At 38.6% G+C, this 143,393-nt stretch overlaps 8 protein-coding genes and 1 pseudogene across 11 annotated transcripts; 7 read left to right on the top strand and 2 right to left on the bottom strand.

The window, feature by feature from the left end:
• The first annotated feature begins 7,082 nt into the window (after nt 1-7,082).
• LOC148879891 (puromycin-sensitive aminopeptidase-like) lies at nt 7,083-48,718 on the top strand. The gene is made up of 31 exons (XM_088961621.1): nt 7,083-7,162; nt 7,530-7,670; nt 8,012-8,087; nt 9,644-9,720; nt 31,662-31,778; nt 31,861-31,935; nt 32,038-32,145; nt 32,228-32,440; nt 32,563-32,624; nt 32,741-32,768; nt 32,863-32,949; nt 33,047-33,072; nt 33,827-33,890; nt 34,018-34,098; nt 37,173-37,220; nt 37,356-37,374; nt 37,563-37,567; nt 37,700-37,711; nt 37,795-37,851; nt 38,890-38,999; nt 39,082-39,162; nt 39,253-39,436; nt 45,810-45,958; nt 46,069-46,207; nt 46,305-46,451; nt 46,565-46,646; nt 46,754-46,929; nt 47,633-47,743; nt 47,852-47,968; nt 48,052-48,123; nt 48,334-48,718. Exons 2-31 carry the CDS (start codon nt 7,608-7,610, stop codon nt 48,412-48,414), a joined length of 2,667 nt encoding a protein of 888 aa, XP_088817747.1. The 5' UTR covers nt 7,083-7,162; nt 7,530-7,607; the 3' UTR covers nt 48,415-48,718.
• A 2,011-nt stretch (nt 48,719-50,729) lies between these two features.
• On the top strand, nt 50,730-52,293 carry LOC148879892 (Calcium-dependent lipid-binding (CaLB domain) family protein). Its single transcript, XM_088961622.1, has one exon. It carries the CDS (start codon nt 51,206-51,208, stop codon nt 52,046-52,048), a length of 843 nt encoding a protein of 280 aa, XP_088817748.1. The 5' UTR covers nt 50,730-51,205; the 3' UTR covers nt 52,049-52,293.
• A 9,408-nt stretch (nt 52,294-61,701) lies between these two features.
• LOC148879893 (LDL receptor wingless signaling/trafficking chaperone) lies at nt 61,702-63,431 on the top strand. Its single transcript, XM_088961624.1, has 3 exons — nt 61,702-62,444; nt 62,810-62,938; nt 63,022-63,431. The coding sequence occupies exons 1-3, from the start codon at nt 62,091-62,093 to the stop codon at nt 63,199-63,201; spliced, it is 663 nt and encodes a 220-aa protein (XP_088817750.1). The 5' UTR covers nt 61,702-62,090; the 3' UTR covers nt 63,202-63,431.
• A 792-nt stretch (nt 63,432-64,223) lies between these two features.
• On the bottom strand, nt 64,224-69,523 carry LOC148879894 (ribosomal RNA small subunit methyltransferase G). Of its 2 annotated transcripts, none has more exons than XM_088961623.1 (9): nt 69,302-69,523; nt 69,101-69,181; nt 67,836-67,925; nt 67,447-67,613; nt 65,773-65,842; nt 65,514-65,593; nt 65,332-65,394; nt 64,587-64,663; nt 64,224-64,499 (listed from the first exon to the last, which is right to left on the bottom strand). In XM_088961623.1, exons 1-9 carry the CDS (start codon nt 69,377-69,379, stop codon nt 64,399-64,401), a joined length of 807 nt encoding a protein of 268 aa, XP_088817749.1. In that variant the 5' UTR covers nt 69,380-69,523; the 3' UTR covers nt 64,224-64,398. The 2 variants fall into 2 exon arrangements, 1 of the variants encoding a protein (XP_088817749.1); XR_016104384.1 differs by having other exon boundaries at nt 64,443-64,499; nt 65,296-65,394; nt 69,302-69,512.
• A 761-nt stretch (nt 69,524-70,284) lies between these two features.
• LOC148879895 (BAHD acyltransferase DCR-like) lies at nt 70,285-85,248 on the top strand (annotated as a pseudogene).
• Nucleotides 85,249-88,377: 3,129 nt separating this feature from the next.
• Nucleotides 88,378-95,544, top strand: ATI1 (mesoderm induction early response protein). 2 transcript variants are annotated; one of them, XM_088961625.1, is made up of 3 exons: nt 88,378-88,635; nt 90,969-91,843; nt 95,208-95,544. In XM_088961625.1, the coding sequence occupies exons 2-3, from the start codon at nt 90,986-90,988 to the stop codon at nt 95,310-95,312; spliced, it is 963 nt and encodes a 320-aa protein (XP_088817751.1). In that variant the 5' UTR covers nt 88,378-88,635; nt 90,969-90,985; the 3' UTR covers nt 95,313-95,544. The 2 variants fall into 2 exon arrangements, with proteins under 2 accessions (XP_088817751.1, XP_088817752.1); XM_088961626.1 differs by having other exon boundaries at nt 88,479-88,635; nt 95,211-95,544.
• A 183-nt stretch (nt 95,545-95,727) lies between these two features.
• Nucleotides 95,728-99,638, top strand: LOC148879897 (uncharacterized). The gene is made up of 3 exons (XM_088975461.1): nt 95,728-98,462; nt 98,544-98,974; nt 99,048-99,638. Exons 1-3 carry the CDS (start codon nt 97,658-97,660, stop codon nt 99,636-99,638), a joined length of 1,827 nt encoding a protein of 608 aa, XP_088831587.1. The 5' UTR covers nt 95,728-97,657.
• A 19,502-nt stretch (nt 99,639-119,140) lies between these two features.
• Nucleotides 119,141-126,254, top strand: EMB1691 (Methyltransferase MT-A70 family protein). Its single transcript, XM_088961627.1, has 7 exons — nt 119,141-119,362; nt 120,002-122,950; nt 123,745-123,828; nt 124,421-124,525; nt 124,606-124,714; nt 125,383-125,534; nt 125,725-126,254. Exons 2-7 carry the CDS (start codon nt 120,149-120,151, stop codon nt 126,166-126,168), a joined length of 3,696 nt encoding a protein of 1,231 aa, XP_088817753.1. The 5' UTR covers nt 119,141-119,362; nt 120,002-120,148; the 3' UTR covers nt 126,169-126,254.
• A 717-nt stretch (nt 126,255-126,971) lies between these two features.
• On the bottom strand, nt 126,972-140,591 carry HCF106 (Bacterial sec-independent translocation protein mttA/Hcf106). Of its 2 annotated transcripts, XR_016104385.1 has the most exons (7): nt 139,982-140,591; nt 139,628-139,749; nt 139,436-139,499; nt 139,188-139,340; nt 129,297-129,373; nt 127,309-127,452; nt 126,972-127,229 (listed from the first exon to the last, which is right to left on the bottom strand). XR_016104385.1 is itself a non-coding variant. In XM_088961628.1 (6 exons), exons 1-6 carry the CDS (start codon nt 140,193-140,195, stop codon nt 127,168-127,170), a joined length of 759 nt encoding a protein of 252 aa, XP_088817754.1. In that variant the 5' UTR covers nt 140,196-140,591; the 3' UTR covers nt 126,972-127,167. The 2 variants fall into 2 exon arrangements, 1 of the variants encoding a protein (XP_088817754.1); XM_088961628.1 differs by lacking the exon at nt 129,297-129,373.
• Between the last annotated feature and the right edge of the window lie 2,802 nt (nt 140,592-143,393).

The following is a 143,393-nucleotide window of genomic DNA, read 5'->3' on the forward strand; positions in this document are numbered from 1 at the left end:
TATTTATCTCCAAAATGAAATGCTCTTTATAATTTTTGTACACGACTTTTAATAATTCCAGAACTTGGTTTACCATTTTAGTGCTGTAAATTGATAAGATCAAATGTGGATTTTATTATTGTCATAGGGTTACACTATTGCCTCATAGCTTGGTCATTCAATTATAGACCCAGTGCCTAGCTTATTCACCTTCAAGATTGAGGACACACAACTAACGGAGTTGTCTAGGGTAACATTCTTCAAAATTCAACAACATACTTTTTATTCTTCACAACATATTTATGGAAACAAGATATATGTTAGGTGGCTCTTTACTAGTTTACCTCCTTTTAAAATTTTTTTCTTACAGGAAAGCTCCTCGGATGGACCTCCCTAATCAATTTTGACTACAGAAGACATGAATGCATTAGCTTCAACAACGTCTCCAAACAGTGGAAAACCAGTTTTTGAGGTTATTTTAATAGGGGCATAATTGGAAACTTTGGCTAATTCCGATTCCAGCTTCTAGTTGAACCAAACAGTAGGAATCGGAATCCGATTCTGATTCTTGACCTAATCAAACAGATTCCAAGAGTGGACCATTCCAATTCCGATTCCGGTTGCAAACCAAACGGACCCTTATAAATGTATTTTTATTTTGTTATTTAATAGAAAATTATCGATAATTATTGGAGATTAAACAACTATTATTTAACTTTTGAAATTTAATTTATCGTAATTATTGTATTTTTGTTATAAATTTATTTTTAGTAATTATGTATTTTTTATAATTTATAGATTAATACTTATTAGAGATTAAAGTATAAGATCACACTATTTAGTGACTAATTTAGTATATTTTCAGTATTTATTATATTTTTGTCATTATTGTATTTTTATTATATATATATTATACTTTCATTATAAACTTATTTACAATGATTGTGTACGTTTGCTATAAATTTTCAATAATTATTAGAGATTAAACTATTGTTATTTATTAGAGATTAGATTATAAATTTAGTTAAAATTAGAAGTGTTCAATGATTGGTTCAGTTCATTTGTAGGTTGTTTTGCCAACCAAATCGATATGGTCAAGTCCGTAGTTTGTCACTCAAAACCGATTGACCATTATCGAAAACCCACCAACTCGAGTTGTATCGGTTTGAGTCTATTTTTGGTTTAGTTTGTTTGTTCAAAATATTTAAACTTAAAAAATTAACTTTAAATTTCATAAATTACAAAATTAAATCTATGATATAAAATATTTTAGACTAACAAATATGAGAATTTTCCTACTTTCTTGTAATAAAAAAATAAATTTAAAATATAAAATATTAATATATATTTATTAAACCAAAACCGATCTAAAATACTAGAAAACTTACCAACTTGGGTTGAGTTTGATCGGATCGTTTATTAAAAAGTTCAAATATAAAACAATTATATACTCTTGTGTATTTCTATCGTTCAACTTTCGCTTAACAAAGCACAGGTCCCCATCACCATGCCTCTCCTTGCTCCATTATCCCCACTCTACATTCTCTTTGACTTTCTCTTCCCTTCCCTTCCCACCACTCCCATTAAGCCCTGTCACCCAACTACCTAAAAATATTCCTATAATCTCTCTCTTAAGAGATCTCATTTAAACCAATAGGAAAGTATCATGTTGCTCCACTCCCTAATGAATTCCTAAAATGCATCCCCCCCATCTATATCCACTATCCCTCATTTAAAATATTTATATTAATTAATAAACAGTTAAATACGGTTAATATTTAATCCCACCCATATTTAATGAGTATTAAATAGTGTTATTACCAAAAGTTAATAAATACGGTTAGTAAATTACAAAAAAATAATAAATATTGTTATTCATTAACAATTATAAAAAAGTATAAAAATTTAGTTATATAGAAATTGAAAACTCTTTAAGTAATTTGTATAAATTTGAGAATTATATTTAACAATTATCAAAAAGTATAAAATTTTAGTTATTGTTATTATTATAATTAATAACCAAATACAAATGAGGGAATAAAATATTATAATGTTAGAAAATGACATTATTAATTAATTTATATTGAAAAATAAAAGATAAATTAGTGTAATTTTGTTAGTAAACTACCAAATAAGAAAATATATTTAATAATAATTAAAAAAATTCAATAAATCCTCATAGTTACAAAAATGTAATAAAATTTTCATAAAACATTTTCGTAAAATAACATTTTTGAAATTAAAAGATATAAAATATTTGAAAGTTTATTTAAAATGCATTAAATAATTATTGAAAATTATTATAATATTTTGGAAATTTTAGAAAAGTTTATTACATTTGATAGATTTTGGAGAATCATTGAAACATTATGTAATTTTCATTGCAAATATTGAAAATTATTAAAGATAAATGACTATGGTGAATGAAAAACTATAATTTGAACAAATAATTACACAAATTATTTAGGTAAATTAGTATAATATTGGAAAAAGGAAATTATTGGTTAGCTTATATTATAAATTATAAAATAAATTAGTATAATTCTGTAAGTAAACCATTTAAAAAGAAAATAAATTATTTAATAAAAAATTAAATAATTTTGAATAAATTTTCAAAATTACACAATTATAATAAATTTTCCAAAATTTTCATAAAATTACATTTTTTTATATTAAAGACAATTTAGTGTATTTTTAGAAATTTACCATATGGTTGATACTCAACATATCCTTTTCATCATTACTACAATCAAATTGAATATTTGATTGATGGGGATAGTGTTTTCAACATTGGATCAAACTAGATGGTTAGGCTGAAAAAATTGGGAACCAGACACCATTTCACCTCAAAAACGCTTTTTGTCCAAAAAACCGTTTATTTGGTTAGTGAACTACTGACCTCGGTGGTCGAACTGTCAACCTGGACAACAAATTTTGGCCATTTTTTGTTCTTCTAGTTTTTTATTTTTGTTTGTCATAGCGGGTCATCCGTTCAACCCCATAACGGTTCCTTATCTAGTCCAAATTTAAAAACCTTGGGTGGGGAGTGTGTGCCTTACCTTGAGCTTGGCTTGGTGTGCAGTATGGTCTGGCCCAAGGCCCGACCCATGGCATGACATGGGCCTATGCGGGCTCGAGTTGTGGGTCGTGCCGAACCGATCCCCCAAATTATCCTAGAGGAGGGAGGCATGGCCCGAGATGCATCGTGGGCCAACACGATACGACTCGCACTTTGTGCAGGCCACATGCGGTTCGTGTCATGCCGATCCAGCACGACATAATTTATACTTCTACTTGAACCCACCCAATACTAGGGACGGGGCAGGGAAATTAAAGGATTATCCATCATTGATGAAGAGTAGGGTGACTTGCCCCTGAACTTGCTTGACATTAAGAAGTGGTTACCTTGCCCTATACCCACGTGACACTGGGGATGGAGCGAGGATGGGGTGCCTTGCCCTGAACCCACTCCGTTGTCATTTCTATATAATTGTTAATTATAAATGGACTTAATAAAAATGTTAGTTTTTATAATTATTTTTATTTATTTTAAAAATAGAGAAAACTCCCGATAGGTACCCTGTACTTTAGGCCAAGTGCCAATTCAGTACCCGAACTTTAAAATGTGACAATCTAGTACCCAAACTTTCATTTTGCGGCAATGTAGTACCTACCGTTAATGGACCATCAATTATATATATCATGTGACCTCATGTGCAATTAAAGACTTTTAAAAATATCAAAATTACCCTTGGACACTTTTCACCGTCTTCTTTCTCGAGAAAATGAAACAAAGCCCAAACACATTGTTCATCATCTACTTTCTCAAGAAAATAAAGATCAGGTTCCGGAAAACCAAATCTCTTGATGGAGGTGAAGCACCACCAGCCAGATGTTCTTCGTCATATCGAAGAATGCTTGCAACAATGGCTCTGGTCTTGCTCATCTAATATCCAAATCCGAATCCTCCCTGGACAAAAAACAAATAAAAAAACATTACACTTCCGAAGGAAAGCCTCCACACCTCTCATCTTGTTTAATCATTGAAGAAAGAAAGCATCACCATCACAGATTAGAAATGATGATGATTCAATCATCCATGACGATGGGGTTTTGCGTCACCACAATCGGCGGTTGTTGCTCCGCTGGCGGCATTGCAAGTGATTATTTTTGTAATTTTTATTCAAATCCTCAATGAATAAATGAAAGAAAATAATTAATTAGTGCTATACTCTGTAACACCTGCCACTTCAAGTGTTATAAGGAAATAAATAAGAATACAGTCTGCAACCTTAGCGATCTCCAGATACTGCCTCCTCATGTGGCCCTCCTCCCCTTGGATCATTCCAACGCCAACTCCAAGGCCCCCTTTCTTCCTCCAATTCGAAGCCATTCGCCTCTCTGCTTACCTCCTCTCTCTCCCTTCCTCTCTTCCTGTTCTGATCCGCCTCTCTCTACTCTTATCACAAACGTAAGCTTAGCCTCTTCATTCATCTCCATCACGGACGAGCTTCGTCTCCCTAACTACATTCTCTCACATCAGGATGCTATCACTCTGCCTCTACTTCCCCACCATTGTCATCAACAGCGCGGCCTTTGAGGAACAAATTTGGTTTCTAAGTTATGGTGGATGTACGAGCCTTGTCCATGAAATCCATGCGAACGGAAAATCTCAAAACCGTAGGAATAAATTTTCCAATAAAAGTATAAATATAGAGGGGATGTTCAACTACTCTTTACAGTGTTTGTACTTGAATCCACTGCAATTGTGTTAGCATTGAAGAGGAGTACGGTTTGGAGTTTAGACTTGAAGGACATTTTTATCTTTTTGCCAGTTACTTAATGGCTGTTTAACGCTTAGATTGTCGCGTTTTAAAATTCGGATATTAAATTGGCATTCGGGGTACTTAGGAGTTTTTCCTTAAAAATAATTAAAATTTCACTTTAAAATATAAAAGATTATTAAAATTACTATAAATTATTAATAGAATTAAATTTATTAAAAAAAATTTATTCATTTTTAATTAATAATTATTACTTTTTTATAAATCAAAATAACATTAAATTAAAAATAAAATTATTAAATCTTTCACCTCCTAGTAAAAATAATAATTAATAAAGTTAGTTTTAACAATTTAAAATTTAAATAGTGAAATTTGGATTGTGGTTAGGCCCGTTCATGATCCAAAAATAATGACTGGTTGAACTTGGACTGACTCGGTTCCATTGCTTAAGCTTGGTAAATTACTATTTTGCACAGGAAGATTTGTTTGTAATGGTTTACATTTCAGATATATTTTTCTCCTCAAAATGCTGTATAAATATCTGATGCGGGCCATTGTCTGATCGACTGATTTGTCTTCTGTATTCATCTAAGGTTTCCGGTAGAGTCTGAGAGTTTCTTCTGACATTCATCTGACCAGAAAAACAAGGTAAGAACAACAATTGATTTTTTCCCTCCCCAGTCTGATTTATATTCAATTTCGTTTGTACCCAAGAACTATCTTTTTCGATGAATTTTCTCGTCCATAATTTGAATTATCCATTTGCAGATAAACACAGTCCGACGTGTCTTACCTTGTTTTGGGTTTCTATTCCTTTTTATCTGATTCGAGGGTTTTGGGTTAACCAACTTACACTTTCATTAGGTTTTTACGATCTGTCCTATATAACTGTTGTTTTCGTTTGCGTCGACATTATTATTCGTCCTCGTTTCTCGGGTTGGTTTGTGCGAAGTCGTTTGATTTTGCACTGATAATATTAATAGTATATTAGCCAGGAATATTTCAATTAAACGGCTCGGTTGATTATGCCCCATAAAAGTTCGAGCTTTGTAAGGACAGGTCTAATTGGCTATATTGTCTCATCTACTGTGATCCTCCAATACTCATTTACTTATTCTCTTGTTATTATACATGGCTTCACTCTTCACTCTTCACTGTCATTGTTATCGTTTCTTTGCCATTATGGGATTTTAAACGCTTTAAAGTGATGCTTTAGGGGGGTGTTCTCCAACACGAATTGTTTATCTTTTCGCAAGTTTCAAAAGCAAAATAAATCCAGCTGGTTTGAAAACAAATACAAAAACACAGAAAACATTTTATGGTTATATACGTTTTATTTATTTATTTATTTTTTCAAAACTGGAACGAAAAGCATGTTTTTGAATTTATAGTTTAAAGAACATGATTTCATGTTGTTATTTATCCTGTGTTTGGTTTGAAAGAAAAGATATGAAAAGGTAGGGAAACTCATACAAGCCAAACATAAACCTTAATATATGGTCCATATTCCATAAACTATATAATTTCTATACTACAAAATTTGTTATTGTTTTAAAACCCATCATTTTGATGGTTTAAAAAACATGTATTCTTTTTTTTTTAAACAAAACCAACGTGTTTTTTTTTTTCTTTTTGTTTTGTTTTTTGCTGATGTGGAAAATTCGAAATCTAAAACATTCATGTTGTAGAAGATCCTCTTATGGGTGCTAAATTTGTCGTGTTTTCCTTTCTGCTGATTATTGAAAACACGCACAGATCCACGTCATGTGAAATGTAATAATTTGTAGATTAGTTCATGATGCTTGAAATCACAAATCCATCATCTAGAATGGTGGCCTTTCTGGATTTTTAGAGAATGGAGACGTTTTCATTTGTTGGAATCACCTCATTTCTATATTTTATTGGCAATCAGAAGTTGCTATACTTTAGATAGTGAACTTGTGCTCTTAGATGCAATTGGAGACCACAATAGGATTATTTCATTCTACATAGAATCCAAATGTGCAATTAATGTTTATTGAATATTTTATTTTTTTCGAATACATTGATTACATTTAAAGCAGAATTGTGTCTGAGCAACATTCATAATCGAGGTTACTTTTTCTGAAGACTTACAAAAGCCGTCTCTTTTCTAGTTTGAAATGATTCAAAGTATCAATACCACTTTTCTCAACACACCCAATCTCTGGCTTACTTATATTACATGTGTCTGAAGGAGTGTCCTCCTTACGTTATTTCTTTCCCAACTAAATGCATTTAGGAAGGTTTCCAATATTTTCTTCCCTATATTATAATGATTTGAGGTTTCCTTCTTGCAGATCAAGGCCACTCATTGTGCTAGTCTTTTTCAGCATCCAGTGAATAATTTCTCTAGAAACAGACAGTATTTGAAGTTGGAGGTTAGCTTCTCTGCATTTTCTACATTGCGTTGCTGGGATGTAGTCATGATTTACACATTTTTTCAATTAGCATGCTTCACCATTATAGAGTTTGTCATGTGATTTTTTAAGGTTTTGGTTCTTTTTTTTTTTTAATTGTTGCCTATAGGCTGCTTATTGGAGAAGTAAATTTCCATATCGTTCATTAGCTTTGAGTTTTGGATTTTAGATTTTCCTATGGAAGCAAAAGAACATCTGAAAATCTTCTTAGTTGAATGAGATCCAGTATCATTTAACTATTGTGATTGCACTTTTATTTCTTTAGTTGATTCCTCAATGTTTTAAGTTTAACTTTATTGATTGCGTGAATGCCTCAAATTTATTGCAGAGGACTAAACAACCCAGCAGAAGCTTGATTTGTTCAGTTGCAACAGAAAGACCACTAAACCAGGTTGAAAAATCCAAAATGGAAACTCCAAGAGAGATATTTCTGAAGGATTACAAGTTGCCAGATTACTACTTTCATACAGTATGTTGGATGCTTTGGGTTTTTTAAAAACCTCTTATTTAGTTATTTTTGTTTGTCTCTGCATATTGGTTGTAGCATTGGCTAGAACTTGAACATCATAGGGCTATTTTTGTGTGCTTTCTTATTTAGTTAGTTTTGTTTGTCTCCGCATATTGGTTGTAGCATTGGCTCAAACTTGAACTTCATGGGGTCATTTTTGTGTGCGTTTACATTTCTTTTCATGTCAGTCTCCATTATACAAGAACTTCTTAACCTGCATTATGTTATATTTAATTCATTGTGCCCATTCTGTAACTAGGTTCAGCTTTCACATTAGCTAAGCATTTTACTTTGTGGATCAGGTCAATTTGAAGTTTTCTCTAGGCGAGGATAAAACAATTGTTTGCTCAGAAATAACCGTTTTCCCCAGAGAGGAAGGTAAGTTTTCAATATCCTATAAAAAAAGGTAAGTTTTCTGTAGTTTCTTGCAACTATGATGCTCCTTTGCATAAAAAATGCCAAAGGTTAGGACCATATCCGGTGTACCCCATCCAAGACCCCGGATAGCTGGGACCAACATTGGGCAATGGCCTTTTACTGATGCTTTTTTGCATCATTTGTTACCTAGGGTGTTCTTTCCAAAAGATAAAAAATTTATTTGGCTTTCTCCAGCCTTCTCCAGATTCACTGCTTAGATTGTTGTATGCATCAAAACCTTTCAATGAAGGTTTTCTCATGCTTGGAATTAATTTTCAATCATTCACAAGTGAGAAGTGTAACACAGTGATCAAAATGAACTTAAACCAAATATTATAGTCAAGGATCTGTATTCTATTCATAGGGGTAGCTTACTCAAATCATGTCTGAATCATGTGACTTTGGCTCATTGGCGACTCTAGGTAATAGTCAAGTGCTTGCTTCCTAGGTGCCTGTGTTGGTGGCACATTTTGGAAAAAAAGGGTTGAAGGTTTCCAGTATATTATTTTCCACGTTGACATGGACCATACTTATCTTTTTTATTATTTTAGATTGAAAGAATATCAAGAAATAGGAAAAACATGCACATATTTAATCTCTAGTTCCACAATTGGGGGGGGGGGATAAACAAATAAACAAGGAAATTAAAAAGCAGGAAGGAGGGAGATGTAAGATAATAAACAAATAAACAAGAAAATTAAAAGGCAGGGCTTCTTATGGTTAAGTGGGTCAAACATAGAGAGAAAGAAGGTAATTACAAAGAAAACAAAAAAGGTGGAGGGGTGAAGCCTTGAATGAGAGGGAGGGAGAATGAGAGAGAGATGAATGAGGGCAAAAGGTAAAGGGCAGAAACCCTTTTTTCCACAAAGAGGGGAAGACACAAAGATCAAAAGACAACATAACATGAAAAGAACAAAATTAATAACATACCTGGACTGCAGGAATCAATGGATCATTGTCTATTTTGTCTTTCCTCTTCTCTTCTCTTCTTCTCTCAAAATCATTGCATATCTAGGATTTTTGTCTCAACTCTCAAAATATATAATCCACTCAAGTTGGTGTATCCATGCTGTTAAATATCATTTAATGACTTAAGGTTATCTTGTCATTTGACATACTTAGGCCAGTGCATTATGAACTAAGGCTGGCACCATATTTATATAATTTGAGGTGTCCACACAAGGTGAACCCTCTACCAAACAAAATTGTCTTGTGAATTGTGATCTATGAAGGCACCTACACAATGCAATTCCTTGACAACAATGCCAGGTAGATAATAAATAAACCAACCTTGCAACTGTACCAAAACGAATGATTTTCAAGATGTTTTGACTATATAAGTGAGGCTAAAGTGAAGTTGTGGGGTCATGTCTCGTAGAACATTGTTCTTGATCTGAGAATTTATAAACCATGCTTGATGCTTTTTTTTGCTATTTTATGTTTTGTCTTGATGCTCTTCATCTAACTATTTTCAGAGGTTTCTCCACTTATCCCCTCCTTATTCATTTTTGCAATAGGTACTGCTTCACCCTTGGTCTTGGATGGGCAAGATTTAAAGCTACTATCTATTAAAGTTAATGGAGAAGAATTGAAGGTATGCAGAGGCTGTTGCTATTAGAAGTTTACTTGTCTTCAAAACTTTTTTATTGGAATTTGTAGTTAAAAATATTCTTCCACATTTTGATTTCGTTATCAAATGTGCCATTATTATCATCTGCATTATCTTGTCAAGTGGGGTATTATGAGATTTCTGGGGGTCATCTAGTGTGGGTTCCCAGGCTGTGTAGAAATTTGAATAATTGGGGGTCTGAATCTTAGCTACTCTGTTAGAGGTCCTTTGTGGGATCCCAATGCATGTGGAGTGAAGATTCAAGAGGGTTGAAAGCCTGCACAGGGGTCTTTTGGGTAGGCATATTATGAAGGTCCTGGAGGTTGTCTATTGGATCGTTTTTTTTTTTTTTGAAAGTTTGGGAGGCACATGTTCCATCCATAATCTCCTTTTTGTGGGCAGCCATCTTGTACAAGATTCTGACCACTAACCTAACCATCTTATTTCCAAAGGCATGGAGATGGATGATTGGTTCTTCTATGTGGATTGGAGGTGGAATCTTGAAGCACCTGTTGATTCATTATGATCTCTCCATAAAGTTGTAATCACTTTGTACAGCTCTTTAGAAGACAGTTGGTCATTCTCTGGGACCTGCCTTGTTTTCCTGTTGGTTGGTGTTGGGATACAGCAAGTGCGAAGCTATTTTGAAGTCTTCTTCTCTTTATCATATGCTGATTTTTGTGGAAGGAAAGGAACCTCAGAATTTTTGAAGGGAAGGAAGCTCCTGTGGAGGTGGTTATTGGGAAGATTGAAAACATTTATATTATGGGTCTGTATTCAGGAGTTTAGGACTTTTAGGGGGTTTTAGGTTGTGTTTGATCAGTTGTTTCTTGTTTGTTAGGGCCTGTGCATGGGGTCTCTCTGTAATTTCTACAAGGAGATGAAACCCCTTTTTTTGTTCTCATTTCTCTCTGTGGAATTATTATTTATTAAAAAAAGTGGCAGGTAGCATGTATCTTTTTCCACCAAATGCACTCTTAAGGCCATATCTTTTGTTGCAGAATGAGTTGTGAAAATTTGAGAGAAAAAATGAATTGATTGTATTGTCTTAGAAGGAGCATATACACAACTTTATATAGAATTACAGAGCTAATTTACAGGGTGATAAAATAGGAAACTAACTTTTCCTAAAAAACTAATTTCTATATCAGTGGGATTCTCCAATTAATATCCCATGATTCTAGGATATCCCATGATTCTAGGAAATAAAGTTTCCTAAACTGATGGACCTAAAATTATGGAGAATCAATTAGGGAGTCAATCTTCTACTTTCCAACACTTCCCCTCAAGCTGGTGAATATGCATCTTTCATTCCCAGCTTGGAGATAAGTCCTTGGAATGCCACACTGCAAAGCCCTTTTGTCAGCACATCTACCAGTTGACCATTCGTTGAGACGTATGGAGTGCAAATTAATCCGCTATCCAGCTTTTCCTTTTTGAAATGCCTATCTATCTCAATGTGCTTTGTCCTGTCATGTTGGACGGGATTGTGAGCAATGTTAATAGCTGACTTGTTGTCACAGAATAATCTCATTGGACCTTCCCATCTGATCTTTAGGTCTTCCAAAATTATCTTGAGCCATATTAATTCACATACTCCCTGAGCCATTGCCCTGAATTCTGCCTCCGCACTTGATCTAGCTACCACATTCTGCTTCTTACTCCTCCATGTCACAAGATTTCCTCCAAGGAACGTACAGTAACCTGTAGTGGACCGCCTATCCATGGGAGAGCCTGCATAATCTGCATCGGTGTATGCCTCTAGGGTTAATCCAGTGTTTCTTTTAAACAAGATTCCTTTGCCCGGATTAGCCTTTAGGTAATGTAGTATCCTATAGATCACCTACAGACCGCCTGTAGGTGAACCTCTTTTGGGTTGTGCATAAACTGGCTAGCCACGCTCACGGCATATGCTATGTCTGGCCTTGTGTGGGCAAGATATATAAGTTTTCCTACTAATCTTTGGTACATTTCCCTATTCACTGCTGAATCTTCATTTGCTTCTCCCAATTTGTGATTTGGCTCAATCGGTGTGGAGGATGGTTTGCATGCTAACTTTCCTGTCTCTCTTAAAAGATCTGTTACATATTTCTGTTGTGAGATAAAGATGCCTTCTCTGGAATGAGCTACTTCAATCCCTAGAAAATACTTCAATCTCCCAAGTTCTTTTATTTCGAATTCTCTGACTAGGCATCTTCTCAAGGCTTCCTTCTTCTTTTCATCATTTCTTGTCACAATTATGTCATCGACATATACCAGAAGAGCCGTGACTCTCCCTACATCCGAATGCTTTATAAAGAGTGTATGATCTCCCTGACTTTGTTTGTATCCGATGGCAAGCATAACTTTAGTAAATCTTCCAAACCACGCCCTAGGTGATTGCTTGAGACCATATAGTGCTTTCTTCAACCTGCAAACTTTATTTCCTTTTAGATTTCCTTTGAAGCCCGGAGGAATATCCATGTATATCTCCTCCTCTAAATTACATTGAAGAAAAGCATTCTTTACATCAAATTGCTCCAAGTACTAGTCGAAGTTAGCTGCTAGTGACAACAAAACTCTTACCGTATTCATCTTAGCCACTGGAGTGAATGTCTTCTGATAGTCAACACCATAGGTTTGTGTATATCCTTTTGCCACGAGTCTTGCCTTGTATCTTTCTAGAGAGCCGTCTGACTTGTACTTTACTGTGAAAACCCACTTGCATCCCACGGGTTTCTTTCCTAGTCGTAGGTCAACAATTTCCCATGTTTGATTCTTATCTAGAGCCAGCATCTCTTCTCTCATAACATCTTTCCATTTCTCATTAGATAATGCCTCAGATAAAGTATTAGGAATATGAATGGTGTTTAGACTAACTAGGAAACTCCTATATGATGGTGAGAATTTTTTGAAGGACACAAAATTTGCTAAGGGATATAAGGGATGTTTAGTGCATTCTCTTGTGCCTTTCCTAAGGGCAATAGGAAGATCTTGGTCAAATGCTAATTCAGAAGAAATTTCTGGAACTGTATTTACCTCATTCTCAGGATTAAGAGTTGAATCTTGAACCTGCACAAGATTAGGATCCTGGTTTCTTCTTCTTGAATATACCTGCAATCTCATAGAGTCACAAAGTTCATCATTCTCTGTCATGGGTCTGGTATGAATGGGTAAAGAAGTTGGTTTGGTTTGAGGTGGTTCGATAGGTGCAGATACGGATTGAATTGGTATAGATGCTGAGTTTGGGTGTTGAGAAACTGTAGGTAGACCAAGCGGGAACAAATCTCTGTCCTTATCTTCAATGAATGACAAGGACTCCCCCTGAAGATAAGGTTGAGTGAAATATGGTGTTTTTTCTTCAAAAGTGACATCAATAGAGACAAAGAATTTTTTAGTAGGTGGGTGGTAACACTTATAACCCTTTTGGGTGGACGGATAACCCACAAAAATACACTCGACGGCTCTTGGAGCTAACTTCCCTCTATTATGGGTATGAACATGGACAAAAGTAGTGCATCCAAAGATTCTTGGGGTGAGATTATTTGTTGTACGTAGATCGGGATAAAATTTAGAAAGTGTTTCCATTGGTGTTTTAAATCCCAACACCTTCGAAGGTAATCGATTTATAATGTATGCGGTTGTAAGCACAGCTTCCCCCCAATAGGTTTTTGGAACATGGTGGTGGAAAAGTAAGGCTCGGGTTGCAGCTAGTAGATGACCATTCTTCCTTTCTGCTACTCCGTTTTGTTGTGGAGTATTAATGCAGGAGGATTCATGGATAATCCCTTCTTTTTGAAAATATGGGGATAAAGTTTGGTTGAAATAATCCCGTGCATTATCCGATCTAAATCTTTTGATTCTGACCCCAAACTGATTTTGGATCATGTTATGGAAATTTGGGAGTACACTACTTACATCTGATTTAGATTTAAGAAGAAAGATCCAAGAGACCCTAGTGCAATCATCAATAAAAGAGACGAACCATCGTGAGCCAAACACATTTGGAACTGTGGAGGGTCCCCATACATCACTATGGATCAAAAAGAATGGGACTGAACTTCTCTTGTTACTTATTGGAAAGGGCACACGCTTGTGTTTTGCAAATTCACACACATCACAATGAAAATATTCAACACTCAATCCTTTAAACAATGAGGGAAACATAGTTTTCAGAATTCCAAAAGATGGATGTCCTAGTCTAAAGTGATGAAGCCAAATGGTGTCTTTGTTGGATGATGAAAGGAATGACAGAGATAACTTATCCTGGACAATATTTGATTTGCATGATTCTTCAAGATAGTAGAGTCCATTCTTCTCCTTAGCAAGTCCAATCCTCTTCCCCGAATCCTGGTCCTGAAATATACAGTAAGAAGGATAGAAAAGCACATTACAGTTCATGTCATGGGTGAGTTTTTGGATGGATATCAGGTTAGTGGACAATTTTGGAACATGAAGGACACTTTTTAGTGTAAGTGATGGATTAGTATGAATATCCCCAAGGCCAGCTATGGTAGTAAGGGAACCGTCTGCAATGGCTATTTTTTGATTGCTTAGGCAGGGCGTATAAGTGCAAAAACGTAGTGAGGAGTGAGTCATGTGATCTGTGGCTCCTGAGTCAATAACCCATAAATCCCTAATAGGTTCATCTGAGACATTTAGTCCGTGAGGAATAGAAAACTTACCTGAGATTGCAAGAGAGCCTGTACCACTAGGTTTCTCCAACGATCCCGGAAGCCCCCTTAACTTTTCGATCTCCTCCTTATTGAACTCGGTCTTGTCTGGAGGCTTTTCTTGGCTCGGCTGATTTGTGGTGAAGTTAGCTTGACTTCGACTCTTCTGTTGTCCTCCTTGGTAGCCCCATTCCCTATTCGATGGTTTACCATTCAGCTTCCAACACTTCTCTTTGGTTTGCTTTGGTTTCTTGCAATAGGTACACCAAAGAGACTCCTTGTTGTCCCGTGCAGAGGACAAATCTGTCTTCATTCCTTCCAGTATTTTCGGTTGTTCCATCCTTGTAGTCATGGCTGAACCTTCTAGTACTTGGGGTTCAAGCATAACCCCCTACGACTTTCTTCAGCACGAATCAGAGAAATAGTCTCATTTAGAGATGGTACCTCGTCTTTGCCGAGAATCTGGACCCTAACTTGATCAAATTCTGCGTTGAGTCCTGCAAGAAAGTCATAAACGCGATCTTTTTCAATAAAACTCTTTAGGATTGCTGCGTCCGCTGCGCATTTAGTCTCAATGCACCGATAATGATCGAGTTCTTGCCACAGGTTCTGCAGTAAATTTGCGTACTTGGTAACTGTCTTGCTGCCTTGTTTAGTTGCTCCAGTCTTGACATTGATTTCGTACACTTGTGCTGCATCACGTGCTTTTGAATATGTTTGTCGGACGGCATCCCAGATCTCTTTAGCCGTCGATAAAAACATACACGTGTCGCTGATTTCAGGGTTCATTGAATTCCATAACCATGACATGATCATGGAGTCAGCTTCGTCCCATGCATCAAATCTTGGATCTCCTTCCTTCGGTCCCGTCCCTAAGAGATGGCTAAGCTTTCCTTTTTTTCCCTTTAAATATGTTCGAACAAACTGAGACCACTTCAAATAATTTTTCCCGTTCAACCTATATGATGTCTGAATGTTTTGCAGGTCGCCAGATGCTTGATGTGAGGAAACTTCTTCCGATTGTGCAGTGGTATTTGATACAGTGGCTTCTGACATATTGGGCGGGCTTCAAGAAAGAGAGAAAAGCAGACAATGACGGTCTGAAAAACTTAGTAAGGGTTGGCGATGAAGGCCTAAAGAATCTTTCAGCCAATGTAAAAAAAAGGTAACTGTAATGCTCCACCAAACTGAAGAGTGGATCGAAACCACTCAAAATCAAAACTGATCCAAACCAAACCAAAGGGATTCAGTAAATCTGCTCTGGGCAACACCAGATCTAAGATTTCAGACTGATCTGATGTCTCTACAAAGAGATCCAAGAAAAAAGGATGAATCCGATGGCGCAGCAGTCCAGAGGAAGCAAAAATGTAGAGTTCAGATCTGTAGCCGATCTCGAAGAAGAATCAAAGACATTCAAGAACCTCCCAAATACTGTTAGAGAGTTCTTGAACCAGCAGCAGAGATGACCAAAGAGATACTATGTGCGGATTAAGTCGTGAATAGCTCTGATACCATGTGGAAATTTGAGAGAAAAAATGAATTGATTGTATTGTCTTGGAAGGAGCATATACACAACTTTATATAGAACTACAGAGCTAATTTACAGGGTGATAAAATAGGAAACTAACTTTTCCTAAAAAACTAATTTCTATATCAGTGGGATTCTCCAATTAATATCCCATGATTCTAGGAAATTGAGTTTCCTAAACCGATGGACCTAAAATTATGGAGAATCAATCAGAGAGTCAATCTTCTACTTTCCAACAGTTGTCATATTATTATATGCATTCTTTTCCCAATACTTGACTGTTCTGCAATGTGGAGGGTCTTAGAAGGTGAAAGGCAGTAATGTTTTCTTAGATAAGTGTGAAAGGCAGTAATGTTGAAAAGGTATTCTGTTGGTTTTAGACAAGCTAGGGCCAACTTATGATGCTTGATGCCCTGCGCTGGCTGAAAGTTCCAAATTCAATTAGCAGTTGAATGTTGGGCCAAGCTTGAGCTTACAATATATAATTGTAGTATAGGCATTTAGAGATGTGATACTTAGAAACATGTTTTACTTATGAACTAATAAACATTTCACATTGTGAAACAAACCTGGCTTGAAATTAAGAATAATATTTATTTCTTTGTGTTTTTGCTTTCTTTATTTTCCCCTATAGAGGGCATTCTCAGAGCTTGCATGGAATTTCTTTTACCTATGCTTTATGGTGAGCTCAACCTATTGTGATGCCGCAGCAAGCTTCTAAGCATTAGGCTATTGCTATTCATGACTGCAATTAACAGGAGTAGTCGCTCAAGATTGAACAGACACTTACAAGGAGAAGAAAAAAATAAGAAAAGAAGAGGGGGAGAGAGAGAGAGAGAGAGATTTTGATAAAAGAGAGTTGGGTTGTTGTTTGAAACAGCCGCCCCCCTCTTAAATTTATATGCATAGTATCATACTTGTTAAAGGACTGAATTGCTTACATGGCAAGATAAAGATAAGATAAAGCTGAAAAAAAGACTAATCCTAACCTTATCCTAATCTTATAAAAGGCTAGTCCTAATCTTATCATAAAGAACTAATCCTAATCATAACTTATTGCTAACATACAAATAGTAGGGACCACCTTAGTGGGGTCCACATTAGTGTTCTCTACACTCCCCCTCAAGTCAGGAATAAATGTTTGTTATTCCCAACTTGCATAGATCTGCCTCTAACTTCTTCCTTGAAACCGCCTTGGTGAGAAGGTCTGCCAATTGCATGTCGGAGGTGATGTATGGAAGACATACTTCTTGAGATGTAACCCTTTCTCTGATAAAATGTCGATCCACTTCAATATGCTAAGTTCTGTCGTGTTGTACCGGATTATGGGCTATATTGATGGCGGCCTGATTATCACAGTACAACATCAAGGGTTTCTCATAAACAATACCTAACTCCTCAAATAATGATCTCAACCATAGAATCTCAGCTACACCATTTGCCATGGACCTATATTCAGCTTCAGCACTGAAACGAGAAACAACATTTTGTTTCTTACTCCTCTAAGAGACAATGTGAGCTCCTACAAAAGCACAATATCCAGAGGTAGATCTTCGATCATCAACACACCCAACCCAACCAACATCTGTATAAACTTCTATCTTCATGTGATCATTATTCTTGAATAAAATGCCTATGCCTGGGCACCTCTTCAAATATGCTAGTATCCTCCTCTCAACTGCAAGGAGGTGAGTAGTCCTAGGAGAGTGCATATACTGACTAACCACACTGACTGCATAACTGATGTCGGGTCGAGTGAGACAAAAATAGAGAAGTTTTCCAACTAACCGTTGGAACATAGTTTTATCTTCAAGGGGTTCTCCACCCTTTGCACTGATCTTGTGCTTTTTCTTCAATAGGTGTGTTAGCAGGCTTAACACCCAACTTTCCTGTTTCTTCCAGTAGGTCAAGAACATGCTTTCTTTGAGAAACAAAAATCCCATGCTTGGATCTGGCTACCTCAATGCCCAAGAAGTATTGTAGTTCTCCAAGATCTTTTACCTCAAACTCTTGATGAAGGAGTTGCTTAAGGGATTCAATCTCAGTATTATCATTTCCTGTTACTACAATGTCATCCACATATACAACAAGCAAGGTTAAGGAAGAATCCATTCTCTTAATAAACAAGGTGTGGTCTGACTGGGCCTGTACATATCCTAATCTTTCAAGGGCTTGTCTAAATCTATCAAACCAAACTCTGGGGGACTGTTTTAGTCCATATAAGGCTTTGTTCAACCGACAAACCTTCTTTCCCGTCTCTGTACCATAAAATCCAGGGGGCAACTACATGTAAACTTCTTGCAAGTCTCCGTTGAGGAAGGCATTTTTAACATTCATTTGATACAACGACCAAGAGTAACTAGCTGCAAGAGATAATAAGACTCTGATAGTGGTAATCAAAAGTTTCCAAGTGGTCAATACCATATGTCTGAGTAAATCCTTTTGCAATTAACCAGGCCTTATACCTTTCAATAGAATCATCAACATTATGTTTCACAGTGAATACCCATCTACATCCAACTGGTTTCTTACCTTTAGGCTGATAAACTATCTCCCAAGTATTGTTTCTGATGAGGGCATCCATTTCTACTTTTATCAATCCTTCCTATTTTGTTTTGGGAATGGGAACATCGGCAATGGATGCGAGAAAAGACTTATAGGAGTGAGACAAATGATCGTAGGACAAGAACTGAGAAATGCTGTGAGCTGTGGATGTGATGCAACGACGCTTGCCCTTATGAACTGCTATGAGAAGATCAAAATCATCTAATGAAGGTGAAGGCTCCATGGTGGGATGCCTCTCATCTGTAGTATCTGTGGTACCTGGGTCTGGCTCTACAGAAGGAACTAGGGCTACTGTGGTACTGGGATCTGGATTTGTAGAGGAGACTGGGACTGGCCTGCACTGTTGATGTCCGGAATCAACCTGTCTCCATCGTCTGTGATAGACTCTCACATCCCTGCATCTCTGACAACCCTCCCCATTACACCCCTCTTCACTTAATGGGATAGGTAAAGGAACTTTTGACGAGTTAATCCCAACCTTACTACTTTCCCCCTAAGGAGAAACCCTTGGATAATAGGGTACATATTCAAAGAAAGTGACATCCATTGAGATAAATCTTTTCCCAGAAGTAGGTTCATAGCAGCAGTATCCCTTTTGAGTTTGTGCATAACCAAGGAAAATACATTTTGAGGCCTTAGGATCAAAGTTGGAAAGATGAGGGCCAAGAATTTGAACAAAGCATGTACAACCAAAGGTTTTAAGGGGAATGGTAAACAACTCTTTATCAGGATATAAGAGGGTAAATGGAGGTTTCATGTCAAGAACCCGTGAAGGAATCCTATTGATGAGATACACTGCTGTAAGAATAGCATCCCTCCAGAAACTTTTAGGCACATTGGAGGTAAACATAATGCTTGTGGCTACCTCCAATATGTGTCTATTCTTTCTTTTAGCCAACCCTATCTTGCTGTGGTGTATGAGGACAGGTACTCTGATGGATAATCCCGTGTTCAAACAAATAGGAGGCTAATGAGTTTGCAAAATATTCTTTCGCATTATCAGGTCTAAAAATTTTGATCTTGACTCCAAATTGGGATAAAATCATCTGATGAAAGATCTGAGTTAATGCTGGAACCTCATCTCGAGAATGCATGAGATAAATCCACGAAAAATGAGTATAATCATCAACAAACAATAGGAAATATCTGTACCCCCCATGGCGGTGGTATTGGTAAGGTTCCCAAACATCATTATGCACAATTTCAAAGGGAATATTACTTCTATTATTACTTAATGAATAGGTTGTCCTGCAGCGTTTTGCAAGTTCACAACTCTTACATTTCAAACTAGACATCTGGATAGATTCAAATAAACTAGGAAACAAACTCTTCAAAGCCTGAAAAGATAAATGACCCATCCTATTATGCTAAAGCATAGCCTGATCAACAGACTGAGAAACATAAGACCTCTTAGTCTCATTATCTTCTCAGTGAGGATTCCCTCCAAGTAGATAGACTCCATTTACCTCACGGCCACTCCCAATCACCTTCCTTGTCTCCAGATCCTGAAAAACACATCGATCCAAAAAAAAGGTTACTGAACAATTCTGGTTTTTTGTAATGCTACTAACTGAAAGCAAGTTAGTACTAAGCTTAGGAACATGCAAAACCGAAGATAGGGAAATAGCATTGGACAACTTGATGTCTCCCTTGCCAGAAATAGGAACGAGGGAGCCATCAACAATGGACACTTTGTCTCTGCCTGAAGATAAGTGATAGGTAGTAAATAGTGACGACAAGCCAGTCATATGGTCAAATGCTCCATAATCTATTATCCATGAATGTTTTGTATTACTTGCAACTGAGGCATGGTGAGCTGAGGCCCGATTACTTGAATGAGCAAAAGTTGAGGTAGGGGGTGCTGATGGTGTTTGAGGAGGTGGAGCTGAATTACCAACTTCATTTTCCAGCTGAACTAGCGCAACTCAGACAACAATTAGAGTGTCTAGAGGATTGCCTCTTGTGCTAGATGAGGTTGTACTATCAGTGTTAACAACCATATTTGCATTTCCCTTTTTGTTACTGAGTTTTGTTGGAACTAGATGTGGATGCAACTTCCAACAGGTCTCTTTTGTATGTTTAGGTTTCTTGCATTGCTCACATATTAGGTACTTCTTAGCTTCCTTCTTCATGTCTCTTTCCTTATCACACCCCCGGATTTGGGCTTAATTGCTGCCAGAGCTGATTCAAAAGGCTGTTACACTGTCTCTTGTCAACAATTGCTGCCTCACAATATCATATTCCGAATTTAGACCAGTCAGGAGCTCAAACACTCTATTAGTTTCAATCTGCTTTCTGTAAATCTGTGCATCTTTCTGACTTTCCCATTCAATTGATTCAAGGTGGTCAATTTCATGCCATAGGGATTTCAAGATTGAAAAATAAATGGAAACTGGTTTCTCACTTTGCTTGAGATTTTTAACCTCACATTTCAGCTCATAAGCCCTAGCAACATTAAGGGGCTGAGAGTAGGTTTCTTCAACAACATCCCATATTTCTTTAGCTGTTTTTGCCCATAAGTAATTTTGGCTGATGTGTGGCTGCATGGAATTGCACAGCCATGTCATCACCAAATAATTTTCCTGAATCCACTTAGCATAAGTGGGATCCTCCTTATTTGGTTCCTTCACATATCCCAACAAATAGTTCAGCTTTCTTCTTCCCCCAATGGCCATCATGGCTGATTGGGCCCACTCTAAGTAGTTTGAACCATCAAACTTTACAGTTGTAATCTGGAAGGTGCTTTCAGTCATGCCACCTGAACCAGTCCCAAAAACACCCTCCCTTTGGTGCTTGAACTCCATTCTTAGTTAGGGGTTAAGCAAAAAACACCTTCTATTTACTGTAACAATCAGCCTTCTGGGTCTGAAAACTAACGACAATAGGTCTAGAAGCAGAAATCAGATTCAGAGAAAGAAAGCATTTCCAATTCACTGTATCACTGTATCAATCAGCCTACTAAATCTGAGAACTAATAGCAGTTGGCCTAGGTATAGAACTCCAAAAACAGAGATCAGAGAACAGAAATCTGATAGCAGCCAAACTTAAAAACAAGTCTAATCTCTTATCCGGACACAGTAACAGTCCTGGATTTCAGGGTTTTCTCTTAAAACCCTAGAAGAGAAAAAGAAAAAAAAATTCTATATAGCCGTACCTCACAAATTAAGCTATCCTTGCTGCTGCCCTCAAGGAGTAAGACTTTACCCAGGAATTTCTGAAAAATACCTGATCTTGATGAAAAAATCTTCCTGAAATTCTGATCACCAACTTCAGTTTGCTCAAAACTGATATTGATTCTGATCAACCCGAGAAACTTCTGAAACAGAACTGATATCGGAGAGAAATCTTCTTGATCGCCAACTTCAGTCTTGATGAGAGAACCAAAAAATCTGATTGGCACCTCCAATCTTGATCAAAGACCTAACCTTGATCACTTAATTCTTCTCTGATTCTTCCTGATTACAAGGAGCACTTTCCAATCCTTGGACAGTTGCTGAAGACTTCTTGTAATTTCCAAGAATCAGTCGAATGAAAAAAAAACTCAGCCCTAAATAATTCTCATGTGGTCGGCTGAATTAATTCCACATGAGAAATCCAAGATTGAATGCTCTGATACCAAGTAGTCGCTCAAGATTGAATACACTTAAAAGGAGAAGAAAAAAAAAAGAAAAGAAGAGGTAGAGAGAGAGAGAGAGAGAGAGAGAGAGAGAGAGAGAGAGAGAGAGAGAGAGAGAGAGAGAGATTTTGGTAAAAGAGAGTTGGGTTGTTGTTTGAAACAGCCGCCCCCCTCTTAAATTTATATACATAGTATCATACTTGTAAAAGGACCGAGTTGCTTACATGGCAAGATAAGATAAGATAAGATAAAGCTGAAAAAAGACTAATCCTAATCTTATAAAAGACTAGTCCTAATCTTATCATAAAGAACTAATCCTAATCATCACTTATTGCTGACATACGAACAGTGGGGACCACCTTAGTGGGGTCCACATTAGTGTTCTCTACAACAGGGATGCCTTGGTCAAAGATTGTTACGAAGTCGTGAATAGAACAGTTGTATGGAACCCTTGGTTTAGCAGAAACTTGAACAATTGGGAGGTTGAAATTGAAAGTGTTACCCACAAGTGAGCCTGAGAAATAGAAGGATATGGATGATAGGTCAAGTTCCTTCTCTGGATTCTCAACCCTCAAATGACTTCCCAAGCTCCAAAAATGGCACCCAGCTGTACCATCTAAGGTGGAATTCTTAGTTTGAATTGCAACTTTAGAGAAACCTTAACAGTGAACAAACTCGAGTAGGGACATGGTGCTGGGTGGTGTCAATGATACCCTCTATTTGGCTGAGATCAAGACTGAAAATCACTTACTTTTGCATTGTCCTTTTACCATGAACATATGGACAGCACTCCTGGATACTTTTGGATGGAGAGGTCACTTCTCAGACTCAATTCTTAAGTTCTTTCATGGATGGCATCTTGAAATATTATGTAATAAAGGAAATGTTGTAGGGGCAGTTGGGCATTAATACCATTTGTTGTATTTCTGGTGTGAGAAAAGCTTGTGTGTTTGAGAACAAATCTAGCCTGGAGGCTGTACTGCAAGGAAAATTCAAAGGCATCTTTTTTCATGGTTATTTGTACATGAATCCAAGGATTAAAATATCGATACGATACACCTGTATCGGGGTGTATCGTATCTGTATCAGTGTACACATATATGCTTGGATACACCAATACAAAGGTTTTTTTAAAACATTTGAAACACTTCAAGGATAGATCCCAACCCTTTAACTGAAAAAAAGTAAAAAAAAAAGTGTTAGTCATATCAATACACACTAATACCCAACATTGGGTATTTGGTGTATCGATATTTTAATCCTTGCATGAATAATTCGGGGGAGTTTCTCATAGCAGATATTTTGATTAGGATATTTTGTTTATTTTTTTAAACATATATGGAATTACACTTTTTGTACATTACCATTGTACAATGCTTTGGTGTACATGGATATGTAATCATTTAATTTTTGGCCAATTTCTTAAACTACCCTTATGGTTTAGCTAATTGACTAACTCTACCATGTTTACATATTTTCTTAAAGTACCCCTACTGTTTCTGACAGTTGTCTAAAACCTCCCTTGCCGTTAACTTTCCGTCACACTCCGTTCACATGTGACATCACGTGACAGGTATTTTTTAAATTCCTAAAATGCCCTTCCTGTGACCTGTTCATCGTCCTCAAACTAGAGATCTACCTTCTTCCCTCCCTCTTCTCCCTCCCTGTTCCCATGGCCAATGGACGGAAATTCTAGAAGAACTCTTACTTCATATCCGGAAACGGTTGAAGCTCATCGACTATTTCCGCTTTTCCACTGTTTGCCAGTCCTGGAGATGGCGCACTATTTCCGTTTCCACTGTTTCTGGAAATGGTTGAAATTCCAGAAGAACTCTCCTCCTTCCCGCTGTTCCACTGTGCAGCACTAGGGATGATACACCCTCTTTACCCTCCACCATCCCAGCACCGCCTTTGCTTCTGTTCCCTGGAAAAGCCAAAGTAATTAACATCTTCTTTAATTTGATGGCCTAATCTCTACATCCAGTAAGGTCCGGGAGGGGCAAGAAGTTCCTGCTAATAGGATCTGGTGCAAAAATGTAACTTTTAAAGTGGCTTTCTTTATCCGGACAGCCTAATATGAACAGAATTCTAACAAAAGATATCTGTCCAGAAGAGGCATGACCTTAGCAGACAGAAGTTATGTTCTCTGAAGGTTCTATTGAGTCAGCAGATTACCTACTTCTTCATTGTACTTTTCTGTATTGATCAGAAACAGAGTTTTGGCCATGTTTGGGGCAAGAGGTTGTTGTGCCGTCTAGAAACAGTGAAGTAATTTATAGATGGATGGTAGCAGGAAGGTTTGATTTGAAAAGGGAAAGTTGTTTGGGGTGTTATCCCAGCAGCCATTTTCTGGGTCATATGGCAAGAAAGAAATGGAAGAATCTTCTGCAATTGACAGTGCTCAGCTGATAATGTTCCAAAAGTTGTTGGAAAATTACTATTTGGGTCATGTGGCAAGAAAGAAATGGAAGAATCTTCTACAATCAATAGTGCTCAGCTGAAGCAAATTCTTTATCGGTTGGGTTTTATTTTGAAAATTTGAGGAATTGTGTTGGGCAAATTTGACATTTCATTTCTTTCCATTAGCACTTACTGGCGATGTCAATTGTCAGAAACAGTAGGGGTACTTTAAGACAATATGTAAACAGTAAGGGTAGAGAGTTTGTCAATTAACTAAACCATAAGGGTAGTTTAAGAAATTTGCCCTTTAATTTTTATAGCAATATAGTAGTATGGTACATTACCATTTCAAGGAAAAAAAGGCAATTGCTATTCCAAATGAAATAGTAAACATGCAAAAAGAACTCAAACATAGAAATAAGAGGTTGAAAGAGATGAGGAAGCATTAACTCAATCTGGAATGGATTAAGAGTATCTAAGGCTTGAATAGTACTAAGTGAACAACTCCTTTCCTTTTGTTAGATGTTGAAAATCAAGGGGTCAAGGGATGAGGTGTCTGCTTGTGTTTTTGAGTTACTACTCTTGTTCGAGTTTGTCTGCTTGGATCCTACTAAACCTGAGAGAAGAATTTGGCCCCCTACCCTACGTGTGCCTCTTTCCTCATATCCCTTTGCTTCTACTCAGCTCTTGGGGAGTTTTCTGTTAAAGAAATTTGGGCTAGACCTATCCCCCCTAAAATTGCTGTGTTCTGCTGGGAAGTTTACTATGGTGGAACCTGCCATCTGATGTAAGTATATTGTTTAATCCATTTACTTCTGGATGGCACACTTGACAAGGGAGAATTTGTGGAAATGTATCAGAGCAGCTATTTTGTGGACTATTAGGGAAGAAAGGAATGCCAGAATCTTCTTAGAAAAGGAAAGAAATCTATCTGAGGTGAAGGATTGCACCTTGACAAGGGCAATCCATTGGTTGAAAACCTTAGAATTATTTGCTAACTTTTCCTTTGATGATCTTTGGAGAAATTGGCTAGTAGTGGCTAATACCTCTACTAGGAAGATTAGAAGAGTGGTAGAATGGACACCTCCTCCAGAGGGTGCCATTAAGTTGAACTTTGATGGGAGTATCCAGGGTAACCCAGGACCTTTGGGTATCGGAGGAGTCCTAAGAAATAAGGATATCAACATTATCTCCTTATTTTCAGGACCAGTGGGAGTGGGTGACTCTACAAGAGTAGAGATAGCTTCTGTGAAAGGGATTCAGATAGGCAACCAGCTTGGAGTGGAACATTTATTAATTGAAGGTGATTCACAGGTGGTGGTGGGATGGTTCCTGAACCCGGATTCTGCCATTTGGAGTTATAGAGATCTCCTTAAAAAAAGTGAATTGACTGACTAGCAATATGACAGTTAGTGTTCAGAGGGTGGGCAGATCAGCCAATGCTATAGCTGATTCATCAGCCAAACAAGGGGCTTCTAGGGACTGTCTGTATTGGACCACCTTATAACTTATTCAAATTTTATTTGAGAATCTTTCTTTAGTTTTCCAAAGAGGTTGCATCTTGTGCCTCTTCTTGGGATGCTTGTGACTCTTACTCTGTGTTTAATAAATTTCTTCATTCATAAAAAAAAAACAGACTTACATATACTCACCCCTACTAAAAGGATATTCTAACCATTTATTCCTTTTAATCTAAACCATGAAAAATAATATCAAATAGTTGATGGAGAGAAAATATCCCTAGGTTCATTTGACTTCACTTAAGCTTACTGAAAATAGAGGTTCTTCTTATCCAAATGGATACTCCTATTTTCATTGCCTCCCATACCAATATAATCTAAAAATGACATTGATAAAAAAAAAGTAATCTAAAAATGATTGGTGTAAGCCTAAAACTTTCACCAAATGTTTATTAGAGATTTTCGTTACACATTGTGATTCATTAAATATGGTTATGAACACAGTTCTTTAATGCAAAGTGTATCTATAAAAATGTGAAAAAAGACAGCATTGTATCAAGTTAACTTGTAACACCTCAAAAGCATTTGTTATGAACTTATATTAAGTAATTTGAATAAAAAGTCAAGACGCTCTTGAACCTTTGAGAGTAAGTTGTAGGGATTGTGACAAGTGCTAATATTGAATATTCATATAAAAGTGCTAATATTGAATCATAATTTCCCATAAATGGTGTTTATGGGTGTTGTAATCTAGATATATTAAGCACAAAAGTAGGCATAGTTTTCTAATCTTGGTGGAATGTGGGTTTGTTCTTCAAGGTAAGAACTGGTTGAGTATAGTTTAGGGTGGATTTGTGCTGATTGACTTAGATGTGTTTTTTTTTGAAGGATAAAAGGAAATTTCGTTAAACTGAAAAACGCAGTACATCTCAAAGTGCTGGTTGTCTAGTTGAGAAACCAACTTCAAAACAGAGTTTACAAAACAAATTAGATGAGTTTTGAAGATCAAAAAGGCAATTTGGTGAAATATGTTTTTGAGGCAGGTCTATTAAAAGTTATTCTTGGGGGGAGGGGGGTAATGTGAGTTGATGGTATTTTGAGAGTAGCTTTTACTTTGGTTGTTGTTGGTTGCTCTAATGAGGATTCTTTTGATGCAGAATTATTAAGTGTTTATTTTTTTTGAGTTATGGCTGTTGCATGGGAGTGGTGGATGCTATTTTTGCTTCATTATTCCTTTGTGTTTTTTTTGTCATAGTTTCTTTTGTTGTAAAAGAATTCCTATTCATTCTCTTTCAATTTTAAAATGGTTTTGATTATTGGCAGATGACTCTCTTTTCTTTTGAACCGCTTTCTTTGGTGTATCATTTCTCACCTCCTTATGTTAAAAGTGGAGAGATTTTATGTAAAGAAATGAAGTAGGAGACAGACCCTGTTTTTCAATCATGCTTTTATTGGGAGAAAAAAATGTTATGCTTGTCTTTTGTTCCTCCTAGTGTTGGAATGGAAAGACAATACACAGTACAATGTCTTTCAAAGAAAAATAATTGGTCAACCATGTGGCATTTCTCCATGTTTTAACCAATGTTTTCGAACCGCCATTGACCCAGATGGTTGGACAGTTCAGACCGGAAACCCTCCAAGCAACCGTTTCTGTTTTACTCTAAACCTAGTCTCGGCCAAAAACCGTTGAATTGGTCAACAACCCATTGACCCGGGCGGTTGAATCATCGACCTATTCAATGGTTTTTGGCCATTTTTTATTTTAATTATTATTTTTTTTAATTTTTATTTTTTTTGCTAGAACGGGTCATTCTTTGAACCGGGTGGTCGAATTGTCGACCCGGAAACCGGTGGCCAGAACGGTTCCGTTTCTGGGTCAGTTTTTAAAACATTGGTTTTAACCATATGGTCCGTATCTTCAGGGATGGGGACTTGGTTACTTATCTCCTTCATTTCCAAGTGTTAGGATTTTTGTCATTTCTTTTCTTGGGAATGTTTGGTCTCACTTGGGTGGTCCTAGAGGTATACTGGAAATGTTGACTGTGGAAACCAATTGGTCTTGGTTTGAGAGGATAGTTGTACCATAAAGTCATCATTATGATTGTCATCTAAGCCATCATCTTCATTGCAAGTGCGTTTTTATATTGGCGTGTATGGATAAATAAATAATTGTGTATTTGATGGCAAGTTGGTGATTTTATTGGGGTATATCCTCTTTCTCATACAATCATAGGTTTTGGCATCCAAGGAATTCAAAGGCTGTAACCTTATTGAGATCCTCCAATTATCTACAGGTGTTCGTCCATTCTAGGTTTTGATATTGATGGTTTGGTTGGGGATGTCTTCTACAGTTTGATGGGAATTCTCTTTATTTGGTTACAAATGGAACCTGCCAGTTGATGTGGAAAGCCTTTTCAAGCTCCCTCTTCACATTGTCAAGGAACAGGTGGAAATTGTAGAGAAGATGGGCCGAATGGCCCATAGGCTGTTTTATTCTTCCTTGTTATTTATGTTTTTCTGTAATGGGCCTTATTCTGGGCCCATCCTGTCTATATTAAGTTCTTTGTAAATTCTTGCCCAACTAAGGGCCTCCTTGTAATTATTCAAACCTATCTTAATAAAATAGTGTTAGGGTGCTGAGAGAGAGCAGGTTCGAAGCTCTCATTCTCAAACCCTCATTGCCGAACTCTCAAGCTCTCCTCTCTTCAGTTTTCTTCATGGTATCAGAGTAGGCCTGAACTTCAATATTCTAGGGCTGGAAACTTAGGCTCGTGTTGCCTGATTCTTGGAGGTCATTGGAAGTGCCCAAGACTAGAATCTCTTCGAGAAGTGGTTCGGTGACTAGGAAGAATCAGAGAAAAAAAGGAAGGGGAACAGCTCGGTTCTGGTTTGAAGCTCAAAACTGTAAGTTGTGCTCAGATTTCTGGGTTATTTTCTGATGTGTTTGGACTGTTGAAGTGTCCGAAAATTTCTGATTGTTCTTTACTACCTTCGGCTGCCATTTAATCTGGTTTAACCCAGAAATTTCTGGGCTGTTTTCACTCCTTGGACTGTCAAAACTGCCGAAACATCCTTGTAACAAGGCTGTGGATTGTTACTTATATTTGGCTATTTTTGGGGGGTTGTACGAACTGTTCTTGAGGCCTTTTTTCTTTTTTGACAGTGGGGTTGTCTCTATTGCCCACACTGTGTTTGTAAAAAGGCCTTTTCAGCAATACCAATTGGTATTTACTCATCTTGGTTATTTCTTTGGTGGTTACCTTGAAGTCCAGATTTGAAAAGGTACTTCGGCTGAGTGCTCAGTGCCTAGAAGTTTCTAATTACTTCTTGAAGGCTGAACTCAGTGTATTGCCTTCTTGTGGTCGGCTGAACTCAGTTCTTGCTCGTCCTCATTCAGTATACTTGTAGAAGTCATCTGAAATCATATTTGAAGTGTTTACTTGATGTACTCCTCAGAGTTTGAAAACAAAAGTGGTGTTGAATATGGGCTGGTTCAGGGGACTCCAAGTGATTCCTTATTGACTGTGACTACAGTTAAACTAGATGGAACTAATTATCTGGCATGGTCACAATCAGTAAAGATTTATGTATGTAGTAGAGGAAAGTGGGGGTTCATTTCCGGGAGTAAGAAGGCTCCCCCAGCAGATGACCAAACTGTCCACAGAAACTATTTCAGTAAAAGTGGGGCACTGGTTTAAATCTCTAGATCTATTTGGCACTTTCTATACAGAAGATATCATTGGAGGTTGGCAGCACATGGCATCCTCCTCCACAACAAAATCTGTTTATCTTATTTGTTCGAGCCCTTTTCTACATACCCAAATCAAATTAGACTTTGATGGATGTAGCATTAGGAATTTTGCAGCATTGGGTGTGGGCAGTGTTCTTAGAAACAGAAACAGGTCAATGCTAGCCATTTACTCAGTGTTGATAATCAATAGAGGTTCTACATAAGCTGAAATGATCGTAATGCTTTGGGTTTGAGATTGAGTGGAGCATTCAACATCTGGGAGTTAGTGGTGGAAGTGGACTCGAAAGTGATTGTGGTGTGGTTGTGAAACATCAGTGAAAGCTCTTTTTTTCTTTTGAGAAAAGGTAAAGTATTTCAGTAAAGAAGAAAAGGATTACATAAGACCTGCACAGTAAGGCACTGAGCAGGAAAACAAAGCAAAACTTTATACATCCCAAGGTCTTCTATTCAGCTAGACACAAATATATTTGCAATTGCCAAAAAAAGTATTGTATGGAGTGTTCTTGAAAAACTTGCGAAAAGGCACCCATGAATAAAGTCTTCTCCAAAGAACTTTTAGAACTGTGTCTTCCGGATTGTACTTGTCTTCAAAAAGCCTCCTGTTCCTCTCTGTCCAAACCGTCCACAGAACTGCTGATGGAATTACTCCACAGATGATTTTTTCCTTTTTTAGATAAACCAGCTCGGTTCCAGCTCCAAAGTAATTCCTATAGACCTTTTGGGAAGCACAAAGACACCTCAAAGCATCTCAAAGCCTTCAGCCAAAACTCCCTTGCAAACTTACAGTGTAGAAATAAATGTTCCATGTCTTCAGAGCTTTCGCCACACATTAAACATTTTCTAGGTTCCATCAGTCTTCCTCTTTTTGACAGGTTTTCAGCAGTCAAAAAGGCAACTTAGGGAGGTGTTGCAGTTTTCCAAGCCTTGTTTCAAGGAAAGCTAACCCCCTCTTCAGAGCAAAGTTTGTTGTAGAAAGATTTTACTGAGAATGAGCCTGAGTTCTCCCATGCCCAAACTCTTTTGTCAGATCTTGATCTGTCCAGCCTGATAGTACTCAGAAGATGCATCAAGTCCAGCCATTGCTCCATTTCCCAGTCATTTAGGTCCCTTCTGAAGAAGGGGCCCCCACCTCCAGACCCTTGACACTGTGAGGAAGTCTCTGAAACTAGAGATTATAGGAATGTTACGAGAGAAATAAGTCAGCTGGAAAGTGAACTAATAATCATCTATTCATGGGTTCAAAAACATCAGCAAATTTAGTGGCTAATGTCATGGTTAAGCAAGGGTTAATAGAGCTTACATATTTTTAGGAACCTTGTAACTTGAACATCTGTATCAAGATAGAGGAATGGGATAGGTTGCAATGCTAGTTATGCTTGGGGTGCTTGGCACTTATTGAACGTATTCATTTTTCTATCAGGATCAGTGCCACTTAATTGTTATCAATAAAAAGAAAGAAAAGAATCCTGTGCCAGTTGGTACTGGAGGGATCTTCCTTAATATGGATGGGGGCACATTATGCGATGGCGTCCAATCCAGGTTTGCACATTGTAAGTCTGTAGTGATCCCACTGGGGGTGCTAATTCCACCAAATGAGAAATTTTAGCTATCCCTACTGGCTCTAGGATTGCTAAGAGGTGCACCTATTGTCCACTGAATATAATTTTGCTCCCATAGGTGGGTATAAGAATGACAGCAGGTTGGGGCAACTTATACCTCTGATCCTACTGAACTAGCACCAACTCAAACCCATCTACTCCAAGGAGGAGGTGAGACATAAGCCAGGGCAAATGGTGGGGAGGTGGGAGGAAAGGTGCCTGTCCATATATCATAATTTGTATGTGTATAATGCGTTCCCAACTCGTGATATGTTTTTTATCATCATTGTTATTATTATAATGTTCTTGTTGTAGTTATTATAAATATTATTGTTATTATTGTTACTGTCTTGTAGAGAGAAGATTTCCACTTGGACTCACGCCATCTAACAGTTCTGTCACCACCAAGGAGTAACAAATTCACACTGGAAATTGTTACTGAGATATATCCCCAGAACAACACATCATTAGAGGTGAATGTCTTCTTAAAATCTGTGTGTTCCTGCACTGATGAATCCTTATTCTTTGTCCTCACGTAACAGTTCTTGTCTGTAGGGACTTTACAAGTCCTCTGGGAACTTCTGCACACAATGTGAAGCAGAGGGCTTCCGAAAAATTACATTTTATCAGGTTAATTCCTGCCACGAACAATGGGTTTTATGAATTTATTATTTATGCTGTTTATCTTTTTTTTTTTTGTTTTTTTTTAAACTTTGATGTTTGTGCTATCAGGATCGCCCCGATATCATGGCGATATACACTTGTCGTATTGAAGCTGATAAGACCCTGTATCCTGTGTTGTTATCTAATGGGAATCTTATAGAGAAAGGAGACCTTGAGGTGACTATACATTTTATGCAGCAATGAGGTAGTGGAATGGGTTCTAGTGCTACCTTACATTTACCATTTCATTCTATTGCAGGGTGGAAGACATTATGCTATTTGGGAGGATCCCTTCAAGAAGCCATGCTACTTGTTTGCCTTGGTTGCTGGTCAATTGGAGAGCAGAGATGACACATTTATTACTCGTTCAGGCCGAAAGGTGTCTTTGAGGATTTGGACTCCAGTGCAAGACCTGCCAAAGACTGTCCATGCTATGTATTCCCTTAAGGCTGCTATGAAATGGGATGAGGATGTCAGTTTTCATCTTCTAGACAGTTATTTTGTTCAATTTCCAAGGGAATTAGTTGGATAAGATTCTAAAACAATGCTTTGATGTTTCTCTCTCTTGTTCTCTCTATGCCTCACTTGTAACAGGTTTTTGGTCTTGAGTATGACCTTGATCTCTTCAACATTGTTGCTGTTCCTGATTTCAACATGTAAGTGTTAGGATGGAACCGTTCATTTATTTTCTGGGACAAAATAACACTTTTTTGGTCATTGTCAGTTTCATGTTAGTAGCTGATAATATTCCTTTTTCTTGCTTCATTTGCAGGGGAGCCATGGAAAATAAGAGTCTAAATGTATGGTTAATTCTTTGAAGACCCTAGAACAACTAACACATTACCTGTTCTGTTCCCACTCAAACTGAAAATGATTTGAAATGCTTCTGAACAGATATTCAACTCAAAGCTTGTCTTGGCTTCTCCTGAAACTGCTACAGATGCAGATTATGCTGCAATTTTGGAAGTTATTGGTCATGAGGTTTTTTATCACTTCAATGTTTATTGTTTTGGAATTTGGTCCTTTATGTATTAAATTCACACTGATTCAAGTTTCTTAACCTTTTATACTGTTGCAGTACTTTCATAATTGGACTGGTAACAGGTCAGTTCATGTTTCTTAATATTTTCTTAGAAGTTATTCATGTTTGCTATTTTCTTAGATATTATTTTACTACATTGATTGGTTCCTTATTTACCTTAATTGCTTGGTCCTGATGATGCCATTCTACAGTGGTAAATTGCAGTTTTTTAAGTCAGAAATTGCCAGATTTTTGGGCTGTTCTTTTTTTTGATGAGTAATAGTATAATTTTATTAATCTAGAAACTGATTTAGAGTTGTGACTTCATACAACATCCCACGGAGAGGTGTGAGCTGCAGCCCCTCCTAGAAGCTTATAAGTAATCTAGGAATAAATTACAGAAATAACAGCTGAGCCCATAACAGTTCTTCCCTATTTACCATTTGCTGATCTCCCCATCCACTGTGTAAATACCAACATGTTCCTTGTCAACCAATTAAATTTCTTCATTTCATTCTTGTAGCACCATATAACATCCTTAGGGTTTTTCAACCAGCCCACCACCACCTTGGAGCCCCCTTCAATTATCAAATTCTCTACCCCCAACTGGTTTGGGCTGTTCTTATTTAATAGGTTTTTTGAATTGAGAAATTCCTTGAACGCATTCTTGCCAGACTGGTTATGTACATTTTGGTTACTAGGCTTGGGATTGAAAACTATTTAACAATATCTTTTCAACTCAAAATACCTCTTGATGTACTGATAGTCTGATATCTGGCCATATGTGCAAGCTTGAGTTCAATTTTGTTTGCCTAAAATTCATAACACTTTTTGCAGAGTTACATGTCGTGACTGGTTCCAGCTCAGCCTAAAGGAAGGTCTGACAGTCTTTCGAGATCAGGTATGACAGTATGATGCATTTTCTCTATGTTCTTGTTGATGATACCCTTTAGCCTTTCCGTGAAACATTATCATATGCACATGATTTCCTTTCAAGAGATGCTTCTGAAATCTGTTGTATTTGCCAGGAATTTTCATCTGACATGGGTAGTCGTACAGTTAAGCGTATAGCAGATGTTTCAAAGCTTCGCACTTACCAGTTCCCTCAGGTACCGATTCCCATTATCTTTGTTGTTGTTAGAATATGTACATATTCTGGAGAATACAACAGAAGTGCATTGGAGTATGTTTGGGCATTCTATAATTGTACAAGGGCATTATTGGAATTATGGGTTTTATATATGTTATTTGTAAGTGGCTTCCCTGAGAAGCCATCTGATATGGGCCTTATTTAAACCAATACAATTCTAGTGGAGAGTGAATAAGTGTGCACTGAGAGATGTAGACCATGAGGTGGAATGGGTGTAAGGACAAGGGTGTCATCTTCATATCTTGTTGTATTTCCCTCTCATATGGTAAAGCATTGATCTATCTCCCCATGGATGCAGGCACTGATGCTGAACCATGCTAAATCCTGTTTTTTTTCCTTATGGTTTTTGTTCTCTTCTAAGTTTCTCAACAATATCAATGTTTTTTTTTTTATGAATAACTGATTACTTCATTGAATTTAAAGGAAAGTGTACAAGAGAAAGTGAGAGAGAGACAAGCTCTCTTATCTCTCCCCTTTAACTTTAGGTATAATTACAATTACATTTGTGCCCAAAATGTTTGAATTCTCCAAACCCCTTGCTTGGCTAGCGCACCAGCCATTGAATTATCTGTTCTTTTCACGCACTGTATTCTCAGTTCCATGTCCTTTGTGATCCATCTAAACTTTTTCTTCTCATTATTGTATTTCCACATCCTACTTTCCTCATCCAGTAGCCAAGTCACCACTAGTTTGGAATCCCCTTCAATGATTAGCTTTCTAGCATTCATGGTTCTAGCCGCACCCCTTCCATAACGGCCATTACTTCCACTTTTAGTGAGTCTCCTTCACCTGCTGGGCCTGAGAATAATGCACACACTTTACCCTCCTCATCCCTGAATACACCTCCAATTCCTGACCTTCCTGGGTTTCCCATGCTACTGCCGTCAAAGTTAAGCTTTATAAATCCTCTTTCTGGAGGGGTCCAGATAGGAATAATAGGCTGCTTATTGACATTTGAGTCTGCCACTATCTTCCAGTTTCTAATGATATCATCAATGGATATATGTGAGAAGTTTCTTAAGGATTTCAGCCATTGAGCCACTCTAATCAGTATTGATTTAATCAAGGCCTCTTTTGTTCTCTACTTTTCTCTAAAAATTCTTGCATTTCTTTCTTCCCACACTACCCAGATTATTGCCGCCCTAGCACTCTTTCACATGATGTTACCTATCTTCTTTGGTCATGGACAGGAAGTTGGATCAAAGAGACTTTTAATGTCAGCAGGAGGTGTCCCACCTGCATTCAAATAAAGAAAAAAGCCATTCCCAAATACCAGCAACAAACGGACAAGTAATAAACAAATGAAAGCAAGTCTCACTATTAGCCTTACATAGAACACACCAGTTTGGGAAAAGGCACCACTTTTTCCTCTTCCTTTGTAGCCAATCAAAAGTATTTATTTTTTTGTGTACAACTTCCCAACAAAAAGCCACAATCCTAGGTGGGATAGGCTTGCACCATACCTCCTTAACAGGAAAAGATTGAGGGGGACTAAGGGGAGGTTGGGTTAACACTTTGAAGGAGTTACAGGAAAACAGACCCGAAGAGGAAGGTTTCCAAATTCTTTCATCAGGCTTATCAGGATCAAGGAAAATTCCTTCAAGGTTTTGGATTAAAGAGAGTACACTATCAATTTCTGAATCCCTTAATCCCCTTCTAAAGCCAAATTTCCAATCAAAACCATTGATTGAGTTTGAAGGGACTATGAAAGTTGAAATGGGCTCACACTTGAAACATGATAAAGAATACAAAGAGGGGTACAAGTCTTTCAAAGGGGAGTTCCCATACCAGATTTGATCCCAAAATTTGATTAAGTTGCCAGAATTGAGTTCATACCTTACAAGAGGCAGGAAACAAGGTAGAATTGCTTGTATGGCCTTCCAAGGTGAAGCTCTGGTAGCCCGTTGCAGTGATCCAGCGTCCCATCCATTGTCCAATAGCCCGTGTATGCTCACCACCACCCTTGCCCATAGTTTCTCTCTTTCTTTTGGCATTCTCCATAGCCACTTCCCTAGTAGAGATAATTTCTTTTTTGGGTATTTTCTATTCCAAGATCCCCATACTTTTTATCTCTACTGACTATCTCCCGGCACACCTTGTGATCTCTTCTCTTCTCTTGGCTCCCATAAGAAGTCCCTTATTAATTTCTCAATGCTCTTGCTCACTCCCACTGGCATTTTGAAGACTGACATATAGTACACAGGGAGGTTTGCTAGGGTCGACTTTATTAGGGTTATCCTACCTCCTAGGGAAATGTAGCCCTTTTTCCAACACGCCAGTTTCTTTGTTACCTTTTCTACAACTGGATTCCAAAAGCTTGAGTCCTTCGGGTTGGCTCCTAAGGGTAAACCTATGTAGCTTAAAGGCCATTGAGAGACATTGCAACCCAAGATTTCAGCACAAACTTCTAACTCTCTATCCTCCATGTTTACACCTGCAATGCAACTCTTCTTGAAATTGACTTTTAATTTGGATAAACTTGCAAAGAGCTGCACTGTCTGCTTTAGGTTCCTAATCCACATCACATTGTCCCCTTCACAAAACAATAGGGTATCATCAGCAAATTGTAAAGGGGTAACTGATACCCTATCCTCCCCACTCCCAACCTCTTAGCAATTGTCTTGTATCAGCTTTTGTTACTAATCTACTCAAGACAATATCAATGGGTAACAATATCAATGCTTTTCACTTATTGTCATTCATTTTGGTGTTTTTCCAGTCATAATAACGTTATTTATTTATTTATTTATTTGCAAATAAACATGGAATTCAGACCAATCAAAATCAACTGTGAAATTTGTTGAGATGGAAACATTTCATTGTGCATTGGTTTTGCCTGTTCATATTTTCCATCCTTCCTTAAACCACTTTAAAGGCTTGTATAGGAAATGTGACCCCTATATTTTTATGTGGTCCAATTTCCAAATCAGTGCAATAATTTGTGCTAGCTGAATGTGTCTTTTGTAGGGATTTGTTACCTTAATAATGGTATAAAATGCTGCATTAATGCTTGCTATTGTGGTGATTTCTCAGGATGCTGGTCCTATGTCTCATCCTGTAAGGCCACATTCATATATCAAGGTTGGTTGTTATTGTAACATCCATTCCATAGGACAGAAGTGTTCCTTAGTTTTTATTTTATTAGTTTTTTACCCATCATCTGTTGCATGTAATGGCTGTCCCTATACTTTTTTTTTTTTTTTTTAATTTTGACAGATGGACAATTTCTACACCGGTGAGCCTGAGAAAACTCTATCTTAATTTGGGCTGTTGGTTGTAGTCAGAAATTCTCATAATTGGACTGTTTTTTCTTTTTCTTTTTTTTTTTTGACTTGACAATGCTAAAACATTGGCTGATACTCTTGCAATTTTGATTGGTTATGGTTCTAATCTGCTTCGGCCTTGGCCAACTCTAAATTGCAGTGACGGTATGTCTCACCAGCATGTTTTTATTCTCTTCTAGTTTTGGATTTTTCATCTTTGTTTCTTCACTCTTTTCATTCATTTTGTTTAAATATCTAACATTATTTTTCTTTGTGCTGGTCATTTGTTGTTTACAGGTGTACGAGAAGGTTTGAATTGTCTCCTTTCTCTTTATTTTATAAAGTAATTTTCCGTTCCTTAGGTGATGAGTTTTTGTTCCTCTATTTCACAGGGTGCTGAAGTTGTCAGGATGTACAAAACCTTGTTGGGGAGTCATGGATTTCGAAAAGTAAGACAGCAATTCACATGGTCCTTGTTCTATATATTTGGGACTAGTCATATGTTTGCATTTGTCTATGTATTAGAGTTAGCAACCAACTGGGACAGTACAAGCAGAGGGTACAAGGAACAGTTAGCTGGCCTGACCACTTGACCTGAAATAGAAGTCCTCTCCAGGCCAGGCAACAGGGCCTTGTGATTAAGCTAATAATTTCCTCTTCTTATTATATATAGAAATAAATGGTTTAAGTAACTAGATGTAATGTGGAGAAAAGATATATAGACAGATAAATCCTGTGTAAGCTGTGTATGCCAGTAGCAATGTGATTAGGCAGAATACTATTTTTACTGTTATAATGGGCAGTAGTGTAGGGGCCATTACTTGGTGTAATGGTAACATCTTGGGCCATCAAGCATAAGGGTGTGGGTTTGAGTCTGAGAGCAGCCACTTTGTACAAAAAAATGTCAGAGGTTAGGAACGTATCCAATCAACCCTTCTGAAGACCCCAGATAGCCGGGACCAGCACTGGGTAATGGCCTTTTTTAAATGGACAGTAGTTTATGAAGTTTAGATAGAACGATATGACATGGAGTACATTCTTTATCAAGTGCTATAATCTGCCTGGCCCATTTCAGCTAGCTTTTGTTTGGGTCGACAAGGCCATTATCTGCATATCATAACCCAATCTGACCCTAGAGCTGGGTCAGGATCTCTTTGACACTTTTAATTCTTCTTTTGAGCAATGTTCCTAAGTGCACTTGTGCAAAAGCTCTCAAGTTCCTAATCTGCTTGACATTAGGGGCTGGTTTCAGAGTGGTTCTGGGTGTTATTAGAGTTGATAATAATAGAGCATTGCAGCCTATTATTGTGGGTACTTCATATAGTTTGACACTGTATCATTGACTATATGAGATCTCCTTTTATCCATTATGAATTTTCCTGTATCATTTTTTTTGGAGAAAAGGTAATGCAAATTTTATCCTGTATCATTGCCTCAAGCACGTCACAGCTTGTTCTGTCTTCTACTGATTACTTCTCACATTTCAGGGCATGGACCTTTATTTTAAGAGGCATGATGGCCAAGCTGTGACTTGTGAAGACTTTTTTGCTGCCATGTGTGATGCGAATGGTGCAAACCTCTCTAATTTCTTATTATGGTATGTCCATCCCTGTCCCCTGTCTCTGTCATGAATGGTTTGAGTGCATATGCTTTTGGAATGAACCAATAAAATATCTCAGGTACTCTCAAGCGGGGACACCTCTTTTTAAAGTTACTTCATCTTATGATGCTGAATCAAAGACTTACTCCTTGAAGTTCAGGTAGAAATTTCTGTTTTTTTGGTGCAAATATCTGTTAACTCATGTCTTTGGCTCATAATAACTTGTTTATGTGAATGGACTACTTCACAGTCAAGAGGTGCCACCAACCCCTGGGCAACCGGTGAAGGAGCCAATGTTCATTCCTGTGGCACTAGGTCTGCTCAACTCAAAAGGGAAGGATATACCTCTCAGCTCTGTATATCATGAAGGGATGCTACAGTCAATAGAAAAGAATGGTGAACCTGTGTACACTACAGTTCTTCAAGTAAAAAAGGTTCTCTCTGATTCTCCATGTGACCTGTTCCCACTTGATATGTTTGAGTTTGGGTTCATTATGGTTCTTGATTTCTGTTTGGTTGACCTTTCATTACCAGGGCATAATGATGTATTCTTAATATTTCTTAATCCAATATTTTCAATATTTTTTTTATGTTTTTTAATATTCATATTATGTTAATCCTATAAAGTAATTTCTAACATAAAATGTTGAGCTTTTGTTAAGTCCTGTTCAACATGGATTTAGTACTGCTAATTGTTCGGTTAGCACTGGTTCAATTCTAGGTCAGAAACAAGAGAAAAAGAAAAAAGGAGAGGAAGAGAATAGAGAGAATGGCTTGAGAAAAAAATCACCTTCTCCGAGCCGACCACCATCTTATTTATTTGTTTTGTGCCTTGGTGTACAAAGACTATAATGTCCCTGATTAAGTATGGGATACATTACTTAAACTAAGATCTGTAGAGAGACTGGGCCAAATGGGCCCTGATCCTTTAGTGTCATTCTTATTAGTTCATTCTTGTTATGTTTTCTTATTGGGCCTTCTTTCTTTATGGGCCTTTAGCTTCTGTTTTGTTTTTTAAGTGTATTGCTGATGTGGACGCCTACTTAAGGGCCTCCTTGTAAATTATGTAACTTAAGTAAGTTCAATAAAAAGATTAGAGTAGGGGAAAGTGGAGATTATCGAACTCCTCCTTTCTTTCTCCTTTCTTCTCCATTTTTCCTTCTTGTTGTCTTCCTATTCTTCCTTCCTTCTTTTTGCTCTAATCTAAATATTTCTGCTAATTTTATTGGTTTGAATCACATCTTGGTATCAAAGCAGGTCCTCCTTTGCTTTTTCCTTTTTTTCCCTTTTTTCCCATACACTTTTTTTCTAATCGAAAGGTGTATGGAGAGATAAATTGCTGATCAATCTGAGATCTTGTTTGCCTAGTTGGTAGAGGGTTTGGAGAGTCAGAAGGTGGTCGAAGATTGCCAAGAAAGTGGGACTGCAGATTTTTTCCCAAAACCCTAGCCGACTACAGAGTTTCCAGTTACGGGTTGAAGAGGCTGTTTGGGTGTGGCACTCAAGCCTTGGAGGGTTCCTTTTTATCTCCAAAAGTGGGCGGTTGCAGTTGGAAGTGGCTTGGATTGCTCTAGCTTGAGCGGCAACCTCTTATTTCTTTATCCTTGGAGGCCAGATACGGTGAAACCCTAGTTTTGGGACTTTTGAGTGTTTGATTGACCTTAGTTAGGTCTATAAAGGTTGAAAACATTGTTTTTTGATTTTCGTTTGATTGATGGAGCAATCTGGAAGTGAGATGAAGCAGATCCCGGTGTCGAGGGTTGGTCCTGTAGATTCCATTTTGATAGGAGTGACTACAATTAAACTTGACGAACAAATTACCTTGCTTGGGCACAATCTATTAAGATCCATGTTTGTAGTAGAGGTAAACTATGGTTTCTCATGGGTAGTATGGTGATGTCGGAAGAGACTGATCCTACATATGAGAAATGGATGCAAGATAACTATACAGTTATTGGATGGTTGGTAAATTTTGTGCAGCCCCACATAAGTCAACACTATCTGGATGACTTCAGCCAAGGAGATTTGGGATAGTGTTACAGAAACATACTCTTAGAAATTAAATGTTGCAAGGGCCTACAAACTAAAGAATGATGTGAAAAATTTAAAACAGGGGGAGAAGAGTGTGGCTGTCTACTATTCGATGTTGAAGTCACTATGGCAGGAAATAGATGTTATAGAAGCATTCATATGGGAAAGCACCAAAGATGTAGAAAATTTCAAAAAATTTGTTGAAAGAAACAGAGTGTTTGAATTCCTTATAGGACTCAATCCTGAAATTGATATTACAAGGCAAAATATTCTGGCCAAGGATGAAGTGTCACTTGCTCAGGCATACTCTATGGTGAGCAGTGAAGAGAGCCGGAGACAGGTACAACTACAGACCCCACCTCCCCTAGAACATTTTGCACATGCTAGATTAAAACCAAAGGGGGTAAATGAAAAAAAGGTGATATGTGAATATTGCAAGAAGCCAAAACATACGAAGGATTCTTGTTGGAAACTTCATCTAGATTTTCTTCCAAAAAGGTTTCGGAACAACAACAAATTTAAGAAGGGTGGTCAATCTGGAAAGCCCAAGAATGCAAATGTTGCTACAATATCTGAAAGTGAAGAAATATCTGTTGTGGAACATCCACCTTTGCCCATTTAGGCATTTGTGCTTCTGCAAATCTTGCTACAATCTCAGGTAATTATAGAATTCCTTGGATTATATTTTCTGGTGCATCAGACCATATGACTAGCTTACCCAACCTTTTTTGTTCATACCAGCTCCTCTTGGGTAGAGAGAAGATTTCTCTTGCCGATGGGTCTTTTTCTCCCATCTCTGGCAAGGGGGATGTTAGAGCCTTTGACTCACTTGTATTATCCTCTGTCCTTCATGTTCCCAAACTCAGCACTAACCTTTTAACTGTTAATAGTTTAACAAAATCAATGAACTGCAACATAACCTTCTTTCCTACTTATTGTGTTTTTTAGGACCTGAAGTCGAAGCGGACGATTGGGAGTGGCCATGAGGTGAATGGGATATATTTGCTGGATGTCTTTGATCAAAGTTATGGATTACCTAGTGCAGTAGCTTTGGAGTTTGTTTTATTAGAGTCAATTGATAGAGTCATGATATGTCATTTCAGATTTGGTCATTTGTCTTTTTCTGCTTTGAGTCATTTGTTTCCAGAAATGTTTAAGGAAATATCCTTATCGAGTCTTCATTGTGAGTCATGTGAACTTGTAAAACATTGTAGATAATCTTTTTCAGTGAGTAATAAAAGATCTGTTTCTCCTTTCCATATTGTGCACTCTGATGTGTGGGGGCCATATCATTTACCTGCTTATGGGGGGTTACAAATATTTCATTCTTTTCATTGATGATTTCTCTCATTACACCTGTATTTACCTCATGAAATCTCGAGATGAAGTACCAAATATTGTACAAAAATTTCATAAACTTATACTTACCCAGTTTAACACTCGGATCCAAATATTCCGATCTAATAATGCAAAGGAATATTTTGAGAAGAGTCTTTCCTCCTACTTTGATACATTTGGAGTTATTCATTAGAGTTCCTGTTCCTACACTCCTCAACAAAATGGAGTGGCGGAAAGGAAGATCAGACATGTGGTTGAGGTTGCAAGGAGCCTCTTTTTTGCTTCCCATGTTCTTGTTATGTTTTGGGGGGATGCTGTCCTTACAGCTACATACTTGATAAACAAATGCCTTCCCGGGTTCTGGGGTTTAAAACTCCCTTTAGCTTGCTTTTCCCAAATGATGATCTCTTTTCTCTTCCTCTCAGAGTGTTTGGGTGCACTTGCTATGTTCATGTTCACAATCATCAGACATAAGTTTGAGCCTAAAGCACACAAGTGTCTTTTTGGGATATGACTTCACACAGAAGGGATATTGTTGTTTTGATCCAGTTCGTGGCACTCGCTTGGTTTCCAGAGATGTCACATTTGCAGAGTCTGTTCCTTTCTTTGGTACTTCTCCTGAGGGAGAGCATTCAAAGGAGTTGTTTGCATTGTCACCATCTGTTCCTCTTCCAATTTCCATTGAATCTTCTATGGAATCTCCTCCAATCGAGTCCTCTATTGATTCTTCTTCTCATGTTCCTGCTCCCCCTCTCCTCATGCTCATCCTCCCACATTTCCTTCCCATCCTATTATCCAAAGATGGTACCAGAGACAAAGACTCAGAGACATGCAAGTTGTTTCCATGCCTTCAGATATACCTCTTGCTCCTCCCATCACTACTGAGGTAATAGGTTAGCCCTCTTCTACCACTTTGGATACCTTCCCTGACCTCGATCTCCCTATTGCCCTTCGCAAAGGCAAATGGAAATGTATAGCTCATTGCATTTCCAAACACCTGTCCTACAACCTTCTTTCCCCTTCCTACTATTCCTTCCTTGCCCCTATTTCCACACATGTGACTCCCAGATTTGTCCTAGAAGCCTTGTCCAAACCAGAATGGAGGGATGCTATGATGATTGAACTAGATGCTTTGCATAAGAACAATACCTGGGAAATTGTGGATTTGCTTGAGGGAAAGGAACTGGTTGGCTGTAAGTGGGTGTTCGCTATTAAGTATCATTCTGATGGCACTGTTGAGAGATATAAGGCTTGTTTGGTTGCTAAAGGGTATACTCAGATGTATGGTATTTACTACCTGGAAACTTTTGCCCCAGTAGCTAAGCTGACTTCAGTTCAAGTTTTGCTCTCTTTAGCTACTGCTTTTGATTGGCCTCTTCATCAGTTTGATGTAAAGAATGCTTTCTTGAACGGAAACCTACATGAAGAGGTCTATATGTCTTTACCTCCAGGGGTGTATGGGAAGGAGATGCAAGGAAAGGTTTGTAAATTGAAGAAGTCTCTTTATGGCCTTAAGCATTCTCCTCGATCCTGGTTTGATAGATTTTGGGCTGCTCTTGTTGCTTTTGGGTACACACAGGCTTAGTCGGGTCATACCTTGTTTGTCCCTTCTGATTGTCTATGTTGATGATATTGTGGTTACTAGCAATGACACCCAGGAAGTTGTTCATCTCAAAAGTTTTTTTAACACTGAGTTTGAAATTAAAGACTTGGGGAAACTCAGATATTTCTTGGGAATTGAAGTTGCTAGATCTAAGGATGGTCTCTTCATTTCTCAACGGAGGTATGTTCTTGATCTTCTTGCAGATACTCGTAAACTGGGTGCTCGACCTGCATCTACTCCTAAATCATAAGCTGCCAGCTACTGAGGGTGAATTGTTGCCTGGTAAGGGAGTGTTCCAAAGACTGGTTGGGAAGTTATTATACCTTTGTATGACTCGGCCAGATATTTCCTATGCAGTTAGTGTAATTAGTCAGTTTATGCATTATCCCAGAGATACACATTTAGCAACTGTTGAGAGGGTTCTGTGCTACCTAAAAGGGACTCTAGGGAAAGGTGTCTTGTTTGCTAAGCATGGACACATGAAGCTGGAAGCATACACTAATGCTGACTGGGCTGGATGTATTGATGATAGGAGGTCCACTTCAGGTTGTTGTGCTATGGTAGCAGGGAACATTGTATCATGGAGGAGTAAGAAGCAGCCTGTAGTGGCAAGATCCTCAACTGAAACGGAGTACAGGGCAATGGCACATGGAGTTTCTTAACTTTTGTGATTGAGATCACTTTTAGAAGAACTAGGTGTAGACTGAGAAACCAATGATGTTTTGTGACAACCAGGCTGCTATCAACATTGCACATAATCCTGTTCAACATGACAGAACTAAGCACATTGAAGTTGACATGCATTTTATATGAGAGAGAGTTGCCTTAGGAGAAGTCTGCCTACCATTTGTTGCTTCTGAAGAACAATTGGCTGATGTTTTGACAAAAGGTGTTCCTAAAGGAAAGTTGGTTTACTATATAAGCAAGCTGGGCATGATTGATATCTATGCTCAGCTTGAGGGGGAGTGTAGATAGACTAGGCCGAATGGGCCCTAGTCCTTTAGTGTCATTCTTATTAGTTCCTTCTTGTTATGTTTTCTTATTGGGCTTTCTTTCTTTATGGGCCTTTAGCTTCTGTTTTGTTTTTTAAGTGTATTGCTGATGTGGTTGCCTACTTAAGGGCCTCCTTGTAAATTATGTAACTTAAGTAAGTTTAATAAAAAGATTAGAGTAGGAGAAAGAGGAGATTATCAAACTCCTTTCTTTCTATCTTCCTCTTCTTCTTCTTCTTCTTGATGTCTTCCTTTCTTTCTTTCTGTCTTCCATTTTTCCTTCTTCCTCTTGCTGTCTTCCTCTTCTTCCCTCCTTTATGCTCTAATCTAAATATTTCTGCTAATTTTATTGGTCTGAATCACATCTAGATCAAAGAGACAATTTAACTCTAATAACATCGCAAAAAGACTAAACTACCCTCTTGACTGCCAACTCTAACAAGTACCTTCTATCAATGTCTTACATGTTTGAAATGTGCATGCGTTTGAAGTACTTACTAGATGTGAAATGGCAGTGCTGTAAACATGTGAAATGCTGCTATATTCATAGATGAACAATATGACTAAATAAGCTGTACGTATACCAAACATGGTCGTATAATTGCAATAGATGCAAGCCATTTCCTTGTCTCTCTATCTTTTGACTGAAGGGTTGTACCTACCTTCTCTCTTCATTTTTTCACCAATGCAATTTACTATTATTAATAGAAATATTTTTGGACATGGCCAACATTGCTTCCAATTTCCTTATTGATAAGCATGGTTAAATATATGAGTAGTTTCTTCTATTTTAATTGAACCTGTGCATGCCATTAATTGAACTTATTTATTGGTAATAAGCAGAAGGAAGAAGAATTTGTGTTCTCTGATATATCCGAGCAACCAATACCATCTCTCTTGCGTGGTTATAGTGCTCCTGTCCGTCTGGAATCAGATCTCACTGACAGCGATCTATTCTTCCTACTTGCCCATGATTCGGATGAGTTTAATCGGTTGGTTTTTCCTAGATATAATCTTTTCCCCTAGTTTTTGATTCAGGGATCAAACTGTTTCTCATTTCTATTGACAAGGTCATCTAATGAGTGCTAATCTCATCATTCAGTTGGGAAGCAGGGCAGGTATTGGCAAGGAAGCTGATGCTCAGCTTAGTTGCTGATTACCAGCAAAACAAATCATTGGTTCTGAATCCAAAGTTTGTGCACGGTATCAAAAGCATACTTTGTGATTTGAGCTTGGATAAGGTAAGAAATAAAAATGTTACAGCTTTCCTGTCAGGATTTGGAAATTTTCAATGGAATATTTTATGGGTTTACTAATTAGTAGTTTTCCTTTTTCTAGGAATTCATCGCCAAGGCAATAACTTTGCCTGGTGAAGGGGAAATCATGGATATGATGGAGGTTGCAGATCCCGATGCTGTACATGCAGTTCGATCTTTCATCAGGAAGCAGCTTGCTTCAGAACTGAAAGCAGAATTGCTCAGCACAGTAAGTCATTAGCTAAATTGGGTTATGGCAAAATGAAAAATCCTCTTTTTCTTTTGTGCCCCCACAGTTTTATCACCTTTACAGAACCTTAACTGGTAATATGTGTTCAACAGGTCCAAAACAACAGAAGCTCGGAATCTTATGTGTTTAACCATCCTAATATGGCCAGGCGTGCTTTGAAAAACGTTGCCCTTGGTACGGCTCTCTGGACAACATAATTGTCCAAGATGAATCTATAACATTGCACTGAAGTTAATTGATTTTTACTGATTTTTTTTCCTCGTTTTTGGCTTTGTGTATAGCCTATCTTGCTTCTCTTGAAGATACAGAATTCACTGAGCTTGCATTGCACGAGTATAAATCTGCTACGAACCTGACTGAACAGTTTGCAGCTCTGGCAGCCATAGCACAGAATCCTGGTAAAACCCGAGAGGAGGTTCTGGGTGACTTCTATTCTAAGTGGCAGGATGACTTTTTGGTGAGCCTCACAAGAACAAAGTGGCGTTTTTTTTCCCCTTCTGTGGAGCATTTGTTCATCCTATTTTTAGATTTTCTAACGCCTTGATTCCTGAAAAATGCATATGAACGATTTTGTCATTAAAAGAAAGACTTGAAATAACTAATACACAAACATAAAACTGATTTGGTATGTTTGTAAATTTTGTTCTAAAATCCACATGTTGGGCCTTTATTTTTTGGACGCTTCATAGCCACAAATGCTTCAAAATGTCAATCTTGGGGTCTTAGCAGAGGCAAAGAACACATCAATCATGTATGTAATGTGTTATATTGCATTCTTGTAAATTTTCTTCTAAAACCCACATGTGGACATTTATTTTTTGGATGCCTCATGGTCACAAATGCCAAATGCTTCAAAATGTCAATCTTGGGGTCTTAGCAAATGGCAAAGAACACATCAATCGTGTATGAAATGTGTTACGTTGTTTGATTGTGTCATATGATTTCACAATTCCCTTAACAAATGGTACTTCAACCACTGCTAAATCTTGGGTACTGATCTTCAAGTATATGCTCCTAAAACATATAACCATTGTAATGTTTTTATTGTTTGCCATCAGGTTGAAGAACGAATTCTATTTTCTGATAGTGTTGTCCTTTTCTCATAGTGGTGTTTCAGACTTTGTATAATGTTCATTACATTCTCTGTTATCTATCATCAGGTTGTGAACAAATGGTTTGCTCTTCAAGCCATGTCAGACATTCCTGGAAATGTTGAGAATGTTGGGAAACTCTTGAAACATCCTGCCTTTGACATGCGCAATCCAAACAAGGTGACCTCTCTCTCTCTCTCTCTCTCTCTCTCTCTCTCTTTACCTACCTACCTACTTTCAGTTGGATTTGTACGAGTTACAATTTAGCTGGTATTCTTTGTGTATCAGGTGTACTCTCTCATTGGAGGATTCTGTGGATCGCCTGTGAATTTCCATGCAAAGGATGGCTCTGGCTACAAATTCATGGGAGAAATTGTAGTGCAGCTAGACAAAATAAACCCGCAGGTATGTTCAGTTAAAATGCCTCTTGATGTTTTAATCCAATGCAACTTTAATTAACTGTCTCCCCTGGGTTGCATGGATTGCAGGTGGCATCCCGCATGGTGTCGGCCTTCTCAAGATGGAGGCGTTATGATCAGACTAGGCAAAGTCTTGCCAAGGTAACTGAACATTTCCTTGTCCGTCTTCTTCTCTTTTGCCATGTTTTGCTTGATTGTATCACATATAATGCAAAGCATTCTTACATTCTTAGATTCCAGAGGCCTGATATTACTTGTCCATTAATACTAAGAAGGAAAATCATTATTTTGAATAGGTTTTTAATATATTTACACTGATAAAAAGGAAAAAAAATTATTTTGTATATACAGGCACAGCTGGAGATGATAATGTCAACCAATGGACTGTCAGAGAACGTGTTTGAGATTGCATCTAAAAGCTTAGCTGCATAAATGTGTTGCCAAATATTGTCATGTAGAGATACACATATTCGGGAAGACGTATCTTGAGACTGGGTTGATCAACATAGATGCATAAATGCGTTGTAACAGAAACTGTCATATATATGTTTTTTTTTTTTTTTGAAAGACAAACTGTCAGATTTGAACTACGTATGTTCTGGCTTGTGCGTTATGGTACACTGCAAAAACGGATTGTAGATGGGTTTGCTTTTGCAGATTTTATCCAGATTTTGGTTTGTAATGGGTTTGAGTCGTTTGGAGCCTAATGCTTTTATAAAATATTGTACATTGTATATATAATATCTACATAGTTGTCCACATATTTTTTAAGGATTTAGTTACATCTGAGGACGAATGATTACTCTCTATATTTTCTCCATCCGCGATGGGGACCCGACTTTCCTGACCTTTGAGGTTCACGCCCCGCCTTGACCCCGATTTATATATATATATGTGATATATTTAAAATATTATTTATAATTTATAATTTTTATTTATTTTAAGTAAATTTATTTATTTTTAAAATATTATTATCTAAAAAATTTTTGTGGATTTGGGTTCCCACGGGGAATCCATCCCTGTCGGGGATCGGCGATAGAGAACAAATTATCTCCGGTGGAGATCGAGGACGGGGACTGGGGGTTAATTTCAGAATCGGTGATGGGGATGTGGAATATGATCCCTGCCCCGAATTCGCCATGTTGCCATTCCTATAAAGAAACGTTAGACAAGGCCCATGGGCTCCATCTGGTGGGGGGTTGGTGAAACCTCTCCGTTATCCAATGATGCTTGGGACCAAGGTTTTAAAAATTGGATTGGACACGAAACCGTTCTGGCCACCAGTTCCCGGGCCAAATGGTTTGACCGACCAGGTTGATGGATTGATGGCCTGACTGCTCGGGTCAGCCGGTTGCTGACCAAATCAATAATTTTTTGCCCAAAAGCGGTTTTAAGGTGAAATGGAACTGTTACTTAACCAGTTCATGGGTCAATCGGTCCAGCCATCTGGTCTGATCTGGTTTTTAAAACCATGCTTAGGGCATTTCTCTCCATCTCCAATTACAGCAACCACATCTTCAACGAGATGCATATCTTCAACTCTTTATCTACCTCACCCAAGCACTTTTCAAACCGTTCTTGTTTCATCATCATCTAACTCCTATTCTAACTATATGGGTCCATCATCATCATCACAAAGCACTTTCTGGACCTTAATATCGTCTGGTGGCACATGTAACTCTGCTTCAACTTGACTAAAGCTCATCTAGATCATCCTTACGCTCAATTAGGGAAGAGTACAAATACAAATATGTACACTACTGCAAATGTTTTGTACTATGACTTCACAAACTGAGCCTTAAATTTAGTCCAAAGCACAACCATCCGCCATAGGCGTGGACCTGAATTTCTCGGAGTTGGACAATTGAAGACGGATTCATCAATTTAATGGGAGTTACTTCTGTTATTTTTCTCAATTGCTTTTCTTTCATTCGGTTCAGCCGTTGCAGATGCCACTTTTGGTCCCAAAAAGGGGCTATTTCATTAATCATCCTCTCTACACATGGGCCAAATTTGAGCCCAAATCATATTCAACCTGTTCAGCATAAAGCCATAAACATGATTTCCAATCAGTTACTATTCTCGATAACTGGACTCTGGACCAACCATGATGAATCGTGACCCAGTAAACTCTATTTTATAACAAAGATTAATAAATAAAATATTAAAATCGTGACCTAGTACAGTCTACTTATCCCAATTTTTTTTTTCAATCAGTGGTTATCATCTTACCACGTGGTGAAAAACGGGACAATTTGTTGAGGGAAGGAAGCTCTCTAAGTTTCTAGTCTCTGATTCCACGGGAGACAATGGAATGGTGATGAAGAATAGATGATAGGAATAGGAGTCTAGGAGATACCGATGATCATATATAAAATGTATGGTATCTGATCATATTGGCAGGGCGTTGGAACATATTTTGTTAGCAGGTGATTAACATAGTCACAGCAGGTAGGCGTAGGCCCATTTCTATCCTCTAGCTCTAGTCATACTGTAAAATTCCATGTCTCACTTCGTGTATAGTAGTCAGTGGTGGAGTGGAGTGTCAACCAGATTTTATTACTCTTATTAATATTCTCGGTATAATTCCCATTTTATCGGATACATCTACGAATTTATCCTAAACCAAAGAGTAGTGGGCCAGTGGCGGAGATGGGCTTTTGGGCTTTGGGTCAAACAAAAGGAAAGAAGCCGTGTTACGTCTCCCGTGTGTGATCCGTGTGCAACTTACAAGACACGAAGGAAAAGGAAGGAAGCCGTGTATGTAATTGTACGCGACGATAGAATATTCGCAAGACACAGAGTTACATTAATACATTCTCCCCCACTTAACTGAACCCGGTCCACGTTGTCACCCGGCCCAGATAATCAGCCCCCAAAAGACAACGTTGAAACCGGCCCAGATAACTACGTCCCTTCCTTACTTACGGTTACGGTCTTACGGATATGCCCCTTCCCCAAATCCAAACGAGAAAAACCCTTCACGCGTGATGCCCGTAATTATATTCAGAATGCAAGGGTAATTTCGTGACATTAGTCTTTGGTCAGTTCAACGGTACAGACACCTCTCTTCTCTTCCTTCAGTTCCTATTAACAGCTTGTAGTCGTATTTGTATAAATAAATAAACCCTGCAAGGCTGCAACCGCAAGCAAACAAAGCAAGCAGCTTCTTTTCCCTTCGTTCCTTCAAATTCCGTCGTCGTTTCGTTTGTATCTATCGGAGATGTCGTCGTCTCATTATTACAGCAGCTCCGCTCCGTCGGCTCCTCCACGAGAAGTGGAGGTGACCATCTCCTCCGCCAGAGACCTCAAGAACGTCAACTGGCGACACGGCTCCCTCAAGCCCTACGTCGTCGCCTGGGTCGATCCACCCAAGTCCAAGTACTCCACCAAGGTCGACGACTACGGCGACACCTCCCCCGTGTGGGACGAGACCCTCGTCATCCCCTTAGTCGCCCCCATTGATGACTCCACCCTCTTCCTCGACGTCGTCCATGCCAATGCCGCCGATGACACCAAACCCTTAATCGGGTCGGCCCGCATCCCGCTCAAGGAGATCGTTGATGATGTTGGCTTCGGCGAACGAGCCCACCGTACGTTGCAGCTGAAACGGCCATCAGGTCGTCCACAGGGAAAGATCGAGGCCAAGATAACGGTCCGCGAGCCCCGCTATCGTGCACCGGATCCGTACTACGCTCCACCCTATGGTGTCCCACCGCCACCACCACCTGCTACTTCTAAGGACTACCCTTACTCTGCCCCGCCACCTTACGGGTACCCCTATGCTGCTCCTCCTCCGCCGTACTCAGCGGCCCCACCGGCGGACGCTGGGTACTCATATGGTGCCGCTCCACCTGCTCCATACGGGCAGCCGCCGTATGGTGAAGAGAAGAAGAAGAGTAAGTACGGGATGGGAACGGGGTTGGCCGTGGGTGCGGTAGCAGGGGTGCTGGGTGGGTTGGCCTTGGCGGAAGGCGTTGATTATGTGGAGGATAAGATCGCCGAGGACGTAACAGAGAAAGTTGAGGATGACTTGGCGTATGACTATGGAGGTGATGATTTCTAGACTAGTAGTTGCAGTTTGCAGAGGAAAGTAAAAGATAAGAGAGAGGGACTGGGAGAATTGAGCGGAAAACGGTGGACTGGTGGTTGACTGATTGATATTTCATATTTGGCCGTCTCGTACTCGTTGTTTGTAAGTTTGTTACGATCCATGATCCATCCATCATCATACATAAACCCCATGATAAATCCTCTCGTCTCGTCTAGAAAAATAAATCAATGATATTTACCCTCTTTTTTTTGCTTGAATGATCTTTTCCGGTTCTCATTCATTGTTATGTTATGTATGGCATTTCAAATTTGATTTCTCTTCTTTACATCTGTCGTGGGCGCACGATAGCAAGCAACTATGTATGCGTTGACGACGACGACGACAATGACAATTGACAAGAAATTTGTTGTCCTTAATAAGCGTGAAACTGCTTACGTTAGCTTTCAGGACCGACCCCAGCTAAAACACGCCCAGGTTGCTCTGGTCTACGTAAGACGTAAGAGTTGGGGGTTGGGATGTAAACAGTATATTGAACCAGCTCCGATGTAATTAATGTAACAGAGTAAACAGACAAAGCCACAAAGGGGTGGTAGTCAGTACTCAGTAGTCTCCCCCAATCCACCCTCCGGAGTGTCAGCACCTAGGTGATTGGTTGGTTGGGTGTCTGCAACTGGACTGTGGTCCTAACAATGTATTTTCATTAATACCTCCTTAGAGTTTGTCGTGGTCTAGCTCAATCAGTCTGATTTGAATGATAAAAAATAAAAATTAATTTAAATGGTGTTAACCATTGAATATAGGGTTTGGTTAATTGGGAGAGTGGAGTTTAGAATTAAAAATGGGGATAGAGTTATTGAGAATTAATTGAGCACCCGTAGAGTTAATAGGTTGCTCATACTGTTGGCAATGGGCCTATCCGTCAATACATAACCAAATCTATGGGTGTTTTGTTTTTTCGTGTAAGAAAATCTAATGAGTGGTGGGGACATAGTTAGAATGGTATCAAATTTGCCTAGTTTTGATGGTCTTAATGTTCTATTCTTTAAGAAATTTTGGAATGTGGTAAAAGATGATTTTTGTGGAACTGTAATAACTTTCTTTCACACAGAAAAATAATGTCCAATTCTAAACAAGACTTTCATTACCTTAATCCCTAAAATTGAGAATCCAGAAACAGTGAATAATTACAGGCCCATCAGCTGTGTAATGTTATCTACAAGGTGATCTCAAAAATTCTTGTAAATAGGATTAAACATTTCCTTAATGAAATTATTTCTTCATTCCAAAGTGCTTTTGTTCAAAATAAACAAATTAATGACAATATTTTGGTTAGTCATGAGATGTTTCACTTTATGAGAAAAAAAGAAGAGTAAAAAGGGTTTTATGGCTTGCAAAATTGATATAGAGAAAGCTTATGATAGGCTGAAATGGAATTTTATTGAGGAGGTGCTGAGGAAATTTGATTTCCATGACAAGTGGATTGGATGGGTAATGGAATGCATTATGATTGTTTTCTTTCAAATTCTTATTAATAGGTCTCTGTTCAATGAATTCAAACCATCCAGAGAGATAAGACAAAGAGACCCTCTTTCTCCTTACATTTTTATTTTGTGTGCTGAAGCTTTAAAGTGGTGAAGGGTAAATGAAGCAAACCTGATAGAATTAGGATGGAAGATTCTCAAGGAGGATAATTTGTGCGTTAAAGTGGTGAAGGGTAAACACCTCAACAAGGAGAACTTGTGGGAGACAAGAAAGAGGAAAAGAGAGTCGTAGGCTTAGAGAGGCATCTCCAGTGCTAGGGGCCTCTTAAGGAAAGTCCTTAGATGGGAAGTTGGTAATGACAAATCTATTAAATTTTGAATGATAATTGGTTTTGAGAGAATTCTCTGGCTAAGGCTTTAACCCTTACACAACGCTTCAATGAAAATGAGATGGTATGTGATTTCATCGATAAAGATAGAGGTGTTTGGAAGGAATCCCAAATTAAAAATTGTGTGCCTCCTAATATTTAGAATAAAATTAAAGCAATCTTTAATCCCTTAATCCCTAGAAAAGATACACTGGTTTTGGGGTTGAATCCAAAGGGCTTGTTCACCATGAAATCAGCATACAAACTTAAATATGAAGAGGAGTCTTCGAGTTCAAATTTAGGAAGTTTGGTTTCAACTGTTTAGAGCCTTAAAACCTTGTCGAAAATAAAAGCATTCATGTCTTTGTTGCTTAATATTAGACTGCTTGTGAAAGATACTCCAAGAAAAAGAGGAATCAAGATTGATGTGGATTGTTGTCAATGTGGTAGGGAAGGAAATGCCAATCATGTTTTTCTTGAATGTAGTGCTTCAAAGCAAATATGGGATCTCTTTCAATTAAATTTTGGAAGCTCAAGTGGTAATCTATACTACTTTAAAAAGCATGAATGGCCTTAAGAATATTTCTGGAATTTTCTAAGGACAAAATTTACCCCTGTGTATTTAAATTTATTCATAAAAAATAAGGGAAAATAGGGTAATCAGTTCTTGGTATTAAATGAGTTTAAAAAATGTAATTTTAAGATATTCAATGCATTCAATTCTCTCTCATTAAATCTAACATTTGGGCTATGTTTGATTTGAAGGACAAAGTAGGGAAAGGAAGGGAAAGACAAGGGAACCTATACAAGGTGTGTAAAGGTTTCCCTACCTTTCCCTACATTTTCCTTCAAACCAAACATAGCCTTAAGTTATTAGCTTGCATTCATGCTCATTGAATCATACATTTAAGTCATTTTTGTTTCTTCTCATCATTAAGTTCTATTAATTAAATCCATACTTAATAATTAACAATTCTAATAACATAAAAGCTTATATTTTTAAAGTCTACCTAGCAAAAATAGTGTTTTCATCTAGGTGATGGTAAAAAATTAAATCATTTTGGGTCAAATGGGTTAATTCATGCTGACATGATTAAATAATAAAATGAATAAAGAAGAAATTAAAAAGTTAAAAATATTTTTAACATACATATTAAACAATAATAAGTATGATAAATAAGAAATGTTTTTATTGATGATGAAAATGGAATGTAAAATTTAAAATCAATTGTAAATAAAAATGTTTTCCTATTCTCCTCATTAAATCATATATTTAAGATATATTTTTCTCATCATTAAATTCTTGTAATTAAATCCACAATATTAATTTTAATAGTATAAAATAAATATTTTGAAAACAAAACCATTTTCTTTCCTCTCGGTGGTGGGCAAACAATTCAACCATTTGGGGTCAAATGGATTAATAAATAAGCCAAAATTAAATAATAAAAAATTAAAATAAATAACTAGGAAATGTAAAAAGTATTTTTGTTAATGATGAAAGTGGGATGCCAGATTTAAAATTCTGCTTATAAATGAAATGATGTCATAATCAAATAATAAAATTTTGAATAATAAAAAATACAAAGAATCACAAAAAGAAAGATAAAGAAAATTTTGGGCACACATCTAAGGTTATATATTTATAAAAAATAAAATATTGGGTACATCTCTAATATTATGCATTCATTATATTGAATAAAAATAAGTTTATACATAAGAACTCATTTTATCAATAATAGAAATGTAATACAAAAATTTAATGTCAACCTAGAAATCAAACTATTTTTCTTTTTAGATGGTGGGTTAGTGTATTGAGTCAAATGATACTATAGACAAACAAAAATTAAGTGTGATAAGTAAAAGGCATTTTATATAATGTAAATGAAATATATAATTTAAAAGAAAAATTATAGTTAAAGTCGATTGTACATTTAAAATTAGGTTGCAGGTTGGTCCAGAAACCAACAAAACTCTAATAATTGGCTCTACATTTCAAATTATAAAAACCCCTGCCATGTCATCGGAGGTTTATTTGGTTGTTGCCAACATGGGACTCGTAGTCCATGTTGGACACAACAAAAAAGCCTATACCGAAAATATGTTTTCAGTTTCTCTCCCACTCCCTCTGTCTCTCAATCTCCCTCCCTTCTCTCTCACTCATATAGTCATCTCCCGTTCTCTTGCTTCCTTTGTCTCCTCCATTCTTCTAGCTTTGGTCTGTAGTCAAATCAAAACCTCTCTCTCTATTATTCTCCCTCAATCTCTCTCATTCTTCTTCCTCATTTTCTCTCTCAGTCAATATCTCATTCTCACTCAATCTCTATCATTCTCTACTTGGTGTAAATTCCATAGCCAAGAGTTTCTTGTGAATTTTTATCAAATAGGTATACTAATTTTTGAACCATACCAAGTTGGTCTCATGTTACTTTTATACAATCTAATTAATACCATATAAGTGTGTAAGAAAATAAAAAAAAAGAACAAGAGAGGAAGTGGGAGATTGAGAGAGAGAGAGAGAGAGAGAGAGAGAGAGAGAGCGTGTGTGTGTGTGTGTAAGTGAGTGAGAGTGAGAGTGACATGGCCAGGGTTTTTATAATTTTGGTATAAGCTTTTTGTTGTGTCCAATATGGATTAAGAATCCTATGTTGGTAACAACCACATAAGCCTTCGATGACAACCATGTTGTCACACATGTGTGAAAATGGATTATAAGAAAATAAAATAAAAATTATATTTGAGATGGTAAAATTGTATTTTGTTTTTACAAATGAGATATTGAGAATGCTTATGTCAATAAAGGTGCTTTGATAAAGGGGTCATTTTTAAAACATCTATTATAGTTTCACGTATTTACTTAAACCTACCCTATAATTTACGTTTTACTAAAACTCCTCCTATAGTTTGCAATTGATTTATTTAATCGACCTTATGTCAAGAATCTTTTATATTGTTGCCTAAAAATGGTGACTTGATTGTTTATATGAGTGGGAAATGGTCAAGGGCATGGGCTTATGGTATTTTATTTTGAAAGTACCCATAGCACTTCATATCAAACTTTTAAAATGAACCAATGGATCATTTTAAAAGAATGAAGAAGAAGAGAGCAGGCATCTCTGATTATTAATTTGAAGCAACATATCTTCCTTCTTCAATAGAGAATTGTTGTCCATGTAAACTAGGGGCAAGAATGACATTTTCAACTATATTTTTCTGTAGATCAAATTGGTCCCAACAGATGCTAAGGTCAAAACTGTTATTTTCAAGGTTTTTAAAACCAAATCGGACAACGAACCAGTCATGGTTCCGGTTCAAATGGTTTTTTTTGAAAAAAAATTAAAAAAATAAAAACCAACCAAATCGTTAAACGGTTCAAATGGTTCAACCACCTGGGTCAATGGCTTGCTAACCAAATCAACGGTTTTTTGGGGAAATAATGGTTCGGGGGCAAAACGGAACCAATCATTTGACCGGTTCCTGATTTTCCGGTTCGACAGTCTGGTTTGATCCAGTTTTGAAAACCATTGTTATATTCCTCACTTCAATCTAATAGAAGGTTGATCTAAGCAAATTGGTTGCGAACTATAGGGGGTGTTTTACTAAAACACAAACTATGTTATAGGTTTTAGTAAATCCATTAAACTATCGGGGATGTCTGGCCCTTTATAAAATGCATATTTTTGTCTTAATTCTGCCTCTTCTATTATATATATATATATATATATATATGTGTGTGTGCACTCATATATATTTAAAATTTATATTCATTTTCTACTTTTCCACTAAATTGTCATAGATTCAAGTTTTACACAAGTAATTTTCAATCTTTTTTGTTTATAAAATATAGTATTAATCATTTTTAATCTATTTTATTAATAATATATAATATTTTGATAATTTTTGTCTAATTTATTTATATTATTTAATAGCCGATTATAATCCAAACTCATTCAAAATCAATTGGACATCCAAAAGAAATGATCCGATCTGAATTCGAATTTAAACAATTTGTCTATATCCGGTTCAATCTGTTTGCAGCCCTATGTTTTTTTTTTTTTTTTTAAAGAAAACAGTCAGCACTCCATTAAATTAAACCGAACTGTACAGATGAATCATGAACTGGCATCTCTGCTAAAGACTTCTGAGTTATGACACATGATCTCTTTGCTCCTTTTTTGTCATGAAAGTGACCAAAGTGGCCGCCCAGCGTTAAATACATAAAAAAGACCACTAGTACTAATAAAAAGAAAGAACCAACAGAAAGGAAAATCCGGTTGGACATATTCGTGTGTAGAGAATTCTTTTCCTTACAAAAATGATCCTATTTCCACGCCATTCTCGTCAATTCTAGTTTGATGAAGAATTCCTTTGGGTTGGATATGAAGGAAAAGTTGGGGCAATCTTTTGAACGAAAACCTAATTTCTAGTTACTAAACCTGTAAAAACCATCAAAGATTTTAATTGCCTTTCCCTACGTTTATCATCCTGTGGCTTTCTGGTTGAGTTGTTTTCTCAACGATCACCCTCATCCCCAACTGAATACTCAACTGACGCATCGATCGCTTTAAGATCATCAGAGAGTTACTGATTTAATGGAAATAGATCAAGAAGGTACCCTTGATAATTTTTTTGATGTCATTCGGTTAATTCTTGCTGTTCATGCTGATGCTGAGAAGGATTATGTGATGTGAAAATGAAAAGAGAAAGGTGAATTCTTTGTTTAAGGCTTCTCTGTTGCTTTTTTTTTTTTTTCCTTTTATGTGGATTTCTTAAAGCTGCCAGAACAATCATGCTGTGGATGGCTGATGATGGAAATAATTTCCCCATTCATCTTCATGGATTCTAGAGGGCCTCCTGGCTTCTTTAATCTCATTAGTCATCTCTTCTTCTCCAAGGAAACGAGAGAGAGAGAGAGGCCGATGGGTACCCGACTTCCCCGGCCCCATTGGGTTAGAGATGGGGATTGGTGCTCCATAAAGCACGTCTTACATGCATATCTCAACATGCATTGCGAGATGTTCCTAATATACGTTCGAAATGTGTTGTAGGGTGCCGATGAGAGAGAGAGAGAAGGGTAGGATAATCCTTTTGCATTCAAACAGTTGGTAAGAGGAGTAAGCATCATTTCTCCTTTTCTTTTTTTTTTTTGTTTTTCTTTATTCAATGGGAGAATATGACATATCACACTAATCACAGCTCACCACAGATGTCCTTTATTCCATACTCCATAGTCTTTATTCCACGATATTATTAGAAAAAGCGTGAGATAGCATGGTATGAGAATCAAGGTTTTAAATATCGATACATCGATAGCATGGTATGGGAATCAAGGTTTAAATTTGGTTCAGAGGGGTTGATTTAATATTCATCCACCCCTGAACCGGTCAAAACCGATACAAACGTATCAATACTTTGAACGTTGATGGAAATAACCTGGCTTATGAGCCTCTTAACTAATAAGGAAAATAAGTCTTTGGGGTTATTTTTTTATATACATTTTTTTTGTGAATAGAGGGTGGGGAGAGGAATATGGAAACTCCTTTTAACCTCCCAAATGCTTTTACCATGTGAAAGATTCCCAGCTTGTTTGGTAACGTTCACCAAATGATGACCAGAGCACCAAATCCACAGATGGGACAACATCGGATAAGGCCAATCTATATCAAGGGATTGCAAGTTGGGCAGGTTACGTCGGGTTCAGGTCAACCCTAACCTAATCCGAGTTATTGAACCCCCAACCCCAATCCTAACTTTGGGTTGGATTCGGGTTGGTCCAACCTTTTTTTAACACCTTCTACTAAATGTACAATTCCTAGAGTCAAAGGGTTTGTTGATTTAATTTTAGCATTATTATGCGTAAAAAGAACATAGTTAATATGTTAAAAAATTTATCTTTATACTTAAAATTGTTGACATACAATATACATGAATAAATATATATATTTAGATAATATCTATACATGCAAATATGAAATTAAATGAGATTTGGGTTGGTCTAAATTGGTCAAGGCCTCAATAATAACCCAACCCAAAATTAAGTTGGATCCATTTCAATCCTAATCCTAACCCAAAGTTCAACCCAACCCAACCCTATTTTTCAAGCTTGGTTTGGGCTAACCGGACCCAAGTTGCAGAGCTATCCACATGAGACTCCACCTTCTACTCTTCATTTCTACGATTCAATAATCCTTACTTCCATACTTCAGCTCTCTCTCTCCTCAGTTCTTGAGGGTCACTTCTTAGTTATTTGTTTTATTTTTCTTAATTTATTCAACTGGAGGCTTGGAGCCAACTTGGCATCCAAGCTGACCTTGATTCAATTTTCTTTATTTTTTTTTCCGAGTTGGAAATTGAATCCTGTAGACTAGGATCCTAACTTAGATGGGCTCAACCCATGCCTGCCGGGTCCAAATCCTACTTGAGCTTTTAAATTAGGCCCGAGACTAACAACATGGGCTAACTTAACCCAAACCAAGCGATGTAGGCCCAACTTTGGTTCAACCCAAATATGGTCTGACTTCATTCACATGTTATGATGCAAATTGTAGATATAGCGTTAAATACTCATATGAGAAGGGTTTAAACATGATCTAATATATTTACAGTCCAAACCATACATGCCTGTTGAACAGGTATGGAAGTGTTTGGATTTAGGTTGGACTGGGCTTTGACCTGTAAGGTCAGATTTTCACTTTTAAAGTTGGGCCTTCCACTCCCAACCCAAGTGATGTAACCAACAATATCCATGTATTGTCACGGGAACACCCATTCTTTACATGCGTTTGGAGTTTCATTAAAAAGCAATTATTTTAATAGGAAAAAAAGAAAGCAACTGTTTTTTACTAAAACCAAAAAGTTACTCAAATCACTTGTTAACCACTTATCTGAAAGCAATTCCATAAAGGCTCAGTCTATTCGCAAGAGCAAATTTCATTTATACTGGTATAAATGCATGGGAGTGCAAATACGTAAAATGTAAATTTCAGTTTACTTTTGTTTTATTCTTGAGAAGTAAAATAAGAGTAAATTGAAGTGGTCCCATTTTATATGAAATGGAGATAGGAGGGTCATTTGTTTTGAGTGAGGTAGGATTAGGAAGTAAGATACGTAATCCCCACTTTATATGAGAGGAAATTGATATATGAAAGAAGGCAATACAATTTTTGCATTCTAAAAATTGATGCAAAATTTGTGTTGCCAATAAGTGTAAATTAGGGATAGCAATTTTCTCCATTCCCGATGATGGATGCCCGACTTTTCTGACCCCATTGGGTCAGTGGTGGGGTGGGAATAGAGACGGGGATTAATAGGGATCCCCGATTGGGGTTGGGGTCGGGATGGGGAATGAGGTCTCCACCCCACCTCAATCTTGATTATTTATATTAAATATTTCTCATATTAAATATATTATATATAGAAAAAATATTTTTAAATTATTATTTATATTTTAATTTTTTATTTATTTTAAGTAAATCTATTTTTCAAAAAGATTGTTAACTAAAAAATTTCAGGGATTCAAGTCCCACAGGGAACCTATCCCTGCTAGAGGTCGAGGGTGGAGGACAACTTTTATTCCTGACGGGGATTGAAGTTAGGGACAAAGATTTATTCTAAAATCAGAGTGGGGGATGGGGAATATGATCCCCACCCCGAACCTGCCCTGTTGCCATTCCTTTGTAAATAAAACAAAAAATACAAATTTTGTATCAAATAAGAATGCAAAACATAATTACAAATAAATGAATGCAAAATTTATATCCGGTCCAAATTTACACCGCAATTCGCACATAAACAAATAGTCTGGCACAATTTGGGAAGAATGTACAGTGCAAATATTCCCAAACTGAACTTGTAACTTAATCCATTACCAAAAAAACAAAAAAAAAAAAAAAAACTTGTAACTTAATCCAATTTTCTTTCTTTTGCTTGAAATCTTCGTTGCAAAAGTACAAAAGTTGATTTTAAATGCAAAGCTTGTAGCTTGAATCTTTTTTTTCTTCTTTTGGTTCTGTCATGTGACTCACAGAAGAATAAGGAAAAATAACACTTATTCCAGACCTTTTGCCTTTGCTTTTCGCGTCGATCTTTCGATTTGAGCCACTGTTCGCTGGTTAACACTGCATATTTCACTTTTTCCCACCTCAGTCGAGTCCTCCCCAAACCTTTATATACCCAAAGGCTCTGTAACTCTGAAGTCCGACTTTGATGATAGTGGACATTATGGGAACGCGGAGCAGCTTTTTCTTCTCAAATTCATTTCTTGTATATGCCTTTCTTATCCTCGTCTTAATTGTTGCAGAGAATGGTGTAATTGTTAGACTTGCAGATGGGGGGAAAAGGGTTCATATCCCGGACGAGCTGGACGACGTGATTGACGACGAAGAAGACGAGGCCTGGAAGGAATGGGGCAAAAAATCGAGCCCTTCCCAAGAGTTCGATCCTCCTCCCATGGATTTATCCGGGATGGAATTATCTCAGATTCAGGAGGAAATGATGAAGCACCATTTCGGACCTTCGTTTGGTTTCGTTAAGCTCCGATTAGGCGTTCGCCGTTCGGCGGTAACTGAATTCCTCCTGCTCCCCAACCCCTCGTTTCCTCTTTCATGTTTTCCTCTTTTTTTTTTAGTTAATTTTTGGGGCTAAGGATACGGTGTTGGGGAGGGACCTCCAATGTCCAATCTCAGCTGGCCCTCTGGTTTCGGTTTTGATCTATAAAGGGTTTTTGCTCTCTAACCATAGCTGATTTGTTTTTGGCGAAAATTTCACCGATCTGATAGACAATTTGGTGATAAAGTTGAGTAACTGTGATCTGGAAAGTGATTAGGTTTACAGGGTTTTCACGTATGATAGAATTAGGATAAGAATTTTTCCACTGAAAAAGACCTTGAGAAGATATATTGACCTGCAACTTGGAAAATTTTCAGGAGATGGTGGCTGAGACTGCTATGAAATGGACGAAGGTTCTTAAAACAGGGTCTATTGAAGCCAAGTTCATGGCTGTTGATGGGAACACGCTCATGTTCACCATGGAAAGGGGAAAAGACACAACAGAGGTACCCATTGAGGTCCTTAGTCTCTCAGGAGTCCTCAATAGCACTGCATTGCATTCTCACAGAAATCCTTCTCTTTTTTACAGTTGAAAGACTTCGTGTTGAGCCAGCCTGACGCCTACGAGATCAAGATAGGAGACCGAGTTTTCCGAAGGCCTGGGGATCCTCCTCTAGAAGAAGTTATTGAAATGCTCCATCGTGACAAGAACAAAGCAGAGGATGCCGGTGTAGTGCAGGAGCGAGAGCATCTCAAAGATGAGCTGTAGCTCGTGCTTAATCTTGTGCTAGCATCTCTAGAAATCTTTTTAGACAATGTAGCACAAACACTTTGAGAAAATGGTTGGTTCCTCCCGAAGGGTGTGGATCATCTTATTGTTTTTCTTTGTTCATTTGTCATGAAGCACATTGATCAAATGTTGCAGTGAATCTTCCTACTTGCATTGGGAAGGTGGAAAACATCGTTAATTGAGAAGAAACCTAATGGGGTATTTCGAAATTTGGAAGTCTCGGGTTCTCTGCTTAGATCAAATGTGGTATTTTGGTAATTGCAACCTCAGCTTTGCAATATCCGAGAATATTGGATTAGTGGGTCTCAAAATTGAGGTTCAGGTTATTCAAGTCTGTTTGTTTGTTTTGAAGTCAGATAGTATTGGTGAACTTTTGTTTCCTGAATGCATGGAATGTTCTGAATTTTGAACTCAAAATTCTAAAAACTATCAAATATCTATTTGATCCCATATATGAGAATTTTTATCTTTTTGGGAGTATTATTGAAAAACAAAAGATTGTACAATTACACTTTAAAAAATAAGATATAAAAAGAAATGAACAATTAATTTTCTCTTAAAGTTAAGATAAGAATTAAGAGAAAACGAACAAGCCCTTACTTTTGGTTTTCTATGGGGGGCCATTTGGACTTTGGAGCAGACCAACCAAATGTGTTGGTACGAGTTAATTTACACTGCTAAGGGTTCCCAAACAAGAATAGAAGGTTTGCTGAACTTAAAACGCATTCTGCACCTCCATGCCCAATTAAAAAAAATATGGGTTAATCTGGAGGTAGTCAAGTGCTATCTTTATAACAGGATGATAATCAAGTGTAATCTTTACGACCTGATTATATGGCTAAGATCCTCCAATGAAATCTGCACAGAGCTCGGATGTTGGATTTCCCTATTAAGTCATTTGCCCTGGTAAGATGGGATGGGGCTTATAGAGCAGAATGTGATGGTATTCATAACAACTTCAGCAGAAACACCAAATGTCGTTCGTAGCATCTTATTGCAAATGCTTTCCAACAGTTCCATACTTCCATTCCGAGGGAAAAGTCTAACTTGTTTGAAAGATGTAATCATCATCTAAGCCTTGTCCCAACTATATGGAGTCGGCTACATGTTAAAAGACATCACAGTTGATTATATGGTGGAAATCAATTACATAACAAGATAAAAGATGTTATAAACTTATTTCAGCTTTCTACTGAAGTCCGCGAGCTCCAGCAGCTGAATCCTAGGAATGGTTGCCGCTTCCTCCCTCTCTTTCTGCGTGTTGTAACCCCAGTCTCCTGCTCCAAATACATCCAGCTTAGCAAGCAAATCCATATACAAATGTAAAAACAAGTGATAGAGAAGAAGGGAAAATAAGAAACTACCCAGATATAAATTCCATCCATCAAGCTCAGGCACTTTGATGACATTCTTCAGAGTAGCAAGTCGATCTTCCACAAAGCTGATCAGGAAATTGGAAGGGTTGATTTTAATTTTGAAAATGAAAGAGTTGATTTTAATATATGTACACAGCAAAGAAGGGAAGCCTAACAAAATACCACCCAATGCATTCACTGGCAGTGCACAAGAATAGTTTGTTATTGGCATGTTTAGATGCCACATACAATGCAATAGCACTTTAACCCAAGATGCCCAAGGGCTGCTCAACAAAAACCAAAAAACTGAACCAAACCAAACTGACCAGTATACATATATTATATTATATATTATTTATAAATGTTATAAATATATATATATATATATATATATATATTGTAAATATAAAAAACTGAGAAACTGAGGAACCAAACTGATTAGGTTTGGTTCACGGTTTTTTCAAAAACCGGTGGTACCAGTTTGGTTTCAAAAAAGAGCCCATGGTTCAGTTAACCGAACTGTGAGCACCCCTACCTAATAATAAATGGAGTGATTTTCAGATAAGATATAACTACCTCCCAGTGCAGCCAGAGATGGCTTGCTTTGGATTGGTGAACCTTTTCTCAAAGGCTAAATGGAGAACAACAATGAAATCATTTCATTCCAGGTGGATCCAAACATGTTAAATTGGAACTAATTTATTTAAGAAAAAATTACCATCCCATTTTTCAGATAAGCAGTAACAGATCTTACTGTAGTGTCAACCCCTTGTTCTCTTCTTTGCTCTGAAGCTGCTTCAACACTTCTACCTTGGGACTGAATAAAATTTCCAAAAATCAAAACACAAGAAAATGCAAAGTGCAACACAGATAAAAAAGTGGTTAGGAAAAAGAGACCAATTTTTATATTTCCCAAGCAGTGCACTATTTACTAACCCAGTTCCAAGACCATATATTCTGTGAGATGGGATTGTTACTCCTGCCAGCTCACGTAACAATGCATCAGCAAATCGGGCCTGAAGTGCAGTAGATGGTCAGAAAGAACAATTCTGTTCAGGAAAAAAAAAATTAGCCCGGCTTATCAAAAGCCTAAAAAAGATAGAAGAAGGATAATTGATATGTTCACACAAGAACACATTTGGCCATATAGTATTCTGTCCAGTTACTTCTTATAGGAAATAAATAAATGGTGGACCTGTTTTGTAGTGACAATATATATTCTTGAACTTGCAAATTTCAAGGCATCTGGTACACCTGGATAGAATCTGCATGGGTAGGCATTCCTAATTAATTTTCAGTTGCCAAACTTCATGTTTCAGTAAGTAATATGCCACACTCACAATTTAATAAATATATAAAATACCAAAAAAATAATAAATAGATAAGAATAAAAAAGATTGCATCCAATAAGTGATATGTCAAATTCACAGAAGCATTAATGCTGTCCAAATTAAATCTTGTATAAAAAGAGCAGTTCTTTCAGTGGTTTTAGTTCAGATATTTTATTTTATTTTGACAGACATGGTTTTTTCTTTTTATGATGGGATTAGAAATTTCTAGTAAACCATTGGTTGAACCATTTAATTTTTATGCTCCATCAACTTATGGCAATGTTCTCAAAATTGAAATATTGCAGTAAATAGCAGCGAAGGTTGAATCAAATTGGATTATGAACCTTATCATAAATAATAAGATTTCTTCCTTTTTAGAAACTTGTCAACAGATTTAGTTCAAATCTACCATGTATATACATAGTACATACAAAACAGTTCTGCTTCTTCTTCTTCTTCTTCTTCTTCTGGTTCCATGGGGCTACACAATGGGGGATAGCCCATCAACCAAACCCCGGTGCAGGTGGGATTTGATCCAAAGTCTCCACAACAACCAGTTGGCACCTTGCTACAATACAGTCATTCATAAACTAGAACATGAAATTATATGTTTGACTTGAAAGTCAATTAACTAGTGTACAATAGCACTTTAACTTATATATGATAGAAAATAAGCTCAATAAGATTTCTAGATAATTCTGGAACAACCTAAGAAAATCTTATTCTAATAAGAGTTTTAAAACAGGTGCTATTTGATAAAAGAATAAAGAAACAAAGGAATGACAAAGTAGAGAAATTGGTTTCAATTGATTTGATTCATATTGCATGGACCATATAATCTGTGGGATTCATGAATTGAATTGTAAGATTCAAACAGAAATTGTAAGATATTTTTCAGGAAAACGATTCAGACATAACATTAGAATCGAAATCCTTGGAATTAATCATTCAACAAGTGAATCATATCGTCAATCTTAAGATTTTGACAACTATGCTTATGAGCAAGAGTAAAGAATATGCATATGGGTATGGTTTTCATTGGTCCTTAGTAGATTCTATTATACATCTACGAATCCAGACACATTAGTACTTTGCATTCTTCTAAATAGTTTTTGATGTGTCAAATTGCTCAATGTAGATTTATCATCATGTCCACTAACTGCCAAAGTCATCATGTCCAAAACCTTGATCCTTGACAGATTAGCATACATTTCCATGTCCCTGTTGAACTGGTCAGAAGTTACAATTCCCAATGTATCAATACATAATTGAGATGACCCATTAACCGCTGCAACTATGTTAACTTATTATTGTTGTTGTAGTACTATGACAATGGAAGTGACATCTTTCTGGTCAGTTAGTATAAAATTGTCTACTAAAAAAGCACAACACTGATCATTAAATTTCACATTAATAAATATGATGTGGTATCATCTGCTTAAGTTCCTCAGATTGTATTAGTCATGCATCAGCATACACATTAGCTTGTAAGACAAAAATTCTGAGAGATTATTACAAGTCCACCCAAAATATATTACCTATTAGCACCAATCCAACTTGGTAGGCCTTTCTCTATCCATTCATCCCTTACCTTTCCGAAAAGCTCAATTAAAGATTCCCTATTTTCATCCCACTCCTCCATAATGACAGGTTTCAGCTTTGACCAGTTGTCCAGTATCCTGTCAATGGTGAGTCCATCTGCAACCTTACACGTTGAAATTTTTTCATCACATGTAGATCTTGACTACAAAAGTGCATCAAGAATTACATGATTTTGTGGTTCTAGTAATCTAGTCATGGATTTGAAGTTGCTAAATAAACTATGTTACTCCAATTCCAACTTACCACCACCCCTAGGAAGGAGATGGTTGCCTTTGATTTCAGAAAACACAGAGAAATGAAATTTTTGCATCAAGATTATACCCACCGAAGACTTGCGAATTGTAGGCATCCGGATCTCCAAAAGCAACCTAACAAGTAATACATTCTCGTATCCAGTTTCCACTACAGGGCGAACCTATTACAGGGTAAGACATCAGTTAGGTCAAAGATAATCTTTTTGCAAAGGATTATTTCAAATTCCTTTTCACTGGACCAGCAGAGAAAAATCAGAAATGTATACTCTTTTAATTTTCCGACTTTTCCATGTCTTAGAAGGAAACAAATGGCTATCATTAGTTAAAAGAGATACTCAACATTACAAGAACCTGTTTTATTATCTGCTTATGGATCTCTCAGAAAGAGTCATAGACCGAAAAGGGATGTCTGATGCCAGAAAACTCAACAACAAAGAAAGAAAATTTGCAATTGACTGGGACAACAAACAAAAGGCGGGGCAATATATGAACAAGTGGATTTTAATCCGTTTGCATGAATAATGTTGATGGAATAATTAAATAGGATAAACAATAGTTCCTTTTTGGTGTTTAAATATATGAACACAATAATGGACGCATATGTTTAAACACCAAAAAGGAACTATTGTTTATCCTATTTAATTATTCCATAAACATTATTCATGCAAACAGATTAAAATCCACTTCTGTTGCTTGAATAATCTGAGGAGGCCATGTCAGATCAACCAATTGCCATTAATTGGGATGATAAGATGAGAAATCTCTCAAACACAAGGATTGAGTCAACAAAATGGGTTCAAAAGCTATCCCCTGTTTGGAAGATATTGGAAAAAAAGTTCTTATTTTAGGCTAGGATCACATCACTAAGCACTTATATCCATTTGAAAAATAAGCCCGAATAAGCGCTTTTTCAATAAATAAAGCCCATTTTGAATAAGTTCAAAATTTTGGTTTTCTTTTTTCAAGCGATTCTTGCCCATCTTTGCCTGCCATGTAATTTTCAGGAAATCTATACTACCCCCGTTTGAAAGAAGTGCTTTTTTCACCAAACACTCATAAGCGCTTATTACGATAAGCATTTAATTTATCCAATAAGCACTTCCAAACAGAAGCCTAGATATGTCGTATTATGAGATAAAGAATTAAAGATCACTACCATTCTTCTTCTTGAAGCTAATTATGGATGAGGTTATAAAAGTGATTTGAATAACTACATACATTGTGCTGTAAGAAAAAAGTCACCCAGCTATTCTTCTTAAAGGGGGAGAATAAGTAATAAGAAACAAGACAGCAATGAAAAATGTTAATAAGTAATAAGAAAAGGGGGAGAGCTCACGACGTGCATTTGATCGACGATCCAATCTTCCATGGCCGAATCCACTCCATCGAAGAGGCCAGGCCATCTTATTTTAGCAGCCTATTATTATAAAATAAGAGAAGTTGAATAAAATTCAGCATTAACTTACTATTTTAAAACCCTAAAACGAACAAGCAGAAGCAGCAACAAAGTGAAATACAGAGAGAAAGAAAGTCTCACCTTGACAGCAGAGAGAGAGCTCTCTCCGCAGCTGTCACACAGAACTCCGTCAAAATCTAAGGCATAAAGGTCTCCCATCTTCCCGAAAACCGCAGCCTTTAGAAAAGGTTGCTGCAGCTGTAAAATAAAAGAAGGAAAGAAGCTTTTGGAGATAAGTCCGAGGGGGGAGCGCAGGTGGGAACAATCGTCAGTCGTTTTGCTTCCTTCCCTTGGTATTTTAGGACGACAAGTTCTATTTCCCTGAAAACCAATAAAAATATGCCACGTTGCATAATTGGTAGAAAAAAAACAGGAGGAGTTCGTGGTTCTAATTTCAACTCTTTGGGATGGCGTTTGGACCCAGTTACACGTATGCATAACGTTGCAAGCACTTTCAATTTTTTTTTTTCTCAAAATACACTCACCCTACCCTTCAAAAAGGCTAACATTGCCGTTTGATACGTGTCTGAAATGTGTCTGAAATAATGATCTGAAATGTTTTTTCATATTTGAAATACTAAGATCGCAGCCCGGCATTAATGTGCTTATTCACGTTTTAGAAACAAAAATACCCTAAATACTTTTGAGAAGACATAAAATACCCCTCTTTTAAATCCATTCATTCGTCTTCTTCCTCTCGAAAGAGAAAGAACAATCGTCGCATTGCCGAATTTGAGTATTCGTGTTCTTCTTCTCGAACCGGGTATATTCAACATTTCAAATCCAACTTTTTCTTTTCGTTGTCGTAAAACCAAGCATTCACTTTCCTTTTTACCGTTTTTTGCATTTTTTAGGGTTTCAAATAGCATTCCGACGTTAATGTTCTGTGATGCACAGTGTAGACAACTTTGACGCTCATGGCCTGTAATCCTTTCTTCTCCCATCGAATCTCACTCTCTTTTTCTTCATTATGCAAAACTCTCTCTCCTCTCCTTCGAACCAGTATCTCATTTTTGATATGTTCGTTTTAGTTCAATCCAATAAGATTTCATTCCCATTCTATGATGGCGTATGGCTTTAGCTGGGATGACGTTTTTCAAATATCACAAGTTGGCAATGACTTGGTTGATTTCTCGGACCTTCAAGGATCTTCGAAAGGGTCAAAGCTTGTAATCAAGGATGTGTAAGTAGCATCTCTCTTTTCTTTGTATCTCTGCCAAGAAATTATTTTCTACCATTGAAGGAGAGTGACTCTAATAGTTGAATGTCCAAATTTTCATTTTGTCCATATCTACTTACAAGGAAAAGCAATCCAAATTCATCTTTTTTTTTTTTTTTTTTTTTTTTTTTTTATCGAGGAACAAATTGTTGAATATATCCATAATCAAAATGCACCTACATCCTTTTGGATTCAATAAACTGAATTTGGGCTTGTAGTTTATCAATTGATGTTCTTCAATAAATTCATTACATTAATTTTTTATAATAATTTTTATATGCTTCATGGATTTTATTACTATTTTCAATATTGTTTTAATTTTTAATTTATAAATTTATATGTATTTTCAAAATTTATTCTTATTTTAATGAATTATTTTTTATTTTTAATAATTTATTCATAAATTTCAATGTTATTTTGAATTTAATATTTTTATTTTATTTGTAACAATTACTATCTATTTTAATTTTTATTAATTATTAATTATAGATTATTTTTTATTAATTATTAATTATTTTAATAGTTTTTAATTATTAATTGTTGTTATTCATTTTTATTTGTATTATTTATTCATATTTTCAATATTATTTTAAATTTAATAAATTATTTTTATGAAATAGTGCAAATTGAACTTAAAATTACCAATTAATCTATTTTAGGGATAAAATAGTAAAATTAGGAAATTTCAGATGTTGAAGGATTGACCAAACACAAACAACCTTAACTATTTATCAAGCGCCTCTTTTCAAATTTCAAACACTTTTAATATCATTTTAACTTTCATATTTATCAAGCGCCACCTAAAACCCACTTTTGACAGTTGTCAAAATACTTATTGATACTGTCAAAAATCATCCAGGTCTTTAGAACAAACTAGTGTCTATCTGCAAAGGAAGAAGGAAGATCAGAGAGTCTAGGGTGATATCTCGGGATTGTAACTCCAACGGTTAAGTTAATTCACTGAGCTATCTAGGAGGGTAGGTGAGAATTCAATGAAAAACATCATGTCCAATTGAATGTTGTTCTTACCTTTATATAGGTTTTGGTTGCACGTTTGAGATTACACATGTTGGTCAAGCACAGGGCATTTGTCACACCGTGAGACACTTGGTGTTTGGCCTTGAACACCTAGGGACTGGTTAGGACACCTGGAGCTCGGTTCCAAGACACATGTGACCTAGTTAGGCCACTTGGGATTTAGCGAGGGCCACCTATTAGGTGATTTGGCCATGTGGTGCTTGATGTACCATGTAGGGCTGAGCGGTATGCCACATTAAGAATGCATGGTGTAGGCTTGGGGTCCATTGATGTCTTACGTGTTGATTACTCTGCCACATGGGTTGCCAAGCAGTCACTCTCTAGACACATGGTGAGGTTCTATGCTCGCCTTTGACAGCAATCCGTCTTGCTAGGAACTACCTCTTCGGGCTTCGGTTCAATAGTCATCTCAGTCATCCATTTGTTGAGAACCTCGTGAGAGCTCGGGGCAGTCTATCCCTCAGGTTGCATATCTCTCAACGAGACGGGCTCATAAACTCGAGGTAACTGATCTTGGCATGAGATCAAGCTAGGCCTCTAATGTTCGACCCATATGTCGGTTGATAGTTCTCCTATGCATGCTATGTGTCTAGTTGACCGGGGGTCGATTTTACTCCCATGACTTGCCCCCCACTTTCGAACTCAGGATGGTTCAGCTTGAGTGAAGGAAGTCTTTCTTTTAGTAGTGGCTCTCTTCAGATGTTTGGTTGTCTATCAGTCTTTAATCCCATTCAATGCGTTTGGAAACATCGCTTGGGAGGATTTCAACAAACGTGTCAATCTTACGCACGGACTTGATGTTCAAAAATGCGTTCAATTGATTTGGTTCCTCGAGAAGTCCAACCATTGCAAATCTTCAATTGTTGGTTGCATTTGATCTCAGACATCCGCCATCTGCTTCCTTTGCCTATAAATAGGGACCCTATGGGGGGTCCATTCTCACATTCGCCTTTGGAGTGGTCCCCATTTGAGGTTGGAGAGCTCGTTCCCAAGGTCGGTTCTACTTCTCATTTCACCCCGTTTTCGTTCTTTGGTTTGTCTCGGGTGAGTCCTTTTCTCCCAAGTTCTTTTTACTTCTCGTTTCTTCTTTTGGTTGTTTCATGTCGAGCTCAACAATAAACAATTTTGCCGAGATGGAGAGGGCAGAGAGACCATAGAGGGAGGTCGTAGAGTCAGCCTCCTAAGCTCGTAGGGAATTTGGGCAGCTCACTTTAGTACCTAACGAGCTCGTGATTAGCCCCGACGAACCCTTTATTTTGATAGTGTACTTTAGCCGACCTATAGAGAATCCACCCTCTCTATGGGGTCCTCGATAAGTTCCGTTTTAGGCTTCCTACCCCAAACGAGGATCCTTGGAATCATAGTGCCAACATGGTCTGTATATATGAGCAGCACTTTGTCATGGGGTTGAGATTTCCCCTTCCTCTTCTAGTCACCGACCTTTTGAACATCTTCTTGATCACCTTAGGATATCTCACCCCTAGTGCCATTAGGCTTATAGTCGGCGCTACTTCGGTGGGCCATGCGCACGGTGTTCCCATTAATATGAGGACCTTTATGGCCTTGTGTGTTATCAGGCACAATTCAGGTGATACGAAGTTCTTTTATTTCACCTTCAAGTTAGGTCAGAGGTTTCTTGAGGGCCTTCCAAGCAAAGTCTTGGATTGGAAGTCTAGGTACTTCTTCATTGTCTACGGTGGTCTCTAGAAGTTTATTAATAGGTGGGACACAACTGTTGGCGATCCTGAGGGACATTTCCTAACCTCAGAGGAAAAAAGTCGGTTGAGGGAGATTGCACATCTCGGGCTAAAGGTAGATGATTATTTGGCCGAGGATGCCCACCTGTGAGCATGCCTGAGCCAAGGACGCTAAGGTAGTCTTTCTCTTAGTCCATCAGGATCTGGTCCCTGGTGCTTGACTCTCGCACTCTATCTTTCGAGCTAATTATGGAATTAATTTAATCTCCTTTTCTTTTTTTTCTAGAGAGAAACATGGATCAGTTAGTGGGCAGGCTTACAACACTCAAAAAGCTGAAGCCAAAGAAGAGGAAGGTAGCTGAAGGCGAATCTTCCCACACTGTGACACCCCGGTTGTTTTTGCTTCTACAGAGGTTATCACTGTGGAGGATGAGGTGCCGCAAGCCCCAGAAACTGAGTAGTTAGTGGGATTGGAGGCACAAGCTCAGGTAAAGACGATTTCAACTTCATTTCCATCAGAATGTTCTCAAGCTTCGGGTTCTTCAGTGTTGCCTCCAGCTCTGACTTTTTTGAGAGAAATGTCGAACATGCCCCGATCTAGATCTCTAACTAGTCTATCCACCAAGGTGATGTCGTGTGGAACCATGTCGTGCCTGCAAGCTGAGCAAGGGTGTAGTACTACCTTCGTCTTGGGCAGGGATGGAGAACCTCCCTTTTGATGTGATGAGGACTCACCTTTTTAAGTATCTTATGAAGGTAAACTAATTGTTCTCCTCTCCTCTGTTCTTATTTCTTCCTCATCGAGCCCTCTAACTTTATCTTTGTACAAGAGCGCGTAGCCAGCAAGACCAAGTTGACAACCTGGCTTAGATCGAGGAAGGGTACTTGGGCAAGATTAACAAGATAGTAGCAAAGAAGTCCTAGGTGGAATCTGACTTGGCTTCTCTTAAGGTTGAATATGAGGTGATTGTTTCTAGTCGCCGAGTGGCTACTGCCGAGCTGACACAAAAACTCCAAGCCGTCGAGTCTAGTTTCCAAACCTCGGAGATGGAACACCAAAAATTGCTCGCCTAGCTCAAGGCCAGTTAGGAGAGGGAAGATGTGTTGAAGGCACAACTTGCAAAGATTAGGGAAGAGTCAGGGACCGAGCTAGAGAAGGCTCGCGAGGAGGCAATTGCTTCTTTCAAAGCCTCCTGGAGTTTGAAGCCAAGAAGATTGATTTTGTGATGTCCTTTGTAAGGAAGGGCTTCAAGTTATGCAAGCTTCTTGCAGCTACCCTCCCGAATCGTCCTATCAGCGAGCTGAAGGTTATGGACACTTCCAAAGATCTTATTCTGGCATCTGATGTGGATAGTGATGCCAAGGGGGAAGGTACTGAAGTTGCGGCCACTTTTGAACCAATAATTACACAAATTATTAAGATAAATTAGTATAATATTGGAAAAGGAAATGATTGATTAGTTTATATTAGAAAATATAAGATAAATTAGTGTAATTATGTAAGTAAGTCATTTAAAAATAAAATAAATTATTTAATAACAATTTAAAAATAAATTTGAATACATGTCCAAAATTACACAAATGTAATAATTTTTCCAAAATTTTCATAAAATTACATTTTTGAAAATTAAAGACAATTGATTGTACTTTTAGAAATTTACCATGCGGCTAATAATTAGTATATCCCTTTGATCATTTATGTCATCAAATTAAATATTTGGTTGATGGGGAGTGGGTGCTTTGCATTGAAACTACCCAACACAAGGGATGGGGTAGGGAAAATTTGAGGATTTCCCAACCTTGATGAGGAGTGGGTGCTTTGCCTTGAACTTGCCCGACATTGAGGACAAGGTAGGGAAATTTGAGGATTCCCCGTCCTTAACGGGGAGATAGACCTAGCAATTGGGTTGGGTCAAGGTATTTCGGGTTGATTTCAGGTTGGGTTGTCAAATGCTAGACCCTAACCCTAAATGTTCGGCTTAGGGTTGACCCATGGGTCAATTCAGGTCATCCCAAAAACTAATTGAAATTTAAAAAAATAAAGAAGAATTACATGAAAAATGTCAAAATTAAAAGAATTAACCTTAAAATTCCAAATATAAAATAAAAAACTTGAACATTTAACAATTTAAAAAGTAAACAATAAAAAATAAAGACTAAATAGAAAAAATTAAAGAGTGGAAACTTCTAACAATGCATAAATAATCCCAATTAGACTTGACAATCAGGTCAGTGGGTTGACCCATGACCCAACCCAACCCAGTTTTTTTCGGGTTCAGGTCGGGTCATTTTCACATTCGGGTAGCTAAATATGAGACCCTAACCCTGTTTTTTCAAGTTGGATTGGGTCGGGTTCACGGGTTGGGTCAACTTTTTGCTAGGTCAACGGGGAGTGGATGCCTTGCCCTTACCCCGCCTGACATTGGGGACGAGTGGGGATGGGGTAGAGTGTTTTAACTATGGATCGGAAACAATGATGGGTGTCCTGCCTTGAAATTAATAAACATGTTAACTTTTGTAGTAATTTTTATTTATTTAAAGTCAACCAAAATTTTATTTAAAAATAATGAAAATAGTAACAATTATTAAAATTACCACAAATGTTTAATAAAATTAAATTTATTAAAAAATATTTGTTCATATTATATTAACAATAATTATTTTTTTTTGCAAATCATCATTAAATAAAAAATACAATTATTAAAATTTTAAATATTAATAATAATTTTTAGTTAATTAATAACAAATTTTGATTATTAATTTATCAATTAATTAGTAGTTTTAATCCTTCAAATTTTCCCATGCATTGCACGGGTCCCTGCTAGTATTGGTATATATCAAAATGAACGAATAAAATTGTAAGCAAAACAGTTGCATTAATCCTCTTCTAAGACAATTGGCTTTCAATCATAAGGAATATTCAGTGCAAAGAGTTTCCTTTTCTTGAGTCTCAACATAAACCATGAAACTGAAAATGGGACCAAGGTGGGGGAGGTGGTGGTGGTGAAGAAACCCAAAGTCAAGGTCCTTAACAAGAGTACTACAACCATCCCCAAGCTTGTGGGGAAACGGGAATGCCCCTTGGTCACATTTGATCTTTCCTACCTAACCATATTCTACAACCAGAAGTTATTGGTGTATAAAGGGATAGATTTTGAGGAGTCGTGATGACGACATTAAAGGAAGGGTTGGGGTTAGTTCTAGAAGAGTTCTATCCACTGGCTAAGAAGCTGGTGAAGGATGAGGAAGGGGTGTTAAGGGTGGAGTGTAACTAGGAAAATGTAGGCAGGGGCGGAACTAGGATTTTTTTTATTGAGAGGGCTAAAACCTAGAAAATATAGATAGGGGCTATTGGAGATAATCCTTGTGGAACTTGTCCTAATCGAACCATCTTTGGAAATATTCCTTTTGGAGGTTATCTTACCAGATCCAAAACTCCTAACCAATCTGGACTTTGAGAAAGATAAGGATAAGGACTATAAATCAAGATCACGATGATCCATCTTAGTCCGGATCTCCCGCCCACAGCTTCCTACCCACATCCCTGCTCATGTCATCAATTTTGGACATGTGCCTCTTCTTCACATGTGCAGAATGTGAAGTAAAGAGGATGTAATGGGATGGACTTATCCTATCAAAACCCATATTTCACCCATTAACCCAACTAATATTTTTACCTAAAAAAATTACTTTCCCCTTCCCAACAACCCTAATAATGTTTTGTTCTCTCCATTCATTCTTTGTAGGTATTGTTCCAAGAAACTCACAAGCAACTGGCAACTGGCAACTGGGAACCAGCAACCAACAACCAGCGACGTGCTCACTGGCATCTTATTCTCTCCGTACTCTACTGGTTAACCTTCTTCTTTTATTATCCACAACGTCCTGTTTCAAGAGATTCCACCTACATCCGGCATCCAGTAATCGAGGACATGCTCACTGACATCCTACTCTATGCATACTCCTCCTCCATCGCTTAGCTTTGTTTTTCTTATCTCCAACAACAGTGTGTCCCCTTCCCAAGAACCCTAATAGTGTCTTGTTCTCTCCACTCATTCTCTACAACGTACTGTCCCAAGAAACTTTATAGGCAGCTGGCAACCGGCATCTTATTCTCTCTATACTCCATTGGTTAACCTTCTTCTATTCCATAATGTCTTGTGCCAAGAGACTCCACCGACATCCAGCATCTGGCAACTGGCAACCGGTTATCGAGGATGTGCTCACCGACACACTGGTGGTTAAGTAACCTCAACCAATACAAGAAAACATTGAGCATTATTTTCTTATAGTTCTTCCAACCAGGTTCTCACCGATAGTTATGCTTTGTTTTATTTGATTCACTTATTTTCTATTTTCTTCTAGCCAGGCATAGTAATCTCCTCAATTTATTCTCATATTATTTTTTCCCATAGTGATGGTTTTCTTGTATTATTACACGATATTCCAAATACAGGACTTAAAGCTATGACAAGGTTGAGATCCTACAACTGATCAATTTTGTGGAGTTTGAGCAAAGAGTTTTATTATATGGGTTGTCACTACCTTTTCCCAAGACTTGCTTCCTAATTACTTCATAAGGAGTTCAAGCTTCATAAGGCAGCTCAACACCATTGTGAGTCTCTCCTCTCTTCAATGTTTTATGTTGGGATGCTAGTTATTTCATTTTTGTTGTTAGTTTAGTTGATTATGGTTGAATGATTTATAACTAGTAGCAGTGAACAATTGGAGAAATTTAATCGTTGAGGGGACTTGTAGTCAAGTTTTCATCTCTTGGTTGTGTAATTGTGTACAAAAGTAGTGCCTTGGAAATTTAGGTTTATGGTTAGTGGAGCTCAGTTATTGGGGAGAAATCTGAACTGCTTGTTCAGATGGATTCCAAGGAGTGTCAATGAGTTTAATGATGGAGTAGCCAAATCAAGGGTATCAAGACAATGTTTAGTCTGGGACCTGAGAACGCAAATTTTCTTTAGATGACAATAAAAGCAAAATGACTTATCATATTTGGTTTGTTGCTTGAGGATACAATCCACATTGGAATTCATTTTCATTTTCCTCAGCTTGCTAAGGGCATCTTGATGATCCTATGGTCCTAGTGGATTACCATTAAGTTAATTTAATCGATACACTTATAGGTAAAAGGAACTTAATTCTTTATAAAACTTGAGGGAGAGTTGCATCTTCTTTAGCTTTACATCCATGGAGAGTTTACATCAAAAACCAACATGCTAACAAGAAATAATCATTAATTACTGAAGCTTATTTGGAGATGCATCTTGGATTGTCCTGTAATAATATCAAGGTCACAACTAGAGGAGCTAGTCTGGTCTTAACAGGGGATGTTCAACTAGATTAATCATGTTTCAGTTTAAAATGAATTTGGCACATGCACATTAAAAAATTCCAAAGGTGTAGAAATAATGAATTTGGCACATGTACGTTCAAGAAATTCTACTTGTTAAAATCTTAATTCTTCCATTCTTTCTTTTATTTTGTCATATCAAACTTGATCAATATTTGCGTACAAGTTACAATGCAGGTGAAGATACTTTAATCTCTGATGACCTTATCTCACAGAGGGTTCATTGTCTCCTTTCCTTTCTTGTTATTAGCTGTCAATTAAAGAGGAATGTGCATCAATGCCCGACAAGCTAACTTGATGGAAGCAAAAGCAATAGAAACCAAAGTTTATGGCATTGGAAACAAAAGTGGATAGGATACAATCAGCACAAGGACACACTCGAAGAATGACGATCTTGACTTTGTTCTTCTTTTTTTTTTTTTTGTAACCTTGATGTGTTTAAAGGTTGTCTTGTGTAATGATACTTAACTTGCGCAGTTAAGTATAGTGGTTGGTTGGTTGCCGGTTGCTGGTTGCTGGTTCCTAGTTGCTTGTAAAGTTTCTTGGAACAGTACCTGTAAAGAATGAATGGAGAGAACGAAACACTATTAGGGTTGTTGGGAAGGGGAAAGTAATTTTTTTTTAGGTAAAGATATTAGTTGGGTTAATGGGTGAAATCTGGGTTTTGACAGGATGGACTTAACGTCCCTCCCATTACATCCTCTTTACTTCACATGCAATTCTCTGCACATGTGAAGAAGAGGCACATGCTATTGGACATGTGTCCAAAATTGGTGACGTTGGTAGTGATGTGGGTAGGAAGCTATGGGTAGGAGATCTGGATTCGATTCATCTTGTACTCTATCTAGTTTTCTATTGTTATCTTGTACATGTCATTATATGATCCAAACTCTTCATTGAAATCTATAAATACCATTGCTCCAACTCACTGAAGTCAATTCTCTCATATCTGTTTCTCTATTTCTTTAGTTCAAACTTGGTATCAAAACTGATGGATTTTTTCAAGGGAGCAATGGCAACCAAACCAATGCCGATGCTGGTTCGAATACTTCATGATCAACATCTTCGATTCCTTCTCTTTAGAATGTGACGCACTACCTCTCCATCGAGCTAGGTAGTGACAACTACCTACTATGGCGTGCGCAGTTTCTTCCTATACTTTGACATCACCATATGATGGATCTTGTTAAAGTGAAAAAGCAACATCCACTAAAGATGATACTTGATCTAGTAGGCGAAGGGAGTATTTTGAATCTAGAATATGTCAAATGGTATGATACTGATCAACTTGTTCTAAGTTGGTTAATTTATTCTCTTACTAAAAGTGTCATGGCCCAAGTTGTGGAATTTTCGACTTCAGCAGAGGTATGGTGCTCACTTGCTACTTCTTACTCAACCCATGCTAGATCTCACATCCTGCAACTTAGGAAGTAGTTGCACAGTTTAAAGAAGGGGTCTTTATCTATTTCTGCTTACATTCAAAAAGCAAAATCAATAGCGGACAGTTTGTCTATTGTTGTTGAACCTATTCATAAATCTGATTTGGTTTTATATATTCTAACTGGAGTGAAACCAAAAAACAATACAGGATTCTAAAATCAATAAAAAAATTCTCAAAATATGTATGGCCACGATAAAGGTCGAGAGTGAGGTTAACAACAAAATTTTCAGAATTATAATTTTTAACAAAAGTACAACCATAATCAATTCTTTAATGGTAGATGAGGTAAGGCACTTCCGATTATTTGCCAAATCTGCAACAAACTAGGACATGGGCGCTCACTTGTAGGAAGGTGGAATACATTTTTGCAAATAATAGTGGTCAAAATTATGAACTTACCGCCTACAATAGTTTCACTGCACCTTCCTACAACAATAATTCTTCATTTGATCCAACATGGTATCTGGACTCTGGTGTAATACATCACATGACATTCAATGTTGATAACATCCAAAATCGGTCCAAATACTAGGGTTCAGATCAGGTCAGAGTGGGTAACGACCAAGGTTTGCAAATAAAATATATTGGCTCTTCATCTCTTCTCTTTAATCAACATGCTTTCACTTTGACTGATATATGTCATATTCTTGCAATCTACAAAAATTTATTGTCTGTTAGCAAGTTTACAAAGGACAACGATGTATTTATTGAGTTTCACCATGATTGTTGCTTTATGAAGGACTATACGGAGAATATCTTGCTTTGAGAGGTCAATAGAGGAGGGTTGTACTGCTTCCCATCAACAATAGCCATTTCACACAGCTCGACGACTGCACCTTCTACTCTTGTTGGTGAACGGACAAACCTTCAGGGTTCGCATCAAAGTCTTGGTCATGCAGCATTTTGTACATCCCAACAAGTCATCTCTCAATATGGTTTACCATATTCTGGTCAAAATTCTAGTTTATTTGCTTGTGAATCCTATCAAATAGGTAAGAGTCGTCGATTGTCTTTACCTTTATCTTCATCTAGGTCTTAGAGTCCGTTGGAACTAATTTTTTCTAATGTGTGGGGTCCTTCCCCAGTTAAGTCTAATAAAGGGTATTCTTATTATGTGTTATTTCTTGATGATTATTCAAAATTTTCTTGGATATATCCCTTAGCACTAAAATTTGGTGGAGGGGAGTATTGCAAGCTCTCTTCTTATCTTGATTCACAGGATATCTCCCATTAGGTGTCCTGTCCACACACATATGAGCAGAACAATACAGTTGAGAGAAAACAATGCCAATTATTGAATCCACACTCGCTCTACTGGCTACCTCCAAGCTACCCTTCTCCTTCTAGGCCGATGCAGCTGAGATAGTTGTATACTTGGTTAATTGGCTCCTGTCTACCACTTTGCGAGGTTCATCTCCTTTTCATATGTTGTTTCAAAGGAACCCTGACTACTCTATGCTATAGTGTTTCGGATGTGCCTATTATCATCTTTTGCGACCATACAATGCCCATAAGTTTTAGTATCACTCTTTGCAATGCATCTTCTTTGGATACAGTCACTCTCATAAAGGGTATAGATGCCTTCACCCATCGATAGGTTGAGAATTTATTGCCCGCCATGTGGTACTCGATGAAGGTCTATTTCCTGGAATTCCTCCAGCTCCATTGCCCACCAGTATAGCTCAACTGAGATTCTATTTACATGTACCTTCACATATTCTGGCATCTCAGGTATCTCCCTCTTCAGTTTAGCCACCACCTGCAGCACCACTTCCTGATAGTGCTACTTCCAGTTCGGCTACGAACTCTTCTCCCGTACAAGCTCCTATCCACAGGCAACAATGTTTCAGTACGATGGAGGACTTGTTGGCTCATACACCAGTTGTACCACCACCCACTCAACAGCATTCCATGACCACTCGTTTTATGGATGGCACTCTCCCTACTCGATTACATCTCACCACTTGGTATCTCATTCTAGCCGATTTACTTAGTTCTCTCACTTTTGAAATGGAGCCCCACTCCTATATAGAAGCAGACAAGTCTTCCCAATAGAGGTTGGCTATGCAGCTGGAGTTCGATGCTCTTTTGAAAAATCAAATATGGGATCTCGTGCCTTATCATTCTTCAATGAATGTAGTTGGTACTAAATGGGTATATAAAATTAAGAGGAAGTTAGACAGTTCTTTGGAGAAGTACAAGGCCAAACTTGTTGCCCAAGGTTTTCATCAGGTAGTCAAACCAATAACTGTTCACACCATTTTAGTTCTTGCTACCAAGTTTCAAAGTATCGTTATGTATCGAACCGTATCGGCCGATACACATCATTATGGGACCCTTTTGATACATCCCTACAATGGGTGTATCGGGGGTCTGATTGGTTCAGGGGATGGAGGGGTCCTAGACCGGCTCCCCTGAACCAATTTTGAAGAAAAAAAAGGTAAAAAAACAAGTATCGAAATGCCTGATACGCCCCTATCAACATATTGATATTTTGAACATTGCTTGCTACTACTCATCGGTGGTCTATGCGGGTACTAGACATCAACAATGCTTTTCTTCATGGGCTTATAGTAGAGGACATCTATGTTCGCCAACTCAGGGTGTTCGAACATCCTGACTATCTGGACTATGTCTGCAAGCTGAAGAAGGCCCTGTATGGGCTCAAACAAGCCCTTCGTGTTTGGTATTCTCATTTGACTTCCACTCTTCTTTAGTTAAGTTTTCGCAACTCTATGGCTGATCCTTCTTTATTTATTTACAAGAGTAAGTCTACTATTGTTTACATCTTGGTGTATGTCGATGATATCATTGTTACCAGCAATTCTCCGTCTATTATTTCATCTCTCCTTCAGTAGATCTCTGCAGTGTTTCCTGTCAAGGATCTTGGCACATTGCATTATTTTCTTGGGATCGAGGCGTAGTGGACCTCTGATGGTCTTGATCTATCGTAGAAATGGTACATTCTGGACTTGTTGCATTGCACCAAACTTGGTGGCACAAAACCCTGCACATCTCCGATGGTAGCATCTACTCGACTAAGCAAGACGTCAGGCACACCTCTCTCAGATCCATCTGAATACCGGAGCATTGTTGGTGCACTGCAATTCACTCTCACTAGATTGGATATCTCCTTCTCAGTCAACAAGGTTTGTCAGTTTCTTCAAACCCCAACTAATGAACATTGGCCTATTGTTAAATGCATCCTGTGTTACCTTAAGGGAACCCTGGATCATAGTTTGCATTTTGTTGCATCCTCTACTTCTCTTCTACTGAATGCCTTCACAAATGCTGTCTGGGCCAGCTCTGCAGATGATCATTGGTCTATGGGTGGCTTTGCTATTTATTTGGGTCGTCACCTCATAAGTTAGAGCTCTAAGAAGCAACATATTGTAGCTCGTTCCAACACAAAGTCTGAATTTCGGTCTCTTGCCAATACTACAACTGAGGTTTTGTGGATTCAGTCTCTTTTGACTGATCTCGGGTTTCCAATCTCCACTCCCACAGTATGGTGTGACAATCTTGGTGCTACTTACCTTGCTGCTCATCCGGTTTTCCATGCTCGAACCAAGCATGTGGAAGTAGATTTTCACTTCCTACGAGATCTTTGCATGGCTAACAAATTATCCCTACGGTATCTTTGCTCTGAAGATCAAGTAGCTGACATCTTCACAAAACCTCTTGCCACACCACGGTTCACTCTTCTCCAGTCCAAGCTTCACATACAGATGTTCAGCTTGAGGGGGCATGGAACTTATCCTAACCGAACCAGATTTGGAGATAATCCTCTTAGAGGTTATTCTACCAGATCCAGATCTCCTAACCAATCCAAAACCAATCTAGACTCCGAGAAAGGCAAGGATAAGATTTGTAAATCAAGATCAAGATGATCCATCTTATACTCTATCTAGTTTTCTATTGTCATCTCGTACATGTCATTGTATGATCCAAACTCTTCATTGAAGTCTATAAATACTATTAGCTTCAGTGCTCCAACTCATTGAAGTCAATTCTCTTATATTTGTTTCTCTATTTCTTTAGTTCAAACTGGGGCCAAAACCTAGGAAAAGTTGGGAAACATGGGTAAAAGAGCCAAAATATAAGTAGAACTTAAATAGATTTTATGGGATTTTTGAAGGCATCGGGGGGCTATGGCTCCCCTCCACCACCCCTGGCTCCGCCCCTGAATGTAGGGGTGGAGATGGTGGAGGCGGTGGGGGAGGACGCCAGCATTGCAGAACTAGAACAAGAGGAGTCACACCAACTTGGGTGTAGGAGATTGTTCCCTACTCGGTCATCCTTAGAGCGCGTCCAACGTCCATTGTTGGATGTTCAGGTATTCTATCATGCACCATCAATCATATCACACTTCCAAAAACTAGCATACTCTTTGTAATCTATAATCTGTAATCGCTATCTCACTAGCTAATTGTGTGTAGTTCACCAAGTTGCGAGATGGACTAGCCATTAGGTGTGCATTCAATCATGCAGTGCTAGAAGTAGACGATCACGACTCGACATGGCACTTCATGAGCTCCTAGGCTGAGATCTACCATGGTTCCAAAACTATTTCTGTCCAACCCTTCCACCATCGTACCAAAGTAAGAGACGTCTGCCTGAAGCTGGACTTACCAACATCCATACTCTTCGTTGCTGATATGAACCCAGGCCTACGCCTTAGACAGAGGATATTCCGGTTCTCTGAGTCAACCATTGACAAAATCAAATCCGATGCCAACAACTCCAATCTATCTAGTGGATCTTAGTCTTTCTCCACCTTCCAATCCTTGGATCTCAGACTTCCTCCACCTTCAAATCCTTGGTATCCCACTTATGATGGACCATCACATGTGCACGCAACCTGAAGCCGAAGGACTACACTGTGCTCACCGTCTTTGTCGGTTGCCAGAAAAGGGTCAACCCACCCATGCTAGAGAATTACTTTGATCAGCAACTTATTAAAATTCGGTTTTAACCGAAAATTTTAGTTTCAGTTATTTTGGTTTTTCTAAATTTTGGTTTTGGCTTTTATTTTTTAATCCAGTTTTTTAATTTTGGTTTATTCGGTTCGGTTTTAACTGAATAAACTGAATGCGCACCCCTACAGGAGTGAATTGCGTGGTAGTGGAGAGCTCACTAAGATTTCAAGTCTACAGGGTGGACTTCGGGTGGGGGAAGCCAGGGACTGTGAGGAGTGGACTGAACAACAAGTTTGATGGGATGGTGTACCATCCTACAATGCATGAGGTTGATGTGAGGTGCCCTGTGTGAGGAGCAGATCCGGTCTCGGAAGAGATATTTCCAATGCATGGTAGGATGTACGTTTGAGGTGCCCTTTGTAATGAGCAGATTTGGAAAAATTCTTTTAGGAAAAATTCTCAATCAGTACCTTGTACTTTGGATCGAATGACAATTTGGTCCCTAATCGAACTTTAAAATGTGACAATCCAACATCCAATTTTTCAAAATGTAACAATCCAGTACCTGTCATTAACCAGTCCGTTAATCAACCGTTAAGTGATATTTGAAAAGTTAGAAATGCCCTTTGAATGCCATCTAATTCTCTTTATCAACCATCCAAACGTGGAAAAAGATGAACAGTCCCAAAATTAGCCTCTTCTATTTAAAAATGTTGGTGACTGTTTAGAAGAATCTAGAATTTGGGATTGTTCATTTTATTGTCAATGTTTGGATGGTTGATAAAGAGAATTAGATGGAATTGTTAGGGCATTTTTGACTTATCAAATGTCACTTAATGGCTGATTAAAGGACTGATTAACGACATGTATTGGATTGCCACATTTTGAAAGTTCGGATACTAAATTGTCACATTTTAAAATTCGGGGACCAAATTGTCACTCAAGCCAAACTATAGGATACTCATTAACGGACAGCTTTTTGGAAACAAAAGCAACTCCCCCATCAAGTAAATCTAGAAGCAAAGTTAGAGTACAATGAATTATACTTCAGCAAAATGTTATTAACCTAGCCCAAATGGGTTTATACTACGGGAAGGAATATCCAAGATAATATGTCTTTAATGCATGGGATTATTCATTTATTTCGTCGTACTAGAGGAAAAACGAGCTATGTTGGGCTAAAAGTAAATTTAGAAAAAGCCTATGATAAGTTTCAATGGGAGTTTATCAACGCCACAATGCAACAATTAGTTATCCCTATACATTGAATTAAGTTGATTTTGTCTTGCATTACCACCACTTCTTTCCATGTTGTTGTAAATGAGGAGGTTTTAAGTTTTTTCAATCTGTATAAGGGTATTAGACAAGGAGATCCCTTGTCTCCTTATATTTTTTGGGGTATTTGTTTTTTTATATTTTGAGATGGGAGAAAGTTAGTTTTATTGACCAAGAAACCCATGCTCTTTTTTCATATTTTTGTGGGGACCAAGGAAAAATTATTTTCTTGGGTATGGTTTACCTGGCTAAATAAATTTTCCACTTGGGGGAAGTTGCCAAAACTTGAATGGGACAAAAATACCCCTTTTAATAATGAATTTTTATGGATAAAATGATCATTGTTTTTATTTTTGTAAAAAATAAAAAACCATGAATAAATACACTTACGTACATAAATAATTTACTGAAAAACGAACAGAGCCTTTGTATTATATTTATAAACTTCGTTTGGAATATTCGAGCAAGCTATTTTTTTTAAAGCTTTGTAAATTGTCTCAATACTCTCCCTCAAATTGTCATGTAATTTTTGCTATTTATTCATTATTATTGCAAAGCGTCTAGAACCCAGCCAAGAATAGTGTTAAATTTGGTTCAATTTTTATATGACCGCAGGTGAAATTGTTAACTTAACGAGAAGTAGAAGTGCTCTAGCAACAGTTGTGATTACCCCTAATCACCAAATTTGAAAAACACTTTGGGCTTCCAATCTTGGATGGCAGAGTTACTACTTGTAACTTTTAATAATATTAATTTTCTTGAGTGAGTCAATACTAAATTATACAGATGGATTCGACCAGCCCATTTATAATGGATTTATATTAGATTGGATTAGATTGAATTATCTGATTAAATTAGATGGTCTAAAGTATTCATTAGATTGAATTAGACCTGATCTATCGATATATAATGAACTTATATTGCACTAGATCGAATTGGACCAAAATCCAGTCCAATTTAACACCACTGCTTGGAGCGATCATGCGATGGTTGCATGGTCTACATTGATCACACATAATGATATGGCAGAGCTACAAATGCAACAAGCTATTCGACAGGTTTCAGAAGAATCATCATCGAAGCATAACCTCACCATATTCACTACACTTCGAGCCAGGAAAATTGTTAGGTGGCAAGCTTACAATATGCATGCTAGTAACCATCGGTCAAGAATGCTATACTTACCAACTGTTTCCTTGTTTAATGAATGACACGGTCTATTTGGCCAAATTCTTTTGGGTGGATCTTACATATGGTTGTCTGTAACCTGCATGTGTGCCACGTGTCAATTTAAGATGCGCGGATTTGCTGACGCCGTCAGCCTTTGTTCTTTCCTTAGAACTCAATTCTCCAAATATGACAAATGTAATGACTAGCTGGGACTGGGACCCACACACGCGTGGTGTCCCACCTGCTATCTTGCTCTTCTATTGTTTCACTCTGTATTAACACGTGGAACATGGGTCCCTTTGGATAAAATTACGGGCGAATCTAGATCCTGCTTCTAGCATCGCAACTGACGGATCCGCTTTAGACGACCGAGATTTTACTCGGAACTCTGGCGTGATCGCTTGTGATTGATTATGTAGCCGGTTGCGCCACGTATGCGTTTTCAGTACATCTCGTCTGTCCGGTCTGATGTGCACGCTTCCTTTCTTCGAGTTCGGATTTCATCCTCAGAAAAAAAATCTGTCCCCACAGCCCCTGCAGCTGCCAACCGTCAAACTCAACCTGATACCAGCTGAACCTGAATGCGGATGCAGATGCATCCAATAATTCTCCCGGAAAATACGAGGTAATCATATGAATTTATTTTCAAAGAAGAAAAGAATAATTTTGAGGTACTGATTTGTTGCATCATGAGTCACACGACCGGCTACTTCTCGGATTTCATGACCGTCAGATCTTGTACAATGATACATGACGTAACCATTTTACTTTCCCGCTCTTGTCTTGTTGTAAGTAATCGCCCACGGCAAGAGGAAAATACAGTGTTCGAGTTACGCACCCGGGCACCACTAAATTAAACTAGTCCGCGAATCAGTGGATTTATTTTTCCTCTCCCGCACGCAAGGATATCTGTGGAGTGTAGGGCTGACCCGGTGTAACCGTGTAAGTGGGTGCAAGCAATTGATATCATTGTCTCGGGCTTCATTTTTTGTCGTTGGGTATTAACTTCGGATTCCAAAACTATAGATGTCATCTACACAAATCCATAATGCAATTTGACTGGCTACAGCCGGTAAAACCCATCGGTCGATCGAGCAATTACTGCTCGAACGGGTTTTTCATTTTATCTCTTTTAATGGGAATTCTGTAAATATAAATAAAAGCTTCTCCTCGTAACAGTTTCTCTAGACAGTTTTCGTTCTCGCCTGAATTTCGTTTGTGAACCTAAAAAGATCTCTCTCCTTTTTTCTTTTCCATTCCTCGCCGGAGGCTACCGACGATAGGACTGTCGTAGGTAATATACAAATAAATCTCGTACTCTTATCGGTTTGTTATAGATCGGATCTGTTAACGATTTGGGTTTTCATTAGTTCCATGTATTGATTGATTCAGTTACTTATTTTTTTTTCTTATATATATTGCTGTTTGTGCAAATCGATTGGATTCCATTTGTTTTTGTGGCGTTTGATGATATTCAAATCTAAACGTTTTTGTTTAGCTAGTCGGGTTCATTAAGATGAGTTAATTCTGTTCACTGGTGGATTAATTAGGGTTTTGATTTGATTCGGTTCGGCCTGGATGATTTAGCGCTGTTTAATGAAGTTTCCTCCAAGTGGTGATTAGAAGTTAATTTTCGTGAAATTATATGGGACAATTATTCATTTGTCCCATATTTATTTCTCAAGAAATATCTCTGTTGATTGCAGACGGTTGTTTGAATTAGAGTATTGATTTATTTGATTGTTTTCCTTTATCTACTTGTTTCAGAAACATTACCCGATAATTCACTATACTTTCCATTGGGAATTGTGTATTTACGAGTTAGCTTCTTATGAATTGGTGGTTATGCTATAATAAAAAGATCGGATTTGATTTCACGTGCCTGAAATTTTCCTTTTTTTTTAACTCACTGCTGTTGTCTTTCAATTTAAGCATAAGAAATTGAATTGTTTTTAGCGGTATTCATTGAACCTTTCGTTACAAGGTCTGTGGTGGTTGCCATAGTGACTACATTTGTTTCAAGTAACCAAATCCATGCCATTCAAAAACATGTTCCCACTATATCTAATTATAATGCCTCAAAGTCTTTAAATTTTCTCTAAAACTAAAATTTGCTTCCACTACTAAAAAACTTTTAAGGGGACTCTGTATATTGATGTCTTTCCTTATTCTCTTGAAACTTGATTAGTTCCTTCAGCAGCACTTTCTTCATTACATCATCTACCTTTTTAATACATAAGGAAAGAGAAGGAAAGAATTAGAAGTAAAATATTTTCAACACCAGAAATCAATAATCACCAAGAATATCCATTCAATTGCTGCTAGTTTGCTAGTTATTCAAACAGTTAAATGAAAAAGTAGAACAGACGTTTTCATGTATCCTCTTCTTGACCTGCATGCAAACAATTGCCATTCAAACGTTCAGTTTCATGCTTATCCATTAATAGAAGATTAGTACACACAATTGTTCTGAAACTTTGATATGCATGATTTCTGGACCCATCTCACTAATAAGGAAGATATTGCTTGCCAACTCAGGGGGATGCTGACTTGCTGAGTCTACAGCCCCAGGAAGCATATAAGTTAATACTTGAATTTTTGTGGCTAGTTATGTAGTTGAGTCAAATTGGATGCCTTGGACCTTTTGAAAACCTGATCACTATTATCTTTTTGCATCAAGACAGTGATGAATTTCCAGTCTCTAGAACATCAAAGATTATGAAACACTCATACTTGCTACTCAAATGGGGCTTATCCAGAGGGTCTCCAATCATATGGAGCTCTTGGGTTGGCGGTACCACAAGGATATTAAGATTAATAACTTAAGTCCATCTGAAATGGTGTATGAAAGTGGGTATGTATGTACATGAAATGCTAACAATTGGAGATTGTTCTCATAAAAGTAAGATTAAGATTTCAAAGTTTAGATTGTTCCCTCCAATTTCCGGAAAAAATGTTTCCATAGTAACATTGACATGTTCTTATTCCCATGTTTTGAAATGCAATTAATTAATACTATATACATCCAAAACACAGATGGGCATTTAGAGAGGGATGTACTTCCTTTTTATCTTAGTTATTTATTTTTCCTAATTTTCCTTGTTAATTTTAATATCATAATGAGATAACAGTTTTGTGACCTGCCGTACTAGACAGCTATCGAAATTAAAATCATTGGCAGCTGTATCTGTATCTGGTTCAGTTTTAAAGATAATGCGGTATTATCTCATAATTAAGGAAGAACACTGTGTTTTCTTGTTTTCTACGGTCAGCCAATTTGACCATGGGTGATTTTGCCAGGTAGTGAGTGGCAAGAGCTGTTGGTTTGGTTCCTTATGAGTTGATGCAGTTGTATATTATTGCTTTCTCAACATCCTTTCATTCTGTATTTGGTCTCTTTAATTGAATTTACTGTTTTACACTCCCCCTCTGAACCCCCATCTCGGGCTTTTTTTTTGGGTCCTTTACCGATTTTTTCCATTTTGACCTGCCAACTTTGAAAGCTGATAGGTACAAAAATTTTGTAGTTATCATATAAGTGAACATAGCGTGTTAGGATTACTTTTTATTCCTTCTGACTCTTGGTATTACGAAGCTTATGTTTGTGAGTGTTTGTTAATTATTTAGGGCATAAATATTGGAATATGGCAGATGATGAGAAGGAGGGAGCAGAGACTTCCACCCGTGGGACTGAATGGGAAGTTGTGTCACTTACAGCATCGGCATATGCTTCTGCCCCTGGTCCAAAAGGGTTTGGATCAAATAATGATGTGGGGGGGAATGATGTTGTTGATGATGATGAAGCCTCTCGTGCATTCTTCATGTCTGATCACTTTGTATTTCCACCTAACCAGCATGAAAATCTGCCATTGGAGCCTGATAACAGTGAGATCCATAATGAACCTGGTGGCAACCATATAGGTTCCAATGAGGTTCCTAGAATGGATATGGAGGAAGGAGATATATCAAGTGTAAAATATGAGGATAATTGGAATGCCAAAGGTTTGACAATACCAGATGAGTTTCCTGGGATTCAATTCTTTGATGAAAAGGGTAATAGGCTCTCTGTTCATGCTACAGAGTTCGAGGAAGGTTCAGCCCTACAAGGGATAAATTTGGTTCATGGAGAACAGAACATATACACAACAACTAAATTCGGTTCTTTCCATGGTGAAGCAGATATTAGTGGGTCTACTTTATATGACGACAATGCAGTTATTTCTGATAATGAACCTTCCAAGCGAAGCTTTGATTATCCTTCAGATTTATCAAAGCCACTAGATCCTACAAACGAAAACAAGTTTAGTGGCTCCGGTCTTCCCTGTGAAGCATGGTGGAAGAGACGGGTGGCTTCAATGTATGCTCATGCAAAGGAGGCAAATGCATTTTGGTCTGTTGTAGTTGCTGCTGCTTTGATGGGCCTTGTAGTTATTGGGCACCGATGGCAACAACAAAGATGGCGGGGTCAACAGCTTAAGTGGCAACTTAGCACCGGTGATGAGGTACGTCAATGGTTCTTTATGTGGGAATTTTTTTAAGACAAAAATCATTATTTCTTATGATTATTGATCATAATGCTTTGGGGCTTGGTTTGGACCTGGGCTTATTGATATTGACTTATTGATGTTTACTTTTGCAATATTATGTTTTATGATAGTTGATTTTTTTTATAACAATGTGCATTTACTTGACATTTTGACTCCATTATAAGTTATCCATTTTTTAACTTTTATGGAAAAGAACTTCCTATATATTGGAGTCTCTGATTACATGCAATTGTGTATGAGGCAATGGATTGTCAAATAATTTTGGAAAAGTAGTTAAGAGATTGTGATGGGTGAGCACTCTAAAATCCATTAGATGGCCATGCAGTTTGAATCTGGAATTCTGGATCTTGAATACTGGATGTTAAGTGGCTGCATCCTGTAGGGTTCCTTGGATTGTACGCATCTCTCCTGATTTATTTATCCGAATCATTGCAAATTAATTTACTGAGTTGCAATTGGATAAAAGATTGCAATTGTGTAGTAAGACTTTAAGTAACATGGGTTCCAATTTAATACATAGTTGCATACATTGTTGCTAGCAAGACATTTTTCTAGGAGCAGGAAGTGGAAATAAATAATCAATAATTATTATTGACAGTACCCAAGTCCTTGCAAAGCTTCTTTTGTTACTAAATTTAGGGGTGCAACTTGGGCGGGTACAACCCAAGCCCAACCCAACCCGAGTTTTTGTGCTGGTTGGGCTTGAGTTTTGGGGCTGTGGGCTGAGCATGGGCCAGAAAACTCAGGCCTGACCTAAACTTCGGTTGAGGCCTTTGGTAGCCTGAGCCCGACCCTATCTGAGCCTGCCTAATAATAAACACGTCTATTATATTTATATAAAAATATATTTTCTTCTAATTATGCATACATGTGTATTTGTACATTTGTATATATTTTCAATCAATTATACTCTTAAGTTGGGCCCATAAAGCCCAATAAAAGATAACTACGTAAAAATATATACATAAATTCTTTTAAACCTGACCAACCTGCCCAAGCCTAACTAACCTAACCCGGCCCAGCCTGAGCCCGAGCCCAACCCAAGTTGTGTTTGGTTAAGCTTGGGTTGATAAACTTGGGCTTAACCTTGGGTTGGGCCAGGTCCGAGCCCAAGGTTTGCATCTTTAGGGTTTGGGCCTGGGTTGACATTCAACCCGACCTAACCAGTGATTTAAACGGCGCACAGGTGAGGTGCATTTTAGGGTATGCACCTTGCCTAGGTCCTAAGTAGCAGCCCTTTCAAAAGGCGCACCTTTTGAAAATTCTATGCTTTTTTGCTTTCTCTCCGAGAACCCCCTATTTGCTAATGTTGTTCATTCATTTATCCTAATAAAATATCTTCTTAAAAATCATTTAAAATTATAAAATCATTATTTTTGTGTGAGAACTAAGAATTTAAGACCCTTACATGGACTTGTTTGGGCTTGCCTCGAGGGGCGTGGCACAAAGGCGGCTCGTAGAATCAGGAATGTAATATGTTTTATATCACATTAGCTACTTTAAGTAATACAATTGAGGAAAAAAAGAAATTGTGGGTTTCGCATGCTTGAAAATGTTTTATATGTTTGATTTTATTTTTAAATTTTCATTTGAATACACTTTACATCTTATGTTTATGTATTTTAATTTGAGATATTAGATTTTTTATTTTAAATTTTAAATTTATATTTTTATTAATATTATGTTTAAGTTTTTGAATTTTCTGACATTTTTTGTTTTTTAACATTTATTTTTGTATATTTGCGCCTTGCTTCAAAAAGGGGTGTGCCTCGCCTTGTGCCTTGGGCACAAATTGGCCCCTGCACCTTTTTTGCACCTTGTGCTTTTAAAACACTGGACCTAAGTTGCACCCCCTACTAAATGGCCCACTTTGGACCAATGTTTTAGAAACTGTACTAGAGGTTGGCCCAGCTTTCTTTCCAGGTGATAGGTCACCAGTTTAGCTATCCAGATTGAATGGCCTAGACAATTAAAACAACAGTGAAAACCAGGCTCTGATCACTGGATATGGTCCTAACCTTTGGCATTCTTTGCACAAAGTGACCACTCTCTTACTCAAACCTGTGTTCTCGTATTTGCCAGCCTGAGAGTTTTAATTTTCAAGTCGTAAGACAATAAAGTATGCTTCGCTGGTTGACCTGACCTAAACCCGGGTCAGGCCAAACCGTTTTGGACCAAATAATCATCTAATTAAAAGTTCGGTTAAGTGCTGGAGATAAAATACAAGAATGTTTTAGTGTATAAGAAGCTTCTGGAATATGGAGGACCCAAACTCTATAAATAGGGGCCCCATACCCAAAAATGGGGACCCACTAACAACACCCATCTGACCCATTAGGGAGTTAACAACCCATATTTTCTCTTTCTTCTTCCCTCTCTCTCTCCCCTCCTTCCAACCATCACCAGTCTGCTTGAACCTTTGGAGGACCAACCACCGCCTCAATGGAGTTCACCCTATTATTAATAATAATAATAATAATAATAATAATAATAATAATAATAATAATAATAATAATAATAATAATAATAATGGGGGAGAGTGTGAAACAAAGAGAGGCTGAGATGGTAAGAAATTTGGAAATACAAATAGCGCAATACCTAAGAGCCAACCAGTATTGGAAGAAACAGTCTTGGTGTCAAAAGCTTTTGCTAGGATGAAAGTGGGGGGGGGGGTCTTCTTGGGGTTGGACCAAACAAGATGTTAAAATTCAAGAGAACATCAAAGAAGTAGGAGGCTTAGTAAGTTTTATTTGTTTTTTAGTTTCTGTTTGGGCATGGTTGTTTGTCTCATGGTGCAGGCTTGTTTGTTTTAGCAAGTTCTTCATTTCCTGGTGTTTTGGGTTTTGGATTTCTTGGGTTTGTTCCTTTTTGTGGGAGCTGCTTCTTGCCTTGTTTTTCTATCTCTAGTGACTTTGGTCACTCTCCTTGTATCTTTTCCTTTTTATTTTAATAAAACCTTTATTATTTTATTAACAAAAAAATACCAAAGAGCCAACTTGGCAAAATCTAATTCACTTGCCTCGGCTTCATGTCCAGACCATAATGTGAAAAATCTAATCCCCCCCCCCCACTCTCCATTTATTTTCCTCTCTGCACTCTACTCAAAAAGTACTGAAGGCGAAGTGACGGTGAAATAGAATAAAATAGAAACTTCTTCTGCCAGGTTTGTTAGTAGTCTGCAAATTATATGTGCTGTATAACATGAGTCTGAAGCTAGCAATTGTGAATGAATGAATGGTTGTATTCTCAGTCCTTTATGGTATTGCATAGTGCATGCTAGCATTGCTTCATTTTCATTCTTGTGATTACCATGGGACAGAAGATGAACCGGATGCTAGGCCCCATTTCTCGATTGAAAGATGTTATTGTGGGTGGCCATCGACAAGGTTCAGCCATCAGGGGCGGCACCTCTGCCGAGCGTTAGGATGACGACGAAAAGAAGCAGCAAAATGCACTTATGCACAGAAACAGGCGGTGTGAATTGTGGGGAGTGGGGATGGGTATGCTATTTATGCTGCCACTGTAAGAAGATGACACCTATTTCATAGGCATGATATATTCTTCCTTTGATTATTATTGTGCTAAGGTATTTTGATACTTCACCGTCCTATTTATAAGTATTGACATTTATTAGAGAGGAAACAACGCATTTTTTTTTTACTTGGTGAAGGAATGTATATATTGAAACCCGTTCCCTTCGTGGTTGATTAACACAATGGCTGGATCAGGGTCCAGGGAGCCGAGTAAAGCATTGTATTTGGTTGGTTACAAAACATAGGAGGCACAGAGGCGCAATTTATGGGAAAGTTCCAATTTTTCAAAAGGCTGATATTTAACCATCCAAAAGATGCACATAGATTTCGAAGTCAACTTTCACAATTCACAATCCAAAAGAGGAAATGAGCCTTTTTCTCAAAATGCTTCTCTCATTGATTCCTGCAATCAAAGAATTCATTCCCTTGGAGGCTGTTTGGTATTGTGGTCATTTATTGAAACATTTTTGTATGAGATTTATCCTGAAAAAAAAAACAATTGATAAACATAAATAAATTTCTGATTATTAGAACGTAAAAAAAAAAACAAATTGATCTAATCACGTTTTAGCAAATACAGATTTTTAAATTAACTAATAGCAGCTAGGTGCAGCATAAGTCGTTGGACCAGCTTCAATGGCCTACATGATGGCCTTATTATGTACAAGTTTTGTTCGAGCTGTGTGCCCTGACCCAATTAAATCATCTAAGCGCTTAGTGGTGGTGGCCTGGCTTGATTTATTGACGGCCCAAATGATCCCTCGGACTTTTTTGGTTTTGGGGGTTGATGGGATTACACAATCAGGGGTAGTCCATTCCCCTCTCTTAACCGAGTTGAGATCTTTAAAACAGGTTCTGATGGAGCACGATCCGGTCGGTCTTAGCTGTCCGTGTCCTTGCTTCCGAACGGGGTAGCAGGGAACCTAAAATGGAGGAGATGGGGAAGCTCCGGGGGGAACTCGGTGTAGAGGTTCCGAATCTCAAGTTATAATCCTTCAAAAGCAAGGTAATACCAGATAGCGCAAAGTTTTTGCATACCTCTGTTGTCGGGGGGCAGGGGGCTCTTATAATCACTTCGTGCACTCGTCCTGGGGCCCTTGTCAGATCAGGTATGATTACCCTTGCGCTTGTCAATTCGGTCGTCGTCCTTTCTGCTGAGACAGAACCGTCACTGCCTAACCGTCATCAAACTGGGGATGGCGGTGTCAGTGACGGTGGCAGGTGACCGCTCAGGGTGCTGCCGCCAAACGTCAGATCCCAAGTCAGTCAGGCGCGGCGCCCTTGGCCACGAACTTCCTTAGTGTCAAGCGTGGCACGACTTGTTTGGTTTTGGTGCCAAGTGATGCGAAGTGCTGAGCGAGGCGGTCTTGAGCTCGGAGGTATCTATAGGGCAGGTCAGTTCGGCGAAGTGTATCTCGAGCTGTTACAAGGTGGGTCAGTTCGGCGAAGTGTATCCCGAGCTGTTACAAGGGGTGAGTTCGGGCCCCCGGTAGGGAGTTCAGTCCGCTCGTTTCCCCTTGTTCTGCCACGTGTCACGTAATAGAGAGGTCGGGCCAAATCTTCCTTCATCAATTGCCCCCCACTCCTTGTGTTGGGGGTCTTGCCATGGTGCGGGGAGTTTCGCGAGGTAGCAGGTGGATTTGTCCCGTCCTTTGAACCTTCACTGCGCGAGATGCTTTTGCTAGGGTTCTTTCGGTTTCCGAGAAGGCTGGAAACGTGCTTACTCAAGAACGCTGGTGGTTGTGACAGCGTGCGTTTTAAATTTCAAACCAATTCGCGTCGCTGGGACGTGATAGTGGGTCATTTCAAAAAGGCACGCCACTGTTGTACGTGCGCGGGCGACTGTTAGGGAGACGTGTGGCGCGTCAGTTTCGGAAAATCCGCGTGTCGAAGCGACGTCGGTTTCAAAAAGACGTGCGCTGACGTTTCGCTTTTTTCGGAAAGACGTGCGCCAATCACGTCTCGACCTTAAGGGTTGTGCAGTCGGTAAGAACGTGGGTCGTCGGATCGTCTTCGGTCTGCACGGTCGATTCTTGGTTGCTGTAGCTATAAATAGTGGGGGACCCCGGTTGGTTTGTCACTTCTGCGGTTTGTCTACTGAGTTCGCGTCCAACCTTTCAGCTCGCGTCCAAGTCTTTTCCAGCTTGCGTCAAGGCTGGTAATACAGTCTTCACGGTTCTTTGGCTTGTTCTTCAAACTTTTCGGTGAGTACTTTCTTGAATCCATCTTTTTCCCAATGTATAGCTTTGATAGCTCAGACGATTCTTCGAGTAGGGCCGACGTAGGTTCCACCAACCGAGTCGTGTCCCTAGACTGCCTCAATGATCATGAGGTGGAGCTTGAGGACTATGAACCAGTAGGCCGAGTCGCTTCGGGCAGTTTGGCGCCTACCTCCCGCCGATGTCGGATGCTAGACAGGTTTGGTCCTTCGACCATGATGCCTGAGGGGCTTCAATCCATACTTCTGTCTTACAATCTTCCTGAGGGGTACACATATTTTATTCCTTCGGGCAGCTTTCCTTGGGAACACGGTCCTGACGAGATCGTGATTTTTCGAGAGCAGCTCGCTGCGGGGTTGCGACTTCCTTTCCATCCCCTTCTCGTCGAAGTCATAAACCACTTCGGTGTCACCATTGGTCAGCTTCATCCGAACTCTATTCGGAACCTGGTGGGGACAGTTTCCCTTTTTTGCAAGCAGAACTTCCCCTTGGACTTAGAGATATTCTCCTCTATCTTGATGCTCAAGAGACAGGCGGGTTCTCTTCCTGGGGGGAGACGGGCGTATTACCTTTCTCATCGCCAAGGTTTTAAGCTTTTGCACGATCTTCCTAATAAGGTCCCGGCTTGGAAGCGGGACTACTTCGGCGTGCGAAGTGCACAAGGATGGCTCTTTCAGACCGGGTGGGGTGAGGCCGCTCCCGATTTAGGCGTAACTCTCGATAAAGAGACGGTGAAGGGCCTCCGGCAATGGGCACGGCAAGGCTTAAAGTGCCACTACTACTTAACGGAGGCCAAGCTTATTGCAGCCGGCCTGAGTTCGGGTAGGTTTCTAGCTATGCGGTTCTTGCTTGCTCTGTTATTTTCGTTTTTTTTTTTTTCTGATGTCGAACTCGTTTCTACAGGTGTCATGGACGCGGAGAGAACTCGTGGGGGGCGTTTGTTTCAAGGTATGAAGAGGAGGAAGCGGGTCGCCAAGCGAACTCGTACCGAGCTGCCCCTGGATGAGGAGCCCCAAGTTCCAGACCATACGCTGGAGGATCTGCCCAGGGAGCCCGAAGTGACTCCACCGGTGCACGAAACTGCCGGGGCGCCTTACGCTGAGACCACTCATACGGGCGCTCCTGCGTACTCAAGTGCTCATGCTCACTCCGGGTCTGCTCATACGCGGGCTGGGCCCTCAGGCTCGGGAGCTCAAGGGGAGTTTAGGAGCGTGTTGACGCCGAACTACGCTCTTCAGAAGAGTAGGGACGCTACTTTCCCTGAGGAGGTTGCGGCGTGGATCGATCTTCCCTTGAATCAGGTCGCTTGTCGCGTCGTAACACATGCCATGGTGGTAAGTTAGGTTCCGTCTTCCTTTTTTATTTTGTTGCTTCTGCTGTCATTTGCTCACTTGTTTCTTTTGGTAGGTGAATTCTTCAATTCATGCCTTGGCAGCCCAAGTGGAGAGGAGCTCGCGACAGGTGCGAGCTGCTGAGGCTGCCGCTCATGCTACTGAAGAAGCCTTCCGTGCTGCAGAGGCAAATACCCGGGCTGCTGAGGCGGCTGCTTATGCTGCTGAAGAGGCTACTCGCGTCACGATGGCCAGGCAGGCGAGGTCTCAGCGTGACGCCGAGGCCATGGGGGTAGTTGTCAAGCATATGGCGGACATGAAGTTGGATTTGCAGCATCAAGTCGAATATCTTCAAGAGGACATCAGGGAGAGAACACAGATTTTTTCCCAAGGCATTGAAGACGCCAAGAAGAAGGCAGTTGAAGACTACATTGCCTCTCCGCGTTTTGACGATATGATGGTGGACTCTTACAGGAGGGGGTTCAAGTTGAGCCGGTGGATGATCCGGAATACGTACCCCGACCTCGATGTAAGTGCAATAACCACTTCGCGTATGACTCAGGAGATGGCCAATGCTGCCGATAGCGAGCCGGACTCTAAAGGAGAGGCAGGGCCTTCGGGTGTTGTTGAAGTGCCTTCCGATGGCAAAGTGGCTCCGGGCATGTAATTTTTTTTTTTTTTGTCAATGTACTGTTTCTTGCAATGGAATGTCTTTTTCCCCTTGCTCATCTTCCCCGAATTGTTTCTTTGTCTGCCATTGTCCGAGTTATTAAATTTCCACGGTCTTTTATGCCGCGAATTGGTTTTTTGCCGAGCTGATAATATGCTCTTCTTTGTTTGTCTACGCCGAAGTTCCTCTTGGCTTGCCTCGTGGCACCTAGGACCTGATTTCATCCACTTCGCTTGGTGGTTTATAGGTAGTATCGCCTTAAGTTCACAACGTTCCACGCTCGAGGTACTCGTTTGCCTTCCAAGGTTTCGAGTTCGTATGCGCCCCCGAGCGCTCTTTTTACTTTATAGGGCCCTTCCCAATTAGGTCCAAGCTTGCCCATGCCGGGTTCGGGCACCATAATCTTACGAAGGACCAAGTCGCTGACTTGGAAGCTTCATTGCTTTACTCTGCTATTGTAGTAGCGAGCTACCTGCTGCTGGTATGCCGCTGTTCGGATGTGCGCGAGGTCCCTTACCTCGTCCAGTAGGTCAAGGTTGGTACGTAACTCGTCTCCGTTCGTCCGATCGTCGTATGTTTCTAATCGCAATGTTGGTATTTCGATTTCCGCTGGGATCACTACTTCAGTGCCGTAGGTGAGGTTGAAGGGGGTTTCTCCCGTGGCTGCTTTTTCGGTAGTTCAGTGAGCCCATAAGACACTTGGTAGCTCTTCGGCCCACAATCCCTTAGCTCGATCCAGACGTGCTTTCAGTCCGCGCAAGATGGCTCTGTTCATTACTTTCGTCTGACCATTTGCCTGCGGGTGCGCGACTGACGTGAAATTTTGCCAAATCCCCATGTTCTGGCACCATTCTTGGAACTTGATATCCTAGAACTATTTGCCGTTGTCGGAGATTAGTACCCGAGGTAACCCGAACCGACATACTATGTTCTTCCAAAAGAAGTTTTGTATGTTTCGAGCCGTAACAGTTGCCAGAGGTTCGGCTTCTATCCACTTCGTAAAGTAATCTACTGCAACAACTAAGAATTTTCTTCTGCCTGTTGCTGGTGGGAATGGCCCTAGGAGGTCGATGCCCCATTGTGCAAAGGGCCACGGGCTGGCGAGGTATTTGAGGTCAGAGGCAGGTTGATGGTGGATATTAGCGTGCTTCTGACACTTGTCGCATTTTCTGACGAGCTCGACAGCTTCTGCCTTCATCGTTGGCCAGTAGTATCCTTGTCGAAGTGCCTTTTGGGCGAGTGCTCTGCCCCCCAAGTGTCCGCCGCACAGGCCTTCATGAGTGTCACGGAGTATGAACTCGGCTTCGGCAGGTCGCAGGCAACGCAAATAGGGGAGCGTGTACGACCGTCGGTACAACCGTTTGTCTATTATGACGTATTTGGCTGCTTGGCGCTGCACCCTCTTGGCCACATTGCGTTCTGCAGGGAGGGTTCCATCTATCAAGAAGCTCACGAGTGGATCGATCCAGCTCGTCTCTGCTTCCAAGACGGGAGCGACCTCCTCTGTCCCCCCGAGAATACTAGGCCGAGGTAAGTCCTCTATGTACACAGTTCTCATATTGTTGTGACTTGTACTGGCTAACCGGGACAGGGCGTCGGCCTCAGTGTTTTCTGACCTCGGGATTTGCCTGATGATGTGTGACTGGAAGTTGAGCAGGGCTTCTTTTACTTTGGCCAAATATGCGATCATGGAGAGATCGCGTGCTTCGTACTCGCCGATAACTTGGTTCACCACGAGTTGAGAATCGCTGCAGATGACCAAGTGTTTTGCCTTTACCTTTTGCGCTAGGTCCAGCCCAGCGATCAGTGCTTCGTACTCTGCCTCGTTGTTGGATGCCGTGAATTCAAAGCGTAGTGCATATTCTAATTTTGTGCCGCTCGGGCCGCATAAGACTATTCTAGCTCCGCTGCCTTGCCGGTTCGAGGAACCATCCACGTGAAGGATCCAGGGCTCCTCATCCCAGTTCACGCTTCGCCTGACCAGGAGAGATGCCACACTGGCTGCTACTTCACGGGGTTCAGACTCTATGGGCTCAGGAGCTTCGGGTTCGCCCGAACTGGGGACCTCGGGCTCGACCTGTGGGGCTTCGTGGCTGAAAGTGCACTCGGCAATAAAATCTGCCAAAGCTTGGGCCTTGATAGCGGTTCTCGGTTTGTACTGGAGGTCGTACTCGCTGAGTTCGATGGCCCATTTCGTCAGTCGACCGGAAACCTCGGGTTTGAGTAAAACTTGTCTAAGAGGTTTGTCAGTCCGGACGATGATGGTGTGAGCCTGGAAGTATGGGCGGAGTTTCCGAGCTGCTATTAATAGGGCGTATGCTAGTTTTTCTATCTCCGGGTACTTTGCCTTTGCTCCCTGCAAAATTTTACTAACATAATAGATGGGTCGCTGGACCTGGTCTGTTTCTTTTATTAGTACCGAACTGACCGCCTCGTCGCTTGCCGAGAGGTACAGTTGTAAGACCTCGCCCACTTCGGGCCGGGCTAAGGTTGGCACACTAGCGAGGTAACCTTTTAGTTCGTCGAACGTGAACTGGCAGTCTTGGGTCCACTCGAACCCTTTGCCTTTGATTGCCTTGAAGAAGGGTAGGCAGCGGTCTGCTGATTTGGACAAGAAGCAGCTTAGAGCGGCTATGCGGCCGTTTAGCCTCTGAACCTCTTTTACTTTCCGAGGTGGTCTCATATCTAGAATGGCTTTTATTTTGTACGGGTTGGCCTCAATACCGCGCCGATTGACAATGTAGCCTAGGAACTTGCCCGAGGTGACGCCGAAGACACATTTGTTGGGGTTCAACTAAATGCTAAACTGACGCAGGATTTTGAAAACAGAATCTAAGTCTTGTATTAATTCTTGTGAAAACTGAGTCTTGACGACCATGTCGTCTACATAGCACTCTATCTTCGTACCAATCAGGGACCGAAATAGCCTATTTACAAGTCTTTGGAAAGTCGCTCTGGCATTTTTTAGTCTGAAGGGCATGACTTTGTAGCAATACAGGCCGAACTCGGTTATGAAGCTGGTTTTTTCCTCATCGGATGGGTCCATCCTAACTTGGTTGTAGCCCGAGTAGGCATCCAGGAAGCTTAGCAACTCGTTTCCCGAGGTCGCGTCCACTAGGCGGTTAAGCTCGGTTCAGGTCGGTATAGTCGACGCACATGCGTCACTTGTCGCTTGCCTTTCTTACCAACACCGGGTTGGCCACCCAGCTCGGGTAATGGACTTCCCTTATGAAGTTTGCTGCGAGGAGTTTCTCGACCTCCTCGTCGACCGCTCTCCAGCGTTCTGGGGCTAAGTTGCGTTTCTTCTGTCTAACGGGTCTGACTACAGGGTCAGTATTAAGTTTGTGAGTTATCAGTCCGGGGCTAATGCCGGGCATGTCGGCCGCGGACCAGGCAAAAATATCTAAATTTTGAAGTAAAAAACTCACCAGTTCGGTTCGTAGGGGATCCTCGATGGAAGCTCCAATGCTTAGTGTGCGAGCTGGGTCCATAGCCGAAGTCGGGATTGCGACAGTTTCCTCCGTGGGTGATGCTTGTTCCTCACCTTGCTCCGCAGGCCGCTCCAGTTCGAGGTCGTCGGCCGCCTTGGTTTTTCCCTTCAGAGCGGCAACATAACACTTGCGGGACTCGAGCTGGTCGCCCCACGCTACCCCTACACCGAAGTCCATAGGGAACTTCATGGCCAAATAGTAGGTGGAGACCGCCACCCGTAGGATATGCGTGATCGGCCGCCCTATTATGGCATTGTATGGGGAGGGGGTCGCGACTACCAGGAAATCATGGTTGAGTCTGACCGCACAAGGCCATGTGCCGACTTCCACAGGGACAGTTACTTTTCCGAGGGGCCTGACTTCCTCTCCGCTGAAACCCACCAGGGGAGTGTTCGCGGGTTTCAGCTCGCTCCTCTATAACTGCAACTGGTCAAATGCTGATTTGAAGAGGATGTCCGCTGAGCTGCCCGAATCTACGAGTACGCGTCTGACCTCGAAGTCGCTGATCCTTAGTTTAATGACAAGCGCGTCATCATGGGGGTAGTGGACTCCTCGCGCGTCATCCTCTGTGAAGAAGATTGGTTCTTCGGTCTTTGGTCTCTTTGGGGGGTTCCGTTCTTCGAGGGCCGTTTCGCGAACTGAAGTCCGGGCTGCTACCGAGGTACACCCCGCTACCACCGAACCTCCCACTATTACATGGATGGTTCCCTGAACTGGCCTCTCTTCCGGAAGCTGCTTTTGCAACGGTTCGGCAGGTCTGTTGCTAGACTCGGGGGCATCCTTTTTGTGCTCCCCTTGCCGACCTGCCTTATTGTTATTATTGTTGTGCTGTACAAAGTTTCTCAAGTATCCGTGATGGATGAGCCCCTCTATCTCGTCGCGGAGGTTATTACACTGTTCGGTGCTATGACCATGGTCTCTATGGAAACTACAATACAAATTCTTATTTCTCTCGTTCGGATTTCCCTTTAGGCGAGGTGGCCACTTAACATACGGGGCGTCTTTGATCATCATTAAGATCTCCGTCCGCCTCGTGTTTAACGGCATGTAGTCCGTCCGAATTGCTAGGGGGCCCGGAATGACTGGTTCGGCTTCGGATCCCGGGCCGGGTTTTTTCTATTCACCGGGTTGGAGAGCTCGCCTTCTCTCTTTCTTTTCTCGTTCCTGCCTTCGGTTCGTTGGTTGATTTCTTCCTTTGTCCTCATGAACTTATCCGCGAGTTTGAGAAATTCGGCCACGGTTGTGGGCTGGTTGGCCACCATGTGCCATTTGAATTCTTTGTGCGTCACCCCTCTTTTGGCCACCGCGAGCTGCACTGTGGGGTCCAACCGCGGTATCTGTAGGCATGCTTCGTTGAATCGCTTGATGTAGCCCCGAATGGATTCTCCTTCTCTTTGGACTACTCCGAAGATGCTTTCCTCTGTTATGGGGCACCGTTGGCTGGTGACGAAGTGTGCGGTGAAGACCTGCACGAACTGGGCCCAGCACTTTATCGACCCGGGTGGCAGGTTCCTGTACCAAGTGCGGGCTACCCCCCTGAGGGTGGTGGTAAAGGCCACGCACATGCACGATTCGCTGGCCCTGGCGAGGTGCATTTGGGACTGAAAGGCGTCAACGTGGTCGTTGGGGTCGAAGGACCCGTCGTACTTGTCCAGAGGTGGGAGTTTGAAGTCTCTGGGTAAGGGGACCGCCAGGAGTTCCGATGCGAGGGGGGAAGGAACCGAGAGAACCGGGGCAGCCCCTACCTCGTCCGAGCTCGTGTCTTTGCCTCTGGATTCCGACAAGGCACAGGTGGCGGTTCGGCGACTTCGCCGACGCCTTCGCCGTTGAGCGGGCCTTGTACTGGCGCTACTAGCCTCCGTGTTACCGAGCTCGATGGGCCCGGAATGCTGGTAGTCCGCCGCCAGGGCGCTGAATCGGTTTTCGGTGAGCGGGAGCTCGGGCTTGGAGCGCCGGGGTGCCGACCTCGCGGGTGAGGTTCCCGACCCACCTGCGGGTTGCGAGGCGGGGATGACACTTTTCTCTCTTCGGCTTGGGGACGAGGCCTGGCTGTTAGGGTGGTTCTGGGGCCGGGAGGCCTTCGCCTGGTGGGTGCGTCCATCCTGCGGGGAGGCCTTGACCGGCCTCGGAGCGGGGTGGCGAGGTGGAAGTAGTGGTTGGTTCAGTGGCAGTTGGGGGAACTGCTGTTGATAGTGATACTAGGAGATGTTGTGCAGCACTTGGTGCTGGTGAAGCTGGTGTTGTTGGAACTGTTGCATTTGGGCTTGCATTGCCCGCATGCACTGCATCATGTCCTCCAACCGGTTTTGGCAGGCTGCCAGGGGGACGGCAGTCGGTTCAGTGAAGGTTGTCTCAATGGGGGGAGGAAAGGGGATGCTTGTGGTAGGAGGATTTACGGGTGCCACTGCTTGTGGCGCGTTCAAGCTGGGGATCCCATCCGCCGAAAGGGGGATGGTGAACTGTCCAATGCACACCACGGGGACTTGAAGTTGTTCCCCGGTGGCGTTTGTCTCCGTGCCACGTCCGGTGTTGCTGGAGGAGGCCATGAGTGTTGGGTTTTTTTTTTGAAGAAAAGGGGTTACCAAAGTTTGGAGGGAGGCTTTTTGAAGCGTGTTCCCACAGACGACGCCAATTGATGGAGCGCGATCCGGCCGGTCTTAGCTGTCCGCGACCTTGCTTCCGAACGGGGTAGCAGGGTACCTGAAACGAAGGAGATGGGGAAGCTCCGGGGGGAACCCAGTGTAGAGGCTTCGAAGCTCAAGTTATAATCCTTCAAAAGCAAGGTAATACCAAATAGCACAAAGTTTTTGCATACCTCTGTTGTTGGGGGGCAGGGGGCTCTTATAATCACTTCGTGCACTCGTCCTGGGGCCCTTGTCAGGTCAGGTATGATTACCCTTGCGCTTGTCAATTCGGCCGTCGTCCTTTCTGCTGAGACAGAACCGTCACTGCCTAACCGTCATCTAACTGGGGATGGCGATGTCAGTGGCGGTGTCAGTGGCGGTGGCAGGTGGCTGTTCAGGGTGCTGCCGCCAAACGTCAGATCCCAAGTCAGTCAGGCGTGGCGCCCTTGGGCACGAACTTCCTTAGTGTCAAGCGTGGCACGACTTGTTTGGTTTTAGTGCCAAGTGATGCGAAGTGCTGAGCGAGGCGGTCTTGAGCTCGGAGGTATTTATAGGGCAGGTCAGTTCGGCGAAGTGTATCCCGAGCTGTTACAAGGTGGGTCAGTTCGGTGAAGTGTATCCCGAGCTGTTACAAGGTGGGTCAGTTCGGCGAAGTGTATCCCGAGCTGTTACAAGGTGGGTCAGTTTGGCGAAGTGTATCCTGAGCTGTAACAAGGGGTGAGTTCGGGCCCCCGGTAGGGAGTTCAGTCCACTCGTGTCCCCTTGTTCCCGCCTAGGCTTGGCCTCTTTTGCCGAGCTGTTGTTTCTGCCACGTGTCACGTAATAGAGAGGTCGGGCCAAATCTTCCTTCATCAGGTTCCAACCCTCTATTAATAGACTTGTTATGTACGACAGTATGAGATGTGCGGTGTGAAAGGAACATGTTTTGGGAACATGAACATAAAGTACGTGATATGAGGTTAGAACTATAAATGGAGTCATGCCGCCCATGGGTCGACATAGCCCAATCCGTCACTGTAGCATGCGCGTCATGTCAGGCTTGAGATTTCAGGCCTGTACACCGGTACAATACATATATAAACAATTGTATACATCAAAATTCATATAAAATAAAAATTTGACATTTTTTTTTATTTTTGAGTATTTTAATTTTATTATTATTATTATTTTTTTAAATTATGCCTTTCATGGCTTGGCCTATGGCCCAGCTGAACCTATGTACAACATGACATGGCTGGCCTAGGCCCACCTGAGCTTGTGCCATGTGTTGTGTCGGGCTTGACTCTAAAGTATCACAAACATGACCCAGCACAGCATGGTCCGCCAAAACACAGGAAACCCGCAAAGTTGTGCCATACCGGCCTCACACAACTCGATTTACACCACTAAGTGAGTTTGTGTGAGATGCAATCTGTGAGGAGCAGATCCAGTCTCATTACTTCTACTCTAAAACCTAATCAAAGAGAGATGCCGCTCATTAATGGCCACCATTAACAGCTGGGCTAGGTGGACAGCAATGATCATCAGCAGTGATCTAAATAGAAGGTAAGTTTATAGATAAAAAATGGGAAATTGTCTAAAATTCACTATGAGATTTTAACAATTCTCTTAAAATCACCACAACTTTTCAAAATGTCTAAAACTCAGACTAGCAGGTGTTAATATATTATCATTTTAACCTTCATAGAAAAATAATATATATATAAAGAAGGAAAAAGTTCAAAAAATATTTTCAAATATAAAACACATAATAACACAAACATTACAAAAAAAATACAAAATTATAAAATTTGCAAACAAAATAAAAAATTATTTCAAACTATAAAAACTATAAAAACTGAAAAACAAAATAAAAAAATAGAAAGTGTAGAAAAAACACCAAAAATTATAGAAAAACACAAAAAAAATGCAAATAAATAACAAAAAATACAAGAAAATTTATAGATCATAGAAAATAGAAAAATGTAAAATAAATAAAATTATAAAGAACATTGGAAATTATAACAAAACACTAAAAATGTAAGAAACAAGAAAATTGAAAATTGAAAACTGAAAACTGAAAAAGACAAAAAAGAAATCGAAAAATATAAAGATTGGATAATGGTGCGTCCTTTCCCTCTAACTCACCATTCAAGGGTAATTTGATCACGGGAATTGTTATTTATGCTGATATAGACACCTCCATTAAGAAGCATTAACGATGCATTAAGCGAAGGTAAGTTTTGAAAAATAAAAACTTACTGACATGGTGAGGTTTAGACATTTTAATCAAAAAAGTACGAACAAACCCAATACAGATTCCTGAATTCCACTGCAGAGCTATAAATTAAAATGTCAAAAACCCCTCCCTATACACCAATGCCCGCCTATGAATTGGCATCAATTCCAAGCTGACACCCACTCCAACTATACTTTGAGCCTAGAAATTATCCCTATTTTTAAAAGTTGTGGTGAGTTTTTGAAAACTGATAATGAATTTTAGACAATTTCCCTAAAAAAATAGTATCTTGCCAAGCACTGAGGGTGATACAATGGAAGGTAAGTTTTAGATGGGAAAAAGAATCTCGGACAGGAAAGTCGTCGTAGGTTTTATTAACTTATAGTTAGTGTAGGTAAGTTAAAGAAAAAAGAGGAAAAGTGAAGTGAAGGAGGGTTTTTATTATCTAAGTGGAACAAATAGAAAAGTCCAATATCAATGGATCTCACCAATTCTAATCTAACAACACGAAGGGGGCCTCTGTCGGGATTCGAGTTTGGGGCCGCCGTGGCGGTTTGAAATCATACAACTTGCCAGGTGTCGTATGATAAGAGGATACCGAGATGCACTCTCATGGTTTGTCACACCTAGGAACTAAATCAAAGAAATATGACAAGATAACAACCGCATGTAGTAATTAAAAAGACTATTGTAGTCATATGGAAAGTGGGACCCAAATAATGAATGGTGAATTGGTTAACTTGATGGCTGTGCTATGATGCATTTAACCAATAATAACTCCTACCAAACAATCCAATAATAACAACCCACGTCATCTATGAACCTATGATTATGAACCATCATGTGTGTATTCAATTGGAGCTAAAGTAGTAGCCTTTGGCTGTGGTTTAAACATTCAGATTGGAGGCTTCTATTTCAGTGGGTTGGAATTAGGTTCTACTTACCTCGGGATCAGACCATTTTCTCTTATTACTGGTATTGAGTCACTCCTACTAAAAAAGTGAGGCCCTTCATATTCGTAGAAACCTAGACGATCCATAGTGATAGTGATCCGTTTATCCAAAAGATGTGGGAAACCCAATTTTGTGGGAAACCCAGTTTTCAGGCTCAAATCAATATAATTTTAAAGAGAAATGTAATTTTTTTCGACAAAATTTTTAAGAGTGGAATAGAGAAGTGTTTGGGAACATCCAAGATAAGATAGCTGAAACGAGGGAAACCCAAACCAGAGAAATGAATGCCAACAGAGATGACTTTAAATTAGAAGTAGTGAATAGATTGCAGGACCAACTTGACTCTTGGATGAGAAGAGAAGAGATGTTGTGGGCCAAAAAATCTAGGATTAATTGGCTTAGTCTAGGTGATAGAAATACCAAATTCTTTCACATTCAGACTATTAAGAGAAGGGCCAAAAATCAAATTTCCAAAATATAGGACTCCAATGGAATTTGGGCGAAGGCGAGGATAGAATCTCTGAAATTCTAGTTTGCCATTTTGGAAGCATCTTTAAATCCTCAAACCCTTATGGGGAAATGTTGAATATGGCGATTAGTTTTGGTAATAGCAGACTAACAGAGGATGTTAGGGATGGCTTGAGAGAGATATTACTGAGGAGGAGATTACTGTGGCTTTGTCCCAAATGGTCCCTAAGAAGGCACCTAGACCGGATGGCTTTCCAAACTTCTTCTGTCAGAAATACTAGGGCAGTGTGAAGGAGGAAGTCATGTTAAGAGTTTTTTTTTCACTCAGGCCACCTTCTGAGGGAACTGAACACAACTTACATAGCTCTGATCCCAAAATACAAGAACCCAGAATGTGCTGCTCATTATAGGCCCATCATTTTGTGCAACACTATATACAAGATTATCTCCAAAGTTCTAGTGAACAGGCTAAAGCCGATGCTAGACACCATTATCAACAAAAACCAGAGTTCTTCCATTCTAGGCAAAATGATAGCTGACAACATTCTCATTGCTCATGAACTCATTCATCATATGAGGACCTCAAAGAGCAAGAGAGGGATGATAGACTTAAAACTTTATATGAATAAGGCTTATGATAGACTGGAATGGCCTTTCTTGAAAGGGTCCTTCAAACCTTAGGTTTTGGTCCAAAATGGATACATTGGGAAATGGAATGTGTTACCACAATAAATAAATTACCAAATTCTTATGAATGGCTCCCCTTCTGAGAAAATCATCCCAAAGAGAGGGATAAGACAGGGAGACCCTCTCTCCCCCTATCTTTTAATTCTGTGCTCTAAGATGTTCTCAGCTAGCCTAACAGACCTAGTGCAAATTGCTAAATTTTCAGGTATCAAGTTAAATGCTCATTGTCTTGTTATATCTCACCTATTCTTTGTAGATGATATCTACATCTTTACTGGAGCCTCCCTCCAAGAAGGAGCCCATGTAGTGGAAGTGATTCGAATTTATGAAAAGGCCTCGAGTCAACAAGTGAATTTTGCTAAACCTGAGGTTTTTTCAGCTTTAAAGCCCACCCTAGATTCATGAGGATAATAGCAAAAAGCCTTAAAATCAAGCTTGTTTGGAGCCCGTCGAAGTACTTGAGCTTGCCAACCCAGATGGGAAAATCCAAAGCAAATCTTTTCTCCTATCTGGTAGAGAGGGTGCAAAAGAAAACAAATGCCCAAAATGAGAAGTACCTCACCTGAGAGGGCAAGGAGGTGCTCCTGAAATCAGTGGTTGCTACTATCCTTGCTTTCTTCTCCCAAAGAAAATCTGTAATGAAATTAACAAACTTTAGAGGTCTTTCTGGTGGGGGACATTCAAATGAGAAAAGCAAGATTCATTGACTTCCTTGGAGTCCTTAACAGAAAACAAAGGCAATGGTGGCCTTGGCTTTAGGGATCCTCATTGTTTCAATGTGGCTCTCTTAGCCAAGTTAGCTTGGAGGCTTGCAAATAAAGAGAATAGTTTGTGGGCACAAGTAATTCAAAATAAATATTTCATAAATAAAAATTTTCTTAGAGACAAGCTGCCTACACGTGGCTCCTAGGGGTGGAGGAGCATTTTGGCAAGAAGAGAACTAGTGTTAAGAGCTTGTTGGTTAGTTAACATAGGTAGTGATGTTTCCATTTGGACTGATAACTGGCTGCCGGGGGTGGAGGGCTTTAAGGTTATGGGGCCAAATCCTGGACCAGGTACTCCTCAGTTTGTCAATGAACTTATTGATTCTAAGAATAGGAGATGGAATACTGAAGTAATCTGGGGTTACTTCAGTAGGATTATTGTTGACCAAATTGAAAAGATCACCTTAGCTAGGGGTGAGTGGGATGATGTCTTAACTTGGATTCCAGACACTACAGATAATTTCAGTGTCAGGTCAGCCTATTTTTTGGCAAAACAAAATCAGATCTCAAAAAACAATGGTAATAACCTTGTGCCAAGAAGTACTCTCTAGTAAGCGATTTGGAAATTACCAGTGGAACCGAAGATAAAATCTTTCCTTTGGAAATGCTGTAGGAATGCTCTTCCAATTAGTTCAAATCTGGTCCATAAGAAAATTATCAACTTTGAGAATGCAGACATTGTGGTAAAGAACCTGAGACTATCTTTCATGCACTGTGTTCCTATGAGGAGATAAGGAAGGTATGGTTTGGGAGTTGTTTCAATGCAAGAATGGAGGTTTATCTTCCAAGTATATTCTTTACTAACTAGTTTGTTGGATGGATCCAATCCTGCAAAGTTTCAAAAGAAAGCTCAGCTTTTCTACTCCAAAACACAGTCTATCTGCTCTGGTTCAATTGCTTTGCAGGCAATTGCTGCTCATGGCAAGAGATTTCAAAGAACTTCTCAGAAGGTATGAGTGTATCTGAGACAAATCGGAGCTGCAATACTTTTTGGGTGCCTCCCTGTGCAGGTGTTTTTAAGATAAATGTGGATAGAGGTTTTAGACAACCTAGTTCAGGAAGTTTTGGTGTTGTTATCAGATCACACTGGATTTTGCGTGGCACCTGCTATGGACCTGTTTTTGTGGTTTTAGCTCTTCAGGCTGAAGCTATTGCGGTTAGGCAAGGCTTAGACTTGGCAAAGGTGGCGGGCGTCTCTTTTTGTGTTATTGAATATGACTGCTAGGAGATTGTAAATGCCTTTTAGAAAGGCTTCTCTGAGGTTCCTGCTACTGTGAAATCCCTACTAAAGGATATCTTGAATGTGGCTATGATTTTTTCTATTTCTTTTTCCTTTGTGAGCAGGAGTTGTAATTCCAATGCTCATGCTTTGGCTTAGAGGGGTTTTCAGAATTGGGGTCTGTTTATTTTTTACTACCCTGCTTGGATTCAGTCCATTGTTAGCTCTGATTTAGGCTAACCTCTCGAGAGTCATTCCTTTGTTCTTTGTTTGTTGGTTTAGTTTTATTGAATGCTTTTGCCTATCAAAAAAAGATTTGTTAATGTATAAACACATACATGTGATAAGGGAAACGGCCAAACAGGGTCAGGTATTTGCAGCCCTTTCTCTATTACAATAATACAAAAGTACCGCACCCGAATCCAGCTACCCATAACCAAAATTTTATGCCCTAAAAATACTCCACTGTTGCGTTAGACCCTAATAAGTAATAATGACAATGCAATTATAATCCCTTCACTTCCACTCACCAAACTTGGGCATATCTTTTCACCTCGCCATTTCTATATGCTCCCCTTACATCTTCACCACCATTCTAACCACTAGATGGTCCATTGGTCAAGTAGCTCTACACTAGATTTTAGTCTAACCTCGCTAATTCCACATCCCTACTATTTTGGAGGCACGGTATCAAATCTTGCTATGTTTTCATCCCTTTTATCGGATTGCCCGGATTCAAACTTGATCTCATTAAAGGTGATCCAAATTCAACCCATTCATAATTGGATCAAATTATATTCCACCCTTATTTAATTTGTTGTGATTTAATTTGATTCCATTTATATATATATATATATATTAATGGGACCCATGCGATTAGGGGCGGAACCGGGAAATTGTTATAAGGGGGGCCAAAACATAAATGAAGTATGGATGGGCCCTAGGGGGGCCAACCATTGAGATGGAGAGTGGGGGGAGGGGAAAATTTACATGAAAAGCTATATTAAAGTGGGGTTTTTTGAACCATAGGGGGGCCATGGCTCCCTTGGCTCCACCCCTGCATGCGATGCATGGGATTTGTTAAGTTAAAGATAAACAATAGAAACATGTAAGAGTATAAATTATTTTATATAATAATTAATAATCATTTATATTTTATACACTGCTTTTAATAATTTTTTATAATACAAAAATAACAATAAATAATTTTATATATGGTTGTTTATTTATTATACTTAAGGATGGCAATTTCCCCATTTCCCCGATCCCTATGGGGATTTGCCCTGAATGGGGTGAGGATGGGGATAATTTCCCCCTGCAAGGAAAGAGATAGGGAAATTTTCATCCCTGTTGGTGGGGATGGTGCGGGGACGGGGAGAGCACTCCCTGCCCTGCACCCCATGGGATCCCCGCTATACACACACACACACATACGTTTATATATGTGTATATGTACACATACATCTATATGTTAATATTTTTAAAAATATGGTTGAATATGTTTCAATCTTTTCTAATATGATTGTAAATTTTAATTATTTTGTTTTTATTTTTTAAATAGAATAAAAAATAAAAACATAATGGTTGACATTATAAAGAATCACGGGGAGTGGGGATCCCTGTTGGGATGGAGATAACTTTGTCCTCGTTAGTGGGGATGGGGACGAGGATGTGGATGTGGATTTTTGTGGGGATGAGGATAGGGAGAGGCTCCTCATCCCTGCCCCGCCCCATTGTCATTTCGAATCAAACTAATGAAACTGACAAACCTGATTTATAGTATTTCCAGTTGGCTTTGGTTCAACAATTTCCCAACTCGACTAGGTTGGATCATTTTTGTTTTGGCCATTTGTAAACTCACTAAAATCGAATGACCTGACCATAGATATATATTAATATTTTATATTTTAAATATAAATTTTTTCAATACAGGAAAGTGGAAACATTCTAATATTTCTTAGGCTATAATAGTTTATATCATAAATTTAAATTTTAAATTTATTTTTTAATAATGCCATTGATTTTTTTTAATTTAAACTTAATTTTTAAATTTAATTTTTTAAGTTTAAATCTTTTGAACTGACCAAATCAATAATTGACCCAAACATATATAACTTGAGTGACCAATCCCCTAACTTGACCAGGTCAATTTGGTTGGCCAAACAACCTACAACTGAACCGAACCAACTCGTGAGCAATAGTTTAATCTCCAACAATTATTAAAAATTTATAGCAAAAATACACAATAAATTAAATTTAAAAGCTAATAACAGTAGTTTAAACTCCAATAATTATTGCAAATTTTCTATTAAATAACAAAACAAAAATATATTTATACATAATTATTAAAATACAATAAATATTAATTTAATATAGATAAATATATAACCAATAATTATTAAGATTTTAAAATTATTATTAATAAAAAATAATGTTTTTGAAAGTTATTTTCTAGAATTATTAATTGGTATAAATTAAATTAGTTGTTTACACTATTATTTATTTATTGAAATAGTATCATTATTTAAATTTTGAAATATTAATTACTTGTTGAAGTTAATAATACATAAAGTTATAGTACCATTAATACATAATTTTTTAATTTTAACTATTCAAAATCTAGTTATGTTAAATATTTCATTATTTAAAATATTTAGTTATTTGACTAAATATTTAAAATCTTAATCTATTTATTATAATTGAAAGTTATTCAATAACTATTTAAAACATATTGTTAATTGATTTAAAATATTAATTTTAATATTTTGGTATTTAAGATATTTAGTTATTGAAATATTTAAATAATATTTCATTTTTAATGTTAAATTTTATTATTTGAATAACATTTGGATTGAATAATCCAAAAAATCATAATTTATATTGTTTGTACATAATTTTGTGATGAATTTTGTAAAATAATTATTAATAATATGAATATTATTAAATCAATTATAATTATTTTTTTCTTTTTAATATGTATTTTAAAGTTAGTATATAATTTTGTTAGAATATTTTAATAAGTCTTAATTTTTTTAATATCATAAAAGTAGGAGAGAAGATAAATAAGAATTAGAGATAATTTAGGAGAGAAACTCTCTACTAAATTAGAGATAACTTATGAGAAAGTTGGGGATAGTGGGGGAGGTTGTTTAAAGTAAATTTTATGTATTAGATTCTTTAGGTTATTGGAACATGTGGGGTGGGGGGGGGGCGAGATTTTAGGAAGATTTTTTTTTGGGAAAATAGAGTTTCTAGATGGTAGCTTCGAAAATGACATGGATTAAAAAATTTAAAAAAATAAAAAAATGATAAATTTTCTAGTTACTATTACACACACACACACACAATGGGATATAGAGAGACTAGCGGGGGCCTGTGCGATGCACGAGTTGGAGCACCCCTCCTAGTGGCAGGGCATGTTCGGGGTGAGGTACCCATTCCCCATCGGGATGGGGAACCCCTAAAATTTCCCCACCTTGAGACATGCGATTACCTAAAAAATCTAATATATGGATATTTTACAAATAGAATTATATGAATTTGGGGGTAATTTATAAATGAAATTATGGGATTCTAGGATTATAAGAATGTGAAGAAAAATTAGACATATTTTAAAAATCAATATTAAATCTATGGATATTTTACTAATTTACCATCTGGTTTGGGGAATTATATGCCAACCCCATTCCTAATTTGGCGCAAAAAAAATTTCCTTATCACTACTCTGTTTCTGCCTTGTCCTCGTTTAAGATTTGAGAAAACTTGCCCTGCTCAGGGCGAGGCAGGGTAGGACCCTAGTTTTACATGGAAAATTACCATCTCTACAATTCTAATATTTTTCTATAACTAATTAACTAACACTAAATTATAATATTTTATGATAATTTCCCAAAAAAATATTGAAATTGCTATTGATTAGTAGTAATGTATAGTAAAATTATTATTTATAATAACAATAAATTAATGTAAATTATTTACTATTAATCAAAGTAAATATAATTAAAGTAAATTAATGTGACTATGGTAAATTACATTTTTTTTATTAAAAGTAAACCATTTGTTGTTAATTAATGTAAAACCAAGTATGATCGAAGTTAACCTAGTGGTCTAGATCAGTGTTGATAGACTTAACAATTTTCCTAAATTATTTAACCATTATTTATTGAAATGATAATAATGGGTTTCTATTTAAATAATTATGAAACAATTTACGATAGATTAATTCCCTAATTTAATTTTCCTAATTTTTAATAATTATTTAGTTGAATAATAATAATGGATTATTATTTAAATAAATTTGAATAATTATTTATAGATTATTTTCTTAAAATTTTAATTACTTATTTAAAAAATAATTATGGATTATTAGTTAAAGAGTTTCCCTAAATTATTTGATAATTGTTGACTATAATTATTGATTTTATAGAAATTAGTAATAAAGTAAATTACGCTAAACGTTGAAATTTTGAACATTTATTAATAACCAAAAATTGTTAAATAATGCGATGTTTATTAATTTTTGGTAGATTATTAAATTAATTAATATTTGTTAAGTAATGGATTATTTCTGAAATCATTATTTCATATTTTGATAGAATATTTTCCAAAAATTTTTAATAGTTTTCATAACTAATGGATTATTTAAGAATAGATTATTTAACAATAATGGAAAATGTCATGAATAAATAGGAAACACAGAATTCCCCTTATTCCCCTTTCTTTGCTTGAAATCATGTCTATAAATATAAATATAAATGTTGTTTGATTTGGAAAACCAAATCTGAAAGCTTTGCTTTTCAGCTGCTAGTGGCATTTGAGTCTAGGTATGATTAGAGGATCTAAAACACATTCAGATATGAGTTGGTAAGACCTAGTTCTTTGTCTTACCAAAATCAGACACATTTCGTACGTGATAAAATGACATTAATGCCCTCATTATTGTCATATGTTTAACAATAACAACAACAACAATAATAAACAATAGTATGCTTATTTATAATATAATAATTATTTAAATATATTATTAACTAATAATATGTTTAATAATAATAAAAATTTATTTAATATTATTTAATAATAAAAAAATATTAATAATAAACATACTACTATTAAATAATTACCAATATAAAATTATAATAATATCATTTTAATTTAAATAAACAATAATATTTAGTATTGATATTTATATAGTAAAAAGAATATTTCATAATATGTTTATTAGTAATAATTAAAATATTTTATTTTTTATTACTTAATAATAAATAAATAAGTATTATTTTTAATTATATATTAAATAATTATTTTATTTCAAAAAATATAATATTTGTTTATTAATGAAATACTATTTTTATTTAATATCCTTTTTATTATTTATAATATTATCAAACAATTTATTTTTAAGGGTAAAATAGTAAGGTTCACAATTTCAGATGTTGGAGAATTGTTCCAACTCTAATGTTCTTATCTTTTCATAACCTCTAAAAAGCAGAAAATCATCTATACTTCTTTTCATATTTTGGACCCGAATAACATCTTTTTAACTTTTCATATTTCAAATTTTAGATTTATCAAATGCCACCTTAGTTGAAAATTGAAATCATGTAGGAATAAGATGATAAAACTTGAGTGGATCCTGGAAAAATAGAAACATTATATTAGTGGCCTTTTTGTCATGTAAAGTTTGGGATAAACTACAAACAACCACGTTATACTTTTGGGGTATGACACAACCCTCAACTTTGCTCGTGACAAAGACCCCTAAACTTTTGAATTCCAACACTTTTGTTTCCACTATTGGTATCCTCTCAATTAACTTCATGGAGTATTTCATTAAACATTTTTAAAACCCCAGTCCCAAACTACTCTTATATTATTTTATGAAACCTTTGCCCTTTTAAGTTGTAACTTGAAATCTTGATAATCACATGTTTCTCTCAACTTTCTTTGAACAAGGTTCATCTTGCCATGCATTGAGAACATTTGTACCTTTTCATCACTTTGATATTTGTTGTTATTCCATAAAATCTCAAAGGGGGCAATTTAATAATTTTACTTTCACCATCAACTTATTAACGGATCAAGGTGAAGTGTTGAAATCTAAAAGTTTAGGAGGGTTTTTGTCACAAATCTAATAGTTCAGGGAGACAAGTAGGGGTGGCCACGAGTTGAGCTCAAACTCAGCTCGGCTTGGTTTAGCCGAGCTTGAACTTATATATATATGTATATATGTATATATATACATATATACATATATATATGTATATATATATATGAGACAAGCTTGAACTTATATATATATGTATATATGTATATATATATAATAATAAGCTTATAAAAAATAATATATATAATAAAAATATTATAATTCTTAATTTTTTAAATATCAAATAAAAATATTTTTATATATAATTTTTATTTTTATAAAATATTTTTTCTCAAATCAAACTTGAGATGAATCGAACTTAAACATACAAATCCCCTTTTGGCAAATCAAGCTCAAATCAAACTTGTAATATTTGGCTCGGCTCGGCTCAAATCCAGTATTACCACCTCCCAAGTATAGGGTGGTCACATGTAATTTACCCTGAAAATTAATATAGAAACGTGACGACAATTTCTGTTACGCTTGGTAACGTAACCTCCCGGCAGAAGGTCAAATATGTTACGTGAATGTGTGGGATAGGGGTCTTTGGAGAGAGATATCTGGATCTGAGGGGAGTTTTTGATAATTTCTGTTAAAAAAATCAGTCAGATAATCCGATTGGATGAATGAACACACTGGGACCCATGACTCACATATGTTAACGATAACGTGTGAGAGCGAGTTTACACTTTACAATGAAAACGTGTGAGATGGCTGAAGGCAAACAAAGATATTCCTGATGGGCGGCTGTAGTATCAAATGAACAGAATACTACCAACGTTAACGTATCGTGGTTAGCAGATCTAAACAAACGCTTGGAGGCTTGGAGCTTCCAACCCCATTGTGATTGGGTGGCAAACATACACGGGCCCCACACGCCACCGTACAGGTTTAAAAGTCGACAGCCGACCCTGTATGAGCGTATTACACACCCCAGCGCATTTCAGTGGGAAGCACCCTGTCTTTCGCGTTCCGGTTCCGCCCCCCTTAAATAAGATCTCCCATTTTTTTTTTTCAAATAAACAAATACAAATACAAATAATTTATTAAATAAACGAAAATAACCATGCCATCTCCCCTCTTCTTCGGCTTTCCTGAGCATTCGAACCTGGAAACCCCGATTTAGGGTTTTCTAGGGTTTCAGCGACAAACTAGGTATGCTTCTCTTCTTCGATCCATTTGCTTCTTCTTACACTTTACTAATTTCTCTTGTCCACTCTCTCGTATTTTATTTTGTGTTTCGCTTTTTCTTTCGTTTTCGACGTTGGTCGGACGTTATTGCATTTCTTCTGTTTTTTACTGAATCATAGTTATGGCTGCTTGTGTGTTGACTGGAACTCTGGATGTGATACCTTTTTTCCCCCAAGGCGCATGTCTGGGCCAGGCTTGTAGATTCTTATGTTGGTTTTATCATGAGTTTGATTACGAAGTGTTTGATTTGATTCAGTTTCTAGGTTTTCCTTGTGAAATAGGACCGATTTAATCATTTGATGTTCAGTTGTATTTTAGTGTTGTGTGAGTCAGCTGATTCAGTATACTTCTGTGTGGGATTTAACTTTTAGGGTTTAATTTGGATTGGGTAGGCATATATTTTCTGTTCGGATCTCGTTCAGTCAGAATTCAAAAGTTGGGATCAGTAGTAGCCTTTGTGAGGGTAGTCCCAGTTTGTCTTCTGAACACTTGGTTGTGCTCTTATTGGTGAATGCACTTGGCTAATTATTGTCTAGAAAGGAGAAAACCGGTGCTTAATTTCCTTACACGTTCTTTTGTTTTCATCTCTCTTTTTTTGTTCAGGATGGCCTGTTGATGGAATTATTCTGCAATTCGTCCAGCAATTGAAAGGACCAAAGCGCTCCTTTCTTTCATTACTTGTTCTTTTAGATTGTATTAGAACTAAGCACAGAAAAAAAGACAACCGCGTAGTTAGGGCCTTCACGTGCAATGGATGCGCCTGAACCTAGTCGGAGTTACATGAAACGAGATATTGAGGATAACTCAGATATGAAGGGTGAAAGGATTGTAGACGAGGAAGACTGGGAAGGCAGTGACAAGAGGAAGCACCGCTCTAGCAAGTCGAGAAAGCATTGCAACGCAGAAGAAACTGAAGAATGGGATAGCAGTGGCAAACGGAAGAGTTTAGGGGACAGAAATGAAAGTCGAAAGAGGTCAGGTGGCTCAAACAGGGCGGGTAGTGAGGATGAAGATGAATATGATATAAGAAAAAAGCAGATGAAGAAAAACCAAGAGGACAGAACTGAAAAGAATTCAAGTAATGGGTATCAAGATAGAGAATCAGAAAGCAGTCGAAAGGGGAGAGATGCTTCAGGGAGCAAAGGGCATGGCCCAATTGAGGAAGGCGAGAGGATCTCGTCAAGGAAAACAAGTTCAAAACCTTCGGCTCATGAAAGTTCTCAGAGCAAAAGCAGAAGCAAGCTGGAAAGTTCTCATGATGGTGAGCTTGAAAAGATGCAGGATAGAGATTCCAGGTATTTTGAAAGAAATGAGAGCAGCAGGGAGAAAGGTCGTGGATCTCGTGAGCAGGAGAGAAACCCAAGGAGAAGATGGGATGATTCTGAGTCAGTTAGGAAAGCAGAAGAAAATAACTATGCAGATAAATCTGAATCAAGGAGTGGGAAGACTTCTGAACTTAAGGGTAGAGAGAGAAATACAGATGCAAGAGATGAACCTATTGACAGCAAAAGCAGGATTGTAGATTCAAACAGTGATAAGGGCAACAAAGCTGGGAACAGGGAAGAGAAAAAGCTTGATGGGGATAGGAGCAAGGGGAGAGGCAGGTCTGAGGTTCAGGAAGACAATAGTAGGCAAAATTCTATTGCTCGTGAAGAGAGATCCAGTGGGCCTAGAGATGATAAGCAGAGGAGGATTGGAGATAAATTAGGTGCATTTGTGGAGGATGAGTCTAGTGTTCATAGGCCAAGTGCAAGGGTTCATGGGGATAAGATTGAGAAGCATAGACAGCAGCGGGACTCTGCACATAGTAGCCGTGACTTGGCTGAAAGCCGTGAGAGGTCTGTCAACACAGATGAAGACGGCCATGCACGGGCAAGGGACAGAGATGGGAGGGATGTGAGGTACTCCAAAAGGTCCCGAAGTCCTGAGAAGAATAGCAGGCGCCACCAGGAATCAAATGATTCTGGTTCAGATAGTGAAAGAAGAATCAACTTGAAGGGAAATGAAAGAGAAAAGGAGGGTTACAGGGATGAAAGATCAAAAGCAAGAGATAGTAGCTGGAGTGACAGAAACAGGGATTGGGAAGGTTCAAGGGATATTTGGAAGAAAAGGCATCATGGCATCACAGATAAAGAGACAAAAGATGGGGATGGTGATTTTGATCATGATAAGGAGTGGGACTTGCAGAGGCATGAGCGTGAGCGTGAGAGGGCCGATAATGAAAAGTTTCACAACCGGGGTGGGTTCAGGAAAGACAGGAGGACTGAAGGTGCAAAAACTCCATCAAGCTTTGGTACTGCAAATGAGAATTCTGATACAATAGAGATCCAAACCAAGCCTCTAGATTATGGAAGGGAAGAGTCTGGATCTACATTTATTGGGAGAAGGACCGATGGGAGTCAGCAACCTGATTTTACTTCAGCCACAAGTGATGAGGATTGGGGTTATCTGCCTGAAGACAGAGCAAGAATGTCTGAAATATATGGCCATGGAGATGATCTGCAGGAAAGATATCTGGATGATGGTTCCCCTATGCTGGATCAGAATGGTAGGAATAACATTGATATGCATGGTGGGAAAGGAAGAGGACAAAAGGGTGCTATGAGTTCCAATCGCACTGGGGGAGGTCAGAGTTTTAGTGGTGGTTCACAACCTCCATTTGGAAATAATCAGGGATTGAGTTCCTTCAATAGAGCTGTTCCACAAGGAGCAAAGGGGAATAGGCTTGGGAGAGGAGGAAGGGGAAGACCTACAGGGAGGGAAGCCCAACGGGTTGCAATCCCACCACTGCCTATGTTAGGGCCACCCTTTGCCCCTCTTGGTTTACCACCGGGACCTATGCAGCCACTTGGACCAAACATGTCTCCTGCTCCAGGTCCACCCATTACACCAAATGTCTTTATTCCACCCTTTCCAGCCCCCATTGTTTGGCCAGGGGCTAGAGGTGTTGATATTAATATGTTAGCTGTCCCTCCTGGCCTTTCTCCTGTTCCTCATGGACCATCGGGACCTAGATTTGCCCCTGGAATGGGGACTGGTCCAAACCCTGCTATGTATTTCAATCAACCAGGCCCTGGAAGAGGAGTGTCCCCAAACATACCCAGCCCAGGTTTTAATGCTATCGGTGGAATTGGACGAGGAGCCCCTCATGATAAAGGTCCTGGGGCCTGGGTTCCTCCTAGAATTAATGGACCAGCTGGTAAAGCTCCTTCCAGAGGAGAGCAAAATGATTACTCCCAAAATTTTGTTGACACTGGTATGCGACCCCAAAATTTTATTAGGGAGCTGGAGCTTACCAGTGTTGTAGAGGACTACCCCAAACTGCGAGAACTTATTCAGAAGAAGGATGAGATTGTGGCTAAATCTGCTTCCCCTCCCATGTATTATAAGTGTGACCTGCGTGAGAATGTCTTATCTCCGGAGTTTTTTGGAACCAAGTTTGATGTCATCCTTGTGGACCCACCTTGGGAGGAATATGTTCATCGTGCACCTGGTGTTGCTGACCATATGGAGTACTGGACATTTGAGGAAATTCTAAACCTTAAAATTGAGGTTTGTATTATATTCTTCTGTATCTGCCTTATCTTTTCTAGCACAAAATTCAAAGGTTGCTGATAACACACGGCAGTAAAGTTACATGCAAGGGTTAAAATATAGATGCACCCAATTCCCAAACATGGGTATCGATGTGTATCGATACGAGTGGTGCTCACCCTATTATATTTATTTTTATTATTATTTTTTTATTTTATAGTGATTGTTTAGGAAGAGAATCTGAGACCTTTTAAGCATTTTAAAAAACCCAGTGTATCAGTGTATTCAAGCGTATCTGGGTACACTGATACCGATACGATACGCCTTGTATAAGGTGTATTGTATCAATATTTTAATCCTTTGTTATATGTTACCTCCTCAATGTAATCCACTTGATATGAACTTTACATGCACATTATTTTTATTAGTAACTGAGACTATGTTGATTTATGTGAAAGAATATGTGACGAATACGATAATAATGCATCTCAATATTGTGGGTTAGTCATGGTATCCACTCCATATTCCTTTCTGTAGACCTTCCTATTATCATTCTCATATTCTACAGACTACAACTAGTGTTGAGAGGTTACAATTTATCTTTCCTTGGGGGCATTGAAAGCATTTTATTGTTGTTAGTGAGTTTTTCCTTTATATGTTAAGATTTGCCAAATATTTGATGTCATCAGTTACCAAAAAGCACATGCCTAATACTCATAAAAAAGTGCTTGCCTACATCAGTCATTTTCCAAATCATTCTCTTTCACAAATCTCAGATTTGAATTCTAAACATTGATCCTTCATTTTGTCAGGCAATCGCAGACACACCTTCATTTATCTTCCTTTGGGTTGGTGATGGTGTGGGTCTTGAGCAGGGACGGCAGTGTCTAAAGAAGGTATGTATGTTAGTAATGCAAAAATATTTATGGAACAGTTATCAGTGAGGATTAAAAAATGTACTTGCAAATAGAACCACTTAAACTTGAATTGTGTTGGTCCCATCTGAATCATTGTTTTAAAACTGGCCAAGGTTGAACTGCCTTTTCCTCTGGGTCAACAGGTCAACCCATGAAGTCATCATTACAAAATTTTTCAAAAATGTTAAAATAATACATAACTGGTAAGGCAGAAACAAATTGAATGGGTCAACAGTTTAACTGCTCAGGTCAACGGATTATTGACTGTGTCAACAGTTTTTTGTAATATAGCAGGTTAGGGGTTGACCTGAACCAGGAATTTTGACCAGGTCACTAGTCCAACCAACCAGGTCAATAACCAATCACATTGATTTGAACTCTAGCAGCCATATTGAAAATTTGAGATTTGGGAAAAAGGGTTTTACAGGGGAACTTCTTTGAGAATTTGATATCATGCTGAATTTGTTCACTTCAATTCTCAGGACCCACAAAATATCATTACATTTTGTGAGATTATGATATGTTCATTGGTCTTTATTTATTTTGGCATCTTTGTTTACTTGTTATTTAGTGGGGATTTCGTAGATGTGAGGATATATGCTGGGTGAAGACGAACAAAACTAATGCAACTCCAGGCTTGCGGCATGATTCTCATACTTTGTTTCAACACTCAAAGGTCGGTAGAATTTGTCTTTTAATTTTCAAGGATAAACCTGTTAGCTTACCTCTTTGTTCCCTTTCTTTTTGTGGACGAAGGAGCATTGCTTGATGGGCATAAAAGGAACTGTTCGGCGAAGCACTGATGGTCATATCATCCATGCAAACATTGACACAGATATAATTATTGCTGAAGAACCTCCTTATGGTTAGTATTCATAATTTTGTGTGGGACAGCTTTCATATGAGCAAAACATGTGCAGATAACAACTGCATGCATGGCCTATATATGCTTCATTTACTTGGTCACAGAGAATGAGTTTGCATCCAGCTATCTTTGTGTTGTTTAGAAATAAGGAGTTGCATGGGGCTGCAAATAATATCCGTTTTCCCAAATTTGAATTCAAATCCAATCTGATTAAAGATGATTTGAACTCAGTCTGTCTATAATTGGATCGAATATGGATCTGCTCCAATTCAAATCTTATATGTCAACTGCATTTATATATGTATATGCCTTTTCTACATAAACCTAGGTATCTATTGGTAAAGTTGGTTACTTGGTTTGGATGTTGTTTATAACTAAAGAATCATATATTCAAACCTCATGGAAGTTATTTTTGTCATTTTATTGGTGATATAAAATATCAAATTTATTATTACTTTATTAATGATGTTCAATATACAGATCTGATCCAAATCCAATCTAAATCTGATAGATAATATTTTATTCAAATTCAAATATTAACAAATTCAAAATTGGATCTAGGTATATCCAATTCAATCAAAATTCGTTTGCATCTCTATAGTTGCAGGATCTTGCATACTTGTTCCTGTTCTGATCTTAAGTGAACCATTTTACCAATGGAATTGCAGGTTCAACAACGAAACCTGAAGATCTGTACCGGATAATTGAGCATTTTGCTCTTGGACGCAGGAGGATTGAACTCTTTGGTGAAGATCATAATATTCGATCAGGTTGGCTGACTGTAGGAAAAGGATTATCTTCCTCAAACTTCAATGCAGAGGTAAAATATTTTTGAGCAAGCTTTGCCGTCCTAACTTTGTAAAAGAATTAATCAAAATTCATTTGCACCACTTAATAATGGGGGTTTCAGGGACTATTGGATGACTTCGTTTTATAAATATTTTTGCTTATCAGACTCTTTATCTTTTCTGCCATTGCCTCTGAGGATTTTGGGGACATTAATCCTGCAGGCTTATGTTAGGAATTTTGCCGACAAAGATGGAAAAGTTTGGCAGGGAGGAGGAGGACGGAATCCACCACCAGACACTCCTCATCTTGTAATGACTACGCCTGAGATAGAGAGCCTTCGACCCAAGTCACCACCACAGAAGAGCCAGCAGCCGCCACAGTCAACATCCCTTTCTCAGACGGTGACGAATTCCACAAACAAAAGGTCATCCATAAGCTCCCCACAAAATCCAAATGTGCTGAGCCTGAATCAAGAAGCTTCAAGCTCCAACCCTTCAACGCCTGCTCCCTGGACTTCACCAATGGGGGGCATTAAAGGACCAGATTCTGGGAATACAACTTCAGATGACAAGTTTTTTGATAGTTACGGTTACAATCCATCTTGCGGACAAGCAAGCGGAGGCCATAATGATTTCGACTCCCATCGAGCTCTCAATTTATTGTAACTAAATTCAAGCACTAAGATGTGTTGTCCTCGTCCTGTAATTCTTTTATCATAATATATAATGGAAGGGAAAATGTTTTGATGTCTTGTTTCCTCATCTCAATGGTGCTTGAAATACATGCATTTTCTTTTTTTGTTTTTTTTGTTTTTAATTTTCGCTTAACAGAAATACCAGGCATTGCAATCAACTCAAGGAAAGAATAACTGTTGTAGCAAAAAATAATAATAATAAAAAGTAAACAGTTATTGATTGACAGTGCCTGCTTACATAATCGTTCTCTCAGTGTAGTCCCAAGTTTCTATTGATCTGTATCTGTTTATAATATCAGAGGCTAGTTCTGTAATAGATTTTTTTCCCATTGAGCTCTATTTTTGTAACTTTAATGCGAAACACAACTTAGGCTGTGTTTGGTCGCAATGTAAGTAAATTTGCACTGGTGCAAAACCGTGGCAGTGCAAATAATTTGTATAAATTCTGACCTATCTTTGTTTCAAAATTTCAACTTATTTTATTTGACTACAATACAAATGAAGTAAATTAAGACATGAAACAGAACAAAGTAAACTCCGAAAAGAATTTACATTTTTTTTACATTTGCACTCTCATGCATTTGTACTAGTGCAAATAAAATTGCACAGCAACCAAACACAGCCTTAAGCACCGACAACGTTGAAGTGCAATCCTGAGTTATAAAAGTTTCGGGACCTTGAGTCTGAATTTACAGGATGAGATTAGTCCACGTACACTTGCAGCGTGTGATCCAAAATTAAAGAAGTCATGATATAGTGGGTGAGATTGGTATGTAACAAAGATCAGGAAAAGAACACTAAATAGTAGGTGGGATTGTTCAATTGACATGGCATAACTTTCACTACTTTTTAAAACTGTCAGTGTACAGAATATATTCATCTACATGGCTTTGTAAAATTGAAACAAGGATTTCAAAAATTTTGGTGGAAGAAGCATTCATTCCCAGTTTGTCCCGGTATCAAGGTCGTTTCATGTCTCTGTTTTAGGACCCTGTGGTGGAGGCGTTGTAGTAGCAACTTCTGGAGCCGTAGCTGTTACAATATGATATGAGTTTATGAGATACGTGCTCAAAATGAAAAGCTTACTGAAAGCCATGGAAGAATCACACACCTTGAGGCTGAGGGGGAGGTTCGGACTTCTCTTCCTGAGATGGCATCTGTTCTTGCTGTTGGGCAGCAGCTGCTTTTAGTTGCTCTTCTGTGATCTTTAAGTAATCTTCACTGGAATATGCTCTTTCTACAGAGGGAACGCCATCTACATATACAGGAAAATTATATGCTTTTGTCACAAAGAACGAGGATTAGCATTTTGCAGGTTATAGTTGTGATGTCATCTTCTGTCCTCACCAAAAATAATTTAAATAAAAAGAAGTTTTTCTTTCCCGGTTTTCAGAATTTTGTAGAGGATGATAATGAAAACCCATATACAAGATTAATAATAGTGTTGGTGAAAATTACATTAAAGCAAGCAAGAAGCAACCAAAGAACTACCATCAATAACTACCACATACAGGCATTTCAGCATCCAAATATAAGAGGACTAAAGCAAATATTAAGAAATTTAATATGACAAACATTGGTCCCACTGCATTTCAAATATTTGCATTGTTGCACATTAAATCAAAATTTCAACCAATCACGTTAAAAACGTCATATGGTCAATTTACTTTTCATTGGTTCATGTTACAGTGTACTATCACATTTCAACGTGTACTTACAATTAAAGACATTAAAGATGTCAATGACTCATGTCGCTTTGTCACTGGTTCGTTCACGTTTGAATTATGTTGCAGCAGTTTCCAAAGAATGCACCATAGGTTTTTGTCAATTCTATATATCCAACTACTGTGACTTTCTAACTTTACTATGGTGGAAATAGTGTGAATCATACTTTAGGTAGGACAGAGAAGCTTGGATGGGAGGTGAACATTCGATGAATGTGCCAATCATTTTGAAGGGATAAAACTATAACAGCCAACTGTACATTCTTAAACATGATTTTCTGGGGTACTCTATTTTCATCATTCAGTTAGACACAAAAGCATCCCATGCTTGGCTTAGTGCAACAGGAATCTCATAATGATGGTGCCATAAAATGGTTATAGCTTTACATGCCTGAAACATATTTCTTTCCTTCTTTTTTGAAGAGTTAAGAAGATATATGTCTCACCATTCCTTGAACCCAGAACAAAATCTAGTTAAGCTCCACCAAGTCGGAGGATTTTTTTAACTATCATTCTCAGTTTCCCAGCTGACTGGTCCATATAGATCCTTAACAGTGTCTTTACTTTTATATGATCCTGTCATTCTCAGTTATATGGTGAATGAAGAATGTCTCATAATTGATCAAAAAAAAAAAAAAAGAATGTCTCATACTGTATGCCATTCCCAAATGGCATTGATTTTTTGACCAATTCCCAAATGGCATTGTTATAACTGAGGAGACTAAGGATGGAGAAATGCCAAGTTAGAAATATGAAAGAATGCTTTAGTTTTAATAAAAATAGGAGTAAAATAAGGAGAAATTCCTAAAAAATGATTATTCTCTATCCTGCATCAACTCTCAACTTTAATGAGAGAGAGAGGAAAAAGACCATCCATAGAATCAGAGCTGATCGGATAAAGCATATATGTGCTTCATGAGTACTATTTGATCTGCACATGCAATCAAAATTTAAAAGGAAGTTTTATACAAAAGTATAAGCCTGGCCATGCTTTATGAAATGCGGCATGCTGGATAATGAATAAACCAACACAATAATAAAGTGAGTATGGCTCAGGTAAGGATATGTCAAATGGATGAGTTGAAAAAGTATGACAAATGAATTGGAAAAGTATATCTAAGAGAATTTATACATGGCACCAATTTGCCACAAGATAGGGGAAACTAGATTGTAATATTTTTGTCACATGAAATAAGACCAGTAAATGCAAGAGTAAAAGGATTAGGATAACAACTCGAAGACTCTTAAAGAACAAGGGGAATGCCCAAAAGAGCCTGCATTTAGGTAGTGACAAATATTTTCTATAACATTTGACAAAAGGTATTATCTTACATAGAATGAAAAGAATAAGCAGGATTCAAGCCACCAACTGCACCTTTTAAGTGTGAATGTGTGATGAGACAAATGATGACATTGACAAGAAGATGAAATGGAAGAAAAGAAGAGCTTTCTCTGCAGAAAATGATAAAACAACTTCAAAAGAATGGAGATGTCTCAAATGAACGTCTAATATGCAATTATGTCAAGTAACAGTGCAAGAGATAAAGAAAGAAAGAAAGAAAGACATGAATTGCAAGATTAATTAATATCTGGTGATTTTAAATGTGTTTGTATTCACATGCATACATATGATTGCACCCATAAAATGACTACCGCTGAGATGGATGAGCATATTTGAGAGAAGGGGTAGTAAAAAGTGCAGAGGTTGGTAAGTCTGCTACTCTGCTGAGATGATCTGCCCATGGCAATGGATAAGATTTTGATGCATGCAAATAAATCAAATTCTTACAGCAGCATCAATGACCTAGAAAATTTCAGTTGGATGAAAACTATGAGTAATTACAGCTTTTGCAATGTAGTCCACTGGTAACACTGTATGGAGAAAACACTTTAACAACATTCTCTGTTTCCAGAAAAAACAAGTTTTTCCATTACTAAGGATCTAAATTTCATAACATGAAAATTTTATTAATTGTGACAAAAGAATTATACAAAGAGTGGGTCCTAGCACCCCAAAGCAGGCTGCTTACATGGCCTGGGCCAAAGAAGACTCTAAACCCCCAACTATTATGATACACTAAAATACCAATTTGTGCCCCAAAACAGTTGTCCGTTCACTCCCTGTTCTGCCAAAGTGTCTGCCATTGTGTTGGCAACTCTAGGCTCCCACTGAATTCCCATGATTATGCCCTTTCCCAAGGCTTTTATATCCATCATAATTGTTCAGAATTGCCAACTGAATTATCATTTCTTATCCAACTAGCACCTCTTTGGAATCGATCTAACTTTCTATGTTAATTTTAGTTTTAGCAGTATTATCCAGAAGAGAAAGTGAAGAGAAGAGAGAAGAGAGAAAGAAGAGAGAAAGAAGGGAAAAGAGAGATCTGTGAGCAAAACTCAGTGCTGGCGGCGCCAGCTTTTTTGGTATTTATATTAGGGTGACCATGACATAATATAAAAGAGGGGGAATTACAATAGTACCCCTGTGATACTAAACAGAAATAAAAACAAAAGACAAACAGCCTTTTAACACTCCCCCTCAAGTTGGGACATGGATGTCACAATCATGCCCAACTTGTCACATAGATCATTATGCCGCAAGTGATGTAACCTTTTTGTGAAGATGTCCACAAGTTGATCTTCAGACCTGACATAGGGGGTTACCTTTTCTCTGATAAAATGCTTGTCTACCTCAATGTGCTTGGTTCTATCATGCAGTACTGGGTTAGCAACAATGTTTATGGCTGCCTTGTTATCACAATACAAAGTCATAGGTCCATCAACTGTAAATCCTAGCTCACTTAACACATTTTTAGTCACATTATTTCCACCACTCCATGAGACATTGCTCTATATTCAGCTTCAGCACTAGACCTAGCCACCACATTCTGCTTTTTGCTTCTCCATGTGATTAGGTTTCCTCCCACAAAGGTACAGTAGCCATTGGTAGACTTTCTATCATCTAGTGATCCTACCCAATCTGCATCAGTATACACTTCAACCTTCAAATGCCCATGCTTTTGGAACAATAAACCTACACTTGGGAATTTCTTAAGATATTTGAGAATTCTTTTAGCTGCTTCAAGGTGGGTGGTCTTAGGGGCGTGCATGAATTGACTAAGAATACCCACTACATAAGCAATGTTTGGCCGAGTCATGGAGAGATATAGCAGTCTTCCTACAAGCCTTTTAAATTGCTTCACATCTTTGATGAATTCACCCTGACAATCACTTAATTTGTGATTAGGATCAATAAGAGAATCAACGGGTTTCACTCCCAATTTTCCTGTATCCTGTAACAGATCTAAGAATACTTTCTCTAAGGAATGAATATACCCTTTTTGTGAGTGGGCAACTTCAATTCCAAGGAAGTATCTCAAAGGACCTAGATCTTTCACCTCAAACTGAGTAGCAAGAAATCCCTTCAAATTTTGAATTTTATCTTTCCAATCACCAGTTATAATTATATCATCAGCATACACTATTAGGGCTGCAATTTTCCCTTCCCCTCTTTTCACAAACAATGTATAATCAGATTGACATTGTTTGTAGCCTTTTTTGTTGTACAACTACATGGAATCTGTTGAATCAATCTCTGGGTGATTGTTTCAGGCCATATAATGATTTCTTCAACCTGCATACCTTTTGTTCATTACCTTGATCTGGAATTTGTTGAATCAATCTCTGGGTGATTGTTTCAGGCCATATAATGATTTCTTCAACCTGCATACCTTTTGTTCATTACCTTGATCTGGAATTTGTTGAATCAATCTCTGGGTGATTGTTTCAGGCCATATAATGATTTCTTCAACCTGCATACCTTTTGTTCATTACCTTGATCCCAAAAACCAAGGGGTTGTACCATGTACACTTCTTCAAGATCACCATTTAGAAATGCATTCTTGATATCCAGTTAGTGAAGGTTCTAGTCGAAGTTAGCAGCTAAAGAGAAAAGAACCCTAATGGAGTTCATCTCAATAACTTGTGCAAAAGTTTCAACATAATCCACCCCATACACTTAAGTGAACCCTTTTGCCACTAAACGAGCTTTATACCACTCCACTGTGCCATTAACCCTATGTTTTACTATAAATACCCATTTACATCCAATTGGTTCCTTCCCCTCAGGAAGATCCACCAATTCCCATGTACCATTTTTATGTAATGCATTAATTTCTTCCTTCATTGCATCTGTCTATTCAGGCACCAAGAGAGCTTCTGCCACATTCTTAGGAGTAGGAATATGAACACTGTCAATGGAAGAGAGGAATGCCCAAAAGGAAGGTGAAATGTTTTCATAGGAAACAAAATGGGAAATGGGGTGCTTAGTGGTGCAAGACCTAACACCCGACGAGCAATAGGAAGTCAAGATCATCAGCACTGGAGGTATCAATAGCAATAGGGTCAGAAATATCAACAGGAACTAAGGTACTTGGTTGGGTAGGATCCATCCCCGGAGAATTTGATGGCATTGGTGGTACAACTTCTAAATGCTCCACGGCTCTTGAACTTGGTTGGCCTTTGTGATGGCGGCAAAAAACACGAAAGGGAGGAGGACTAGGAAAATGAGGGAGATGAATATGAGGCAGAGGAGGAAGTTGAACCTGTTTTTCCTCATTCCTACACTCCCCTTGAGGAGAAACAGGAAAGAAAGGCTTACTCTCAAAAAAGGAGACATCCATAGAAACATGATATTTTTGAGAGACGGGATCAAAGCACCGGTACCCCTTTTGAGTTGTAGGGTACCCCAAGAAGATGCAAGGAATAGCACGAGGATCCAATTTCCCATGGGTGGGTGACAGGTTTTGGACAAAACAATGACAGCCAAACACATGGAGAGGAATAAACAAAAGAGGAGCCTTGGGAAACAAAAGGTGATGTGGGGCATTGTACCCTAACCATTGAGAGGGCATGCGATTAATGAGATAAGCGGCACAAAGGATAGCTTCAAGACAAAAACGTTTGGGGACGTTCATATAAATCAATAATCCCCGGGCTACTTCAAGAAGGTGGTGGTTCTTTCTTTCAACTACACCATTTTGTTGTGGTGTTCGGGCATAGGAGCTATGGTGGAGTGATCCACATGAAGCAAAAAACTCTGTGGGATCATTATGAAAGTATTCTTTGGCATTATCGGATTGGAAGATTTGGATTTCGGTTTGAAATTGGGTGAAGATCATTCTTTGGAAATCTTGGATAATTTTTTGTGCTTCATCCCCAGTTCGCATGGGATACACCTAGGGGTGATCATTTCAGCCCGACCCAGAAATTCCGGGCTTGGGTCTGGGTTTTATGTTCAGGCCTGGCCCGGGCCCGGGCCCAGTCCCGGGCCCACATCAGGCCCGCAAATTTTAGGGCTGGGCTTGGGCTTAATACTTCAAATTTGGCTCAGGTCCAGCCCGGCCCACATATATTAAACTTACACATTTTGTGTATAATGTATACATATGTATACATGCTATTTTACATTATATTATATATTTTATATATAAATATTATAACATGACATGTATAATTTATATTATATGTAATATTTTATATTATATAATGTATAAAATAAGTTTATATGCATGTTATGTCATTTAATATATAGATATGCAATGTTTTATATATGAGTGACATTGGCTCGGAATCAGGCCGGAACCAACCTGATCCTATACAGGCCTGGGCTAGGGCTTATGTTTTAGGCCTGGAACCCTAGGCCGGGCTAGGCCTGGGCCTAAGCAATAGCCCTTATAATAAGTGCAAAGCCCGGCCTGGCCCGACCCATGATCACCCCTAGATACACCCATGTGCACTTGGAGTAGTCATCAATAAAGGTAATAAAATACTTGTAGCCACTTTCAAATGGTAAAGTAACTGGGCCCCAAACATCAAAATGAACAATATGGAAAGTAAATTCAAATTTATTATTCTTTGAAGAAAAATGATTTCTTTAATGTTTACTCAACCAAGTTTGACATATCAACTTTGACACTGACACTGACTTAAACAACTTTAGAAGCACAATCTTTAAGGAATCAAAGGATAAATAGCCAAGACAACTGTGCCATAAATAGGCCTAACTCTTACTAGACTGACTCTTAGGCTCTGTGACTGCAAGACCAGCCTTATTTTCCAGCAAGTAGACACCATCCACCATACGTCCTCTACCAATCATCTCCCTTGAGGCCAAATCCTAAATCACACAATAAGAAGGGAAGAAGGTTACTGAACAGTTTAATGAATTGGTGATACCATGGTTTTCAAAACCCGACCGGACCGGAAAAACCGAGAACCGGTCAGGTCCGTTTTTCCCAAAAACTAGATTTCCCCCCAAAACCGTTGATTTTGGTCAGCGAACCGCTGAAGCGGGCGGTTAACCATTCGAACGGTTTGGACCTTTTTTTTTTGTCAGAATGGGCCAAGCATTCGGTTCGAACGGTTGGACCATTCAACCCGGTAACTGGACCCCTGACCAGTTCGGTTTTAAAAACCATGGGTGATACTACTAACAAAAGATAAATTAATAGGGAATTGTGGAACATGTAAAACATTAGAAAGGGTAGGGCCAAAAAGGAAGATGAATGGTTCCTTGACTGGCTATGGTAGAGAATGAATCATTAGCCAGTCTCACTTTGTCTCTTCTAGAGAGAAGATGATAGGTCTAAAAGTAAGTAGATTTACCAATCATATGTTTTGATACTCCAGAATTAATTATCCAAGGAGAGTTAGAGGAATGAGACGATACATGGAGAGCTATGTCAAAATTACCTGATGTAGACGCATATGAAGTTGATGGAGGAGGAGCATCCATCTGACGAATTTCCCTACCATAAAGTTCTAAATGGTCACAGAAGGAATTAATAATATCCTCCCTAGGGTTAGAACCAGATGTGTATGTCTGAGCTGTAGTAGTAGTTGGGGGACGGTTCTCCTAAGTAGCCATGTTTGTTGTAGTGAGCCTTCTTGAACCTTGATATCCTAACTTCTTATTCAGATCTGAAGCCTATTTCTTACTCAATCCCTTTTCTGAGTAGCCATTTTGGCTTCCCATGAAGGTCATAGCATGCATCACAAGTGTGCTGAGACTTCTAGCAATGGGTGCATCATAATTTTTCTTTGTCATCCGCCATTTTTTGAGAGTCTCCCTTCTTAAAGGGATTTCCCCCACCTGTAACAACACTTCCTTTCACTGCCAACACAATTGCATCTCCCCTAGAATTATTCATCAGATTTCTTCTACTTCCCTCTGACTGTACTAGAGCATATACCTCTTGGATAGATGGGAGATCCTTGCTTCCAAGGATCTATACTCTAATGTATTCATACATAGGGTTCAGGCCAAGGAGGAAGGCAAAGACTCGCTGCTATGAAACAAGAAACTTACACGCTTTGGCATCTTCATCACACTTCCAATCTACACTCTGATAGTAATCTAACTCATTCCAGATGGAAGACAAGTCTGAATAGTACATAGAGAGACTCCTCTCCCCCTGTTTACAAGTAGAGAGTTCTGCCTGTAACTGATAGATTTTTGCATAGTGGCACAATTTAGAATAGGTTGACTTGGCTTGTTCTCAAATCTCATAAGCTGTTCCAGCCCACATAAAATTTCTTCTCACCTGAGATTGCATAGACACTAAGAGCCATGACATCACCATGCTGTTTTCCTTGTTCTATTTGTCATGTTCAGCACTCCCAAAATTAGGTTCTTTAATTCTTCCATTTATATATCCTATACTTCCTCTTGAAATAATGTATAACCTGATCCCCTTTAACCATTCTAAGTAATTGAGACCATAAAGAGGTATGACAGCCATAGGGAAGGATAAATTCATACCCCCACTCAGTCCCTTTTGAGGAAACACCAAATGTGGAAGAATCTTCACTATTCATAATAACTGGTTCAGATCACTCAAAAGAGTTCCAAAAAAAAACTAGAAAAAATGCAGTCCAACCTGTTTCCCTTTACACACTGTATTATTTCTGAAAAAAATTGTACCAAGAAACTAGAGAACCACCTTTTAGTTCGAACACAGTCCTTTTTTTTATAATTGTTTGAACACAGTCCTTCAATCACCAAAAAAATGTTTTACTGCTGTTACGACACCTACAGGCTACAGGTCATCACCGACCTACAAACTAACCACTGGACTGTTGTCACAGCACACACAGGTTATCTCCAACTTACAAACACACCACAAAGCTGCTGTCACAGTACATACAGGTCACCTCTGACCTACAACCACCACAAGGATCACTCGATCCTACAAAAAAGGAAGGTACAGGTGCTGATCACCTCACACCAGTTGATCGATCCCCTTGTTTTGGTTGTCTTGATACACGATCAGGAAAAAAATAAAAAAAAAAGGACGAGAGAAGCTTCTGAGATCAGTCCAAAGATCCACCTTGGTTCTTCAAAGAAAAATTTCAGCAGCAAGTGAAGGGAGAAGACAAAAGAGTGCTTTCTCGATCTCCTTTCAGATCAAATGGGCCTACTCTGATAGACTGATACCATATTATCCAGAAGAGAAAGTGAAGAGGAGAAAAGAGAGAAAGAAGAGGAGAAAAGATACTTATAAAAATAAAAAAAAAAAAAGAGGAGAAAAGTGAGATCTGTGAGCAAAACTCAGTGATGGCGGCGCTAGCTTTTTTGTATTTATATTAGGGTGACCATAACATAATATAAAAGAAGAGGAATTACAATAGTACCCCTGCAATACTAAACAGAAGTAAAAACAAAAGACAAACAGCCTATAAACAACCTTTTAACAAGCAGTCAATCCTCTTGGTACAAATTTTGTTAACAGATATTGAGGAATCTTAGATTGTGTATGTGATCTTAACAAAAAGCTACATTTCTTTGTTCTTACCATTTGTAAGAACAGTGATGGTGTCGATGCTGATAGCTGAATGATGAAAATTTGAAAACCTCAATATCCCATTTCTCTTTATGATGGTGTAAACAAGTTTTAACAATGTCACAATCACATAGTTCAGCTTGATCATCCAAATATAAAGTTTTTATTTTATTTTATTTTATTTATTATTATTATTTTTTTGGCTTTGCGGTAGAGGAGTTTCATCAAGTAGCAGATTTAGCAGGTACATGGCGTTATACTTGTGGTTGTTTGTGGGTAAGACTTGCAAGTCATGTTGGACTCCCTCTACTCTATGTGCTAGCTATAGATCCCATGATATATGGGATGTGATGGAGCATTTTAAGAAAGAATTGCTAGGTGACAAGGTGGTTAGAAGAAACCCTATCCACCCAATGGTGGTACTGGTTAGTTGATTTTGATTAAGAATGCCCTGCATGGTTGTCAAAGAATTGCTAGGTGACAAGTTGTCATATGGGTACTAAGCCCTAACGCCATGAGATAATTCAGGTGTTCAAAGGCACCTCCTAGGCAACAAAAATAACAAGGCAGATGCCTTGTTGCAATTTTATCACTAGGGATGCATCTTATTATTATAAGGGTTGATACATCCTATCTTCTGTTGTATATATTACCAGTATTTTATTTTAGGGTTTAATATTGAAATACAAAAGATCCAAGGACTTTGAAGGGAGGAGAAGGGAATGGAAAAAGAGGAGGGCCTCTTCATTTTTCTATTTCTTCTTTTCTTGAGTAAGGGCAACCATATGTGGCTTTGGAATGCTAACTGGGGTGGGAATCATATCTTAAAGGAGTTCTCAGCACCATGCAATATAATGATTGCAAAAGAAATAACAACAAAAGAATTTTATGGGATCATGATAATCAGGAAGCTGATATCCTTGTGGACCTCCTGGCTTGCATTAAATGTGTTAAGATTAGAAATGAACAAAGGATCTGGGATCATGATCCCAATGGCATTTCCTTGTTAAAATCATGTTTCTTGTCTTTGTTGAAGTCTTGAAGACTTAAAATTCCTCTTCCTTGGCAATGAATCTGGTACCAAATATACCATCCGAGGTGCCATTTTTCATATGGACAGCTTTCTTGGGGAAGATTCTAACCATTGATTATCTTGTTTCCCATCACAAATTTTGTATGTTCTCATTGTAAACCCTTGGGGAAAAAGAAGAAAAATCTCACAAGTAAGAAGGACAACACAATAGAATATGTGGGATTTGGTGACATTCCACTAAACAGTTTGTGCAAATGGGGCACCCGATTTCAAGAATTTGCACTGCACCGGGCCTGGGCTTCCGGGCCAGTCCCATTAAAACTTTAACAAAATCCCAACCCAAGCCAACCCAAGTTCCAGCCCTAGAAGTAGGTCACTCCAGCAAGCCTGCTTTCCCTCATTGTTTCTTGGCCAGCACAGGGATTTCAGAAAGCAAAAGCAGTATTTTATAGAATCCTACACCTTTTGCAATCTGTGTATGCTTTTTTTTAGCAGGGGAGGGGTGGAAGAAATAAGAAAAATCGAAAATCTTATTTACTTTTTGTCATCATTTTTAGAAGATTCTCAATGAATGAATTTTAATCCTTTTTCTTGTGATTGGAATGGTATTATTTTTTGAGCTGGAACCAAATTCATAGTTCTATCTGTTGTAGATTTTTTTTTTTTTTTTTGAAAAGGTAAAGTAAAGTTTTATTGATCAGAGGAAAGCAAACAACTGTTCACTGTACAAGAGAGAAATACAACTGAGGATAGCTTTAAGAAAACTCAGAAAAAATTAACAGCCACACAAGAAGCCTGATTATCCCCCTTGAAAAGCAAGTTGGAGTTCAGCCACCCTCTAAGTTCATCAACAATTAAATTTATCACCCTTTCAACCTGAAGCTATTTTTGATTGAAGATCCTTCTGTTTCTTTCCTTCCAAGTTAACCACAGCACTTCTAGAGGAATTCCTTTCTACAGAGTCCTTCCCTTTCTATTCATTCCCCCCACTATCTGTTGTAGATGTTGTATAGTTCATCAACCATTTAGAACTTGCATGGGAGGTTCTCTGCCCCTATTTCCTTATTTAACAAGGATTTTAATTCACCTACCACAAACAACCTGGTCAACATTACAGACTTTTCTTTGAGGCTTACTAAGTTACTATAAATAAGATGCCCTTGACTTTTTTCCCCAATTTTGCAATTCAAAGCACAAATTACTACAAATCGTAGAACCACACATTGATCGAGCTTTTTAATGAAAAGAGAAGAAACGATATTGCAGAATAAATAAATTTACTAACAAGACTTAGAGACCTTATCCATTGATCCCCACCTGGTAATTGCAGCTGAAGAAATGCAAAATCTATTCATTTCCTACTAGATATTGAACATGCCAAATTACTCACTGGGATCAACTACAGCCTGAGAGCTCTTGCTGTTGGTATTTGATGAAGTGGATGTAGCATTGCTTGGAGTGGAGCTGTATGTGTTCTGCATTGAATTTGGAATATCATCCAGACCAATCTCCCGTTCAAGAGTGCTCTTGAATTCCCTTGAGACTACCTAAAAGTAAGTTCAGCATAAAGGATGTCAATGTTTACTCGGAGGAGCAAGACTGCAAAGGGCTACACATCTTAAATTTAACTTTGTACACCTACCTGAAGCTCTCTAATTGTGGGTTGGAAAGAACGCAAAGTTTTTCCTAGATTCCGAGCTACCTGCTTGAAATCAAGAGAAAATGGATTCATTTACTTCAAAGTAAATTTACTGTTATACACATGTCAATAATGGGAATAAGATAGAGGGAACTGCAGCTAAAAAATGTCAGCAGCCTCAAACAACTGACCTCAGCAAGTCCCTTGGGACCAAAGACCAGCAGAGCCACCACTCCAATAACCAGAGCTTCGGGTGCTCCAACACCAAAAAGGGAAGCATGGACAACCTTACCTCTACCCTTTCTCTTTATTTCTGTAAAATTAAATATAAAAATTATAAAGTTACCAAACAAATGCCCAATATGAAACAAACTAAAAGAATTAATCAAGAAGAAATCCAGAAGTAAACATCAAATCGTATTTAAAGCTACCCTAAAGGAAAAACTAGACCAGAAAAGCGGGGGGGGGGGGGGGGGGGGGAGGGTGTAAAAAGTAAACCAACTAAAGAGTAATATTAAAAGAAGAAACCAAATGGAAAAGAGTACCTATTTTTACAGAGTTCTGTCTAATAGAAACACCCAGATGTCTCAAACCATTCCATGGCGAAAACAAACGAAGATCCAGTTGAGGAACCGAAGTGGAGGGTAAAGATTTTGGGGGTTTTGGGTATAAAGCTACAGAAGAATCGAAAGAAGAGATGGCTGATCTTCTTTGTGTGGGCGAAGACAAAAATGCGGGAGTGCAAGTCATGGAAGCCATGAATGACTGGCTATTCAGGTGCAGATTGCTTCTCTCTCTCCTCACCTGGTTCTTGAATCTTGAGTTGAGGATCCAGGACGTTTCTTTCTTTGTGGCAATCAAGATAGCGGTTTCTAATGGGCCAGATCCAGAAGCGAGTGGGCCATGCTTAAGAGTTGATCCATGATTTGAAGTTCAAACATCTGATCTGTTATCATCCCATAGCAGCTGCAGCAGCAGCCAATCAAACAAAGCCCATCAAGCACTAGAGACGGGACAAAGCTGCTGATAAACCCCCCCTTGTGTCAATAATTCAATATCCTTTTCCGGGTCCAAGCATGAATCTGAACCTCATGACGCCGCTAGGAACTGGTTTTGATTTTTGAACACATTAAACTTTTTTGTTTTTATAGGTTTGGATTTGTATTTTATGTTTTTTTCAATAGAAGAAACAGTTTTATTTATTTATTTATTCATTCACTCGTTTTTATTAAAAACAAGTTTTATAAAGAGAGAAACAAATTGATGTAATAATTTGAGGGTTATGTGTGCATCAATGTTGTCAAATTTACAGGGAAGGGCTATTGCGTCATTGGCTAGATGGTTCGACCACTACGTCAACCCAATAAGCTGATAAAATCTCAAACTGTCAAAATCAAATTGTGTTAGGCTGCATTTTACATTCTTTATTTTAAAGATTTATCTCTTTTTTGTTGTTAAAATACCAAAAAGGAGATAAGTACTTATTTTTAAACACTTACTGAAAAAAATCCTTATATAGGCCGAGATCACACCAATAAGCAACTAATATGCATTGGGGGAAATAAGCCCAAATAAGTGTTTTCTTTTGTCAAGAAATAAGCCCATTTTTTAATAAGTTGAAAATTTTGATTTCTTCTTTCAAGTGCTTTTGGACAAAAGCGCTTATTATATTTCTGTCTGAACTTGATGATGGACCATGTAAATTTCAAAATACCTATATTATCTCATTTAAAAAAGTATTTTTTCACCAAACACTCAAAAGCGCTTATTACGATAAACACTTATTCTATAAGCACTTATTTATTCAATAAGCACATTCACCCTCTTATGCTTAATTTGCTTAGGATAAGAACAACTTAAAAGGATCTTTGAAGTATGAACAGGCAGTCCAATGTGGACTTTTACTCGAGGGCTGAGGCAGTTTTCTGAAGAAAATAAAAAAAAAAAAACAAAAAAGCATGTCCCACGTGACTAGTGAAGTTTCCATATTTCCACAAGTTGAAAAAAATGGTGGGACTCGTTTTTTTTTATTTTCATTTTTGAGAGTGGATTCTAATTACGTCAATAATAATAAGTAGTATCGTATAGAATAAATAAAAAGTGGACTCTATTTTAGAATTTCTTATGACTTTTCTCATTCCTTATCCGATCTTTTCTTAAACCTTTTTCTTTTCTCCTATCCCTTATTCCCTTTTCAGATCTCTCATTCACTTTTCTCTTTTCTCCCCTGCTCCAACCTAGGCCACCCAATAGTCCACATGGCATGATTTTCTCATTCCTCACTTTCTCTAAGGGTGCGGCAATAGAGCCTTAGAGTGTGTACATCTGCAGTTTGCTGCCCAGGTGAGTTTCTTTCTTTCTTATCCTTTGCGTTTTTTTTTTTTTTTTTTGTGTATACTCATCATTCTCTTCTGCATAATGTTTGTGCGGCGGTCACATTGGTCAACCGTCTTCGGGAGCTTCGGTCGTTGTACGAGCGAGAACACTCCGAGTATATATAGTAGAAGGCCCATCTAACTGAGCTTCAAGCTATTGGGGAGCAGTCGGTCGCACTAGAGAGGGAGGTGGCTGAGCTGAAGGCGCAGCTAGCCAAGTAGGCTAGTATTGTTCGGGGGCCGAAGCAAGAGACCACTGAGCTTAAGGCAGAGCGGAAGATGTTGAGGCAGGAGGCTGCGGAGGAGGCAGTTGACCAGTACAAGTCATCAGAAGAGATGAAGCTACAAATGGACGAGTACATCGAGGCCTCCTTCGAGGCTGGATTTAATGTCTTCCGCCGAAGGGTCCTTCGCCAGTACTTGGAGCTGACCAAGGTGTCGCAGGGCTGGGGGAGCTTGTGATCCAAACACTCCCCCAGGTTCCCCCAAGGATGCCATCGAAGAGGTCGTGGACGAGGTTGACGCTACTAAAGGGGATGCTGACTTTGTTTCTGAGGATTGAGCGGCTATTTCTTCCAAGTTGTGTTTTTTTTGTGTTGGTTTCTCTCCTTTTCTTTTATCGGCTCGGCATACCGAGCCTTAAACGATGTACCCGACCATTTAAAATTGAATATAAGTTCCTTTTGCTGACTATGTATGTGCGTCCCATTGCTGTTGCGCATTCTTTTTACTTGTGCATTTTTCTTTTGTCGGCCAAGGCATGGCTGGTCAGGCTATGCCTCGGCGTCCTCAATCTTCTGCCGACCGAGGTGTGGTTGACCGAGATCTTTCAGTTTTTGAGCTCTCAGCCATGGGATGCTCAGTTTTTGGTCTCGGGAGCCTTTGGGGCCCTTCTACGGCTAGTTGTTTCCCAGCTAGTTCAATCGTTACTCAGTGGTTGTGCAGAGTTCCATGACCGCCCTCAGCCTCGATGGGCGGGGGCATTCTTTCTCTACGTTTAGGCTTAGTTGTGGTCAACTGAGTCAGATAGCTTAGTCGGTGATATGCTGCCAAGCTAGGCGTTATGGGCTGGCCGTTTTGGGGTTGGCGGAGTCAACTTGGTCGGTAGTGCGGCTTGGCCTGTGCATGTGTAGTGTGTGCGGTGAGCGTGTATGTGCTGGGGCCGTAGATATAACTTGAAAAAAAAAGAAACTTTTATTGCTTGTAGATCTACTAGTAGTACATCCTGAGATTTCCCGAGTTCCAACTCCTCGGTATTGGTCGGCCTTCAAGATCCTCGAGTCTATAAGTGCTCGGTCCGAGAACCCTGGTGATTCTGTACGACCCTTCCCCGTTTGGTCCGAGCTTGCCTTCTCTGGGTGCAAGGACTATGACTCTGCGTAGGACGAAGTCACTTGTCTTGAATTCCCGTCTTCTGACTTTGGAGTCGTAGTGCTTTGCCATCCTCTGTTGTTGTGCGACCATTCTTACATGTGCTCGGTCCTGGGCTTCTACTAGGTCCAATTTTGTGCGTAGATCTTCGTCATCCTGGCCCTCTTTGAATAGCTCGATATGGATAGTTGGGGAACCTATCTCCATGGGG

This window comes from Nelumbo lutea, chromosome 1 (genome assembly GCF_056320005.1).
Source record: "Nelumbo lutea isolate HS-2025 chromosome 1, American lotus-T2T, whole genome shotgun sequence".
Lineage (NCBI taxonomy): Eukaryota > Viridiplantae > Streptophyta > Magnoliopsida > Proteales > Nelumbonaceae > Nelumbo > Nelumbo lutea.

What these genes read in the sequence shown, in the direction of transcription:
- LOC148879893 (XM_088961624.1), top strand. Translation starts at nt 62,091, where the DNA reads ATGATAGTGGACATTATGGGAACGCGGAGCAGCTTTTTCTTCTCAAAT. An exon ending in TAGGCGTTCGCCGTTCGGCG is followed by an intron (nt 62,445 to 62,809) that starts GTAACTGAATTC and finishes GAAAATTTTCAG; the next exon opens with GAGATGGTGGCTGAGACTGC. An exon ending in GGGGAAAAGACACAACAGAG is followed by an intron (nt 62,939 to 63,021) that starts GTACCCATTGAG and finishes TCTTTTTTACAG; the next exon opens with TTGAAAGACTTCGTGTTGAG.
- HCF106 (XM_088961628.1), bottom strand. Translation starts at nt 140,195, where the DNA reads ATGGCTTCCATGACTTGCACTCCCGCATTTTTGTCTTCGCCCACACAA. An exon ending in AATTAGAGAGCTTCAGGTAG is followed by an intron (nt 139,341 to 139,435) that starts GTGTACAAAGTT and finishes ACTTTTAGGTAG; the next exon opens with TCTCAAGGGAATTCAAGAGC. An exon ending in ACCTCCCCCTCAGCCTCAAG is followed by an intron (nt 127,230 to 127,308) that starts GTGTGTGATTCT and finishes ATATTGTAACAG; the next exon opens with CTACGGCTCCAGAAGTTGCT.
- LOC148879897 (XM_088975461.1), top strand. Translation starts at nt 97,658, where the DNA reads ATGTATAGCTTTGATAGCTCAGACGATTCTTCGAGTAGGGCCGACGTA. An exon ending in TGCAGCCGGCCTGAGTTCGG is followed by an intron (nt 98,463 to 98,543) that starts GTAGGTTTCTAG and finishes TCGTTTCTACAG; the next exon opens with GTGTCATGGACGCGGAGAGA. An exon ending in TCGTAACACATGCCATGGTG is followed by an intron (nt 98,975 to 99,047) that starts GTAAGTTAGGTT and finishes TTCTTTTGGTAG; the next exon opens with GTGAATTCTTCAATTCATGC.
- LOC148879894 (XM_088961623.1), bottom strand. Translation starts at nt 69,379, where the DNA reads ATGGGAGACCTTTATGCCTTAGATTTTGACGGAGTTCTGTGTGACAGC. An exon ending in TCGTCGATCAAATGCACGTC is followed by an intron (nt 67,926 to 69,100) that starts GTGAGCTCTCCC and finishes ACCCTGTAATAG; the next exon opens with GTTCGCCCTGTAGTGGAAAC. An exon ending in CTACAATTCGCAAGTCTTCG is followed by an intron (nt 67,614 to 67,835) that starts GTGGGTATAATC and finishes TCAACGTGTAAG; the next exon opens with GTTGCAGATGGACTCACCAT.
- LOC148879892 (XM_088961622.1), top strand. Translation starts at nt 51,206, where the DNA reads ATGTCGTCGTCTCATTATTACAGCAGCTCCGCTCCGTCGGCTCCTCCA.
- LOC148879891 (XM_088961621.1), top strand. Translation starts at nt 7,608, where the DNA reads ATGGAAACTCCAAGAGAGATATTTCTGAAGGATTACAAGTTGCCAGAT. An exon ending in TGGAAGTTATTGGTCATGAG is followed by an intron (nt 32,950 to 33,046) that starts GTTTTTTATCAC and finishes ATACTGTTGCAG; the next exon opens with TACTTTCATAATTGGACTGG. An exon ending in GGAGTCATGGATTTCGAAAA is followed by an intron (nt 37,852 to 38,889) that starts GTAAGACAGCAA and finishes CTCACATTTCAG; the next exon opens with GGCATGGACCTTTATTTTAA.
- EMB1691 (XM_088961627.1), top strand. Translation starts at nt 120,149, where the DNA reads ATGGATGCGCCTGAACCTAGTCGGAGTTACATGAAACGAGATATTGAG. An exon ending in TGCTGAAGAACCTCCTTATG is followed by an intron (nt 124,715 to 125,382) that starts GTTAGTATTCAT and finishes ATGGAATTGCAG; the next exon opens with GTTCAACAACGAAACCTGAA. An exon ending in CCTCAAACTTCAATGCAGAG is followed by an intron (nt 125,535 to 125,724) that starts GTAAAATATTTT and finishes TTAATCCTGCAG; the next exon opens with GCTTATGTTAGGAATTTTGC.
- ATI1 (XM_088961625.1), top strand. Translation starts at nt 90,986, where the DNA reads ATGGCAGATGATGAGAAGGAGGGAGCAGAGACTTCCACCCGTGGGACT. An exon ending in AACTTAGCACCGGTGATGAG is followed by an intron (nt 91,844 to 95,207) that starts GTACGTCAATGG and finishes ACCATGGGACAG; the next exon opens with AAGATGAACCGGATGCTAGG.